Source organism: Lemur catta, chromosome 24 (genome assembly GCF_020740605.2).
Source record: "Lemur catta isolate mLemCat1 chromosome 24, mLemCat1.pri, whole genome shotgun sequence".
Lineage (NCBI taxonomy): Eukaryota > Metazoa > Chordata > Mammalia > Primates > Lemuridae > Lemur > Lemur catta.
This window is the reverse complement of record NC_059151.1, coordinates 859,072-1,003,250: the sequence shown is the minus strand read 5'-3', so window position 1 is coordinate 1,003,250 and position 144,179 is coordinate 859,072. Positions and strand designations below refer to the sequence as shown.

Sequence of the window (144,179 nt, the reverse complement as noted above, 5' to 3'; positions counted from 1 at the left end):
CATCACTTCTGCAGCATCCAGAAATTTTGTACGTAATGGTTTTGTATATAAGAGTCACTTGAACAGTGCAAATCTATTTTAAGCCTCCATGGTTCTTTTTAAAAACTGGTAGAACCGTTGGTCCTGGACACATATTATGGCCTAAGTCAACCTTTCTCCGATTTAAGAAATGTGGGGATTCCTTCTAAAGGAAAAATTTGCTTTTTCTTCCTTATATAATCTGCTCTAAAGCCTTACATTAAGTTCTCCATTTTGTTTACTGTATGCTTTTTCTATTAAATGTACTTTGTTTAAAAATAAATTCTAGTTTAGTGTCAAAATGTTACACACTCTCGATCCCTTATAAAAAGCTAGAGTCGATTGCCTGCCCACAAAGTGCTATTTTAGATTCAGCATCTTCATTATTTCTAAATCTCTGCTTTGGTCTTCAGATTAACTTGACAATATACCCCGGACTTCTCTTTTATAGTTGACCATGTGCTTTAAGAATCCTACCAGGAAGCCTGCAGCATCTTTATAAGTTTTTATTGATTTTTAGGTGCCATTCAACTTTGGTGAATAGCCGAAAAGAGAAGTACGGTGCTCGAGACATTTGATTAATTCAGTGATCAGAAGATAGCCTTCTTCCCGAATTTCCAGAATTCTAGAAACTCTTCTAGTTTCAGTAACTCTAGAAGAATCATAACATTAATATCTCTCGATCTCCTTTTGTGTTGGTGGAGCAGATGCTTTCATTTTTTGTGGGTCACATCCTGTCTGCCAACCTCCAATTTTAGCTGCTGCTACCATGTAAGCTCAGACTCATCTTGTGTTGATAACAGCAACTATCCCGTGTCTTTCTATTAATACTTTCTTCCTTAGGGCCTTCTACAAAGCTCTGGGAACTTGCTTGTGCATTTGCAAGTGTTAGGGATATTAACACCCCCAGGGTGGCCCTCAATCGAAGGAGCCCAAAGGTAAATCCTCCAGCCTCTTGTTCTCCAGGTAGACAGTCCACGATGCGTTCTGCACGTTGCTAAGATGTTCTGGGAGACCTGAGCTCGTGTCGCCTGCAACAGCAACCTTGATTATGACACCTTATATTGGCTTTTCTCCTCCCCACACTCCCTCATTCCTGCTTCCAGAGATCGCCTTTCCTATAAACGACCTCAATCTGAGTCCTTGTCTCAGGCTCTGCTTTTAGGGAACCTGCATTAAAGCAGGTAGTTGCTTTGTGAGCTTAGGGATGAACTAACACTAAATTTAGTTAACAACAGGACTGCACTCGTGGTTCTGCTGGAAACGTAGGAATGAAGAGAACAGACAAAGGATCTCCCTTCGTGGAGCTCACATTGGTGTGCAAATCACAATCGAGTTCTCAGTTTTTCCATAACGAGGCAACTTGTATTAGACTTGTAAAAAGGCAGAGTAGGTGGGATTTGAATGAGGATTGGACAGAAAAATCCAGAGCTTGGGTCGCTCCTGAGGTTGAAGAGCCTAAATTGGATCCTCAAACAGAAAGCAGCAGGAAGCCCTCGTTCTTGGGAAGGGAGAAAGTCACAGCTACAATTTATTAAGAGTTTAATATGGGAGGGCAACCAAACACAAGCTTTGCCTCTGTCACCATTTTTCATAAGGATCAAGCCTAGTTAATAAATAGCCACTTAATACATAGTTGCTAATCTGTACACAGGTGGAATTTAAGTCCTGGTTCTACTGCTTACTTGGCACACGTAATTTAAACACTTTGTATTCATTTCTACATCACTAAATGAGGAGGATAACGATGTTGACCTTGTAAGATGGTTGTGCAGTGTAAATGAGGGATTACAAGTGAAAAGCAGATTTTAAATCTAAAAGCAAATATGAATATCAATTGTGGGGTCAGGGGTGCCCATGAGTGTATCTATTGACGTCCTTGACGATGACATTGTAAATCTAAACACGAGTAAACCAAGAAAACTGGCCTTTCAGAAACGACCACGTGACCATATTCTTTTAATTTGCGGACGGTGGTGGGCAGGTCTGGGGCTCACTGATGTTAAACAGCGTGGCAACATCGCTGTGCATATTTTCTTTTTCCTCCTGTGTGTTTGAGAATCCCACATTAAAAAAAAAAAACCCAACAGGGTCCATATGAGTCATTGTCCTCGGAGCTATCAAGCAAACAAATGAGTATTTCATAGACTTAACGTGACAATGAATTACACATCCAAAACAGGTCGTGCGTGTGGTTCAGCAAAACAAAATTAAGAGTCATGCTAGGGAAGGACATCGCCACGGCTTTGGCGTAATTAGGAATCATCATAATCAAATACGGGAAATTGGCACATCTGTTTCCCAGGCTGTTGATCCGACTGTGCACCCTGGCACGGCGGCTCCGGCGCTCGGTGCGTTCTGCAAAGCTGTCTGTGCATAAATATTTACATGATCTCCTCCAAACGCCACTCGAGAAGCAGTTGTGTTTTATCACTTCTCCTCCCTTGGGTTATTGTTTCTTCCCATCCTACTCCTGGTTGAAGGAGGGATCGCTTGATTTTTTTTCTTCTTCAAGAGAAGTTGAGAGGAAAATCTTGGAACCTGAGAAATTTATAAAATGGCAATGAGATGGAAGCAGTACTTTTCATTCCGTAAGTTTTTCTAAAACTTAAAAAAAAAAAAAAAAAAATGCACCCAACCCAGCTGTGGCTTAGGCAAAGCAGAGACAGAGAGGTTGGAGAGAGGGGACCACTCGGGGTTGGAGACTGATGAGGAACAGAAAGTCAGATTAGACGCAAGGGGACAGCACAGCCTTGCAGGAGTGATCACCCCCCCAACCCCCAGCGTCCCCATGTCCTTTAGTAATTAAAGGTTAAAAGGTCTTCTACATAAACATTGATTGAGGAAGTCTTTCACTTTTACTCACTTAATAATTCTGGTTGTTTCCTTTATCTTAAGAGGATCTAAAGCCCCAGTTCCCAACCTTTTTGGCACCAGGGACCAGTTTCATGGAAGACAATTTATGCGCAGATAGGGGGGATGGTTTGGGGATGATTCAAGCACATTGCATGTGTTGTGCACTTTATTTCTATTATTATTGGATTGTAATATATAATGAAATAAGTATACAAACCTCTCTGCTAATGATGATCTGTATTTGCAGCTGCTCCCCAGCCCTAGCATCACTGCCTCAGCTCCACCTCAGATCCTCAGCATTAGATTCTCTTAAGGAACCACAACCTAGATCCCTCGCAAGTTTAAAAAGCTGTGCATCTTCTCTATTTTCCAAGCACTGTTTTGCTTACAGATGTGCACAGGTATCCCAGTTTTATTATTGTAAGTTTGACTCGTAACATCTAAATCACAACAGGAAAAATATGTGATAATATTAATAATATTTTCAAGGGCCCTTCAATGTGGGAGGCGTATTTTTCCTATCTTAATATAAACCCATTGTCTCTGATGCGGACTTGTGTTGATATATCCTGGTGACTTTGGGATTTGTGCAATTGAGCGTGGAAGTCGTTTTCATAACCAAATAAGTGGATGGTTTACACGGGGAAAGGTGTGTTCATTTTTCCTTCTAAAAGCATTAGAGAGAGGCAACTTTTCAATGATTTGCAAATATGAAAGAGAAAGGATTCTAAAAAGAAACAGGCAAGAAATCGCCCTTGATTAAACCCCTCACCCTTTCATTAATATACAAATTACAAAGTACTGATAGCTACCAGTTGTGTGTTGTTGGTTATATGTATATAAAAATGCTAGATTGTAAGCGGGATACTGTGTAAGGCGCTTATTTTTAACATTGTTAGTGAACTTTACATAGTTTGATTTTAGAGTATAAATCACTTCCCTTTAATGAAATCTTCTGTTACAGTAAATCACACTGAATTATAAGAATCTCTTCAAATAATATTAAAATGTCTTTTCCTTTCACTCTGCCATCCTTAGAGCATTGGCTTTTGTTCTCTTGTGTCCTCATGGGCCCCGGGTGGCTGCTGTGGCTCCACCAATCACACCACGCAAGGTCAAAAGTGAGAATGGAGCTACATTTGGGGGCACCCTCTGCGAAGGGCCTATTTTCTGCTCCTTTCTAGTCTCCTTTCTCTCGGTATCTGTCTTACCCTCCTCATCCTCCACTCTCCTCCTCCCTGCACTTTTCGAGGTGAGCTGATGAAGGCTCCAAATCTACAAATGAGATCACTGGACTCTTATATTTTGCCCACGAGGAGTCTGGAAACATAAGTACTCAAAATGATCCCATGAGTCAGCGTCGGATTTGAGAATACAAAGCATTTGTGCAGCGTTTGATTCATAGTAGTCTCGTACTAATGACTCATTCAATCTTTTATAACTTTGAGAGTTTATCTAGACAGAATATAGTTGATGCACATAGACATCCGGGGATATTTTTAAAACCCCTGTACATGTGGGATGTGGTATAGTATGTGTGTTTGGGTGTGCATGTGTGTGCGTGTTTCTCTACACATCATATTATAATTATCGTCACCCCATCTCTGCTTAAATTTACTCTGAAAATATGCAATGCCTGCTTCAAACGTGAGAGGCAGTGATGTGTGGAGAAAGAGCTGTTTGCCGGGAGTTTAGCGTTTCTGTCCCGAGACCTCAACTTCTCCCCTGTAAAGTGAGGAAATTAGACCACAGAAAATCCTAGTCCACGTTTATTGACCAATTGCCATGTACCAGAAACTGTTGTAGCTGTTGGTGAGAAAAAGAGGCAGGTTCTCGGGTGAATCTTATGATATTACCTGAAGAAGAGTCAATTCATAAGCAGTTACAGTAAATTATTTAAAAGTCTGTTTCAGGAAACACCCAGAGTACTAGGGGGCATTTATCTTTCTCCAGAGGAAGTCAGGGAAAACTTCACGAAGTAAGTTATGTTTAAGATGAAAACAGAGAATAATGAGTAGCAGTAAGACAAAGCAGGGTAGAGGATTGTTTAAAACAAAAATCTGATGGCATAAAAATTCTGTTATTGGGTAATTTCAACTGAATTTATGTGATATAAACAGCTGAAAGAATAGGATTACTTATCTCTTAGAAATGTGGAACTTTGAGCTTCATCTGTAACGCTAGATCCTTAATTATTCTTAATTTCCTGGTATGTTTTTCTTCTTAAGAGCTCCCTCTGGGCCTGTTAGTTCAGAAAAGGGATGTTGGTAATTTGAGCTACATAATTGAAGTAATAGAATTTTCAAGCTGGAAAGAACCTGAAAATTTGTTCAGTCCAGCCCTCTTATTTTGCAGAATGTTTTTTTTAATTATGAGAAATTAAGCAATGCCTCTACTAAGTTCTCATAGCTGGCTAGCAGTTCTATTTGCACTAAATGTAGTTTCTGAGCCCTGGATTAGTGGTGGGTAGCTCAGCTATCTCGGGCTATCTTTTCACAACATCAGGATAAATAAATGCACATCTACAGTATTTTATATCCAAGTACCGGGAGAAGAAAATTATAAAAAGGAGTAAAGGTAGAAGTAAAATGGGATAGGTTTTTTTTGTTTATTTGGTTTTGTTTTTGGTTCTCCGGTTAGTATAATACTTTCATCATTGTGACAGTTACGAATGTTTATAAAGTTAAAAAATGGATCTGTTCACTATTGCCTTTTTAAGGATACATTTTGGTGTTAATTATACACCTGTGCTAGTATTTTAATTGAGAAATAAGTGCTATCTTAACCCAGAACAGTTAATATGAATGCAACTTTCCCTTTTCCCTAGTGACATCTATTTTTATCTTACTATCTCGTAAGTTACAGATTACTTTATAGATCCTTTTTTCTATTTGATTGGCCAAATATGATAGGGGCTCGCACACTAAGAACCAGGTAACAGAAAAAAAAAAAAAAAGAGGAAGAAGAATAAATATGGTAGTGGCTAAGAGTTCAGAATCTGGCATAAAAATTGTTGATTAATTCTGGCCTCAGTATTTGCAAGTTGTGTGACCTTAGGCAAAGTGATACAACTACTCTCTTTATAATCCTACTTCTCTATTTGTCAAATGGAGATGACAATTGTAACGAGGATTTGGAGAGAGAGGGCATGCAAAATATTCAGCCTAAGCCTAAGAAAGTGTTCACTGCATGTCAGCTGTTATTATTGTTAGGATTCATACAAAGTTAAATTCTCAGTAACAATAATGGTTGGAGGTGGTTTTTAGAAACACAGCTTGCAGAAGTACTTGTCAAAGCAAATAAAAACCAAACGCTTGCATCTGCAGATTTCAGCAAGGCCGGTTTGATGCTGAGGTTACCGGGGCTGTTGCTGGAATCCAGATTTAGCGTCCGGGGCTCGGCTGCCAGATGATGGAAGCGGAGAGCCAGTGTTGTATAAGTGGCCCCGCATGATTCCTGGGAGTGTCCGGAGTGTGAGGAGACAGCAGTGTGTGTTACTGCTGCAAATCTCTCTTCCTGCCAGCAATGACATTATCCGGATAGCTTGGCGCGGCCCGGTCATCCCACCCTACTGGCAGCACGACAGCTGTGAGACAGAAACAAACAGCCTGGACCCGGCGCAACAAGCCCCCGGGGAGCGTGGGAAGCTTGTGGAGAGACGGGAACAGGGAAGAAGGCTGGGCGAGGATGTTATCAGACAAAAACTGGAATACGGGATTCCCATTAGAAAGGCGAGATGATATTTCTGAGATATCAAGCTTTTCTTGGCATTTTTTGTGCCCAGTGTCCTTTTTCCTAAACGAATTCTCCTCCCTCTGTTTTCTTGCTGACTGAAGCTCGTTGCCACATGCCAGATGGACAGATGACAGTGACGATCGGATGCCACCGTCCTTCCTCTACTCTGTCCCCATGTAGACACACCTGGTCACTGAGGAAGCCCCTCTGACTGCAGAGGCAGCCTGGAAAGTGTCACAGGATTGGCTGAAGCTGTTTTATCACTCCAGGGACTTCCTGCTGCAGGAGAAATTTTACTAGTTTGAGCAAAATACGAAATCTGTGAACATCTGAGTTTGAGGATGATAATCAAATATGAAACATACACACGTTCTATATATATTTTTCCTCTTCTCTTGAATTTCCAGATTCTGTCTGCTATAGACTGAATGTTTGTGTCCCCCTAAAATTTCCTATGTTGAAATCTCGACCCCCAAGGTGAGGGTATTTGGAAGTGGGGCCATGAGGGCAGAGGCCTCATGAATGAGGTTAGTGCCCTTCTAAAAGAGACGCAAGGACCTCTCTCGCCCTTTCTGCCACGTGGGAACAGTGAGAAGACGACGTCTATGAACCAGGAAGTGGGTCTTCACCAGATACCAATTCTGCTGGTGCCTTGGCCTTGCACTTCCCCACCTTCAAAATGATAAGAAATAAGTTTATATTGTTTGTAAGCTACTCCTATGGTATTCTGTGTGATAGGAGCCCAAGTGAACTAAGATACGATCCAAAGTAGAAATCGGGTAGAATATTTTAAGACAGATTAATATTTTGTGAACGAGGAAGTTTCTCACGAGGGTTTAATTCCTGTTCTCTGTAATCCTGCTGCCAATATCCGTGCAACATAGCTCCCTGTGAGAACAACCATGACATTAAACCCCAAATCCTTCTTGCCGAACTGAGCTAAATGTCTAATTGAGGTTTAGATGAATCTTGGTGCTCATTTGTTCAACAAACAGGTATTGAGCACCGATGACAGTCAGGCTGCGTGCTTGGTACGGAGGGTTGACTGCAAGGAGCATGTGTGGTCTGGGGGGAGGGATTGCTTACAAGAAGATGAGCCAAGATTCCATGTGAAATAGTACAGCATAGTTCTTCTGAGTGATTTTTGCATAAGGTTATTTAATTATTAACAAGTGGAAATCGGATAATCCGTAATTTCCTTTCTGAACCCCATTCTCGTTCCCTAAATAGCTCTGGAGACACCGGGCACGTGTGTTCCTATTGGTCGATCCGGCTTGTTCGTTCAAAGTAGCAGACCTCACCTCTCAATTACTCACTTAACATTCCAGAACATTGCGGGAACAGCTGATGATTTTGGAAGCTGCCAAAGCAGATGGATGAATGGAAACTGGCTTAGCGGATCTAGACAAGCTGCAACCTAAGCCTACCCCTGAGCTAATCCAAACCTGAGCTCTGGAAGTGCCGATGCTTTGTCAGTACCAGGTGCTTCTGCAGGTGGGCTGAAGGCAGGAGGGTAGGTTGACAGTCTCATGAGAAGTTTCAATGCCTCCTTATTCCCACTCTTTCCCAAGTGGAATCCTGGAAATTCACTCCTTGAACAAAAAGTTTCTTCTCCTGGAGTTGATCAGGCACAGTTAGGAGAAAGATGGCATAATACAAGAGGGAAAAATGTGATACTCTACATTTTAAAATACGAGACCCTTAGAACCCCTTTCTGTGTTTAACATCCAGAGCACCAGAGGCCAAATTTATACTCCTAAGGGCAGGAGATTGTAGGATTCTTCTCCAGGGAAATACAGTCCATGAAAACAGTCTTAGGGATAGTGTCAGTAATGCAGACCTTCCGGGACGATGGGAGGAGGGCAATGCCTGCACGTGAGGCCGTGGCATGAAGGAGCTGAGTCTCCATCATTCATAGCATCTGGTCATTAGGAAAAATCAGGAAACAGCACAATAAACATGTTATTTATTATTACAATAGAGATAACAGAAGATACTGCTAAAGTATTTGAAAATCCATTTTCCCTCCCCTACCAAGGATTCGGAGTAGAGAAGGAAAATGATAAATATGAATTCATAAAAAATTTGAAAATATAAGGGCAATCGGTAGAGCACCATGGAGTCAAACATGTACGGGTTTAATGTGTAGCTTCTCCACCTACGAGCTTTGCAACCTTGGTCATGTTGCTTAGATTTTTTTGAACTTCAACTTTTATCTTGACAAATGGAAATACATCAAGCCCACAGTAAGCCCTCAAAAATGATAGCTAGGGTTATTTTAAATACTAAATGAAGTAGTGTATTTAAGTATATTAGAATAGTACTCAGTAAAGATTAAGTAATACTATTATGAAAATACTTTTTGAAAGGAAGAAAAATCAACTCAGAGTAAGGACAGGAATAAATATTTGGCTCTGGGTGCAAACATGCACACGCACACACACACACACGTGTGCACACACACGCAGAGTATATAAACGGGAGGTGAGGGTAAGGTAAGCACAGAAAAGCTTCTAAGGAACAGTAACATCTGTCCTTTGTGTTCTTTATTTGTCTTAAGAGAAACAGATTGAAAAGAAACAATGCCAATTCTAGTGAGAAAAAAGAGACAAATGTGTTAAATTAATCTTTTGCTGACTGACCTTAATTCCTTTGTGGGACAAGGTGTCATATAAATAAATCCAAAGGATTTATTATCTACGATGTGGAAAACCTTGGTTAGGCACTAGTTTCAATTGTAACACTACGTGGCTGTTACATTTAATAGAAGTCCTCTCACTTACATTCTTTCCCTTGATTTTCACAATTGCCCTGTGAAACACATAGACTAGTAGTTTGCAGCTGGTTTCGTTAGTAGGTGAGACATGGGGAAGAGAGGTGAAAACTGTAGAAGTTGCTTCAGCATTTAGCACAGCGATGGAAGCAGACAGAGGCAATAATTTGGCAACAGGTGACTGTTTTTATAACTCAATGTGGGAATTTTCTATTAATTTTCGGTGAGAAGCATACTTAACAAATAAACTTAAATACTAATATTACCTGGTTTGCATATTCTGTCCTGTTAAAAAAAAAAAAAGTTTCCAGGGAAATTAAAATTGGTTAGTAGAGATACAATCGGAGCACAGCTATGAGGTGATCTGACTGGCTGATGTCCTTAAATTATGGTGCACGATAGCCCCCATCACACGCCCAGGCAGTATTTGCCAACCCACCGAAGTGCCCTGTCAGCTGGGTGAGGCACCTTTATCCCTGGGTGGTGCCGAAATTGCCGTGAGAAGTGAGTTCTCTGATTTCATGGTGACCATCTGCCCGCACTTACTTGTCAACTATATTTCAATACAGTTGGTGAGGTTAGAGCCTTCTTTTACATTAAATCACACTCCAGGCATGCGTTCCCGATGAGTATTACATATTTGAAGTTAAAATCTGAAAACTCAGTTTTTGCAGGGATTAAAAATGAGTCATGTGTCCATATGGTTTTCTACTATGTTTATAAGTACATTAAAAAAAAAAACACCCAATAATTGACTAAAATGAACTCGACTTCAGTTTGATAAGAATAAAGCTAAAGACGATTAATCTATTGGATTAAACAAATATGGCACTGGGGGCATGGGGGCCCATGTCAGAATATAGAACACACAGCCTGTAATCTTTATGATATGGTGTGTGCACTGCAGATATGACCAAATTCTTTTCATCACCACCCCGATGGTGGAAGCTTTGTTTGTCTTAGCTAGTGGAAATGTCACTTCAACAAAACCCAGAGAATTTTTAAAAAGTATCCACATGCTTAGAAAGCAGAAAATAGCAAAATGTGGGAAAGAACTCATCTTTGCAAGGAAAGGTCAGCAGAAGCATATGGATCTCAAGTGAAATTAGAATAAGGTTTCTGTACATACTAGATGCTGTGGCAGATAGCGGGGCCACGGGCCAGACAGAAGGTGCCCCAGGCCCCAGGCTGCTTGCTTGCTTCTGCTCGGCTGAAGACTTCATCCAACATTATTGTGGTGATAACACTTGTTATACATCCTCTGGGTCCTCAGACACGAAATCACCCTGCAGTAGATTCATCCAGGAAACCTAAAGGCTAGCCATATTTCACCATCCCTTAAGTTTCAGTGATTATGAAACAGCCATCTGTACATGTCTAGAAGCATATTTTTATTTGGGTTACTATTCGGTAATGTACAGACCATCCGCTCCTCAGTCCTCTAATGCGTCTATTTACAAAAAAAGATCCATAGGAAATTGTTCCGTGGTTATATTTTTAAATTCCTATTTTATTTAGTTGAAATGCATAGAAGAATTCATTCCTATAAACAGGAAGAGAATAAATTATATGAGGCCATAAATGACATGTTTATTGACAAATATTTGACTATCTTATCGAAAGCAAACTTCCCATGTGCTTAGCGTTGGAGACGACACAGAAAGATTCTAGGGTTCTCTCCTGATGAAGCCTTTCATCTAAATCGTGCCTTTTTACTCTTGTTTAATATCGATATATTACCTATCATTTTGTATCTATCGGATTTGTTTATCACCAACCAGATTCCAAGGAGGGGGAGAGAGTGAGTTATAGGCGCCATAAAAGTGGCTTTGAAATTAGGCCGTGGCCGACAGTCCCTCCCAGACCTGTGACCCTACATGGCAGAAATATTGGACCCTAAGCCACCTGCGACAGACAGATGCCTTTGCAAATCTATTCTTTGGGATTAAGGCAAATATGCAGTTACTGTTGGTTGCCGTAAGGATTGGGTAGAAGGACATAGGAATACATTCGATATTTATGTCATACATATATTAGTGTGCATGTATTTTTTATCAACATTCTTTTTTCTTTTTATGAGGAAAGCTTGAAGACCTTGTTTAGAGCAGGAGTTACAGGCGTGGATGCTTTAGTGGGAGCAGAGGACGAGGCGGAGAGAGGGAGAACGGGGAGTGGAATTGGATGTTCGTAGAGAGTTGAGTATTGTTCAGCGGTTGACTATTTCAATCATTTTTCTAGTAGAAAATAGTTGGAAAACATTCAAATTGGATAATTTAATTTAGAGGCTATTTATAAAGGCTGAGGCAGGGCCAGGAGTGGTGGCTCACGCCTGTAATCCCAGCACTATGGGAGGCTGAGGCGGGAGGATCGCTTGAGGGCAGGAGTTCCAGACCAGCCTGAGCAACAGTGAGACCCTGTCTCTACTAAAAATAGAAAGAAATTATATGGACAGCTAAAAATATATATAGAAAAGTTAGCTGGGCATGGTGGCGCATGCCTGTGGTCCCAGCTACTCGGGAGGCTGAGGCAGGAGGATCGCTTGAGCCCAGGAGTTTGAGGTTGCTGTGAGTGAGGCTGACGCCAGGGCACTCTAGCCCAGGTGACAGAGTGAGAGTCTTTTTGGGACAAAGGGCTGAGGCAGGAATGGGTCAGGAAGGAGTAGCTTCCAGAAGCAGAGCGGGCTGTGTAGAGAAGGTTGCCCGATAGATGCTGCCCTTTGCTGAGCGATAGGACAGCCAGGCTGGGCAGACCCTGGGGACGGAGGAAGGGCTGGTGGGAGGAAGACCACACGCAGCAGCCCTCAAAACACTTGCACGTAGATCCCTGCTCTGAATTGTTCTAGCTAAGCCTTGTGCATGTCATTTGAGTCTCTTGGTCTCAGTTGTCTCATGCAAAAGAGATAAGACCTTTTTCAGAAAGCAGTTTTGAGAATCAGATACCACCATCTGTGTAAAAGGTCCAAACGCAGAGCCCTGGGGAGAACAAAGTCTAAAGAAATGTTTACTCTGAAGAGGATGTGAAAGTCCAAGGCACAGGATAAGGAAAGGGTGGCCATGTTTTTCAGAGGTGGGTCCTAGGGCACATGCACAGGATGTTATTAATCTGCATGTATGTGATCACAGACAGATGTTTTAGAGACAGGTTTCAATCTGTTATCAAATTAGCAAAATTAGAGGGGGACAGAGAGGGAAAAGAAAAATACCAAAAAAAAAAAAATACTCCAAACTTTTCCTTGAATCATCAGAATCAAGAACATTAAATGCAAGTATAATAATGGGGTCCATCTCTCTCATACGCTGTGAATGGAACAGCTCATAGCTTTTAGAAAGGGAGCGATTGCAGATATTTTGTCATATTTCTTCAGAAATTTATTTCATACTCACACATTTTTCATCTATACTGTAAAATCTCTTATTAGGCCACAACAAGCAGACTTAGAACAACTTGTGCCTTGTCTCCCCCGGGGGAACTAGCTTTCAGTTTAAATACCCGCATATCGTTATGGATAAAGAATGTCAATGCGCTTTATCTCTCACCAGTTCCTCTTGTAAGAAAAATTACTAGTTAAAAGAGATGGTGCACGTCTTAAGTCGGCATCAGGGAAAAGAGAAATTATTTGTTTGATCTCTGGAGTTTGGTATTGTGTTGCGATACCATCGAACACGAACGCAGTTTAAAATTCTATGTGAAGTGCCCGTGTTTTGACTGTCAATTCAGGGTGGAAAACCCTTTTGATAGAAGTGTCAGGGACAGGATGAACGGTGAAGACATCAACGTGGTGAGCTAATTCTTTTGACTGCCACACGATTCTTCTTGTATCATGTAATAATGCAAAAAAGGCATTATTAATTCTAAGACCAGAAATTCAGTCAGTATTAAACTAATCACCTCAAGGTGCACTGAATTTACCTGTTATACCCTTTACATATTGACGTCTGTGCCCACTCAGCTGCCTGGGTTTATATTCTGTATTTGCCCCACAGAAGGGAAATCATTAATGAATGCTTTTAAAATGCTAATTTGTCAAGGTCAGAGTTTCAAAAACAGAAGCGTGTTGGTTGAACCACGCACATTGCATTTTGTTTCTCTTTATTACTTTGTTAGATTATTAATCAGAATGTGGACTACAGTTTTTTTTTTTTATAAAGTATGAACGTCATAATTCAGCCTTTTCTTTGTTTAATTGAGCTTAATGTGAGAGAAAAATCTTTTGGACAGAGAGGAGATGGGAATGGGATCAGTATAAGCCATACAGAGTTTGTACTCTGTGAAACTGAGATGTCCCAAAATACGTGGCTGTAAGTAGAATCTTTGTAAAGTAAATCTCGTTCCCCCAATGAGCCTTTTTTATAAGGGAGAGGCTAGGCTCCTTAGGGCACGTTTTGAGGTCTCTTCCCAACACTCCACCTTTAGGAACTGTCTTTGCACTACTAAGATGAGGCTCTATCTGACATATTTTTGTTACATGGTCATGACTCTGAACTTAAGCTATAAACCAAGGCTGAATGCCGGACCCAAACTAGAGCAATACAACAAAATCTTGTTTCCCGGAAAGTTGAAATCAAGACCTGGACTTCGTAGATTAGGCTCCAGTTCCCATCCATAAGTGCCTGTATGGTCCTCTCAGTAGATTCCGTGGGACACTTTGTAGCTTCATAATGTTTCCTTTTGTCTTTACCGAGTTCACAGTGGCATCTGTTACTAAAACCGTATTTATCCCTTCCTTGGGGCGTAAAGCCTAGGGATTGAAGTGAAAACGCTAGCTTAGAAGTGCATGCTTGCTATTTACTGTCACAAACTCCTGGGACACACTGTTCCAGCAATGCCATCCCCCAGGGGCTCCCTCCGCTCAGCCGTCCCAAACCCCTGTCACCTGCAACTGCCCAGTCTCCGACTCTTCCCCGGGCACAGCTTCCCTGCAGATGACAGGTGGAAACCCCTCTCGCCTTCCGGGTCTGTGATGTCCTCCTGCTTTTACTTCTCAATTAACAATGTTGAATCATGCGGGCTTTCATATTCCATGGAGCCCAAGAGAAAAAAGCAATAAAATAACACTAAATTTTATTTGTTTTGAAAATACTTCTGAGCACTGTCGGCTCTTGCTTGTCTTTCCTGTCTAATTTGTCTTGCTGCAGCGACCTCACTCCTTCTAGAAGGTCAGTTCTGCTCAAATCCCTCTTACCTTTAAAATTGACTATTGTCTCTATTTTGCCGACACAAAAATGTTCATACGCTAAAAGATTTTTATCTGAGGTAAAATTTGGCAAACGTTCTCATGAAAGGCCAGCACCAGATCATGAAACGTTAGGCTTGTGGGCTGTACGATCTCTGCCTCAACTGTTCAACTCACTGTGGCAGCATCAAAGTAGCCACGGACAACATTTAGACAAGTGGGCATGGCTGTGACCAATAAAACTTTATTGACAAAAACAGGTGGTGGACAGGATTGATCTAAAGCCTCCTGCAGATTGAGCCTGATGTTCTTTTGGCTTTGACTTCTATTTCATCCCTTCACCTACCCAGGACTCCACAGAAATTAAGTTTCGTTCTGTGCCTTTTAGGTCCCTTGTGCATTTACTACTCTATGTTTCTGTCCCCTTAGAGAGGGACTCGGGGGGAGGGTACAGGACTGTTGTTTCCCAAAATACATTTCCCATAAGAAGTGTCTTTACATCAACTTTAGGATAACATATTGTCATACTGCTTACTAAATATATGATGAGGATATACTGCAAAAAGCGTAATAAAACACATGATCAAAACAACAATTCTAAGACTACAATACAGGTGATACTATGAGACAGGTAAGAAGATAGCCAATGGGTTGTGCCTTTATATGCTGGCTTTTCTACCCATCCCACCAATAGCACCATCTGTTTGCTGCCCCACCCTTCAGATGGAAGCTGGTTATGCTTTTTCTGTCTACGGAGTTTGCTTCCATTCATATGTGCTAATCTTAAAAGCACTGCCCATTTTTCAAGATGCAAATTAAATTCCTTGTCCTTCATAAACCCTGATTTCTCCAACTGTGAGTAATTTCTCCCTCTACAGAATTCCTCTTGCGCTCTGTCATCATTTCAATCTTGGTATTGTAGTTACTTGTTTATGTACCTTAGCTTAATAACTAGAATATCCAAGCAGGGTATCTCTTTTAATCGATGCTGTCTATTCCAAAAAGCACATGACAGTGCTTTGCAGACAGTGAGCATTAAATGATTATTTGATTAATACATTTTTCAAATTTGTAAAAATGAGTGTCTTCAAATTGAAGCTCCCTTTATTTGATGAAGAACTGTTAACTCTGTATAAAGATGAGGGTCAAAAGCAAACCTCTGATTTACTGATCTTTAAAAAAATATCCTCAGGCACTTGTGGGTCCAGTACTGTTGAACTGACACTGGTATTTTTGCTAGCCAAATTTGCTACATATGAAACCCATTGGCCATTTGGGGATTGACAACTTTCCTACTGCTCCTTGCAAAGAACTTCCCAAGAAAACTGGGATAGATAATCTCTGCGCCATATGTGCTGTTAAGATAAAGTTGGATATGCACTAATCAAGTGGTTTCCATGAGAAACACAAGGCCTCCAAAATATAAAAAGTCTTTTTAATTGTAGTACTTATGGTAAGTCACTCCGGAGAGCAAAATTACATTTCAAACTTTTTTATCTTAAAAAAAGGAGTTAAATATCTGAAGCTTAAATATCTTGGAGCAGACACACTGTGGCTGTTAAAAATGTTATATAAACAAGTTAGAAACAAGCAAAAAAGAAGTTTTAGCTCTTGCATGTTGCCTACAAAAATCTTTAAATTAGTACTTAGCCTAAAGAAGAGATTGGGGCTTTTTTTTTTTTTTTTTTTCTTTTTAAAAATAATGAAGACATGGTTATAGGGTGCTGCTGTGGTTGGGGTATGTTTTGTTTGTCCCCATCAAAACTAATGTTGAAATTTGATCCCCGGTGTGGTGCTATTGGGGGTAGAGCCCAGTGGGAGGTGTTTGAGTCATGGACGTGCATCTGTTAAGAATGGTTCCCTGCTGTCCTCCTGGTAGTGAGTGAGTTCTTGCTCTTGGGAGACTGGATTGGTTAGGGCTGGGGATGGATTAGTGTCCCCAAGAATGGGTGGTTAGAAAGCCAGGACACCCTCAGGTTTAGCCCCTCCTTGTTTGTGCCCCCTTCCCCTTTTCACCGTCTTTGCCTTATTTTGAGAGCACAAAAACCCTCACCAGAACCCAAGCAGATGCTAGGCCCACGTTTCTTGTACAGTCTGTAGAGCTGCAGAGCATGAGCAAAATAAACCTCCTTTCTATACCAATTACCCAGCCTCAGGTATTCCTTCATAGCCACATAAAATGGACTAAGATAAACTTGCCCCTCACCCATGGCAGATGGCAGGCATGGGAACAAGGACAGCCAACCCAGAATTCCCTTAGCTGAATGCATGGGCTAAAACCGTCTTCATTTAGGACCATGTGCAGGGTAACTCAGTCTTTTTTATTTTGTTGTGTGTGTTTTTTTTTTTTTTTTTTTTTTGAGGAAGGTGATAGATAAGGAGGAATTAGGATTGAAGACTGTTAATTTTTTTAATGATAGAGAGTAGTAAATATTTATGGGGGTACATGTGATATTTTGGTACATGCATACAATGTGTATAATCAAATCAGGGCAATTGGAATACCCATCACCTCAAACATTTATCATTTCTTTTGAATACTGTTAATTTTTAATACACTCAGCATCATAAGCCAGCTGGATGAAAACTGAAAGCATGCTTACCACATTGTGTATAAAAACAACTTAAAAGCTATAAATTGTTATCCAGATCTGATTCTACTTTTATTTTCCAAGTTTTATATGATCATGACAGATAATAAAATAAATAGTACTATTATAATTTAAATTCTTCTAAGTTATTCTCTATTGTAACCTCTTAGAAGTAGGTATAAATATGCAATTTATTTGCTTAATCTGGGAGTGGTAGATTGAAAGATTACTTATATCCTTTGCTATTTTAATCAGTCCTAGCTGTAACTTGTTTTGTCTCCTTTCTAAGCTGTCTGAGTCTATCTATAATCAATCTTATTCTTTGAATTTTCTTATTTAAAATCCCTACTTCTGTGTTCTGTGTTTAGGTAGCTAAAAATATTTTTACTGTTCTTGCAAAATTCTCAAAGTATATTGGGACTCGTCCTTCTCCTCCTCCTATTTACCAAGGAGAAGAATATACCAGATGAATGCAGTGGATCATCTAAAAATTCATAATTTCTTATTTCTTTTCTTTCATTTATAGCTTTTAACTAATTGTAATTATTTTTTGTAATTAGCAAAGTGATTAACTTAAAGTTGATAGAGATTATAGACGGATAGAACTTTTCAATATCTTTGGAAGCAGAATCTACTCCAGCTACTTTAATGAAATAAATGCATGAAGAGGGATAAATAACTCAGAGACATTTAGATTGCTGATACTTTTTTAGGCACCTTCTAAATTGTTGCATGTATCAATAACTTGTTTATTTTTATTGTTGAATATATAGTGTGGACATAGCACAGTTTAACCATTTACCCACTGCGGTGGTTTGAATGTATGTGTCCCTCCAAAATTCGTATGTTGGAACTTAAACCTTAAGGTGAGGGTATTAAGAGGTGGGGCCTTTGGGAGGTGATCGGGTCCTGAGGGCTCTTTCTCATGAGTGGGATCAGCGCCCTCACGAAAGGGCTCGGGGGAACAATGTCAGCCCCTTCTGCCTTATGCCGTGTGGGTTTGCAGCAAGACCTTAGGTGCCGTCTTCAAATCGGAGAACCTTCCCTAGACCCTGATTCTGCCCATGCTTTGATCTTGACCTTCCTCATCTCCAGAACTTGAGGATTTCATTTATGTTCTTCATAAATTACCCAGTCGGGCATTTTGTGGCAGCAGCACCAATGAACTGAGACACCGGGGGAAGGACATCAGATGATTTTTAGTTTGGAGATATTACAAATACGGCTGCTACCAGCATTTCTGTACAGCTGCCTCCTCCCAGCCTGGGTGGATGTCGTCCCCGTCTTGCTCGAATCCCTGCGTACGTCTTCCCTCCGCGTGGAAGCGTTTTCACCTCCCTCTCGGGCCCTGACATTCTGTACTTGGCTGTCACACCTAGGGGGTGACATCCTATGCTGGGTGTCACTCACGCCCTGTTCTGAAGCCCCCATCGTCCTGCTTGGGTTCAGATACCCCACACTGGGTTGTCTCCTCTGACCGGAATTCCTCATCACACCAGCACTCTGCTGCGGGGTCCCCACTCAGCCCCTCATGCCCCAAAGTCTGGGACAGCTGCCGTCTTCCAGCTGTGTCCCTCTTCTCTCCTTAGTCACGCTGACACCCTGTGCTGGGATGACCCTTCGTGTGGAGGTCCCCATGCTTTGGCTCCACAATGGCCGTTCCCCCATGCAGAGTTGTCCTCATCTCGACTGGGCTCGGAGACCTCAGTCCCATGCCAGGCTGCCCCTCCCTGGGCAACGGGGACACTGTCCCCACTCTGCTCTGACTCCTATAGCTCTTCTCCCCCATGACACCCATTTGCTCGGCCCTGACTAAATCGCTTTTGACCCGAACTGTTCAGTAAGGGAATGGAAGGGAGGAGAAAGAGCAGATGATATTTGACACCTGGAACAGGGTGTCAGGGAAATGGGGTACAACACGAGGTAAGACCCAAAGGTATAATCGTGTATCTGAGGGAAACGGCGGCTGTCGTGGATTCTCTGGAGCATGGGGCCCACAGGGAGGGGACTGGACTTGCTCGAGGTCAGGACACAGAGCTCAGTTGTGATGCTGTTGTGGAGGGTCCTTAACTGTTAGGAGATGATATTCCACTGACAGTAACAAGGTCGGTGATGAATATGATGGGTTTTATACTTCAGCATATTCATTACATGGAGGTGTGGAGGAGCAGACAGAATACTCTTAGAGTAATTCCACTGGGAATTGAGCAAATGACCTGGTCCAGGGCCACGGCAGAGGGCACGAGGGGCGGGATGCAGTTATGTGACTTTGTCACGCAGGATGCCAGTCTAAGCCTGTGCTGCTTTGTGAAGACCTCACATTGCACGTGAGACAGGGCTCCCACTGAACCCGCTGCGGGTATCTTGGCTTTTTGTAGATGCCACAGTCATAGATGCTGCAGTGGCATCACCCAGATTCCTCTTTCAGGACAAATACGCTCATTTCCCTACAGCCGAGAGTTTGCTGCTGATGGCTCACAGCTGAGTTCCCGCTCCCAACTTCCCCAAACCAAAGGAAGCTGCTTGCTTGAGGTTATATCTGTACCCTGTAAAGGGGCAGCTCACATTTAAGGACTGGCCCATAAAGGGACACAAAATCCTGGTCCCTTCGCCTCACTTAATTCAGGACAACTGTGAAAAGCCGCCCCAGCTCCAGAGCTACCCTTGGGGTTGGTTGACTGAGGCCCTTGGCCACTGCATCACGGTTCAACTTTTCATCTGACCATTCCTGCTTCCCCTCACCCATCACCGGTTTTGCTGGGTACCCTAACACACCTCCCGCATGCAAACCTCAGAGTCTCAAGTCTGTTTCTGAGAACCTCAATTTAAAACACACCTAGTCCCAAATGCAGGTGTTGGTGACCACTCTCCAGCTTTCGTTGTCATCCCTTGTCATACAGAGAGGTTCTGATTTAGAAGTAATCTCACCTTCCCAAAGCATCTTGTTCACCCTCAGGAGCTCACTCAGACGTGGGGAAAATCCAGGTCTTTAATGACTACCCCTGATAAAAGCTGAAATAAGCTTTATCAGCTACAGGTACTGAAGATTTATTTTCTTCCTCTGAATCACTGTAGATACCATATGATGAATCACTTCCCGTGTGAAGTGAACATGAATCACTTCCCGTGTGATACTTGGCTTCCAGAAAAGCCATGTCTGTCATTGTAGTTGCCATAAAAGATGTCTGCTTATAAATAATACAGATTGTATGATTTTGTTACACATAAAGAATACATTTACTTTATTTTCATACGTTTATTGTTGCTACTTTTTTACCTTTTTTGGTTGGTCTTTCATTGGGGTGTGGAAAGATAGAAATAAATTAGTAACAGGATATTGAAAATGCAAACTGCCTGAGAGCAGAGAGTCTTAACAGTTGTGCTTAGAACATGACCAGATACAGAGCAGGTATCAGTAAACATTTGTTAAATAAAAAACAGTAAGTAAATAATTGGATAAACTTTAACATGAAGTCCATGGGAGCTCTGTGGTAAAAAAAAAATAGACAATGATGGGTCTAATGAAGATTCTTAATCATGAGATGTCAATCTCAAGCTATTCTGACTTCATTACTAAATTTAAAATGTTTCTGGGGTTATTAGCATTTTTATGTAATAAGGTGATACATTCTAATGTTGAGTTGAAAGTTTGGTTTTATATAAAGATTAATTTTCAAAGAGTTAGGCCATGCATGGATTGTGGAGCAAAATACTTGAATGGAAATCCAAATAATTCGATAAAAGAGAAATATTTTAGCTTTATTTATCTAAATAATTCAGTCTAAAGTGTCTTTCTGGCCGGGCATGATGGCTCACACCTGTAATCCCAGCACTTTGGGAGGCCGAGGTGGGAGGATCACTTGAGGTCAGAAGTTGAGACCAGTCTGAGCAACGTAGTGAGACCTCATCTCTATAAAAATAAAATAAGTCAGCTGAGCGTAGTGCATACCTGTTGTCCTAGCTACTTGGGAGACTGAGGCAGGAGGATCGCTTTTAGTTAGAGGTTGCACTGAGCTCTGATGCCATTGCACTCTAGCCTGGGCAACAGAGTGAGACCCTATCTCCAAAAATAAATAAGTATATCTTTCTCTTTAATAATCTGCATTCCTTCTCCCATTTTCGACATCAAATTGAGGGATAAATGGCATCCAGTATGATTGCCATGGTAGAAAAGTTGCTTTGAAACCTTATCTCACTAGTCTCCAGCTGACACAGTGCCCAGAGTACTCTCAGTGATAAAGAAGAAGTGAAAACATTGCTGTTTCTACCATTTCTTCCCAGCTTGCGGAGATTTCCAAGTTTGTTCTTGCTTGCATCCGCCCTCATTATTGCTTAGGAAAAGGGTGACCAACAGTTTCCCTTGCCAGGGACTGTCCTAGTTTTCACACTGAAAGTCCCGTATCCTAGACAGCCCTGTCTGCAGCCAATTGGGAGTTTGTTGCCCCAGTAATTAATGACCTTACCATAAACTTTTAGTAAATGAAGGTGATTTGGTTAGTTATTGGTCTGTACTAGTTGAGGCCATTTCTTGCTTTGCTGTAGATCTTACATCAGCAAGTGAGTGAAATGCAAAAAGCTCCAGCACTGGGCTGTTTTTTTTTTTTTTTTTTTTTTTTTTTAACCAAAACAAACAAAAGAGTGGTACTATGCTTCAGTATGTCAAGCATCTCTGCTGGCCTTATACTCAGGAAAGAAAAAGTCAATGGGAGGGCTCCAGGAGGGCCCAGGAATTTTGAGGAAGAACAAGTTTTTAAATTCAAGGTATTTTGCTTTAACTTGGTCCTGGGACAAGATGGATTCTTAGATCAGTTTGTGGAGTCCCAGATGAGCAGGCAATGAAAGGGAAGCTAGGGAAAAAGGAAACCAGTACATGTGAGTTTAAATTACTTCATCAAGAGGATAGAGCGCATGGTTAGCATCACGTCTCGTACTTCTTTACCTCCCGTCCTCTTCTAACTGGAAGTCAATCGTCGCTATTTTGGGGCAGACTATTTCCCCCTGGATTTTATTCAGTCATACACTGATATGGTATTCGTTGTGAGAGGTAGATAATATCTTTGATTCTGTCTTGAGAATAAACTTGAAAATGGAGACTAGGTTCAAGCGGTAAAGTAAATAAAAAATCCTTGAAAAGAACCCTTAAGAAGCTGTTGATGCAAATTCCGTGAAAATGTCAACTGGTTTTAGTTCTTCTGTGGGAAGTCCAGGAGATTAACGTATTCGTGGTTGGAACCAAATGTGAGATGAGAAGTGGGAACATATCCCTGGAGACCCGATGGCTGCAGAAGGAGTCAGAATTTCAGAACCTCAAGATGAGGCTGGGGAGGACAGAATTAGGGCCCGTATTATATAGCCATCGCTCTCCCTTGGACTTTCTTCTAGTGCTCAATTATTTGAAAACAATGGAGGTTAGAAACCTCCTAACAAAAGTAAAAATTATCTTCCATCAAATCAGCCCTTTGCCCCATCAGTACCTTCCCAGCTCCATCAGGTAAGAAGTGGTGGATCCAGTGGATGATGGTGGAATTTCCATCTCCAAGTGGCCAGTTTCCGACTGGCCATTCTCCATTCAATATTCCACATTTGTAATGAGGACATTTTCAAAATGGCGGTCTGCCTGTATTTACTGAAGCTTGTATCCATTCATATCTCTCAGTTTAGCTATAGAGGTGGTGGTCCAAGGTATAACACCATTTTAGCAGTCTCCTAACTGCTCTTCCTGCTACCATTGTTGCTGACTCCAAATTCATTGCCTCATAGCAGCCAAGAATGATCTCTGAAAAATACGGATAATACCAATTCCTCCACCTGCCCACTCTGGCCTTAACCTCTGCTAATGAAGTCCTGTCATGCTCAGTATAAAATATGTGAGTTTTTTAAATCTTAGTTGACAAAGCATCATGCAATCTGGCCCCTGACTATCTGTCTTACATTATCTTACCCACAAAGTTCCAGCCACACTGCTTTTCTTTCTTTCTTGAATGTGCTGAGCTGATACAGATCCTTGCTATAGCTGCGGGAATGTTTCCTCTTCTAGCTCTTGGAATGGCTGGGTCCTTTTTGTTTATCACCTAGTCAGTCATTTGCTGTCATATCACAGTATTTTAAATCCCTGCAGACCACCTTTCCAATGAGGACATTTTTCTTGTTTATGTATTTATTGTTTATTGTCTGTTTTCACTCCCTTAACCAGACTGCAAGCTTCATGAAAGCAGGGGCTTGTCATCTTATTCTGTGCATTAACCACCACTCCCAGAACAGCTCCTAGCACATAGTAGGCACTCAAAAAAAAAAAAATCTGTGTTAAGGTAACTGGTTTCTATCCTCAGAGAGCTGACAGATCTGGTTGTATATCAACAATAATGTAAACGAAACGTTAAATACACCTGACAAGGAACAGAAGACATGCTCTGAGCACTGTATAAACTTTTTATCGTAAAGCATTGATTTTGTTACAATGCAAAGGAGGGAAGTGCACCTCCTACGACGTCAGTGTTGGTATAGCAGTGAGCCTGCGAGTTCTAAAAGCCAGTTTTGACAAAGGGTCACAGGTGGGGCTGTTGGGGAGGACAGAGGAGGGAGGGAGCAAAGAATAATTGGGAATTGGCACGTTCACTTCAGCTCGAGATTTTGATAGCTGGGGCTTGGGGTGAAGGACAGTCGGGTGAAATATTTTGAGGGACAATTTTCCACTTCCAAAGAGGCCCGCGCTCCCCTCCCACGACCCCTTTCCCACATTTTCTTGGCTTGGTGGGCTGAAGCTACAAAGTAGGTTTTGGGTTTTGTTGGTTTGTTTTAAGGAGGAAGTTTATAAAAAGGGTGTGCGTGTGTGTGTGTGTGTGTGTGTGTGTGTGTGTGTGTGTGGTGGGGGGGTGTGGGGTGCATCGAGGCGGCCGTCACCTCCCGTGGGGTCGCCTGTCCTTGGTCTCTGCACCGCGCACAGGGCTGTTCTGACCAGCTGATCCCAGTCTAGGCCGGGCCTGCGGGCCAGATGGGCATGTTTAGTTTCTGGAGCACATTTGTTTTTCTAAACTTCTTCTCCCCTTTCCCAGCTCCGGCAGGCATGAGTCACCGCTAGCTCGGCAGGACCCGCGGGTGCGTGTGTGGCTGGCCGGGCCCGCCCCGCGGGCTGACACTGGGCCGAGCCGGGGGACGCGGGGCCTCGGTGGCTCCGCCCGGCCCGGGGTCGCCCAGCCTCTCCCAGGGCCGGGCCCGCGGCCAGCGGCGCAGGGAAGAAAGTTTTGCAGCGCCAGGGACGTCGGGCGGAAGGAGCCGGAGGGGACCGGTCTCCACCGCAAGTCGATCGCTGTCGCCGCGTCCCCAGGGCGCGCCCCGTCTCCACCGCAGCCGGGACTTCGGCCCCCGAGGCGGAACCGGCCTCCCCGTCCGGGTGTGAGGCTCGCCCGGGCCGGGAGGGACCCGTCCCGCCCGCTGTCGCCGGCCTCATTGTCTGCAGGAACTCTCCGGAGTCGGGAGGGGGGGGACTGGGTCGCAACTCCGCGGGGACTCGGCCCGAGTTCCGGCGGCAGCTGCGGCGCGGGGAGCCTCCCTTTGTCCTCGCAGGGCCTCCCTCTCTCTGCCCGCGCTCCCTCCGCTGTCACTCGCGGTCCCCGCCGTCCCAGGCCCGGGGCTCCGCGCCCAGGAGGGAGGCGCAGGCCCCGGCCGCAGGATGGTGGCGGGCCGGGCCCGGGGCTGGCTGGTCCCCGCGCTGTGGCTGCTGGCGCTCGGCCGTCCCGGGGGACTGTCGCGCGCCCAGGAGCAGCCGTCCTGCCGGAGAGCCTTCGATCTCTACTTCGTCCTGGACAAGTGAGTGCGCAGGGCGGGTCCGGGGGGTCCCTGGCCAGGGCGGCACCGGACCCGGGGGGCCGAGATGTGTGGGTGCGTGAGCCTTGGGGCGCAGGGCTGGAAACCCGCCCGCGGGGGCCCTGTGGCCTCACCCGCCCCCCGGACAGGCGCTCCCGGACCCTCCCGGCTGCAGGGGGACGAGGGACGAGCGCTGATGATCACCCCGGCCCCCCCCGCCCCCCCCCCGGCTCTCTGCAAAGGTGGGGTGGTGGTCCCTGCTGGCCAGTCTTGGGGCACTTGGGAGGCGGGAGTGCGGCCTCCTGGGGGGTCGTTCTTCCTCCCGGGACCCGGGGCAGGACTGTCTCTCTCCGCGCTCTGTCCCTTCCCACCTCCCTCAACTGCCACCACAGGCTGGCTAAAGTTGGCCTGGGCTGATCCCGATCACAGCGCTGTCATCGGAGTCAGGAAAAACCCAGAGCTGAGATCCCCAGTGCGGTGCGTTCCCTGGAAGGGAGGCTTTGATGCTCACGTTCAAGGGCAGGGCTGTGCTCTAAACGGTGCCGGGCGGGTGGTCCCTGCAGATGGGCTGCCTGTCCCGACTCTGGGTAGCGTCACAGTGTCAGCCACAGGCACCGTTACTTGGCTCCAAGAGGCCGGGTTCCTCTACCTTCGTGGTATTGAAAAAGCGACTGGTTTAAAATGTTTGCATGTCAGCGTCGTGTTTTTGTGTCTCTGATCAGTTCCGTTTCATTGTGCAGGTCTGGGAGCGTGGCGAATAACTGGATTGAAATCTACGATTTTGTCCAGCAGCTTGCAGAGAGATTCGTGAGGTACGTCTTCTGATTTTCTTTTTCTGGGCAGCGGAAAAGAGGTAGATTAGAGTGTAGGGGCTTCCCTTTTCTGAAACCTTTTGCAGGGAAAAACCTTTCCTGCAACGTTGATTTTTTAAGTGTCTCAAGGGTCGTTATTGCTCACAGGCTGTTAGTAGGCCAACCCTTGAGTTGTCCAGGGCTTATTTCATCTGGATCCCAGAAACTTGGCTCGGGATCTGGGGAAGCGTCATCAAATACTATCCCAAATGTCTTTTCCTTTCCGAATTTTCATGTGTTTTGAATTTCAGTGATGCTTTCTCATAATTTATCACATTAAAAAAATAAATTTTATGCTAATAGTATCCATAATAATATTTTCCTTTCCACACAATTCTTAGTATCGTAGAGGTCCTCATTAAAAAAAAAAGTGTTGGAAAACTTCAAATGAACATGTGTTAATAACCCACTACCAGAAAAAGCACTTGTGTGTGTGTGTTTAAAAAAATGACTTGTGTTTACACAATGTGTGGGTGTATGGCTGGGTTTAAAATTTAACTGTTCTATATATGCAATAAGCCTCACTAGGAAAGACTGGTTTCCTCTCCTATAAAAAGCATTCCTGCTATGAAATCCAGCTTACTCTCTTATTTAGAGGTAACTAGGAATTAGTGGCATCTCCTATTTAAAAATAACCCCAGGATGCCAGGCTTCTGAGGCTTTTATTTTCTCCTTTTTTTTTTTTAAAGGAAAAAAAAATGTAACAAGCAAACACAAGTTTATCAAGATAATGGAAAGGACATGAATAGGAACTGTATCATTAAATATTGCTTCTTTCAGTCTTGTTAGCCCAAATGTTTTCTGTAAAACAGGCTTGGATGATCAAAACATTTTGAAAGTCATGTTACAAGTAACTTCAAACAATCTGTAGAGGCCTAGGCAACCCTTGCTTTCAGTTATTGGCAGCAGTAAAGTTATCCCTATAAAAATGTATGCCTGTCCGTGTTCAATCCGCGGTCCCCTGCTTGAGAAGCCAAGTATGACATTCGTTTCTGGACAGGGTCTGAGGTAAAACTAGCTAGGAGAGAAAAACAAACAGGACCCCACATCCTTAAATGTCAAAGGCAGAACAGACAGTTGTTTATACATTTTCTCATTTAATGTTAGAATGTGCAAAGAATGTCACATAGGTTTTGATCAAAAAGCAATGGATCATTTCAATGCAACATTTTAAAGAAGTGGGCTCTCATTTATGTGGTCTGCCTTTCAAGTTGGAATTCTACAACACACAGTTTAGTTGCTTAGTTACTAACACTATATTGCAGGAAGTGAGGATGGGGTGACTTTTAGAATACGGTTAAACCTTCGAGATAATTCTGACCGTCAGTTTCTAGGTTCCAGTTTCATATCTTTCGGTTTGGATCTTAGTCATAGCTACATAGTGTCACAGAAGCAACCATTCTGTGACATGAATGCCCAAAGTTTAAAAGATGTAGCTGACGGGGGCGATAGTTGCTGATTGGAAATAAGATGTTTGATACACAGAAAAGTAAAAATGCCTGATCATTGAAAAGTGATTTGTTAGTTTCTTTCACATTTCTCCCTGGCATTCTTTAAGTAATCTGACTTCACGATGCCTTTTTATGGCATACAATAGTTGTGGTCATTAAGTCAAACTAGCTACTCTCCAGCCCTAAGTATCGGAAACCATAATGGCTCCGAAGGGTCTGGCCTCCTTCAAAAAAGTGAGGGAGAGAACACCAAGGGAAGGAGCATTTTCTATGAAAGAATCTTACATCAGCCCAGAATTTATCTTTCCAGTTAGTCTCTTTCTAAATGCAAGTCCTTGTGGATCATGGAAGTGTATCTGAGGGCTGAGAAGCATTGAGTAAATCCAAAATGATTTATGCGATAATGTCGAGCGGAGTCAGTCTACCTACTTGGGGAATTACATTTAAAAGAAGCCTGGACCATTCAGTGAGACCCATTTTAAATGAAACTCCCTAGCTATACATCTGTATTGTATCAATGTTTCTTTTAAAAATGTTTCAACTGCCTCTCTTCTTATTTTGCAGCCCTGAAATGAGATTATCTTTCATTGTGTTTTCTTCCCAAGCAACCATTATTTTGCCATTAACTGGAGACAGGTTAGTGCATTACTGTTTCACTGGAGGCTTTTAGGAGAGATGAATCTTAGAGACTTGATTGATATTTCCAAGTGGTGATTCAGGCCTCTCAGTGGAATCGAGCAGATGCACAGACAATTCAGTTCTCTGCACTAATAGAAGAAAAAGGAGGTCTGAGTAATACAGAAGAGCAGATAATCTGGAAATCACTGTCATTTATATTGTCTGTGGGATGTGCCATGAAATCTAGATCCCTGCCTTGGTTTTATATTCACTCCCTCCTACCTTTCCCTCTTCTCTGTTGCTGTGAGTGGTTCTGCATTTTTCTTGTTTACATGTAATATATCAATCCACCAGGAATTTGAATAATGTTGAAGAAGAGAAAGAAATGGATCTCTTTGGATAATTTGCTAGATTCAGCAGACATCCTGGGTTTCTAGTCTTTTTTTTCTGAGGTCTGCTGATGCTGAATATATTCACTTTCATAAAGGAACTTGATATATATACATATATTTCTATCCTATCCATCTATCCGTAGCTCCTCAGTGCTTTTAAAAGGTGTGGCTCTTTCCAAGCCAATGTCACAGTGTTTCATATGAGCAATTCTATGTCATTTGAATACATCATGACAAGTTAGAAGTAGTCATTGACATGTTATAAAGGATGGGATTCACAGTGGGAAGGGAGCTTTTCTTTTTCATTTTTATATCTGGTTCATCTAACACAAAGTGTAAGATAGCTCTTGCTCAGTGAATGCTTGTTGAATGAATGAATGGCTTGGCAGTTATTTTGAAATCAAATTTCTCCAAACTGTAGTTTTAGCAAGAGAGGCTCCTGTACTTCTTCTGCATGATATGTGGATTTCTGCAAAGTTAGGAGTGAATGCAGTTTTTTCTTTTTGTAAATTAATTTTTCCCATGAAAAGGTCAAGGAAGCATGATATTTAAAGGAACTCAGGGAGAGAACTTGTGTATAATTCATCGAATTGATTTGCAAAAGTGTATGTCTAAGCTTCTAATTTCTTCACGCTTTTAGTTTTCCATTTCCTAGAGAGGAAACCTCTCTGTGGGTGGTGAGTCCAGCCTAGGACCTCAGTCTTCCCACTGGTCCTCCCTCCTCGCTTTCGTGTGTGCACGTGGGTCTTAACAGCAGCCAGAGCAGTGGTGATCCCCAACCCGTGGACGGCAGCTGTCTACGCCCAGTGATATAAGAGTTCTTGCCTTTTGTGAAAGTAAATTTTCTCCATTGCCCAGCTTAATTTCCAAAGAAACAGCTTTGGTTTGGATCCAGCCTATCCAAAAAGAAAAAAAAAAGAACAATTTCACCATTTGTGGCACACACATATATATAGAAAGGCACTTAGCATAATGCCAGGCACATAGACACTCTCAGTAACTGACAGCTGCAAACCTTGTGCCAGGTTCCTTGCTAAGCACTCAGCATATGGGTCCTTCAGCCTTTGAAGATGAAGCGTCGGCACTGTTTGGCCAGATTGGTGTTGCTTAGACATGCATGGAAGGGGTTTAAACTTTTAAGTTAGAGATTTTTTTCTTCTCTATCATTGGTTGACTCTAATAGGCGAGAGATTGAAGTGGGTTAGAGAAGAGGTTTTGCTTTCAGGAGGCAGTCTAATGTTGCAGTTAAGAGTCGCTGGACCAAGTCTACTGGAGTTTAAATCCTGGCTCTCCAATTTACTAGCCAAGTGCTCAAGGACAAGTTGCTTAACTTCTTTATGCCTCGACTTCTTCAACCTATGTAATAATGACAACGCTAATGACGATGATAGTCATGTCTACCTCATAAAGTTGTTGCAGGAATTGAAGTTGATGAATGTGGAGTGTGGAGGGAGGTGTCTGGTACCCAAGTGTTCAGGAGATAAAAGCTTTATTAGTATTATCATTTGGAGCTAGGGAATGGGCGGCATTTTAACGCTCAGATAAGAATTACACTTACAGGAAGGGAATAGTGTCCTGGGTAAAAGGATTTATAATATTCCAAAAGGAATTTTAATGATGCTTCTTGCAACTTATTTTACACATCCCTGGCTCCTCTGTCTCTGTCTAGATAGAAATACGCTGAGTTTTAATGAATTCCACTCTTTGTGGCCTGCTGAATCAGTTTGAGGTGGCAGCAAAGACGCTGAGTCAGAGCGAGGGTTGGAGTTCTAACTTTGCCACTTACTGACTTGGAAACTTGGGGCAAATCGTCTACTTGGCGTGTCAGTTTTTGTTCTACAAAGTGCAGATGTCAAACCTGCCTTGTTTCCTCGGGGAGTTGTGAAGATCAAAATAAGACGATGCAGAGAATGGTACTTAGTGCATCGTAGAACCTTCTCCAGTAAAGGATCTTACTTTCTTCTCTTGCTCTTTTACTAATTTTATTTTATTTTATTTTATTTTTTTTTTTTTTTGAGACAGAGTCTCGCTTTGTTGCCCGGGCTAGAGTGAGTGTCCTGGCGTCAGCCTAGCTCACAGCAACCTCAAACTCCTGGGCTGAAACGATCCTACTGCCTCAGCCTCCCCAGTGGCTGGGACTACAGGCATGCGCCACCATGCCCGGCTAATTCTTTTACTAATTTTATTTAACGAAAGCAGTAATGTCTCAAGTTTCTGAGGTTGAGCACAGCAGGTTTCACAAGTGTGGTTCTGTCAGTCGTAATTCTTCACAGCCTTGGTAAATATGAGAAGTAGCTCTTTGATGTTGCTCAGAGTGTTGCTAAAGGTTGTCAGTAAGAGATGGGGCAATACTGCAGGGCAGCGAGTACTCATGGTGAGGCCGTGTCCTCTGTTATAGTGTCTGGTAATATGTAAATGCACAAATAAAATAATAAACACATGAAGACATTATCAGTGATACATTTTGTATACTCATCATTTAAAAACTGTTTTGTTTCAGATACTTCAGTCTGAAGCAATTGCCTTCTTTTCTCTTGCTGTTATGATTTTTAGCCTTCACGTGTCTGTTAGTCCATCCACCCATCTACCTACCTACCTGCCTTACATACAGTGTACCAAGCACTGTGGGTCTGGGGGTGACACAAAGATAAATAATCTAGTGTGCGTGTGAGTAGGGGGTGTACACATGATATACACAAGTAGCCCAGGGTAGTATCATAGTGTAAGATAAGAGGAAATAACCAAGTGTTGATTTATCATGGACGTGCCAAGCCTTTCAATATCAGAGAATTTGGAATCAGGACTAATTTTAAAGGATACTTTTAGTTACTATATTGTATGATTGGGGATAGTGAATTGTGTTCTGTTCTGTTCGATATTATCTTAATGCTGTAGTAGTGATTTAGTTGAAAACGTTTACTGAGCAATTATTATGTGCCAAGCGTGGCCTCATTTAATCCTCATATCAACTCCACGGAATAGATTCTGTTATTATCTCAAGTTTACAGAGGAGGAAACTGAAGCTAAGAAAGGCAATGTAGCTTGTCTAAGGACACATAATTTACAAGTGGCCGGCAGTATCTTAGCCAAAAAATAATCGTTTAAATTTTAAAAGAGATCATGCCATTCTCATGCTTCAAACAGTCTAATGGCTTAGAATGGAAAGCCAGCGCCTCACCAAGGCCTGAAATCCACCCCCGCAATTCCCCCACCCGGGCCTCTCCTGCAGCATCAGATGCCCGGTCTAGCCCGGGTGGTCTTCCTTCCTTCCCGGCACAGACTAACCTTGTGCGACATTCAGACCCTTGCTCTTTCTCCGTGCTAGATCTTGCCTGGGGGCTAGTTTGTTCTCTGGCCAGATCGATTGTCTCTTCTGAGAAGCCTTTCCTGGCCACCAAGTCTAAAGGGACCCTGTCCCCTGTCACCAGCAATCTCCTGTATTACTAAATTTGGTTATCACTTTTTGAGATTATCCTGTTAACTAGTCAATTTATTTTAACCTCCGTGACCCTAATGTAACCGTGCATGCAGGGGGACTCCTTGATCTTGGTCACCCATTTATCCCAACACCCAGAACAGCCTGGCTTGCAGTAGATGCTCAGTTAAATACTTGTTGAACGAATGATTGAGTTGTTCTGCCTCCAGAACCTGGGGTTATTAACTGCTTCTGCAGATGGTCTTTCTTTGTAATTACACCACGTGATAAATGATGACTTATATTTACTGTCCTTGTTTTTACTCTTACAGATTAGCTCTAAATATTTACAACTCCCTTTTCATTATACTTTCCCCAAAATTGAAAAGGTCATATAATTGTTTGACCTGAGCACAAAAATCAATTACTTAGGAAAAACATCTTTCTTAGGCAAACTTGTAGGAAATTATAGAGAAGTCATTTAAGTTTAGACAATATGCACATTTCTATCATTTGAAAGAGTTTTTTTTTTTCCTAATTCCTTAAAAGCTGAAATAAAAATTTAGTTGGGGGAAAATAGTCTTTTATACGTATTTGGTCCCTTATAAATTGATCCATTTTGGAGGGAATTTGGCAGTATCTATAAAAGTCTAGAAGGTTTCTATCAATAATTCTACTTTTTAGAACTATATCTTACTGAAATGCTAGCACTGGTACGTAAAGAGTTACATGTGCAAAATTAGATACTGTAGCAATGTTCGTAATAGTGAGAAACTGTATTCACTCTAAATGCTTATCAATTGATGATACCATAATTAAATTATAGTATATATATAGAAAGGGATGCAGTCATTAAGTTGGAAAGTCTATATGTATTTATATGAAAATACATACAAGATACATTAAATGAAAAAATGAAGTTGTAGAACACTTAGAATGATTTTAGTTTCATAAAATAAAAAGAAAACAAAATCCTTAACAATCCTGAACTGTTTATATGGTGTGTATGATTGAAATGCACGGGAAAAAGTCTAAAGGACAGGAAAGAAACTGTTCACAGTGGTACTGTCTTAGGCATAAGACAGAAGATTGGAAAAGCCTTCACAATTTTACTTTTTGTATATCTAGGTGGTTTGATTTTAATAAGAACGTATTATTTATAAAAATTGAATGCTTAAGTTAATGTTACTGACTTCTGTAATCACAGATAGCTATCTTGGAATCAGAACTGGGATGCAGGGGCTGGAAAGAAAAAGTATTCAGGACTGGAGCACAAATGGAGTTGTTACCTTGGAGAGTACTGAAGGCTTTTTGTTAGAGTGAAAAGACCAGGGTTGGACCTTGGGTCAAACAGATGTAGGAGCTACACACCAACTGTGTGAGCTGAGCGTGGACAAGTTACTTAACCTCTTGCTGCCAAATTCCTGGGCCTGTTAAAAAGACCTGATCGTTCTTACCACGCAGCCATCCTGGATAATTAACTGCATATAATGCACCAGAAGGCCTCATTGAGGGTCTGATACGTCCAGGGTACACAGCACATGTTTGTGACTTTATTCATTCCCTTTTCTTTCTTCTATCACCTACGTGCAACTAACTACCTTTTAATATTTCTGATGCATAATCTTTTTTCTTTTTCATTTTGTTGTCATTTTGACGATTGGGTTCAGAGGAGGCTAAGGCTAACATGGGGTTTGGAGGTTATCAGTGTTCACTGTCTTCATCATTTTGTCATGATGTGCCAGGATTCCAGGAGAAGTTTAGAGAAGTCACGTGACTTTCCTCACAGTGAGCTGGGCCGGCAGCTGGAGGGTTCACAGGCGACTCTCATGCCGAGTGTTTGCTCTCGACTGCCCTGCACTGACTCAACTCTGTGTTCCCTTCTCCAGTCTGCACAGGAGCCAGAATTGGTCATACTTCATAGCGATGCTCCAGATTTATCCTATTCTTACAAGCCAGTGAGGTGACAGGAAGTGACAATAGTTGGGTTAGTTTAAAAAAATTCCCTTGGGGAAGTAATACAATTTAATAAAGTGGGCATATTTGAATGAACATATTCTCTTCATACAGTTTTTTTTTCTTTCTCTCACTCCATTAATATTCTGATTTATTAATGGAAGGAGACAATAGAAGGTGAAGTTCATTGAACACTTACTATGTATCAGACATTTTGCTAAATGACTTGTGTATGATAGCTCAGGTAAAGTACAATGCTGAGTGGATTATAAGTCATTAGTATAGACACAAATAACCTCTTGAGAACATTGTTTTATTTCATATTCTACTCAGTCTAGTAAATTTTACCTTCTAAAAGAAACAGTATGTTATGTCACTGTCTAACCATTATGAAATTCCTGTGTATTGCTACAGTTTGTTTTAGAGTTACTGTTTATTTCAAAAGCATTAAGTACCTGGTTAATAATCTCTTGAGAATAAAGGACAGAATTTACCTATGCTATAAATATCTATAGCATTAATGCAATTATATAAATAGGCATTTGGCAGCACAGATGTGTGAGGCTTTTTGCTTTTGCAGTAAACTATCCTTTGGTGGCTTCCAACGAAACCCAGAACACACACACACACACACACACACACACACACACACACACACGTGTACACACACCCATGCCTTTTAAAATCTGGGGCTGGGCTTGGGACTGACTCACTTCAATCAACAGCCGGCAGCAGACGTGAACATGAAACTGTGACAGTTTCGGTTCCAGGTCTAAAGATGTGAGAAGGCAGGGCGGTTTCCACTGTCATGCTCTTGGAGATCACACGCCATAGAAAAACTCTGACGACCCTGAAAACACGGTGCTAGGAGGAAGCCCGACCTAGCCGTGTGGCAAAGGCACATGGAGGAGAATCAAGGCTGTTAGTGACAGTCCTCGCTGAGCTCTTGGGTGACAGCGTCCGCGCTGGGACCAACTTGCTGACCATTCGAGTGAGGGCATCTCAGCCCTCCCAGACACTTCAGTGTCTGAACTGCCCACGTGTGAAGCGTGAGAACTGCAGATTCAATGCACAGTGTCACGAGAAACAATTACGTTCACACCACTAGTTTTGTGGTACATAGTTCGTACTTAGCACAGGGAGATGTTCCAAGAACCCTTGTGGATGCCTGAAACTATACATGTACTACGTTTTCTCTTATACATACATAACTATGATAAACTGTACTTTATAAATTAGGCATAGTAAGAGTTTAACAACAATTACCACTAATAAAATAGAAAAATTATGACAATATGATTGTGGTCATTATAATAAATCCTTACAATGTCCCCATGGGGAAGGTATTTTTATCCCTATTTTATAGATGAAGAAACAAGGTTGGGCTTGGAACTAGTCCATGTTATCTCTGTCTGTAAGCCTATTCTCACCTTGATCCGAGCCATCCCAGAAATTGTAACTATGCAGTTTAAATGATTATCCTATTACCCCAAACCCCTCCAATGGAAGGATGCCTGGCAAAATCGCTACGGCAAAGAGCATTCCCACAACCTGGGAAAGTTTTTAAATTAAGTGAGATCAGAGGTTCTTAATCTTGGCTGCCCATTAGGATACTTTGGGGAGTTTTCAAGAAAAAATGATAGACCAGGTGTGGTGGCTCACGCCTGTAATCCTAGCACTCTGGGAGGCCGAGATGGGAGGATCGCTCGAGGTCAGGAGTTCGAGACCAGCCTGAGCAAGAGCGAGACCCCGTCTCTACTAAAAATAGAAAGAAATGATCTGGACAGCTAAAAATATATATAGAAAAAATTAGCCGGGCATGGTGGCGCATGCCTGTAGTCCCAGCTACTCGGGAGGCTGAGGCAGGAGGATGGCTTGAGCCCAGGAGTTTGAGGTTGCTGTGAGCTAGGCTGACGCCACAGCACTCTAGCCCGGGTGACAGAGTAGGTCTCTGCCAAAAAAAAAAAAAGGGGGGGGGAGTGATAATCTTGACCCCATCACCAACTAAGTAAATTAGAATTTCTTCAAATAGAGCCCAGAAGAGCTTTTTTATGAAGCTCCTCGGGTGATGAGGCTGTTCAGCCAGTGTGCAGAACTACAGCGCATCTACAGAGGTATTTCTGCCAGCCGTTTTATGATGCCTCTATTTCAACCTATTATTATCTCAGTTATGACATCACGCATGACTCCCCAGTCCAGTGCTTGTGGATGGGGAAAAGCCAGGAACGTGGCACAATTCACGGCAGTTTTTGTTGCTCTCTCTCCTTTCCTTCTCTTCCCCTTCTTTACCTGCTCAGCAGAGAAATTTGAGACACACTAGCAGCGCTGAAAATGCCCTCCCTCCCTCCCTCTTCCTCTCCAGGTGATTATAGAGTTTGGTCCCCTGATTCTCAGTTAAAAAAAAAAAAAAAACAACAACCCAGAGGTTTAATATACCATTTTGTTAGTTTAAATCTTGCCTCTTTCCAAATAGTATTTGAGAATGCATAGAACATAACAGTATTGCAGGAAATTAATAAAATATAAAAGAAAAGTTAAGGTTTTGGAAAGGAGGGTGATGCAACGTGATAATCACAGGAACTTAACAGACTTGTGCGAATGGGTGAAAAATTTACCGTGGGCTTCCTGGGACTGGTAGTCGGGGCGAGAAGCCAGCTGACGTAGGTATGATAAAGAACGGCAAAGAGGAAGTGAGAAAGAAACTTCCTTGATGAGACCTGATAGGGGACAGTGCGGTGGCGTGACAGCAGCATCCTTGGCAACAGTTTCACAACAAATACTGAAGTGGTTTCAATGTTGCTTTTCTGTGTAATTGACAACCTAACATCAAAGCCAAACGCAGCGGCGCGGCTCTTCTAAAACCTTCCTAGATTTGAGCTTGTCTTTATGACACAGAACCATTTCTTCCTCCTCCTCCTCTTCTTCTTTTTATTTGAATCGTTTCCTCTTTTTTTCCCCCCCTTTAGAATTTCCTTTAACATTACGAGTGTGGATGCATGAGTTCTGTTTTTCACCTACTACATCATTTTGCCTTTCCCCAGTTAACTGATTACTGATCAAAACACTTGACTATTTATTTTGAGTTGCTTGGGATCCTCCAGAGGCCTGAGATCTTCCCCGGTTTTTTTTTTTTTTTTTTTTTTTGGTTTTCATTTTCCCTCCATTTGACACCTTGTTGACTAAGAGGCTGACAGGCCTTTTCGGGAGTTACCCTGGAAGGAGCACAAAGCCCAGGACTCTCGTGTGGGTTGATGTCGTTGGTTCTGAGCAAGGAGCACTTTTCACTCTTGTGATCATGCAGCTGCAAAAGTAATGATGAGATTCAGTGTGGCTTGGAATATTACGGTGACCGGTGTGGGGATGTATAGAAAAACCACAAGGTGCTGTCTTTTCCAGTAAAGTGAGCCACCAGAGATGCACCTTTCCAAAAGACTCTGAGTCCCACATTTGGCAAATTCTTTCAGCTTCAGAGTCTTCCGCTGGTGTTGTCCGGGCCGGAGGGGGAAGGGTGAGCTGATCTGAACTGAATGGAGAAGGCTATTTTTACTACGAAAAAATCTGTTTGTGTAAACTTGCATTTCAGTTGTGTTTTTCATTTCCCTTTTGGCAGCAAACACGATTGCTTGAGGACACATTGCCACTCATTGCTGAGAAGCACCAAATATTTAGTTTTTATCTGCGTGCAGAGAGACTCAGTTTCAAGTTGTTTCTATAGATATCTGTATCTATAGATATCTAAATATAAATGTTTAGGTCAAACAAGCACATAAATTACGTAATTTACACCATCATCTATGGAATTATAAATTTTTTCTGTGGTAGCTTGAAAACTTCATTGAACATTTACTTTTCAAAAGATATTATAGTAAGTAATAAGTGCAGAGCAGGGAATACGTTATAAATAAAAGGCTTGATCATCACCCACTGTAAGCTTCCCATCTAGTTAAGAACTGAAGGTATTTAATTAAATGAGTTCAATTATTATAAAGCAGAATGTTTTTAGGAGACGAAATTTTTTATTGTGGTTAAAAGTTGAGTATGGGTATGAAGAGAAAGTTCGGGGTAACTTAGAGAAAAGAGTGTAATGAAGTTAGAGAAAGGTCCAGAATAGGGAGATTTTAAAGCAAGCATTAAAAGAGATAATTAGCATAGGTCGGTAGAGATGACTGAATCGGGAAAGAGAATGGTTGTCTTGTATTTTCGGGAAACTTCTTGAGATGGAGACCTTATCTGATAATTTTTATTACAATATAAAAACATAATCATGAAGTTACTTTTAAAACTTGTGGGAGGTTCTGGGGAATGGCTTATTTCAAGTATTTGAAACAGTAATGCAGCATGACAAAATATTTTTGACATGTGTTACAACATGCGATGTACACATACACACACATAGATATACATATGAAATTTATGCATAAGCCCAGTAAGTTCCTTGATATTAAGTTAATATTTTTATAATTAATCTCTTTCACCTATTATCCTCAGTAGTGTGGGTACTCTTCATATTTTATTTAAAGTATTACAATACAGTTTACTATTTCAAGTATTCAAGTATTACTATTTCAACTATTTCAAGTTCAAAAAGGCATTTTTCTTTCTTCTATTGAAAAACTAAAATTCTGAAAATACTACCTTAAGGGGATCTCTTCTGATCTTTTAAATTTAAAACTTTAAAGAGAAGTTTCAAATTGAATGTGGGTAGTTTTACAGCATTATTTACCTTTTAAGATTTTTGTGGTTTTATTTATTTTTAAAGAGGTTTGGAATCTATATTTATAAAAACCTGAAAATTGAGTCTTCCGTTAGTCCTACACACAAAATAGTTCTTAGTATTGTTATAATTATACTTTATGTAGACATAATCTATTGGGACTATGAATTATCATGATGAAAAGAATTATTCTATGGTTTTCTATCTTTTTCATTCACATTGCCTCTTCTAAGAATCCATTACCCTCTTATCCATCCATCCATCCATCCATCTGCCCCTCCATTTATTCTATGTATTGAGTATGTACTGCATTCATGAGCATGTGCATGTGTCTTGATGGGTGAGGTGTCCAAAAAGCGAATAATTCATAAGACTTATGACTCTGGAAGACAGAAGTAGAAAATGTTAATTTCCACAAGTTAAGGGTTAAGTAATGTGCTTTAGAAATTTGCAGGTAACAAAGAAAATTTCCCACTCTTAGGAAGCTGAGGTGAGTGTTTCAGAAAAAAATACTTTTTCGTTGAAGCTGAGCTACTCAATCTCTGTATTTTTGTGGATGAGGGAAAGTATGTTTTACTCTTTAGCATTTAGTAATACAAGTATAATTGAAGATACCTGTTCTCAGCTCAAAAGACCTAGATAGAACATGCTTAGATTTTTCAAGACATTGTTAGTACTTTTCCATATTTTAACTATAAAAAAATAAGTTATTAAATACTTGTTACAATGGCAAAAAGCATCAGGAGTTACCTGCCCTCAAAGCCCTAGTCCTTTCCTCTACTTCCTACTGAAGAAACCTTAGTTGCAATATTGCCATGTTTTTCAAGAAGTTGTTTATTGTGATTTTTGCTCTTTTTTCTTTTGTTTAACATTATAATATTAATATATTTATTTTCAGAGGCAAAATCAGTAAAGGCTTGGAGGATTTGAAAAGTGTTAGCCCAGTAGGAGAGACTTATATCCACGAAGGACTAAAGCTAGTAAGTTCTTTTGCATTTTTAAGTATGGGAGAGAATACTTTATTATTCTGTAATGAAATATAACTCTCTAGCAAAGCTCTGAAACTCCATTATACAGTTATCTTAAAAAAAAGTTTTTTATGCTTTCAGATGTTCTAGAGATGAGCCTGGTAGAAAACATTATTTACTGTGGTGATAAGAAAAGTTAATTTTCCATTTGCTCTGTGGTTGTATTCAGATTAGGCAACCACAGCTAAAAATCGATATCATTTAAAACCCAATAGTGACTACTCTATAAGGTGACTATATGCCTATTTCAAATAAATATGAAACAAAATAACCTGTTTGAAAAGTTAGTAATGTTTCGATTTTGTCAGACTTACACATGCAGCTCGATGGAACATGCTGGTTGCAAGTTACAATTAAATTATGAGTTGGATAATTATTCTTCATTTTCAGGCAAATGAACAAATTCAGAAAGCAGGAGGCTTAAAAACCTCCAGTATCATAATTGCACTGACAGATGGGAAGTTGGACGGTTTGGTGCCATCGTATGCAGAGAAAGAGGTGAGTATTGAACTGAGACTGTTGTCTACACCCTGGTATACTTTGATATGTGTCTCTGCATGTACAGCTTGGTATCTGAGTAATTTAGTTTCCTCCTCCTCTCTCTCTCCCTCCTCTCTCTCTCTCTCTCTCTCTCTCTCTCTCTCTCTCTCTCTCTCCCCCTCTTCCTCCCTCCCCCTCTTCCTCCCTCCCCCCATTTCTCTCTCTTTTTCTGCAGGCAAAGTTATCCAGGTCACTTGGGGCTAGTGTTTACTGTGTTGGTGTCCTTGATTTTGAACAAGCTCAGGTGAGTCACAAAAGATCTACTCACTTTAATCTAAATCACATAACTGTCTTAAAGATAGTTTAATCAATTCTTTTCACTGAGGACTTACAATGACAATAATCAATGGTTAAATGATTTTCTATAAAACTGTAAATATCTTCTAAGACAATGGCTGTATGTCTCAAGCTCTACCTCAATAATGTCAGAATTTTCATAGGTTTTGTTACGGAAAATAAAACTCTAAATTTCTTCAACATTTTATTGGTTTGGGAAAGTAGTATAACATAAACACTTGGATTGACGTGCTAGGAATACTTCTCTCCTTTAACTCAACTGACAAGATGATTATGACAGTCTGATTTAAAGTTTCTGTTTTATTTAAAATTTGACTCCAGGTGTGTGGGGATTTGGGAAGCCCATTTAGGGGAAGTCTTTAGTATCTCTCTTACAAAACCAATTTTTTTCATGAAGTTTTGAGGGATTTATACATTAAAATTTTTTTTCCACTTACAAATCATTTTACGTGGGAGTTTTTGCTTGAGCGTGGCTTAGATTCCAGTCTCATGATGTTAGCAGCTATTAGAGCTCTGCAGAGTTTTGGAATTGCCGATGTAAAGGGGCTGTGACCGATTGCAGTTCATTTCATGGGGATACGTTTAGAGTAACACTAGCACCATCACCTGTAATTCCTGACCGTGAACACAGGCCACACTGCTAAATTAACCCTGTGGAGTCATTTTTCAGATGAACATAACTGAAATGTAATGAAGTCTATAAAGTGTTCTATGTACCAACCACCCTTAAGTTTTCTTCTTTTTTCTAAAGCTCGAAAGAATTGCGGATTCCAAAGAACAAGTCTTTCCTGTCAAAGGTGGATTTCAAGCTCTTAAAGGAATAATTAATTCTGTGAGTATTTCTCCAGGGGCAGAAGAGGCTTGTCATTTTACATATATTTTAAACTATAAGAATTAATCTCAATATCCAGTGCAGGTGGCCATTATCCAGAAGAAAGATTGAGAAAGAGGTTTGTTCAGTATTGCAAACACAGTGTCATTCTAAAGATGCCGATTTTTTTTTTTTTTTTGTAAATGACATTTGGTTACTGATTCTTGTATATTGCACTCTGTGAGTCCGGGTTTGTGATTTCAGGTTTAAGATTTTCATAAACAGTCTCATATCCCCTTTGAGCATGGTGCTAACTGTCTTGCTAGCTTGAAAGTTTTATAGGCTTTATAGAAGAAAAGTAAAATAAAAATTTGGATTGGAATGTGTGATAACTCCCTCCTCCAAATATGGTATTTCTGAGCTAACAGGCAGCTTGAACCAGCGGCTATTTGACTGTGGTTGTTGTTCTTTCCATTTAAATGATTAATAGTGTTGCTGGAGCACATAATATTTCTGCTTGGAATTCAGTGGAGCTGTCTCTGGTGATCATTAGAATCCAGGCTGTCCTGCACTGGGGCTGGGGAAGGGGAATGATGAAATGCAGAGCAAACTCCCGGGCTTTCACAGCTGAGGTTTATGTTGCATTTTACTGCCTTTTGCTAGAAGCACTAGGAACAGTTGCTATTAAGTATTTATGATATTTTGGTAAACACCATCCTAAAATGGAAGTGAATAATATATATTCTCCAAGCCAAAGCTTTTTCCTTAATCTTTAAGGGGGACAAAAACAAAATCTTGGTTCCTTCTAACATTTGGTTTTGGGATTTAAAATTTCTCTTTAAAGATCATGTTTTTCAGAAACACAGAGTGAGATTTACTGAATTTGTTTTTAGTAGCATGTAGGCTTTTTTAAAAACATTAATGGAGCTTTATGGGGAAAACATATGATTTCGTTGTGTTACGTATCAGTACTTTCAGTGGACAAGCTAAATGTAAATGCAGAATGGAACAGAGAGTCAATTATTTTAGCAGTTGATGTATATTATTGTTTTTAGGTTTTAGGGAAAAATTGCCATGTAAAAAACAGTAAATAATTTTATAGCTGGGTTCAAAATAAATACTATACAACTGTTATTTAAGTTTTAAAATACAGGAAAAGGTATGGACAGTGCAAAATAGAGGACAATTTGATCCCCCAAATAAAGAAATCAGTGGGTTGTATTTTAAATAGAATTTTATTGGGCCTGAGAATTTGCAATTATTTTTACAATTATACTGGGAAGGAGAAAAGCTCTCTCTGGGTTATTCCCTTTGGAAATTTTCTTCTCTCTCTAAAAATTCAGAATTCTCTAGATGACTGATTAGTTTTCTAAAACTCTATTCTTATGGGTTATAAGTGCAAGTTTTTCCCTTCAAGAAATTAATAGCTGACTATCAGAAGAAATACAGTTGTTGTTTTATTATGTTTATTTGTGAAATGTAATTTTTCTATTTGTCTTAGGGAAACTTTAGAATGTAATTTCTAAGGACAGTCTTTCTTGCCTGAAGTTCTTGATGGACTTTAGCTTGAGCAAGTTATGTTGAAAGATTTAGGGTGGAATTAGAAAGATTTACGTTATTTTAGCCACCATTTACCAACAAAGTCTCTTGAGTGTCATCTGGAAGGGGGTGATGGGTATAGCTTTCATCTCAGTATAGTTACATTTCAGATAATTTGTCACAAAAGGAGGAGAAAAGGATCCTCGGGGAAGCCGGTGTTGGGGGAAACCCTGGCAGAGTGTGCAGGTAGAGAACGGGAGTCGCTGCAACCAAACCTGACCTCTCAGTAATAGTTGAGATTTTTATCAGTGCGATGATAGTTTGAGCTTTTTGCCTACTTCATAGAATGCTAAGGCAATTTGAACTACTGATATTTGCACTTAATAGGAAAGTTTGATTTTTGCCATCCATTTTAATGTTTGAGGATTTTAAAGTAGGGATGAGATAATCATGGATATATTTTTCGTTTGTAAATACTCCTTAATACTGATATTATTTTCTGAGTGAACAGAGACTTTTGAGGGAACAGATGCTTCCATAGGATACTTTCTTCATGGTGAGATCCAGTTCTTTGCCAGCGTATGTGTGTGTGCATGTGTGTGTGTATATATATATATGCATACATATATATGTGTGTATATATATCCCCTAAAATCTCAAATGATGAAATTTTGCATTTAGTATGTGAATGGCTTAAGGTGCCTTGGATTTGCTAATAGCACTTTGCTTATCTTTAAATTTGGTCCGTAGTGACGTTGGCTTTCTCTGAGGTTAACTAAGGCCGACCTTTAGCGGAAACTATTTTCTATTTCTGTTGAGTATAATGAAGACAGACGGCAACACACACTTGAGAAAGCTCCCTACAAGTTCCTCTGTGTAAATGATGGAAGGGAAGTATGAAACGTCACGTGTCATTATCATAGATGGGACACCTGATTCAATGTTCAGTTAATCAACAACTCTCTTTAACTTGGTAAAAATAGCGTTTAAAATGTTAGTCCTCTTTGTCAGTTGTTTAGTGATAACAATTTTAATATAGTAGCACCATTTCCATATTTTCAACATTTCAATTTGTACGATTACTTAGGGAGAATAGATTATGAACTATTTTGTTTTTGTGAAACTGATTATTTAAAAATTTTACAGTGTAAACTACATGCATCCAAACATCAAATTATTTGGATTTCCAGTTGTTGCTTTCTTGATATGAAAACATGGTAAATTCTAGATGGAAAAACCAAATGTGGAACACCTTTCATGTTCTAAAACTGCATAAACTCTCTTCTCACTCTTCTCTCCCCACCTCTCTCCCTTTATTTTTCATTTGGACATGGTTTTCGGAAACTTTGTTTCAAATTATGTATTTCTGGATGTCCAACATTCATAATTTGTTGCAGGGCTAGATGCTTCTTCACATAAAGTAACTTTATCCTGACTTATTTGAGTCCTATTATGATTGTTGGTTTGCTAATTAGACATTTTAAATATTCTCATTAATTTATACATTCAGTATTTATTCTCTAAGCAGTTATTGGCTGTATGGCATGTACAAAACAATTTCTCAAGCACTGAAAGTGCTGTGTAGTATAATATCCCACTTCTGTCCTCAGAGTTTGTTTTCTAATACAGGAGGTGAGCTCTGTGCTCAAATAATATAAGTTTCAAAGAGATTTTATAAAATAATCTTTAGAGAGGAGCGGGTAATACAGAAATGCAATTGGATTACATTAGATAGTGATACCAATTTTATGACTCATGGTCTAAATTGCTTGCTTTTAAATGAGTGTCTTACCTGAATTACTTCTCTATTCAATTATATTGTTTCTATAAAAACTTCTTTTATTAAAATAAAGTTACAAATATTAAACTAATGTAAGTATATTTTTATGTATAAATGTATATTATATAGTTTATTGCAGAATATGACCAACATCAGCTATTCTTAATCTCTGATTAATGTAACTTAATTTCTTTAGTCTCAGACTCAAGTAGAACATAAACTGCTAAATCACCCTGAACCTTTTCTTTAAAAATAAAATACCTTATAGGAGATAAACAGGGTATGGCTTCAAAGCTGTAGAACATCAACTATTCTTGAAGACGTTTATTCTTCAGCCTTAAGATCTCCATGGGAGAATTTCTCATTTGCTCTTGCTATTAGAACTCTCATTTATTTAGAAATATTTTGATGGGTTAGATCACATTGAAAGAGGAATTCAATATATTCACATTTATCTTAAATATCGTGAGATCTGATTAAATTATGGTCAATATTGATAGAAGAGAGAAAACAAACATAATTTAACAAATTCACAGAGGTCATTCTGGATGCATGTTCTCTGACATGGTCTCTAGAAAGTCCTTTTGCAATTTTTTGATTTACCTTATTCTAAGGAATTTTAAAAAATGATTTCTATTTCCAATAGATGTCATCTTTAAACACCTCTCATAATTTCCCTTGGTATTTGAAATATTTTTCAGTAATGCTGATAAAGGTGTGGCTAAAGCCACTTACAAAGAGATTGTAAACTGAAAGATGCAATTAACCTCCTTAATAGGATCTGTTTTGAAATAAATTCCTTCTGGACTGGTAGCAGACAGATTTGGGGGTTTTATATTTTCCTTTGACCTTGAATCCATAGGAGCGGATGTTTGTTATAGTGGATAAAGCAGCAGAACAAGAGGAGTTTGAGTGCCTGTGGAATCCCTTTGCTTTGGTTCTTTCTGAAGTGGAAGAGGTCCCATCTGCATTTTCTCAGATAGAGAATCTTACTAGATTCATTTCCTAATCACTAAAGCCTCAATCACTCTGTGAAAAGTCGGATTCACTGAGAAATAACCTAAAAAAGTACTAACAATGCCCCCTTTTCAGAGATCTCTGTCCAGCGTCAACAATCCCGTGCTCTGACACCGGTGATTTTAGGGGCTGAGAATTTATATTTCCACTGTTGCTGAAGAAAGCACAGAAAGCCTTTCTATTTCCTGCTATAGTTCTTAACTTCCTGTTCTAGTTACGAGCAGGAGATGCTAGAAACTGCTGTACATCATCTGTCTTCAACTTCCGTCAAGAAAAGAGCGTCTTTCAAAGAGCATCTGGAATCTGTCTGGCTTTGATAATGCAGCGCAGAACTGTTCTAAAAATAAAGACACGATTGTGGTGTCCATTAGGAACGGCTTATTTCATCACTGTTGTTTTTCACTTGTAGCCTCATGCTTTGTATGGGGGCTTCTGTTTCTCAGAGCCAGCTAAGAAGAGCCGTTCTGTTCTTGCGTGCTGGGAATGCTTGAGGACAGGATCTGTGTGTTTGAGAATAATATTTGGCTCCTACAAGGAGCCCGTGTTCTGCAGTTGTAATGTCTGATGCATGTAAGGGGGGGATTAGCATCCACAGGAATTGAGCCTGAGAAGTAGAATAGAAATGCCACTGTCAAAGAAAGAAGTGCGTATGTATTAATATTATATTGAACTTCTTAGTAGAGAACGTGGCAACTTAGCATTCTTGAACAAGAGGTCTGATTTGCTATCTTGTTTTTGCCTGATGGAGAAGCTCAACATGGGCTTTATGGTATTGGGAAATTTTACGTAGCTGTTCATACTCAAAGCTACCAGACTTTGAGACAACACCCACCGTACCTGTGCTTATGTGGATGTACGCTAATCAAATAAGGATACTATGGTTATGCAATCACAGAAAACACCCTGAAACACACGAAAGTTTCCCAACTGCTTGGTGGCTCTATATGCTATGGTTGATAGGTTTTCTCTGTCATCTATTGAAGTAAGGAGAGGACCTTAAAGTTATTAATAACTTTATAATTCACTGCACATGTTCTCATTTAATTCTGTACCTTGGTTTTCTTTTTTTTTTTTCCTTTTTAGATACTAGCTCAGTCATGTACCGAAATCCTGGAACTGAGGCCCTCAAGTGTCTGTGTTGGGGGTGAGTGTTTAGAATTTAAAAATATCATGTAAGAAATTGTATTTTTTCCCCCCTTAGCTAAAATATATGATTTGAAACTCATGTTGGAAAGGAGAATAGCAGAATTAACTTTTTTGGCATCTTTTTTTGTGTAAGAATTTTTAAATAATTCCTTGAAATATTTCTATTTTAAATTCAAATTTTTAAGATCGGAGTGTTATTTTAAATAATGAACATATTGTGTGACAGGCTTTTAGAATCTTCTGTATATTTAGTTCACATTTGAGACCTTTCTTATAGCAAATAAAATACGAAATCTTTTCTTTTTATCTGATTGTACAAACAGCCTGGTATCTGTAGACTTTGAGCTCTACACTTTGATGACCCGGCCAAGGTACAGTCTCTGCCAGCTCAGGGCACACAAGGAAGTGACTTTTGGGTCTAAGGCAGGAAGGAAGCAGGTGGCTTCATCAGCTAGTGCTAAGAACAAACTTGGGTTTTCACACCTCCCAGCCATCCTTGCCCAGAGAGAGTGTGATTCTCTCTGGCCTGTTTTATTTCTTCTTCCAGTCTGACCTGAAGTTCATTTTAACCTGATTTGACTCTAAAAGGAAAACTATTGAGCCTGGTGGTGGAGGGAAACAACCTGTGTAATCTACCTGAGAAGCCTCCCAACCTGTACGTGGTCTTACACCCTCAGCTTCCAGACCCTGCAGGGAATGATTACTGAGATGTGGAAGAGAAATCGTGCATCCGAACATTCCAGGACAGGATCATCTTTGCTAAAAGCATAGACTATAATACATTTCTAGAGATAACAAAGAACAACAAATGGAAAAATAATATTATACTACTAGTTGTTATTTGTTGAACTCCTATTTTGTGCTGAGTACATACCGGATCCCTTGTGTTTTGTAATTGCACCTAAATCCTCTTAAAAACATTATTTGACAGTTTTATAAATCCCTGGTTTTCGGATGGGGCAACTGAGGCAGAGACAGGTTCGGTACTTGCTGTTAGTGATTGATCCCTGTCTGCCTGACTCTAGTGTGCCCATGCTCTTCTTGAATCACGTTTTAAGTTTTACCTGCACTTTGTTTCAATTTGTCAGTAAAATTCCTTTCGTAACACGCTGAATGAAGAATGGCCTGGCAGTGTTTTATTCCACAGTTAATGACTATATATGCCTTGCAGTGTGTTAGATAGCAGAAGTTTGGGAGGATTGATAGTGTTACAGTATAAATGAGAGTGGAGACCAAGCCTGAAGAATCCCTGAGCAGACAAAGGGCTTAGTCCTCATACATGACCTTAACCTTGCTTGATTCGCAAACATAATCGAAACTTAACTACATCTATTTGTTATAAATGCCTATATGAAGAAAAACAGAACTTAAGCCCAGTTAATCAAAAACAGCCAACAAACTTGCATAACTCGGGACTTTCCAACAGGATAGACGAAATCGGGCAACTACACGACTGTAGCCAATGAAATACTTTCTTCGCTTTCCTTCCAAGTTCATCCTATTAAAAGCCCCCCCCCCCCCCCCACCGATTGCATTTCCTCGGTGGAGCTCCTGAGCCACCTCTTATTTGGAGCTTTCCAATCTATAAATCGTTGTTTGCTCAAATAACTCTTTAAAAAATTTTTTTATTGTGCCTCAGTTTACCCTTTTAACAAGAGTTAATCACTATTAAAATAATAAATCTTATTTTAGCTAAGTAGCAAACATTTACTGCCTATCAAGATATTTGATCAGTTATCTTTCCTACTAGCATATTCTTTCACTCTCTAACATTTTTTAGTGCCCACATCTACTATAGAGAACAGGGTACAGTAAGTTAAATCAACTTCCTTTAGTAATTCACCATAGATTATTGGTATCCCGAATACGTGAGCTCTGCTGGTGTATACATTTGTACGCAGTAGAAAATGAAACCAGGATTAGTTAGGTGAAGAAGCTGTTAAAGAACTCTCTCTGGGCCGGGCGTGGTGGCTCACACCTGTCATCCTAGCATTCTGGGAGGCCGAGGCAGGAGGATCACTTGAGGTCAGGAGTTCGAGACCAGCCTGAGCATGAGCCGAGACCCTGTCTCTACTAAAAATAGAAAGAAATTAGCTGGACAACTAAAAATATATATAAAAAATTAGCCGGGCATGGTGGCGCATGCCTGTAGTTCCAGCTACTCGGGAGGCTGAGGCAGGAGGATCGCTTGAGCCCAGGAGTTTGAGGTTGCTGTGAGCGAGGCTGATGCCACGACACTCTAGCCCGGGCAACAGAGTGAGACTCTGTCACAAAAAATAAATAAATAAATAAAATAAGAACCCTGTAAGAGAGAGACATAAAGAAAATACTACACATGGTTTTTCTAAGAACCAAAGAACATGAATAATTAATTAGTTTCCTTTACATTCCCAGACCTTATGATATTTACCTAGGGATGGAATTTGGGGACGTTTGCATGGTATCTGTCTGGGAATGACTGTTACGCTTCAATTCTAATATCTTGGTCACTACTGGAAAGTTAGAAAGCCTGGGGGGTGCTTTATTTTATTTTCTGAAAAATAAAATGGTGTCTTCAATACACTTAGCGACAGGGTCTAAGAAAGTGAGCAGGTTGGAAATATGGAGCTATGTCTTTGCTGCTAGTTGATGGAATAGTATGAAAAAATTCATTTTGTGCTTCTGGATACTTTCAAGTTTTTTTTTTTTTTTTTTTTGGTAAAACAATGATTAAAATTTTTTTTTTTTTTTACTTGTAGAGGAATTTCAGATTGTTTTAAATGGAAGAGGATTCACGCTGGGGAGCCGGAACGGCAGCGCTCTCTGCACTTACACCGTGAATGGAACGTACACCAAGAGTAGGTCCCCAACAGGGTCAGGGCTGCGTTGATATCCGCACAGCGTGTCAGCTGCAGGTGTTTTTCACGGTTCTCCAAGTAAAACCAGCTATGCTCTATTTTTTAATCAAAGAAGAAAGAAACAAAGTATCAATGTTAATACAAATAGTAATTATTTAATTAATAATGGCAACACTGTCTCATAACTTAATAAATGCTGGATCCTGTCCTAAGCAGCCTCATTCTACAAGCGATGGTTTGTGACTGAAGGAATAAAATAATGTGCCCGTGGGGACATAAGCCAGTGATGGACAGAGCTGATATTTAAACCCAGTTTCCCTGACGGTTCTGTGTGTGGATTGCATCGCATGCCTGATTTAACGACCTCCTGCCATAGACTCATTTCTTTCCTTTGGACGTTCATCTTTCTTTCTTCATCTTGTTTAAGTTCTGCTTTTAAAGAATATCTATTATTTATTCTTAAAAACCTGAGACATTTGAAAACTTTAGGAGAAAAAGATGATATTTTTAGAGTATCTGCAACAGTATTTGAACGTAGTCTAAGTCTAAAACATCTTAATTTGTGACTCACCAACAGTATACTGTTGGTAGAATCTCTTTCCATTTTTCATTCCTCTTTATTTCTTCTCTATATTTTTTTATGTTAACATACCTAATACTCTACACTTGAACTCTGATTGTGGAATAGTTTTCATATAAACTATGTGAGATACGATAAAACCGTTTGTTAATTCACTGACATTTTATTTTCTAGGTGTAAAACCAGTAAGCGTGCAGCTGAATTCTATGCTTTGTCCTGCACCTATCCTGAATAAAGCTGGAGAGTAAGTACTCCAATTAAAACAATTTAAAAACATTTTTTAAAGACAAATGATTAGGAAATGGTGGCTAATAACATGTTGGTTTTATTGTATCCTCTTTCCATGCACAGAGTGATTAAATAATAAGCCCTGGGCAAGCCACTCTAGTTAGCACTTCACTTAGACCCTTAGTAGGTTGAAAATGCTAACGTATGTTTTATCTTCTTTCTCAAATAGTGACTAGTAGGCTCTGTAAATGTGTATTTGGATGGGTTTGAAACCTGCTGGTGGACTCTATAAATAATCAGAGCAGTAGTCATTATTTTGAGCTTAGGTTATTGAGTTTACATACACATACGCACATGCATACAACACACAAGAGTTCCAAAGGGAGATTTTAAGTAATTACTGTAGCATTTAGTAAATATTAAGATTAAATAACATGAGGAACATGGCTTACTGTGGTACACCTTGGAATATAAAATATTTGTACATTAATTTGTGTCCCATTTCCGTTAAGGTCTATACTCTCATGTTCTTTCATGTGGCAAAAAAAAAAAAAAACTATTTAAAAGAAGGAATATTTCGTTTGGAAGAAGGGCTTTTATTAGAATTATCTATACACTAATAATTTTACTAGTAATTTAGTGTTTCCATTTGTGATCTTTTTCTATTCTCTTGCCAATAGTTCAGATATTCCCTAGCCCAGCAGCTAGTGGATGTTTAGGATAATAGGATATCATTTTCTAGGATCACCTTATATGGATCTTACACTAAGAGCAGAGAAAAACTCTCAACATACAAGGCCACAACCCGAAGTCTAGATTAGCATTCCGAGAGTGGAGATTATATTTTCCTCCGTGAAAACTATGGAAATCATTTTAGTATTTTTAATTTGACTCGAACAACTTAATTTTTGTGGATCCTTAAATAGTTGAGATATCTATTGCACATCCTTTCTGGTTATGCAAGTAAATCGGAGCAGTATCAGCTTTCTATTTTAAATAGATTGAAAGGGACTACTTACTATAACTTGCAAGACTGGGACTATTATTCATTTTCTGTGTCACGTAATGACCAGGTGTTATTGACAATATCCCAGTGGGTAAATTAGGCTGGACCTAGAATTTGAGGCAGGTCCGTTTCACATGGTGCCATCTTAACCCCAAGCGCACAGTAGGACTCTGTGGCTTTCTAAGTCGTCCTGTCTGCATTGGCCATGATGAATCTATTGACTTGGAGTTTAGCCCTGTTTAATTGAGTCTTTAATCCCATACTGGTCCTCCTGATTGTTAACCCCTGGTATGCTCCTCAATCCGTCTTTTCTAGTTTAGTCATGGGAAGCTCCATCCTTTTTGTTGTTCAGGTTAAAAATCTTCGAGCCATTGCTGGCTTCCTTTTCTCTCTTACACCTGGTCCGTTAGCAAATCTCAGCTCTGATTTCCAGGTACACCCAGAGTCCAATCCCTGCTCACTGCCCCAACTACTACCATCCTAGACCAAGCTACCAGCATCTCTTGCTTGGGTCATTAACCTCTCAACTGGTCTTTCCATTTCTGTCTTTGGCAAGAGTGACCCTGTCATCGCTTCATTTAAAAATTCCCCGTGATGAGTTCCTCAGCCCACTCAGAGTAAAAGTCTAGTCATCATAATGTTCTACAAGGTTCTGTAAGATCTAGCTTCTCGTCACCTCTCAGACTCCATCTTGTCTTTGCACCTTCCGGGCTTGGTCGTGGTCACAGTGGCCTCTTTGCTGTTCCTTGACCACATCTGCTCACTCCCGCTCCGGCGCTCTTGCACTTGCTGTTCCCTCTGCTTGGAATGCTGTTCCCCTCACCGTTCACTTCCTCGGCTTCTTCAAGTTTAGCCCAAATGTCACCTTCTCAGCAAGCCCTCTTGCGGTCACCATCCACTCCCTCCCTTAGGTCTGGTAACTCCCTGTTCCTTTTTCTTGTTGATGTTTTTTTCTCTCCAAAGCATTTATTTTGTTGTTACTGTGTGTCTCCTTCCAGGTAGGATCAGTTTTTGTCCTGTTTCTTGTATCCCCAGCACTTAACACAGTGCCTGACATGTACTAGATTCATTAAATGTTCATTGGATGAAAAAAATGAATGAATTTTTCTCAAATATTTTTGGCTTACTAGTTACTATAGACAGCTAAAAGAGGTCATTTGATTGCTAGGGTCAGGGGCCTATATTAGGAAGGAGAAAAAATGGCCAGAATTTTATTTTGGGGAGACATACCATTTAAAATAGCAGGAACTCATCTTGGCTTTTTTTTTTTTTTTTTTTTTTTTGAGACAGAGTCTCGCTTTGTTGCCTGGGCTAGAGTGAGTGCCGTGGCATCAGCCTAGCTCACAGCAACTTCAAACTCCTGGGCTTCAGCGATCCTCCTGCCTCAGCCTCCTGAGTAGCTGGGACTACAGGCATGTGCCACCATGCCTGGCTAATTTTTGCTATATATTTTTGAGTTGGCCAGATAATTTCTTTCTATTTTTAGTAGAGACGGGGGTCTCACTCTTGCTCAGGCTGGTCTCGAACTCCTGACCTTGAGTGATCCACCTGCCTCGGCCTCCCAGAGTGCTAGGATTACAGGCAAGAGCCACTGTGCCCGGCCTCATCTTGGCTTTTTAATAATAGTGACTAGCTAGGGAGAACAGCCCACTTCTTCTCCAAAGTAGTTATAAAATTGAACTTGCCTGTTCTATCCCAGGCACTAGTTTTTTTTTTTTTTTTTTCCTCTAGAATTTGCCTTTGGCCACATTCTCCTTTTGAGTAGAATACCATAGAGGCTGCTGGTATTTCTTCAATTATTTGTAGATAGGCTAAATACTCAGGAGATACGATTTTTAAAAATCACACAGAGCACAATAAATATCAGACATGAGAAATCATCGTGCGTTTGGCTTCTGACGTTAATATTTCGCCTACAAGCAAACTGAGAATGTTTTGGGACAAAGATCCGTCTAAAAGAATTACTTTTGCCTGCCTTTGTTTTGTGTCTGGTACATGATGCCACTAAGGCAAAGCTTTAGAAGATTTTATTTGTTGATGTCTATTAGGTATTTGGGGACATCGTTATTTGTTCTGCTTAGTATGTTGCAAGTAATTTGGACCTTGCCTTTGCCTTGAATTTTCTTCAGATACTTTTGTTAGGTGACGGGTGCTCTGATGAGATTGGATTAAAATCAACACAATTGAAACAGTTTAGCCTTGTAAGGTGACTGATGCTTAATATGTTTGCCTAATTAGCTTTTGGCTAAGGATGCAAACCCATTAAGTAGCTAGTTAGTCTATGTTTCAAATAAACACATCTGGCCCGACGATGAGTGAAGGTTTTTTCCTGGGTGAGACTGACAGATGTGGCGGTGGGTCCCCCCTGTTCTCTCACTTAAATAATTAACAACGTGCCGGCGAAGTCACCCCAGACAGGCAGCCTCAGAGCCAGATGCCTGGTCTCAGAGCTCCTGCGTGGGCATTGCCTCGTCTCATTAGCCTGTCGTGCCAGTTCCCCCTCATCTGCATGTTACTGCACGGATTGCTTTTTGTCTGAGCGTTATTCTTTGCAGAACTTAGGGCTTGTGGATTTTGGCTCAAAGGAGGATTAACGTGAAGATGTTTACTTGGAGCTCGAGACTGAGAATGCAGCCGAGTAGCTAGGACATCCGTCTGAGTCTGGGGATTGATATCACGGAGCAAACGAAAGTTAGAAGTATCTGGGCAAACCCTATCCAGGTGTATCGGTGTTGAGCATTGTGGGAATGGGTCTTGGCAAGACATTTTGGGGGAGAAATCTATATTCATTAAATTTATTTATTTGATATACAGGCTCAGGTCAGGATGAACAAATTCTTAGTATTTAAACAGAAAGAGTGCAAGGGAGTAGTGAGGTGGTTCTTTCCTATTTCTTTCATTAGACACAATTTGCTTTTAAAATGCCATGTGATTAAACACATTATTTTACCACGAAGAATCTGCAGATTATTCAGGATTTTTTTTTTTTTTTTCTCTAACAGCGTTTGGTTCATTGGTACCAAAATGTCCTCTTTAGGCTTGAGTAGGATGAAGTCTCTGAAGTTCTTTGACTCTTCCCCGTTGCAGGGCGATAGCTCCACGGTTTGACATGTGGGTCCCACAAGTTCTCCCCTGACCCTTGTTTTCGGGGACATCCACGATAGCACAGCTGCTCCGCAAGAGCTGAGATCTCAAACCTGTGATTTGGCAAGAAGAACAGAACAAATGGAGTAAATATACATAAACACATTGTGAAGAAAGAAAACAGAACAGACCGAACCAGAGCCTCATCCTACAGTTTGTTTGATAGAGACGATTTCAGGAGGCATATGGTATAGTTACATGTGCTTTCAAAAACATTGGCCAGAATCTTCTGGCAAATATGAGATAAATATCTAAATCAGATGAAACTGATAGTATTAGTTCTCTTAAAAGGCAGTGTGGGAAGACTCTTGACAGAGTGTTTTGAGTAAGAAGTGATGGGATATCCGTCTCTCTGGAAAATTCTGAACAAAATGGAAGAATCATTGAAACGAACCATGCGGCAGCCTCGATATTAGAACCTGGCTTGGTAATAGGATCTTCTCATTTTCCTCACTCGACATCGTTATTTTTCAATGTTAAGCTTAATCTAGTTTGCCCCGAATAAAATTGATTAGTTCCAGTTCTGTTTCTTGGTTGGAAATTCTACCTTTACTATGGCATCTCCTCTTTCCAAAACCACACCTGCATCTGCATGTGTGTGTGTGTGTGTGTGTGTGTGTCTACACCATCCCTCAATCCCTCGTGTTCGTAGCACGTGATGCAACCGCAACTTGATTCTTCTGGTTCTTGTGAGGACTGAGACTTGATTTTCTTTTTAAACCGTGGATACTAAGACACTGGTTATGTCTTTATTTTGCATATAAACATTGGAGTCTTGGTGAGATGGGATAAGGCTGAGGACCTGCTCTGCTTCTTGGTTTCTTGACCCCCTTCCCCCTGCAAATGAGGGAACATTTGTCTTTTCTTTCACATGGTGTGTTGCTTTCTGATTTTTATCTATAAATGTGATAAATTCGCCTAATCTGCATTGCATGTCCATCCTTAGTCTTATATACAGTTCTGGACAATGTCTTTTAAGAGGAAAAATTCTTCATTTGAGCACATGGAGGGGTGGCCAGCAAGGTGTGGCGAAGTATGGAAATGCTAAATAAGATGCGATTTAAAATACTGAAAAATGATATGATTCAGGGGTGACACATTAGCTCTTTTGAAACATTGGAAAATCTGTCATGTGAAAGACATTTGACTTTTTATTGCTATAAATAAAGGAGAAAGAGTAGCAGGCAAAGGGCCAGCACAGTTCAGGTCAACGAAAGGAAGCTCTTTCTAAATGTTAGAATTATTCAGTTATGTTTTGATAACTAAAAGTGTTTAAAGAGGACAGCTATATGATGATGTAGACAATATTCCTTAAATGTATACTTAAATGCTCTTATATATCTGCTTATAATTTTATATTATTAAAGCTTTTATTATATTTATTACTACATTAGTTATTACGTAAGACACTTGACATTTTTAGATGAAAGGCACTAAAGATTGAGTTATTATTTCCAACTGTCTTGTAAGTATTTTATGCAAATACACAAAGCAATTAATAGGGGATTATTTGCAGTGTAATACTGAAAACAGTAATAATACAATTTTAGCTGTGATATCCAGTACATCTCTGAAGAGAGCTGCCTTTCTTCTGAAATCTAGCAATCTTCCTGACTACAGTTTCTTGTTTTAGTTATATAGACATATATCTATATATATAGTTATAGATATTTTTAAAAGAAATCATTTAATTCAAGAATCTTTTAACCACTTTGAAGAAAGCATCCTTAGAGAAAACATTAATTTACATATATACTCCTAACTAAAAGTGGAATCTTAAACTAGTCACAATTATGAAATCTTATTTTTCAACTTAAAAAAATCTATATTATGCAAAAAGGTAACTTTTTTTAACAACTCTGCAGAGCATTAAATGGTGGCACTTGATTTCAAAATATCTTAAGTCACCATAATTTTAATAACTTTTTTGAGTAGTTGCCAGTTTAATTTTCAGTATGTGCAAATTGGAGGTAAATTATTTATTACTTCCAGCAAATGTCTTTCACAGTTTTATTTAATTTTTTCATCCTCTTTAATAGATCATAAAACGGCAATCTTTTATTGGGCATGCATAAAGTCAGAAGCAAATGAATACTTTGCAAATAGGTTACCGTAGATTGAAATGTCAACCATATTTCACGGAGTATGAAATTCCTCAGATCAGAGTAGCTTCGACATATGGCACTGAGCCATTCTCCTGTTTCGGAGTAGTCATATGTCCTTAGGCATTAAATAAAAATATTGTGATTACTAGGACCTATTGAATTTTGTTTAATCAATTGTATATCACAATACTATTCAATAATTTTTCATATGGAATGAATTTAGTACACTTGAATTTAGTTTTATGATTACTAGTCGGTTGCTAGTTGACATGAAAATTCACTTCAGTCTTTTTGTTACGGTAAGTTGTTAAGGTTTCTTCTAGTCCTCCACTCTGAAAAAAAATTATAAGGATGGAGCAAAGAGTGTGGACTAAGACACTTGTAAGAAATTTTAAACAATGTAGAACCAATGTATAGGTAACAATGTTGCAAGAGTTGTCAGTTCTCAGCCTTGTCTTTCTTTATCTCCCTGTGTCACCTGCCCTGAGTGCCACTCCTGTCGCAGGAGAAGATCTTCCCTTGACCTTCCTGCCTTCATATTGTCACCCTAGCTGCTTCTGCTTGGATGTCGCTTGAGGGTCCTCTGCTTACCGTCCGTTTGCTTTTTACCAGGGTTGGATGCCTGACCCACAACCTCATCTTTCCTAAGCTCCCCTTTTCTTACTGATGAGCTCAACATCTCCAGGCTGTATCTTTTCCGTAGTTCTAAATCCACTATCCATATGGCCACTATCCAAGTGTCTACTAAGTTACTTGAAGGCACCTAAAATTTGGAGGTTTCAAATTGAAGTCTCGTGTCCTTCTGTTCAAACCTGCTCCTTCTCTGCTGTCCCCTGAGCAAGACTACCCACCCACCTACTGTGCGAGACAGGAACTTTGGAGTCATTTTTCTTCCTCCTTCCTCACCGTCTACATCCAGTAACCATCCCTGTCCTTTTCATGCTCACTCCTAATCTCTCTTGGTTCTCATCTTCACACCATCCTCCTCGCCACTGTTTCAGTTCGCTTCTACTTTGGTTCTTATTTGAAATGCGCTGCGACTTTCTTAACTGGTCTTTCTACTCCAGAAATTGATTCTCCAGACCCATGTCTTACACAGCAACAAGAGTGATATTGGTCAAACACAATTCTAACCATATTTCTACCAAGCTTCATGGCTCTCAGAACGAATTCCAGATGTCTAACGGTGACATCTCGTGTACTTCACACTCCCCCCACCCCTGCTCACCTTTTCGGTATGAAGCCGTGTTTTTCTTACTCTCTCACTCGCTGTTGTTGGCATATTGAATGGTTGGTAGTTCCTTGTTCTGTGCTTCTCTTGCCTTCCAGCCTCTCTTGCTTTTTAATCTCTTTCTAATCTCTCTTCCTGATTCCGAATCATTCTTTAGGCTTCATCTTTTAGGTGACTTCCTGCAGGAAAACTTTGCTAATACTCCCAGGGCAAGGCTAAGTTGGTTGTATCTCCCACGTGGTCTTCTCGTATCCTGTGCTCGTGACTATTTCACTTAATATCCCACGCTGTTGTAACTGTGCTTCCCTGCAGTTACATTGCGATCGATTTGTTATTTCAGCCCTATGCCCAAGCTCAGCGCAAAGCCCGTGCTATTTTTATAACAGTGATTATTGCTATTGTAGGCCGTGAATGAATATTTGTTTAATTCACTAGTAATACAATGAATGATCAGTTGAATGAATTTGCTGGCAAACTTTCATATAGCAATTGCGAGTGTAGTTTTAAGCTTGAGGGTTAAGCCCAGAGCTCAACATAGCTATAATGTTGGTTTGAATCAAGATAATGCTTTATAACAGGAAGGAAGTAGTACTGAAAGCTTTCTTTACACGAACCTGCATGACACCGTGTAGCAGGCATCTTTGAAACAATTTAGCTCTCTGTGTTTTTGTATGGCAGTAAATAGAACAGAAATTTCTTAAAACAAAAAAGTTGCGTAATTATTTCATTGCTGCTGGGTGTTCTTCTACATTATCTAAGTTGTTTTCGGGCTTGGTTTCTAAACAATTACCCTGATATTTTAAATATTTCATTATACAAATAGTCAGGTATTACAGTAATTTATAGAGTATCTGCTATATTCCAGGCATTGTGTTAGATATTTCATATATATTATTAAGATCTTCTCACCAAACAACCCCCACAAAAGTGTACAATTAACCCCATTTTAGAGGGTGAGGAATGGACAATTAAGAGGGATGAGGATTCAAACTCAAGACTCCAGATTCAACATGTGGGCTGAGTCCATCCCTTTTAAAATTTTATCTGATGTTTGGAACAAATAAATATGAACTCTCTTTCCTCCCATTTATGTCTGGAATTAAGTAAACACGAAGTTGTTTTAATACACTTTAATGCATTTTTTGCCCATAATAAAGTCTTTATAACTGAGAGTAGGGGTTCCAATGTCAGAAATATACTAACCAGAAGTAGAAGTTATGAAGGAATAGGAACGAACAATGCATAGGTACTAAGAGAAATGACATAAACTATGACAGACAGCATCAAATATGTATATGGGAACCTTGGGGCAAAGAAAGGTCCTGGTATTGAGTGTGGGTTAGAGCCAGAGGTGGCTTTGTTAGTCTGTGTGCCAGCAAAGCAGTAGGATGCTTTTGGCAAAGGCACCAGCTTCATGATAGTGCCAATGTGATAGCAATAATTTCAGAAATGTTTTTCTAAAGAAACAACAAAATTTAAAAGCAGAAGTACCTGTATTTTTCATGTTCCCAACACTTCTGAAACATTTTCCCAGAAAAATGTGTGTGTATATATACACATATATTCACAAATGCGTATATTCTCAAATAAATATCTTGTTTTTGGCATATAGCAAGTCCCATTCTAGTTAACCGTGAGAAATACAGGAATACAGTAAAAGACCGGGAGAGTGATACTGAGCTCATGCCAATGATACAAGACACTAAGATATAAGCATGGGGGGGGGGATTGAGGTCGTAATGGTGCAGACGGGACTGCAGAGTCAGAAAGTTCCAATATTTGGCAAGTTACCATGTCAAGCCTCAGTTTCCTCATCTGGAAAATGGAGCGAATGCTAGTGCCAATCTCAGTGGGCTGCTGTGAGAATTAAATGAGAAGATGAATTAATGTGTCTGGGTTATAGGAAGGAATCAACACATGCCTGTAATCATTAGTGGTGGTGTTGATGGTGATGTTTTGATCATGCCTCCACTACTCCGAGGAAGGTGAAGATTACATTGTTTCAGTTAAGTCCATATGTCAAAAGATCGTCAAGTGGATTTCCATATCTGTGCAGACGTAATTCAGTTTGATTTGACACCAGCCACATGATGCTAGACTGAGATTTGGGGAGGATGCAGTTATTTTTCTTGCCTATAAGATCTCATCAGCATGTATTGACTATAGGAAAGAGGGAAGTTTGTTTTCAAATGGTATCTTCTGTTCTCATTCCATTTTGTGACACATTAAAAGTTTTGAATATTTCCTTCATGAATTAGAGAACTAGTTTGTTTCTGGTGAATTTAAAGTGCCAGATTATAAACAACTTCTATTGATCTTTTAAGGTTGAATCAGTCAGATTACCTGCAAGAATCGTATGTTATGAACCAAAATGATTTTTCCAAAAACAATCTTCCCAAAAAGAACCATGCCTACCCTTTTGTGCAATTCCTGGTACATGCTTTAAAGTAGAGGAATTAGGAAAGAGGAAAGATTGTTTTTTGATTCAATTATGCTTAGTCATTAAAAAAAAAACAAAAAACAAGACACTCAGTTCTGCAGAATAAGCAATTAGGTTTCAGCTTGCTTTCCTAAATAGGCTGCTTGGCATGCCGTGTTGGAATAGTTCAGAAGTTCAGTTAATTCGAACACCCAAATTTCTCATTCTTTTCTGGATTTAGTTAAACTGTCTTCTTCAGCAACATGTTTTGAAGTGAGTATTTTACAAGAAATATTTTTAATAGAAGTATTTCTGAATTTTGCATCCGACCTACCTTACTGGACCATAGGTCATAAGACCCCCATTCCAGAGGGGGTCCTGCCCAATACCCAGAAGGAAAGAATGCAGCTTAGAGAAGCCAAGAAGAATCTGGACAGAGAGGCCTTGTTGGGTTTCACCACTCAGTCTATTATCATTAGATCAGACCCTTTTTGTCCAATCGTATTTCTTCACGGCTGTCTGTGCTTTGTTGGACCTAAGCATAAAAATGGACAATTTCCCTTGTGTCTTTGGGTTGTCATTCCGAAGGCTCCTGTGTACACATTAATAAATATCATACGCCTTTTCTCTTACTTAAAAAAAAAAAAGGAGTATTTTTGAATTTTGGATGAGAGTTTAGCTTGAATTTGCTAGTAGTATCTTTCCTGGTGGCTTTATTCCATTAGGAATCCAAACTGAATATCACATTGAGAAAAGAAACAGCAAGGACTTTGATTTCATCGTTTCGTCAAGCCTCTGGTGTGATGGGAAGAGTTCAACGTTAGTTAGAATCTGAGCTTTCCTGCTTTGGGCAGGGTAATTAGCATTTCCGGGCCTCCTGCCCCCCACCTGCATCTGTACCACTGTGAAACTATCACTTCAAGGGCTATTGTGAAGGAGTAAATGAGATAGTGCCCATAAAATGCCTAGGACAGCATCTGGCAATAGCAAGGTCTAAATAATATTCCTCATCTTCCCTCTCTGGCATCATTATTGAAAATTTTGCCAGCAGCGTGAGATGATTCGGTTGTATCCTGTCCGTAACTAGTAGCATTTGACTCTACGTGAAAGTCATAGAGAAGAAATCTTTTCTCTGTAGCAAAATTCTAGTAATTCAGAGTTATTAGGCAAAGTTTCTTGCTATTAATTCTTAGGATTTAGAATATTTTGTGAGTATTTGATACTTTAAAAGGCATAGTAGTGTATACAAACCTATTTTGTAATACAAAAATATTAACAAAATGTCACCAACTACTCTCTGCTTTAATGAATGGATAGCTTTGATTCGTTGGCATACCAATTATGATACGATAATATACTCTGTAAACTATGTTGGAAAAATGCCGTTTCTTTACATATTTTAAACCCCCTTGTCATTATTTTCTCTCTGATATCTTGGTATAGCTGTTAAAAAATGAAAGGCATCACCAACTTTAGGCTAAGTGATCCCAAATAATGAATTTGAATTAATGAAATTTCAATGATTCTTATTTGTTTTATAATTTGAAAGCATATGTTCAAAATGAGAGCTGTATTTTAACTATGATATTTCTTAGACAGGGACAGAAATGACCCTCTTTTCTTCTACCTTTGTCGAGCTACCTTTAATATTATGGGACCACCTACAACAAATGCCTGCAAATAAATCTTTCTCTTTTTTTTTTCTTTACTTTGTCTCATTCTTTTATTTTCATTTTCTCTATATTTTACCCTTGAATAGTTTATTACTTCCCATTTTATATTTTTAAACAATGAACTTGTGATGATAGTAATATGCTAAATGGGATCTACAGATTTTCCCTCTTTTTAGGTTTTTGTGTATTTGAAACAATCTCAGCATTTCTCTGGATTAAGAAATGTCTTAATGTCCCTGTTTATAGTAATGCTTTTAAGAGGAACAATTAGATCTCTTAAGAAGTTTGCCTCTGGCTTAATGAATAAGGACTAGAACTAAGAAAGAAAAAATCTGGGATAATTTGCCAAAAGCTGTGACCCTAAGTCTTTGTGTTTTTTTTCCCACTGGTTTTGCATTGTATAAGAAAATAAACACCTCCTATAATTCTCTGGTTTTTTATTTATTTGTGATTATTATTTCTTCTTTCTTTCCCCAGGACTCTTGATGTTTCAGTGAGCTTTAATGGAGGAAAATCTGTCATCTCCAGCTCATTAATTATCACAGCCACAGAATGTGTAAGTAAAAAGTTTTCATAGAGTCACCTTTTAAAAGTAATTCCATTCAGAAACAGTCCATATGTTGTGTGATTCTCAGTGTTGTTGCAATGTTGATAAAGAAGATACAGTAACATAGAAGACTGTTACAGGGAAACGTTTCTGTAGAATTTTTTATTTAAGGTTGTTTTGTTTTTTATTGAGCCACATTTTACAGGGAGTTTAAGATAATGCAACATTTAATTTTGATACTTATAAAATTCAAAAGTCGTATTTAAAATCAAAATATAAAGACAATGACTTCCAAATAAAGCATTTTTTCTTAAAATATTAGATAATTCATAATATGTAACCAAAATGTTTGTACCCCCATAATTTCCTGAAATAAAAAAAATTAAAAAAAAATTAAAGAAAAAGCTCTTAGGTGTTTAGAAATATCTAGAAAAGGCCAATTTGTGTTATCTTCCAATAAAAGAAACACACTTTTTCATGGTAAAAAAATACTAAATATGGAAAGATAGTATTTTTCTGTTATGAAGGTTAGATTTTAGTACCTAAGATATTTATCATGTTTTGATATCATTACTTCATCTTAATGTGTGACTTCATTATTTTGTTCATTTTAAACATAGAAATCTTCTGAGTAAGAAATTTGATTTTGATGGTTTGATAGATAATATCTTAGTTTGAACCTCTGTTGGAACTATATTTTTGCATTGCCTAAAATACAATACTTTGAAATGTAAACTCCATTTATTAGATAGTTTTTTCCTTGCATTTCATTTTGTGGATTTATAAAGAGTTTTGATATTAGATTGTTGAACATGAAAATAGGGACTAAAAGGGACTGACTATGTGGCTATTATTTTTAAGACTATAATTTCTCTGTGAAAAATATATAAATCCAAATAAAAGAGAAAAATTCCTGCCCTCCAGAAAACCAAAATCCCAAACCTAAACATTTCCTCACATCTCATGGTTTTACATTTTTGATCTATTGATTCAGAAGACAACCTGCCTCCAGAAAACAAAACAAAACAATTCAGTGGTATCTGTGTAGAGTAGTTGTGTTGGTTATTCTAAGACAATGTCGCGGGGAAAGGGAACATCCATATGGATCCTTGGGTCACTTTTGAACACTCTGGATAAGTCTTTATCAACACCTCCTTCTATTTTGAAAAGAGCTAGGTTTTCTGTTTCTGAGTTTGTGTTTTTCATGTGGTGTTCTTTTTTTATCTGTAGTGTGTGTTGCAATGTGTAGTTTTTGTGGATGTTGCAGTTTTTACGTGTTGTGGTCTCTCAGGATGTGGTTGAGGTTACAGATATTTGTGGTTTGCAGTGTGTCGGTGTTTAGCTCACTGAAATGGCATTCTTTTTCCATCCTTCTTTCTGTTCTACACCTCCGGCTGTCTTTCCCCCCCTCTCTCTTCCCTCAACCAGGAAAACAGTCCTTGTTCCTATCCTATAAACCAAGCACGAGTTCCCTGGGTGCTCAGGGTAAATGACTCATCTGGAATTTATAGCTTGTGTGCTGGGGGGAAGTCTTCCTGGCTCTTGCTGGCTCTCAGGAGAGGGTGTTGTGACTCTAGGTGGTTTTAGAATAAGGCGATTTCTTTCTTTCTTTCTTTTAGTTTCAAAGTATCACAGGGGTACAAATGTTTTTGGTTACATGGATCATTTTGCAATGCTTGAGTCAGGGTTATAAGTGTGCCCATCACCCAGATAGTTTTTATTGTACCTGTTAGGCAGGGTTTTGCCCCTCCCCCTCCTCTCCCCTCCCCCCTGCTTGACTTCCACTGAGTTTTACTTCCCTCTGTGCACACGTGTGCTCATGGGTTAGTTTCAATCTAATAGCGAGTACATGGGGTGTTTGTTTTTCCTTTCTTTGGATACTTCACTTAGGCTAATGGTCTCTGTTTCCATCCAAATTGTTGCAAAAGGCCTCGGTTAATCCTTTTTTGTGGCTGGGTGTAGTACTCCATGGTGTACATATACCACATTTTGTTCATCCACTCATGAACTGATGGGCCCTTGGGTTGATTCCACCTCTTTGCCATTGTGAATTGTGAAGGTGATTTCAGAAAAAGAAATATTGGCCGTGTCAGAGATGGGGAGAGGAGGGCAAAGGGGCCAGTTATAATATTGAATAAGGGGTCAAAGTGATTTGTCACCGAGAAGGTAGGATTTGAGCAAAGGTTTGAGGAAGGTGAGGGAGCGAGCCCTGTAGACCATCTAAGGGGGGGGGGAGAGTGCTCCACACTGAGGACCAGCTAGAACGTCGTTGTAAGGAGCTTTCTTTTGAGTGAAGCAGGGAGGGCTTGGAAGGTGACATGATTTGACTCCGTGTTTTTAAAGGCTCAGTCCTTCAAGTGAAAACATCAAGACCAATTCTGCGGCTATTTCAGGAAACCATGAGACAGGGAAGGTGACCCCACTGGGGTGACAGGAGTGGAGAGCGTGGGAAGTGGTTGAATTCAAATATATTTTAAAGACGGAGCCCATGGGATGCCTAGACAGCTAAGGTGTGGGGTGCGAGAGAAGGAAAGAAAGAAATTAAGAAGAGTTCCAAGCTTTTCCCCACTGAGCTGCTAGAAGGATGACTGTCATTAGACAGAGCAGTTTCTGCAAGACGAGGAGGTCCACGCTGTTTCCGCGGTGTTGAGTGAGCCACGTCTGTTAGACATCTCGGTGGGAATTCAGAGAAGACTCTGAATATTCAGGACAGGGATGCCAAGCGGGGTCCGGCGTGGAGGCACAGACTTTTGAGGGCTGTTGACAAACGGGTGGAATGAAGTAAGCAGTGAAATTGCACATGGTGCTTACCGGAGAAGAGGGCCCTTCAGGAGGGCTGAGCGAGAAGGAGCGGAGACCAGGGAAGGGTCTTATGTTCCTGGAGGAACCGAGACAAGGGGGCCCTGCAGGGAGACCAGCACTTGGGCAGGAGAGAGGAGGGAGCAGGTGGCAGAGAAAGAGCACACGGGCCGGGACGTGTTGACCACACTGAGAGCAGGTGTCTTTGGTCAGAGTGGAAGTAAGTGGAAGGAAATCTTGGAAACAGAACACTTAGACCAGGTTATCAATAACCTACAAAACCAGATTGAATTTAGAGTTCATCCTACGGGCCCGTGGATCCCAAACTGTACGACACAGGGATGTTAGTGTTGAAATGAGAAAAAAAAGAAAGAAAGGAAAAGGATTATATTTTTCATAATGCTAGATGTATTCAACTTGAAATAATTCTTCTATTCTAAAATTGTTCTTCTTGCCATTTTAATTTTAAACTATCCTTTGATTGAGGAAATAGAACTAATTCGTGAGGACCTTCCTTCTTTCCTTCCATCTTCCCCTTCCTTTCCTCATATTCCTCCCTCCTTCTCCTCTTTTTCCTTCTTGTATAACGTAATTTTGCAGAATGAGCAGCTAGCAAGCCTACGTGAGAGCTCCCCCACTTTTTTGTTTCACTGGATTGAGACATCACAGAGTCTGACTGCAATAGATAACAGCGTGTTCTTAAAAGGCTTTGGACATGACTGTGACATTGCAACATCCTATTTTGGGGAAATTAGATCAGTAGTACCAAGTATGAGAATTAGGACAGAAAGCAAAGCAAAGCCCAGAAAAAGCTTTTAGGAGGCAAATGCCAGAGAATTGAGGCATAAAACTTTAGGTTATGAATTGACGGATGGTGGTAGGAACCAGTGTTAGATGTGGCAGTAGAAATTGTGTTAATGAAGAAATATATGTTATAAAGTGACTGGCCGGTTTTGGAGGGAACAGCTGGTTCCAAAATATTGGACGTCGTGGTCTGGAAGAACAATGCTACCACTGGAAGCATCTAGAAACAGCTGCCTCTGGAGATGAAGGGAATTTTTCACTGTAGGCATTTTGGGTTAGTGAGGTCAGCGATATCTAATGGTTCATTCTCAAATCTCGGAGAGGGATCAGGGCTGGAGATAAAAATTTAAGTTTCACTTTTGTTGAATTTGTAGGAACTGGAAGGAAAATGGGAGATTCGGGGTTAATGCCATTTTCAAAGGGCAGGAATACATCATGTCAAAGAAAAAATGCACAGGACAAAATGAAGCAGGCAAGGGGAGGACATTATTCAAAAGTATTGCAAGAGGGGAGAGAGGTTGAACTTTGCTGAAACAAAGGGCTGGAGGAGTTTGAAGAGCGGGCTGGGGGGAATGTAGACCTTTGGTGTCTACTAACTGCGCTTCCCTAAAGGAAAAGTGCAATTTCTCGGCCTTCCTGGCAGGAGGTAGTGCTGAAACTAGCACTGGGCACCTGCCCGTGTGAGGCTCCTACACACCTGCAGAGGTGGAGATGGGGTCTGCCTTCCTCCGCTACTGTGAATACGTTTCGAAGGAGTGGAGACTGTTTTAAAGGAGATTTTTATACATTTCAAAGGGCAGAGAAAGATTTTGCAATTACTTACGTGCTTTAAGGAAAGGAAGCTCAAAGACCCTCGGTCAGGAAGAAATCTGATTTGAGTAAAGTTTGAAGCTGAGGAGCCAAGGTGAGCCTGTCGTGGTGGGTAGAATGAGTGAAGAAGTGAGCAGGAGAAGGAACAGCTCAAGACATGGGGAAACCAGGACACTTGTCCAATAAAGACGACAAGGAAGACAGAATTCCGGCACGTGGAGGCGGCAGCAGTAGGTGCCCGGAGAGGTCACGGGGGACCAGGGCTGCAGCAGGGTCCAAGGGGCCACCAGTGACCCCGCCATCACAGCCCAGACTGATGACGTGAAGCCTTCTCATCTGCGTGATTTTTATTATTTCACTAGTTATGGCAGGGGACAAGGGGCAGAGGTTCAATTCTCAGTTCTGGCATTTACTAGCCTGTGACACTGGGAAAGAAAATTAACCTTTCAGAGCCTCAGGCTCCAAGGGGTCCCTCCCCCAGGGACGGTGAAACCCGAAATCAGCCGAGGTTCTAACTCATCAAGCCACGCACCCCGCTTCCAGGCTCGGGTCTGCCTCCTAAAATCAGCACCTTCTACAGTGTTTGCGTAAATGTGCACTAAAGACGGGAGGTTTCTCTCAGTTTCTCAGTTTTCTCCTCTGTAAAATTAACATCACAGTAGCACCTGCTGGGGGTGTGAGCATCCAGTGAGGGCATGAAGTACTGAGCATGGGTACCAAGTACTGCAGTGCTCAGCACAGTTTCTGCCACGTCACACATGCTCAGGAAACAGGTTGGTTCTTGGTATTATTATTCCAAAAGGGTCAGAAGAAGAGCGAGAGATTAAAAAAAAGGAAGAAGTCATCTCTTCCCTGTATTTGCTAAAGCAGAGACACATTGAAGAGATCTTCTGGGAAGAGAGGAGGAGAAAGGACTGTCTACCTACAAACCCTCCGCGGATCCTTATCTGAAATCTCTTAAATCTAAAGCTGAGTTTTCCCACTTTTAAACTAGATACGCAGCTATTTTCGTACATTTAGTAGCTAACCGTGGAGCCCCTGCCCCGCGTGAGGCCCAGGCAGGGAAGGCAGCCAGGACCAAGGCACCGGGCCCTGCTGTTGGCGTCTCCCGGCTGGTGAGAAAGTCCCAGAAGGAAACAGGAAATGACCGTTCAGTGCCCAGGTGGCAGCGCAGGACTGAGCCGGGGGTGCTCTGGCTACTCTGGGGCAGCAGACAGGCTTCTTTACTTGTGGGATTTTTCACGGGGACTAATCTGTTACTAGAGTAATAGATTCAAATTCCTGAGAAAATCAGAAGCGTCATCCTCCTACTGAGACTGCCACCAAGTGCATGTCCCCTCCTCACCATATGCAAATGTGCCCGAGAGACTGAGCATCGCTCCAACCCGTAATATCGTCCACTCTCCTCTCCTCTCCTGCAGAGATTTCATGCACAAATCAGCAGGTGCCTCTCGGCAGCTCACCCTTCAGAGCTATAAAGTGGCAATATTACTGCCACATGCCAGAGGTATCGAGGTAGAATACAAAACAATGGTTAGATCTAATGAGAAAAAATAATTTTCCTGTGATTATTATCAATTTAATAAAGTTAATTACAATGTTTATTTATTTTTATTTATTTATTTATTTTTGAGACAGAGTCTTGCTCTCTTGCCGGGGCTAGAGTGCCGTGGCGTCAGCCTCACTCACAGCAACCTCACACTTCTGGGCTCAAGCGATCCTCCTGCCTCAGCCTCCCGAGTAGCTGGGACTACAGGCGTGCGCCACCATGCCCGGCTAATTTTTTTCTATATATATTTTTAGCTGTCCAAATCATTTCTTTCTACTTTTAGTAGAGACGAGGTCTCACTCTTGCTGAGGCTGGTCTCAAACTCCTGACCTCGAGTGATCCTCCCGCCTTGGCCTCCCAGAGTGCTAGGATTACAGGCGTGAGCCACCGCGCCCGGCCATGGTTTTTTTTTTTCCAGCCATGTAATAATGTAAAAAACTATTCTTAGCTTACGGGATGTCTTACAAAATAGATGGGTAGGATTTAGCCCTTGGACCATAGTTTGCTAATTCCTGATATAGAATATTTCAAGAAAAGTCCAGAAAATGAAATCATCATTGATTCCATGACTATTTTTTGTTTCCCTAACTCTGAATTCATGGAAAGAAATCGTGGAGACCCATTTCCCCTGCTCTGTGTCTGTTTTTTTTTTTCCCTAATGTAGTTGTTGTGATTCATTATTTCTAGATAGATTACAACAATAACAAGTCATGCAGTTTTGAAACTTTTGAGCAAATCCCTCTTTCCCATAGTTATTTTGCAAGGACAGCGAGAATTTTAGTTATATTTGGCACAGTCAAGTTTTTGATGGTAGAACTTGCTTTTTGTGGAGAAAAGAAATTAGATACAGATGAAATTGAAAAGCTCAGTGTGTCTAGGATGACTAGAAAGTATGGGTCCCTCTACCCTGACATCAATCTCAAGGTTCTAGGATGTCCCCAGTTAACACTGAGAAGAATTTTGGTTTCGTAGCCTTGACTGACATCGGAGGGTGGAGTCTCCGACTGGACTCCTCAATTAACCTTCATGCCAAGTCTTTGTAGACATCTGAAAATGCCACTTGTTCGGAACTATTGTGGGGAAGAACTGATGCAATAAAAGAATCGATCGAAAGGTCATCTAACCAAGTAGTCATTAATCCAACAAGTGGCCAATTCTCTCTGTAATGAATGGCAGCTTTTCAGAAATTTGTGTTTGATTTTTTTTTTTTTTTATCCTCTTCAGGTGTCACTCAGCCCCCTCAAACCCTATGCTCCCGTGGCAGAAGTCCTTTTCTTATTCTTACAGGAAACCACTAACTCTGCCTACAGACCACCCCCCAAACCAGCCCCCCAGCCTTTTATAGACATCCTCTAGGAGGTCCTCCCAGAACCCCGACTGGGTCAGTCCCCACTTGTACCTGTTTCTATTGTACCTTCCACACTCCTCACGCTCGTAATGATGTGTTTAAGGCTTGTCTAACTGACCCGTGGGCTTCGGGAAGAGTTGTCCAACATTTTAATGTCGCTACCTATTGAACTGCCCAGTATGTAGTAGGTGCTCATCAAATATTTTTTGATGAATAAATAATATTTGTAGCTTCCAGTCGTATGGATTTATTTATTCCACTCCATTCAAGACAAATGACATTTGAGTGTTAAATATCGCTTAGGCTTTGTTGCCCTGAGGGCTGTGTAGGGAGAGTCGTGTCTAAGCAAACGTGAGAAGCACCTAGTTGCTGCTGGTGAAGTTGATCCCAGCTGTAATCATACCCAGCTTCTTACTCTTCATCTGACGCTGAAGTCTGTAGTTTGCAACGTGGTATCTTATCGCAGGACTGAAGTGGATGGGTTTGACCTTCCCTTCATTTGTTTATAAAGTTTTGTGAACAATGAAATTATTTTTCTTTCATGCCTGAGGTCTTCCATGCTCTACTGCCTCTGGCAGTCAGAACAAAGACAGTGGGAGAGGCTGCATTTGTGTCCAGTTAACTGAGCTAACGTCCGGGGTTGGCGTGTTCACCGGCTGTGTCTCACACATACATGCCCAGGTCGGGCTGCATTCTTTGCCTTCTCTGACCCTTTTCCCCATCGTGCTTGCCTTAAATACGATTAAGGTTAGATCTGTCGGCCTTTAGAAAGTGTGTATTTTAGTTTTAATTTTTCGAGCCAAGTCTGGAATCAGTTGAGATGATAATGTTGTCACAATAAATATATATTTGTGCCTGGAGATGCATAGTGTTGTGTCAGTGCTACCAATAGAGGCATTTTTATTTTTTGAGGGAAAAATCAAGGATTTTAACTACCTATCGGGACTAGCCCATCTACTTTATATTCTGTCAGCATGATTTTCTGATTTTCCTGTTCTTGGCACATGCATAGAAGGAACAAACGAACAACTAAATTTTTAGCAGATTCATGGCCTCTAGTTGCATGTCCTTATTTCTGAACACAGGGTGTGAATTCTAAGAAAAGGGGAAACCAAATGTTCATAGAACCCTTTTGAAAGTTGGATAGCACAGCCAAATGGCGAGCTGTTTCCATGAGTGCTGTGGCTGGATCCTCGTGTGGGAAAGGTCTGGTGGGGAATCTTATATTCATGCCGTACGTGGAGAGTCACAGATTGGGGGTATCTTATGTAAGACCTTATTTTTGAAGGTGAGATCAAGGATTTATACATTTGACAGCCTTGCTCTTATAGGAGACCACGGTTTTCCATGTAGCTCTATGACATTCTTTTCCTGTTGTATTCCTGTTTGCCTAGAGTTTAGAGCTTGATGTAATTAAGCCTGTGGAGAGTAGCATGATTACTTCATGAGTATTTAGAGAGCTGCGTAGAAAGATGCACTTCGTGTATTTTCCTAAGTAGCCTGATGTATGCGTTGACTTGTTTTCTTTGGCTTTAAGGCCAGAACACTTAGATTATTTGCCTGGAAATTTCTATTAAGTATTTATCTCCACCCTGCCTTCTTTTTTTCTTCCCTGAATTCTTTCCTTTTAGAAAACAAAACAAACACACAGAACCAAACATTATTACTGGGGATCCTAGAGAGGAGAGCTTGGGGAGAGACACCTTGTTCCCTTGGAAAACTCTCTCGCCACTAAAAGTTCAGCAAACACTCTGTATCTGTGACGTTTGCCGTCTGGTTTCTCTGGTATTCATTCTCTCAGTGAATAGTTCTCAAATGCCAGGCAGGGAGTAGACAGTGGTAAGCAGGTTGGACTGAGCCCTGGACTTCCTAGAGCTCACAATAAATCATGGCAGAAAGGAGAAATTAAAAAAAAATAATCACAAAACTCATAATTAATTAATTGCATCGGGACAAGTGCTGAAGATTAAAGTACAGAGAATTATGAGTTGTATAATTGAGAGGGGCGTTTTCTAGCCAGAGGGTCTGAGGAATGGGAAGAATACCAGTGTGGTCCTCATGCAGGTTGTACTTGAACTTCAGTGAGTAATCTTACGATACATGAATGCCTGAGACTGCATTCTTGCATTGGTGTGTGTATACCATTTGCCAACAAGAATCATTGTGGGTTTGTAATCTACTTGTGGACATTTTGTATTCATCTTCTTATTTAAATATATAAAATAAATAGTGTTCCATCATCAAAAAGTCCAGGGGAATTCTGCCTAAATTCTGCCTAGGGGTAATTATGCTTGGAACACAAAATATAGGCACCGATCCAACCCCAAGGAGTGAGTTTTCCTGTATTACATCGGAAAATGATCTGCAGCAGTTTAGAAGATTTTGTATTTGTTATTGTCTTTCGTAACATAACATACATTAAGTAGAATAAAGGAATTTATAGAACTTAAAGAATTTAAAAGATTATCTCTAGTTTGACATTACTGCTTTCTGGATTATTTTCTGGTGTTTCCTTAAAAAATACACATTTGGAATTTGACCGTAAACTTTGCTGACTGTGTTGTTTTTGTCTCTGCCTACTTCAGTCCAGTGGGATCGCAGCCATCATTGTCATTCTGGTGTTACTGCTGCTGGTGGGCATCGCTTTGATGTGGTGGTTTTGGCCCCTTTGCTGCAAAGTGGTGAGTAAGAAGGATTTGCAACTCTATTCTATTTTTTTTTTTAAATCAGTAAGATGTAAGGTAAGGCCTGAAATATGAAAGAATGCCACATTGTTCAAAAAAAGCGAAGTTTCAGTTAGCCAGCAAACTGAATTTTAATTGTTTTTATCACTGCAATAAATTCTAGAAAACATGCATGCCAATAAATGTATCAAAAAACTTCATCTCAAAAACGCATTAAAATCAGGTTTGTGAGAAGAAGGGGAGAGGTCGTTGAGAATAAAGGATGTTTCCACTCAAGTGCAGGAGAAATTCAAGCAAATTGAATGATGTTTTCTGTTGGATTCATTGAGAGAAGTTGATAACCTGTCGGGGTGGTTTTATTATTTTTTTTTTAAGTGCTTATTGAATCTTTTATTTCCTCTTTGAAGGATCTACTATTTCAGGACCTTTTTTGATTGCTTCTGAAAAATATTTTAGAACTAAGTCATGTGCCATTGTTAGGGTCATGACAGGTGGTTGCAGTTTGTGTCGTTTTTCATGTTTGTGTGACGTCTGTGAAGGGATGTGGGTGTGTATTAGTTCTCTACCGCTGCTGTAACTAATGCCACACACTTGCTGGCTTAAAGCAATACGAATTTATTGTCCAACAGTTGTGACCACAGCTCTGACGTAGGTCTCGCTGGGCTTCCGTGGGCTACAAGGTGTTGGCAGGGAATGTTCTAGGGGAGACTCCATTCCTTCGCCCTTTCCCGCTTCTCCAGGCCACCCACATGCCCTGCCTCGGTGGTCTCCTTTCTTCACCTTCAAAGTCAGAAGCGTCACATCTCTCTGACCGTCCTTCTGTAATTACATCTCTCTCCGACTCTGAGCCCAGCTGGGAAAGGTTCTCCAGTTTTAAGGACCCAGGTGATTAGGCTGGACCCTCCTGCATCATCCAGGATACCCTCCCTTCTCAAGGGCCTTAACCTTAATCAGATCTGCAAAATCCCTTTTGTCATGTCAGGTAATTTATTCACAGTATCAGGGAATTAAGGGACAGACATTTTTGTGGGAGTGTTACTCTACTTACCTTTGCGGGGTGGAACATTGAGTGATCAATTTCAGCACATCTCACGCAACCCAATTTAGATTGTGCAGGTCTCACGGAAAAGATGATCCTGAGAAAGCCTTCTTTCAAAGCATGCCCACTACTGATTTTGAGAGTATTCCTTTTATGATAAGCACATCCCGTAGATCTTTCTATTTTGTAGGTCATCGTCATGTTTTGCTAGATTGCCTTTTAACCCTCTCACTTTCACTCACCGATTTGAGCTTCTTTGTAATTTGAGGCAGGGCTCTATGTTGTCCCCGCATTTATTATTCATTGTACTCCAGTTTGCTTTCAAGAGGCAACTTTACAATCCTTCATCTCAGAGCATTTGGCCCACGGATGAGGCACAGAATTAACTCCGACAACAGCAGCGACAAGGAGCATCCTGTCTCCTTGCTGAACTAATCAGTTTCCTGCCACAGCAATTTACGATCAGACCGTTTCCTGTTGTAATCTTTATTATCTTAGATATGGCTATTTTAAAGTGGCCAGCCTCCTCGAGTCTCAAATTAAAAAGCATAAAGGTGCCCTAACACGATTTGTGCTCCTTGGTTTTTTTAATTTAAACCTCGCAGGGGTTGGATTTAACTCCCTTCGTTACGTGGCAGTTTCATTTAGTGTTGACCAGAGGGATCAAAAAGTGTCAAAGTGTGTGATTTCTAAAAAGACACATGCAAAAGCTGAAGTGGGTTTCTTCGGGAAGTTGCTAGATGTGCTCAAATATATGGGTTTTGACCATCATTTTGGATACTATAGAGGGATCCAGTCATTAGGTGGTGACGTTAGCGGCTGATCTCAAATCCTGGAGTTACCTTTCTATAAGGTATAGCGGGGCCCCTTTAATGGTGTGATGTCAAGATGTCAGAAAGGCTTTGTATCCTCCGAAACATCCTGAATGCTTCTTAATTTCCTGAACTTATCACTAGAGAGAGGACCCACCTTTCTTTTACGCTTAGAAATATAGATTAAAAGCAGCTCGGCCTGAGTGTGAATTTATATTTACACCTATGCGCAACTGAATCGTAACAAAAGTTTTCTAAAGCAGGTTTTAAAGCAGGGAGAAAGTAGAGGCAAAATTCTGGATTCAGTCCTTGGCAAATATGTATCGATTATCTAGTGGGCGTCAGTACTGTGCTAGGAACAGAGGATACTCAGATGCCTACGGCATGATACGGAGATTCACATTTTAATCTGGAAACGCGGAAATGTGGGCAAATGAGTGTAAATGCAGGGTCATGAAGGCCCCGGGAGCAATACATGTGTGAAGACCAGCAGGAGCATAAAGGAGGAAAGATTTGCCAGAGACTAAAGGGAGCATTTTGGAGAGACCTAACTGAGTGGGTGCCCCCAGACTGAGTTTTGAGTGGCAAATATAAGATGCTGGCGGTTGCTGAGGGCCATTTCAGATGAAAGGCACATGGAATTGTGAGTTATGCTCTGGGACGTGCGAGGCTGAGAGCCCGTGTTGCCGGGGGAGGGAACGGTGAACGGCAGTTTAGGTTTCGGCACGGACCCCACTAGGGAGGCCCCCTACATCCTGCAGGAAGTCTGAACTCATCCCAGGGAGGATGAGAAGCCGCTGGAGAGATCTGATCCATCTAATCACGTGAAAGAAGCTTTGGGTGCTTTAGAGTAGCGCTGAGGTCTGGTCCCGGGAGGAATATTCACGACTGGATCCAGTTGAGTTCCATCAGCAGGTGAAATGGAAGCCAGTGACAGACGGTGCACCCTAGCTGTGGCCAGAGCAGAGTTCTTCTAACGAAGTGTAGACAGTTGGAATCTTAAGCTGGAAGCTAAGTGGGCTAGAGCAGCGGTCCCCAACCTTCTTGTCACCGGGGACCGGTTGCATGGAAGACAATTTTTCCACGGACTGGGGGCGGGAGGATGGTTTAGGGATGATTCAAGCGCATTATATTTATTATGCACTTTATTATTATGACATCGTAATATATAATAGTTACACCACTCACCATAATGCAGAATCTAATGCTGCTGCTGACCTGGCAGGAGGCGGAGCTCGGGCGCTGATGTGAGTGATGGGAGCAGCTGTAAATACGGATGAAGCTTCACTCACTCACCTGCCGCTCACCTCCTGCCGTGTGGCCGGTTCCTAACAGGCCATCAACGGGTACCAGTCTGCAGCCTGAGGCTTGGGGACCCACAGGGCTAGAGAAAAATGAAGAGATAATGTGGAAAAAATGGGGAAGTGGGACCATAACCCTGTGAAGAAGGACCTTGAGTATTTCAGAAGGTGTTGTAGTACCACTGCAGCACATTTTATTTTATTTTGTTCCTTTTACAGAAATATTCGTTCAGTGCAGAAAGGAGAATGTGGCCAGTGAAATAATTCTTCACAATATTATTAGGGATGAGTTTGACTTTGACTATCTGTCATTGCCAGGGATATAACTATTTAATGGAAAATGAAATGCATCTATTTCAGCTTGGTGTTGTACAAATTTATTCTTTTTTGAATGTGTTGTAAGGACTCCTGGCAAATATTTAAATCTAATCTTTCAACTGGAACATGACTGAACAGCTTAAGATGTCTGTGCTCGGGCACGTTTAGATCATGTCGGCTGTTCCCCTCCGTGCACACCATGCGCTCCGGAGCTCTTATCGAGATAGAAAGCGTGAAAAGAAGCCCTGAACAGGGGCCTCACTATCTGTCACATACTCTCCATTCAGTCACTTTACATTTTATTAAATATTAAACTATGAAAGCTTAAATCCTACTTTATAAAATGATTGAATGTTTCACTTTCAGAGATTAAAATTTCACAGATATCTAATCAGTGACACGGCGATGACAATGGAACTTATCTTTTAGACAATGATCCTCCAGTTTTATTTTATTTTATTTCTGCTTCCCGTAACAGAAAAACCCTCAGAGCAGCCACTGTCGGGATTCCAATATTGGGGATTCTCCCTGGGAGGAAAGGGGTGGGCAGAGTGAGGGATCTCCGGAGGTCAATGTAGTTTGGAAAATCCCCCTGTGGTTTTCAAAAATCCAGGTCTTCATCCCTGGAAGCTGTGACTGTTACTTGATAGAGTAAAAGGGACTTTGTGAATGTAATTCAATTAAGCATTTTGAGACTGGGAGATTATGCAGGATGATCTAGGTGGGTCCTCAATGCAATCCTTGTCTTAATAAGAAGGAAACAGGGAAATTAGACTATAGCAGAGGAGGAGGCAGTGTGACCATAGAGGCAGACATTGGAGTGATGCAGCCACAAGCAAAGGGATGCTGGCAGACACCAGAGCTGGAAAAGGCAAGAAACATATTTACCCCCGGAGCTTGCAGAAGGAGCCGCCTTTGCTAACACCTGACTCTTAATCCCGCGAGACTCATTTTAGACTCCTGCCCTCCAGAAGGATTAAAAAAAAAGTTTCTGTTGTTCTAAGCCACCAAGAGTATGATAATTTGTTATAGCAGCAATAAGAAGCTGACATATCTTCTGAATAGTTCTGATATTCCCGAGAGTTGGGAATCGCTGCTTAAGGCTATTGATTTTGGGAATTCTTGATCTGTTTCCAGATCAACTAATTACAAAGCAGAAAACAGCAACAACAAAACCCCTTCAACTTTTCATAGACTACAAGAGGTTGTAAGATGGGAGACAGTACAATATTAATATTCTTTAAAATGTTTGCAGTGGTACCAAGACTATTAAAAGCAATATGCATTCTTTAAAATTAGAATAGCCCTTCTGTTTTGTTTTGGGTAATTGTAAAGTTTGTGTGCATAATGCTTTATACACTGAGTAGAATTTACTTACTCTCTTGAAGTGATGAGAAATTGCAAGGAATTTTTGGAAGAAACAGTTTTATGCTTTTCAGAATGTCCAAGGCACGAATGTTATTTGAACCATTTGACAATGAGATCTATGGACAACTTTCTCAGGGGGATGTTATTTGCTAGAAGGAACCAGTACAATTTCGTTCAAACTCAGATATTGAACCATTAAATCCACTGAAAGCTAGACATCGACCTTTTTACTCTGCAGAGAAAAACAGAATTTGAACATTTAACTAATTACTTTGCGAAACTAAGACATATACCGAGTTAGCTGGACCAGTTTGGTCCTAGGAAAAAAAGAAGCATAGCAGAGTCAGAAACGTCTTCTCCAGCATGTTTTATATTAAAATTGTAGCCAAAGTTCTTAAAAAGTTACCCTGTCAGATGAGAAAATAGTACCATTTTGGTGATACTTAGGTAAAATTATAATTTAAAATTATGTTATTTGTTAAAAGTCTTTCCTTATAGACTGATAATTTCAAGAGGGCAGGTAGGGTGTGTATTTTGCCCATCATTGTAAACCTGGCATGTTGCACAGTAAATACTGGTTATCCAGTGGTTACAGTGTTACCTTCTTGACCCATCTTAACTCTTAAAAATTAAGAAACTTGGTAGCTCTTTAAGGGCAAATCAATTTCAAAATAGGAAACCTTGTTGCTAGTTATAAAAAAATATTCTGTCAGCTATGGAGAAGTATTATGCTTGAGGGAATTTATGGTATAATCATCATTCTTTATATGATTTCCATTGACTTCATTTGGTGTTTTTAATATATAACAGGAAAGATGGCCTTTGTAATCCTATATAATGAGAAATAAGATACAACTACTACGAATATCTTAGTTGTAATAAAACTCCGAAGTAGAAGCAATTTAACTTTTGTCTCCTTGCTGCTACATATACCCCACAGGGGTTTCTAACCTGAGGATTGTGAATTTGCATGGAAAAAAACACCTCTTTATTTTTACTTCTAATTGAAATTTATCACTTCCATCATTGATGAATGTAGGTCCCTGCCCACAAAAGCATTAGCAGTTCTGAAGACTTTGTCACCAATAGTAATCACGATATCACATTTATAGTTGTTTAGCTGTTTTTGAGATGTCTTTTACAAGCATCACTACTTCAAAATTGTGATAGTTACTAGACCTATTGCAACATCTTATTATTTAATGAATAAAGAAACATATATATTTCTTTGTCAGTTTTTTAAATAGATTGGACAATTATATTTCGGTATAATTGGGGTCCTTTAAATCCTATGTATTTTAATTTAGCATAATTATTATGGGGAGTGATCCGTAACTTCACCAGACTGCCAAAGAGAGGCACAGAATAAAAAAGGTTAAGAAAAAAAAAAATACCCCTGCTATAAGTATCTGGTCACCCAAGATGCTTTTAATATGAGACTGTTTTATAATTTTAAATCTTTCAGTTCATCTTAATGAGCATTCTCAAGGATGAAATCAAGAGATGATATAATTTAAAACGTTGAAGATAATGTCCTCTCTGTGCCCAGGATTTCCATGCAAAAGTAGAAATCCAAACCAATGACAGACGAAGAACTTTGTCTTGTAATACTTGCAATAGAAGAGCCCTCGTGTAAAGTTGAATTTTTAGGCACTACCATTAGTGAATGTTGAGTTTGCAAACTGTTCCATAAGGGGAAAAGTTCTCATTTTTATGTGACGTTATTTCTTACCATCTGTTTAGGAGTCTGTATCCTGTTCATTGAATGTCCACACATCCATCCTCTACGACTGTTTTTCCTTAACAAAGACATCAGCAGCAACATCCTTCCTTTTTCCTTAGATTAAAAAAGGCTGGGGAGGAGGAGGGGCTAAATCAACTTATCCTGTATTGAATTACGAGTGAGAGATCAGAAAGTACAGATGTTTTCATCATTGTTTAGCTTAGAGCAACAGTCCCCAACCTTTTTGGCACCAGGGACCCGTTTCATGGAAGAAAGTTTTCCATGGACTAGGGGTGGGGTGAGGCTGGGGTGGGAATGGATGGTTTGGGGATGATTCAAGCAGATTACATTCATTGTGCACTTTATTTCTGTTATTATGACATTGCAATATCTAATGAAGTAATTATACAACTCACCATAATGCAGAATCTAATGCCACTGCTGACCTGACAGGAGGTGGAGCTCGGGCGGTGATGCAAATGATGGGGAACGGCTGTAAATACAGATGAAGCTGCCCTGGCTTGTCTTCTGCTCACCTCCTGCTATGTGACCTGGTTCCTAGCAGGCTACGGTCTGGTCCGTGGCCCAGGCATTAGGGACCGCGGTCTTAGAGGATATGTTGAGTTGATGGCAGAGTTGTTAGCAGAAATGACAGTCCTATAGTTGCATCATTGGGAGAACCAGACACTCCATAGAATTGCAGATGTAAGGCTAACGAGGTGGTTAGCCTTGATTTATTCCATAAATCTTAATTTTAAAAAAACCATTTAAAAAGTTATCTTTTTAAAGCCTGATTTGCTAAGTAGGTTGAGCTTTGGTGATGAGGGTAGGTCTAAGTGGAGCTAGAATCATCTTCTTAGCCAGCAACAGCTGTGCTGTTCTTGTGTAAATAGTAATCATGCTTCTGCATTGCACTTGTGTTTTATTGTTGAGGAGGGCTCCCGGTGCCTTTATTGAGTTACTTTGAGAGCAGACTGATCTTTTTTTTTTTTTTTTTTTTGTGGAATGCACAATAAAACAGAAGTAATTTAAATTTTAATATGCCTTCCTTGCACCATTAATTAGAATGATTTATGTTTGCTTGCCTCCTTGAAGTAGAGTGTGATGCTAGGTCGTGCTGCTTTTTCATGGTGATGTTTTCCAACAGAGCATCATTTATGAAACAGGGTATCAAACTCTTCTTGGTCTTGGTTTATTTGCTCTGACAGCAGCCCCTTTGCTTAACCACTATCTGAATCCATTCTCACACGGTTTTTTCCAGTCCACGTTTGGCATTTTAAATTAAATTTGTTGTCTAGATTGCAGGCCAGTTATTTACTTGTTCGAAGGAGGATTCTTCGATCATTGATGAGTTTGTAAAGGAGGAAAAAAAGCAGATATCCTGGACCATATTTTGGTCTGGATGTTGAAAGCATCTAACTTTGGAGGATTCAGAAAAGAAGGACCTCCCAGGTACTAATATACTAATAAAAGAACCTTGTGTTTACATACTTCAGAAGAAAGGCACTATGCTTATTCTCTGATCTTATTGAAAGGAAAAGGGAGAGTGAAAGGAAGAAACCCACACACATTTTAGACAAATTTTTGTAAGGCACTAAGAATGATTTCTCCATTGTCTGTGGGCTCCTAGGCACCTAGATGACATTGCTGATAAATTGGGCATTTCTTTTTGTCACTGGCAAGAATCAGTTCTGAAATACTACTTGGTCTACAGTCATTGTACGGTATCTTTTTTTAAAAAAATCCGAGGCAATGCTATGTTGACAGTTCTTTTCACTCTTCTCTGAATATCGGAACATATGATTGCATCAAGCTGGCTGCAGCCTCCAGTGCTGACATTTTTTAGCGCAAAGAATGCCCACATCACTCGAACATTTGAAAAGTGTTAATGAGCAGATCAAAAGGACTGTTGCCTGAAGCAGCTAAGTTTTTTTTTTTTCAAAAAAGAAATCGGCTCTCCTCCAAACTGAAATTTTCATTCTAGCAGCTCAGTCGATGAGATGTAATCTTCCCTGATGATGATAATAACAAATGGAAAAAAAAAATTGGAGAAGGATCAAACTCTGCATATGGTTCATAAAGTGGTGAAAGTGTTTTCCAGAATCTTCAATACAGAGCTGAAGGATGCTAAGTGGAAAAAAATCCTGGCAACTAGGCAATATTATGCCTTTTAAAATCTGCAAATTCTCATAAAATATGGTGCATATGAATACATCCTTTTCTGAAATGAATGTGTTCTTGCACTATTTAATATAAGAATGGAATCCTCATGACTGTTATTTTTAATGTATTTGTACTAACAGCACATTTTTTCTTTGCTTCTGAACTAGTTTTACTGAAACGTAGGGATGTCAGTTGAACACAGATTTTTTGCCATTTTTGGCTCTTGGGCCAAATGGCTTTAGATTATTTTCACCTTCCTTTGTCACTTACAAGGTCGTGTGGTGGAGTGCAGAGAAAGGAGTGTTTGGAAATATCACAAGAAAACCATTTCAGTCCCTGTCCCAAAATTTCTAGGTGGGTGATGTTGGGCATATTAATTAACATGTTACATCTCTATAAAATGGTGACAAACTCTATCTTGCTTTATTAGCTTTTATATGTTGCAGTTATAAGCTTTAAATATAACTCTCTCTATGTAATTATCTATCATCTATGTATTTATTCACCCATCCATTCTAGGAAGTAACATCTACACAAAAAATCTTAGGTCTTTTCTTTTGCACCCTTTCTTTTGCTGACCAAACCTTATTTTAAAAAGATGTGTCACATGGCAGACACTGAACTCAAGAGTTTGGAGGTAGATGGACCCAGGTCCTGGGTTTGAATCCTAATTCTGCGTTTTTTCTTTGTATGTCTGTGGGCAAGTTACCGAAGTCAGAGCTTCCCTCTCCTTACACTTACAATAAGGATGAGCATAGTAACTGCACAGGGTTAATTATGAAAATAGAGAAATATAGAATGGGTGGCATTTGAAAATACCAATAAAGGGTGGTTATTGTAAATAGTGATAACACAGATGAGGCTCAGCTCTGGTTCAGTTTCTGAAAGTGCTGTTATTTTTTGTGATGGTGGTTGTGTCTTTTAATTTACTAGGTCGAAATTTGATTTAGATAGAGCTTTAAGGTCTTTGTTTTAATTGTTGACAATGTAGAAAATATGCTTGCCCGGACTTCAAAATCATTTTAAATTTGTATATAAGTCATGCGTTCAATCATACATAAAAATAACCACACATCATTAGAAAAACAAGTCCTAATGTTCTTCCCTGGAGTAAGATGAATATAAATGCATATAGATGCATGGCCATACTTAACTATGAAAAGGCATAGAAGCAAAAGATTTGGTGGAAATATTGTCACATGTATTTTTTTTTGTTGTTGTTATTTTGTTAGAATATTCCTATTGGAAAGGACCTACAATTAATCCAATTTATTTCCAAGATAAAGAGACTTAGTATGATTTTATGTCTTTTCTTCTGCCATTGAGTTCATTAGTTCTCTGACTTCATTGGTTGAGAGAAAAATTTGGTGCTTCATTGTCCTTGGAACTAGCAATGTTTTAGTTTCACACACACCTATCTCTGTCTATTTATCATTTGTGTATGTTTTTCCCCAATATTTTACTCATAAATTTGGGGATTGACAATGATTCTTCGCAAACATTCTCCGTTCCTTCAGCTGCACTTTTGTCCATATTTTTAGTCTCTGCTGTTTGCAGAGCACTTTATCAGGCACTGACAGTATTTCAAAAAACAGGAAATGTTTCTTGCCCTTAAGACATTTACACTTTTCAGGACAAATTCCAAAATAAATCTATAAACCCAAGTTAAATGAAGCATGATATATACAATGAAGCAACATATATTTTTAAAAGTTTTAAGGCTCTGAGATGAAGCGACAGAAAGTTTTGGTGGTCTGGTCTCTGAAGGCTGGATGGGACCTAAGGTGGAAATGGTCATCATATTTGGGGGAAGCGTAGGCATCGTCAGTCTGGCTGGAGCAGAGGTGTGTGTCAGTGGATGTGTGTAGACAGATGTTGGGGTTTAACTGAGGAGGGACTGACACCATGCCGTGGCACTTGAGCAATGAGACTAGAAGAGTTGGCTCACGTAGATCTACTGATGGAAGGGACTTTGGGGTTTTTTTTTTAGCTTGCAGCTTCACTAGATAAAGGATCTCCAGTGAAGAGAAAGAATGCAAAGATGCCTTTCATGAAACTACGTGAGTTTGACAGTAGTGGTCACAGTTTTTAAATTGAAACTCAATTTTCCCATATCAGTGCTAAACTTAGATGCTCTACAGGATAATGAATATGACATTCAAAAGGAGGAGTTATGGAGGAAGATGTTCAGTAATTCTCAGGAGGATATAATATAGAACAGGGTTTGGGGATACTATTTATGTCCCCAGAAATTTATTATACCAGTGCAAGATGTACAGGTAATAAGAAGAGTAAATTGGAACTACTTGCAAGGAAATGAAAATGAGTTCAGGTATATTATGCTCAGACTTAGTGGAACGGAAGGAATGTACCTCGATCCTTTTCTAGTGAGAGAGAGCTCCAGAGACCACTTTACGGGAATTCGCAAAACTAAAGAGTGGAAGCGTGATTTGTAAGGTCTTTCCAATAAAATTTGGTAATTCATTGATTTGAATTGTGGGCATTGGAACCAGTTATCGATTTTGACTGGAGAAGTGATAGATTAAGCCCCTATTTGAAGAGTATTGACTTGGTACGTAAGTTAGAATGAGGGCTAGCTTGGAGATAGAGAAATAAGCTGGAAGTCTAATTTATCTACAAGTAGAACATATAGCCATGGATGTAAAAAAAAAAAAAAAAACTATGGCAATTATAGACTATCAGCCAATTTTCTCAATATATTATTGAACAAAATTTTTAGAATGGGGGGTGAGAAATGGGAGAGTGAGTCTGTTTTGTCTGAGCACGATTCATTTAGTTATAACGGTTCAGCCATGCTTAAAATGCTATTATCAGTTCTGGAAACCACACTTTGAAATATTGTCCAAATGAATATGTGCTAAAGAAATTGACCAAAATGACCAAATAACTCAAAACCACCTCATGAGAAATAGTTGATATATTTAACTTCCAGATGGGTAGACGCAACAGATACATGGTGATTATCCTAGTCTTCAAAAACAGGAACTGCTCTCTTCTGGAAGAAAAATTGGTTGGGGTGTGTGTGTGTGTGTGTGTGTGTGTGTGTGTGTGTGTGTGTCTATTTTCAGACTCTAGGATTAGGACTAGAGAGTAGAAACCACAGAGAGGGAAGCTTTGGCTTCATTTGGGGGAAAAACTTTCAAGTAATGTGGGTTCCTTGCCAATGGAATGAATTGCTTTGTGAGGTAGTGAATTTAGTGCTATGGCAGCAATTCAAACATAGCTGGATGACAACTTGGTGGGAGTTTTTCAGAGTATTGAGGTTTTGATTGTGTATGTATTGGAGGAGTTGAAAAAATGTTGTATTAGATAATTTTAAGGTCCAAAGAATCCCAAGTTTATGATTTTAGGTAGCGAAGAGAGGAATGGAATGAAAAGAATCCCATTAGTAGTCTACCTCCTTAGTTCCTCCCTCCCTCCCTTTGCCCCTTCCTCTCTCCGTTTTTCTTTTTTCTTCCTTACTTCCTTGAAAGTCTAATTGTGCCAGACGCTCTCCTAAGTACTGGGACTGCCATGAAGAGCGAAGCAGGCATGAAACCTGTTCTCCTAGAACTTACAGTTTTGGGGAGCTAGATAAAATTATCAACTCTGATAAATGCTGGGAGAGAACAAGGAGGCATCTTTTCATATCAAGGGACTCTTTCCTGCCTTGGGAAGGTTGGGAGAGAGAGGGAGAAGTATTTCAAAGAATCTATTGGACGTGGAAATGATTTGGTGGCATCATTTAGAAGTGAGAAGGAAACTATGGATTACGCCAACATTTTGAGGCTGCAACTGAAAACAGTGATTTGCTTGAGAAAAACAGGGAAGACAGGAAGAAGGAGGGTTGGCTTTTAAGTGAAGATGTTTGAGTTGGTTTTGACCTTGTTGAGTATGAAATGCTCACAGATATTGTTGTCACTGGTTGACAATGACATGAGATGCTTGCTTTTTCTTAATAAAAGAAATGTGCCTATGGTTTGACAACCTTAACTTTATTTTGTTTTACTAAAGTATTATTTTAAATCTTAATCCTCAACTGGCATTTATTTCTGGGCTAACTGCAAAAAAAATCATAAATTTGTATCCTTAAAAATTACTAAAAAGAACTAGAATTTTATGTTTCATAATAAAATGGAATTAAGAGGATTAAATATAAATAACAGCATTTCTTGTGGCATTCAGAAGAGATTCCACCAAATCAAGTTACTCTCCAGTTACATCTATACAATTGTGTGTGTATTTATCCTGAGGTTTAGATCTAAGCTAAAACTTGAATGATGAAAGTATTATACATACAGAAAATTATGGGCCATTTCTCTAAACATTGTCGGTAACATCAAAATTTTAAAATGCTTTCATTATGGGAAATTTTAAAGATTTGCAAAGAGAAAGACTAATATAATGAAGCTCCCATGTCCTTGTCACTCAGTTTCAATGATTCTTAACTTATTGTCAATCTTATTTCCTCTATACTCCTGGTTTCCCTTCCCAAATTATTTTAATGAAAATACCAGAATCATATCGTTTCACTTGGAAACATTTGTGTATACTTCTAAAAGACAAGCAGTCTTTAAACAACATACCCATGATAATAGTAATATACTACTATTATTATTTTAATTATTAAATTAAAATTAAATTAAATTTAACTATTAAATTATTCACTGATAAGGTGGCATCTCATTTGCCAAGTCACTATTGTTTTAAACCTTTGAAAAATTAATAACACGATTGAAACATTTGATATTAGATGAAGTGAAGCAGTTACATTTCCAAACACTTTTTCCTCCGAGTACAGAGACTTGGGTGTCTACCTGAATTTTCAGAAGCCGTTGACAGTTGGTGGAAAAGATTTTCTATCACTATGGGGTGAAAATCCAGATACCCCAGTTCCAGTGACGGCCATTCCAAATTAGGTCATAGGCTCTATTTCTCTCTCATGAAGAATTAACCGTGTGAGATTGCATGAGTAATGGTTCCCTGGAAAGAAACCTTGGTTAAAAAGTTGATTTGTGTGCCGTTAGTCCCAGCCACTAGGGAGGCTGAGGCAGGAGGATCACGTGAGCCCAGGAGTTGGAGGCTGCAGTGAGCTCTGATTGCACCACTGTGCTCCAGCCTGGGAGACAGAATGAGACCTTGTGTCTCAAAAAAACCAAAGTTGCTTTATTACCAAAAGCTTCAAGCAACAATTTGCGTCCTCAGTTCTGTGGACAGGCTGACTTAGCCAGGTCATTTTCACCTGGACTCTCACTGATTGCAGTCAGGTGTCAGTCGGGCTGGAGTCTCTGAAGGCTCAGGTGCCTGGATGTTCAGGACGGACTTTTCTCTCCCATGTCTGGCACCTCAGCGGGGTGCTCAGCCATGAAATAGCTGGAGACAACCAGCGCCTCTCTCTCTCCACCCAGCCTCAGATGATGGTGGGCTTCCTCACAGCCCCCTAGTCTCAGGGTGGACTTCTGACACGATGGGATCCCCCAGCGTGAATGTCCAAGGGTGTCAGGGGAAGCTGAGAAGCTGCTTTTGGTCTAGCCTTGGAAGGGATGTGATGCTCCTTCTACCTCACTCTGCTGGTGCAAAGCTAGTTTATAGGCAAGCCCAGATTCCAAGGGAGGGGCATGAATATTGGGAGGCAAGGTTCACTGGGGAACGTCTTTGGAGCTATCACGGTATTTTACCGATCTAATTATTTTTACACACCCTTCCTGTCTGCTCCCTATGGAATTATTTATATTTGATTTTTTTCTTTTTTGAACAGGTTATCAAGGATCCTCCTCCACCACCACCACCTGCACCAAAAGAGGTAAATGCGTGTTTTTTTTTCCTGTATGCTCATATCATCTCCAACTTTGATCAGTTCCATTTATTGTTAGATGACTATGATACCCCTGTATTCATTTTTTAACTTGTGAAAATCAATTGTTATTTTTTGTCTTCTTGTGATTTTTTTTATGTGCTAAAGGCATGGGACTTTCTTACATTGGTAGACACACACTGGCCATTGGAATCAACAGCACATAGACATTTAATATACTTGTTATAGTACTATGTCAATAGTTCTGATGTCACTGATTTTATTTACAAAAAGTTGGAAGATCCGAGCTGGCAGTTTAAAAATGTTATTACTTTATTCAAAATGATTATTGCTTGTATATTACTGTGTTAGCCAAATTCATGTGAGCAGCCTGAGATGAGGAACGTACTGGTGTTGTATGTTTTCAAAACTTCTCAACCGCTTATTTTTTCAGTCCAATTTCCACAGAGTTCACCCATACATTGATGCTTTAAATCATTGTTCAAATATTGTAATTTTAATGTTTTACCTTTCTAAGTATAAAGTGATGAAAAAAATGTGGATTAAACAAATAATACTCAGAGTTAAAGAGAATTTTTGGTCACCTGGGAATGATGTAAGAGAGATTCCTAAAATCTAAGGAAGGGAAGGAATTCTCATAGCTGTAGAACTCGACTTGAAATTTATGCATGTAAGCATAAATACACCCACATGTCCTATATACTATTTTTTCATGACAGTGATATCATTCAGAAAAAAGTTTAAGTGTGAGCCAGTTCCGACTAAACAATATTTTAAGAAATAATTAAATCCGTTTAAAAAACGTATTTCCACAGGAGGAAGAAGAACCTCTGCCTACTAAGAAATGGCCAACTGTGGACGCTTCGTATTACGGTGGTCGAGGGGTTGGAGGAATTAAAAGGATGGAGGTTGGTATCTTAAAAGAAATAGAAGCTGCTAATCTGGAACATGCATTTCTAGTACTGTTAAACCATGGAAACTGTCCTTCTTACAATTCAAAATTATAATATCCATTTTTACTTAACACTGGGTCTTTTCTGGATACATTTTTTTCCTATGGGATCATCCTCGCCATTTCAAAACTGTTCAAGAACTGGTTTCGTTAGTCAAAGGATTGCATTGATAAGACCTTCGGATTATGAAGGACAAAACAAAAGGGCTTTTCTCATTACTTTGGAAAGCAGTTATTGCATAGAGCATTGACTTTGAAGACACCAGCCACTCACAGTTGCAACAATGCCCTTCTTTGAAAGCATCTAATAGTTACGTACTATTTGAGGAGAAAATGTCAATAGCATGTGTGGATATGACCATATCACAGATATGGAGGAAGCACATTTATTTCTTTATTTCAGCTTTTACTTATCATTTACGAACTAGCATAATTAATATTACGTATCATTTACAGAATGTGTTGAGCTTTCAGACTGTCTCAAAGTGCGGATTAAAATTGAATCTTAATATTATATCTCAAAAATCAAATGAGGTTTTTTTTAATCACCATGAACTATTTTTCAAAGTGATGGATTAATTAATAATAAGCAGTCATTGCCTTCACTGAGCCTTTAACACTACAGACAGGCCAACATCCCATTCCAAGAAGCAATTCAAAGAATTTTCTCATTAACACATTGACTTTGTTATTAAACACACATCCTGGCATTTCCTCCTGATTAGTTACTCTTCAGTTTCACTTCTTGATAAGGTGTTTTGCCATCATTGCGTGTTTTGTATTGTCATATCTGTTTTGTCCCATGACTGCTAGCAAAAACCAGTAAGCTAATTAACAACTCCACGGTTGTTGCCATTTTCTCTTTTTATACATTTCTATAAAATTCAGGTTCCCAAGGGGAGTTTCCCCTTTTCAGGATAAATTTCCATATTCTTCAAAAGAAGACCGGACGTACTTAGCGTGGTTGTCATTACCAAAGTGTTTATATGAGTCATCTGAGAGTGATTCTCACTTTCTTGACCACATTGGGTCTTAAAACAATGCACATTTTTCCTAAGAACTTGCCACTTTATTGCTGAAATATCCTCTGAGGCAGGTACCTCACTGCCAATAAGCCATGGTAGAAGGCAGGTGCTAGGAGTTATTAAGTCGGTCTTTGGAGAAGATAGTGCAAATGTTTTTTCATGGAGGTAATTGCCAATCTCAAACAATACAGGAAAACATGGCTAGGGTGTAGTTCTTGTTGTTTGATACAAAAGGAAGTTTATTTTCCTTCTCTTGCCTTTGTTGTGTCATTCTAGGCTTGGAAGGGTAGGGAAAGATTGGATTGGATGTTCCTATGTGTATAAAAATACAATTGCAAATAAAAATTTTTACATGCAAATATTCAAATATGATCTGTCACAACTTATCTTTATTTAGCCTCATTCCAAAATGTGTGTGTAGAAAGATGTATGTGAGTGGAAAAAAAGTTTGATAGGATATACCAAAAAATGTGAGTAGGTTTCTCTGGATGGAGAATTTTCGTCCTTTTTTTTTTTTTTTTTTTTTTTTTGACACAGAGTCTGGCTCTGTTGCCCTGGCTAGAGTGCCGTGGTGTGAGCCTAGCTCACAGCAACCTCAAACTCCTGGGCTCAAGTGATCCTCCTGCCTCAGCCTCCCAAGTAGCTGGGACTACAGGCATGCGCTACCATGCCCAGCTAATTTTTTCTATATATAGTTAGTTGTCCAGTTAATTTCTTTCTATTTTTAGTAGAGAATGGGGTCTGGCTCTTGCTGAGGCTGGTCTCAAACTCCTGACCTCAAGCGATCCTCCTGCCTCCGCCTTCCAGAGTGCTAGGATTACAGGCGTGAGCCACCTCGCCCGGCCCTGGATGGAGAATTTTCAGTGTGTGCTATATATTTCCCAACTTCTTTCTATTAATAATTTATTTAACCATAAGAATGTACTGCTTTATATTTAGAACAATACATTTAATTTCATTTTGAAATCCACACACGTAAAATACCACATGATGAGATATATTTTAGTATGTGAGCCTTAATTGAATAAATAATATCCTTGGCTGGGCGCAATAGTCCAATATTCCAGTGTTCCAAAGATTGAGATCTTTTTTTAAAGAAAAGAATATATATGCACCCCCGAATGGGTTCTAAGTTAAAAGGAACACTGTTGGTTTCCACTCTAGAGCCAAGAGTACATGCACATCCCTAAGCAACATATAATACAAGTTTCAGGAGTTATTGACTTTAACCTAAAATCATATTGCCAGCCATCCTTTTCAGTTGAAAAAAATTTGAGAACTCAGCCAAATTTTAATAAATCTAGGTCCATTTTAGCTTTGGATAATTTGGCTACCTCGTAGCCAAACAAGATGGAAATGGGAATGAGAAAAAGTGGCAAAGCAAATGTGAGCATTACACAGGGGAAAAACCAATACAGGTTGTGTGTGCTTTTCCAAAATGGTTGGGACCAGAAGTGCTTTAGATTTTGAATTTCTTTTAGATTTTTGAATATTTGCATATATATAATGAGGTGTCTTGGGAATGGGAACACAAAGTTCAAGTTTAAACACAAAATCTATTTGTGTTTTATACATACCTTATACGCATACCCTGAAGGCAATTCATGCAATATTGTTAGTAATTTTGTGCATTATACAAAGTTTTGACTGCAACTGATAATATGAGGTCAGGTGTGGAATTTCCCACCTGTGGCATCGTGTTGGCACTCAAAAGTTTTCAGATTTGGGAGCACTTTGGACTTCAAATTGTTAGATTAGAGATGTTCAATCTGCATGTAAAAATACACAATAAAAATTGAACTGAGAATTAAGCATCATTAAACTTTCTGAAACATGAACTTATTTAAACTTGGAGAGCGAAAATAGAGAACATAATCTGTTTTAAAAGCATTCCTACTCAAACCTGGAAAGTACTTCTCTTTTAAAAAGTACCTTAAACTATGGAAAGTACAAGGAATTATAGAAGTTATGACCACATCTGAATTACAGAATAAATCTTCATAACAAAGGTTATTTTAAGCCAGTGTAGAGATTTTACCTAGGATTTTTTTCTTACTCCTCTTTTAAATTAAATATTTAAGCATTATGGTAATGGGAATTTGCAGAAAGCTGGAACTGAGCTGATGTTAATAACAGCTGTTAGCCCAACTGATCCACGCTACCTAATGACTTCAAATGTATGTTTCTGCCAATTCAGCGTGAAACTGTTTTTGTTTCTTTTCTCCATTCTGAAATTGCTCCTCTATGATATAACCTTCTAGTCATCCAAATATGCTCTGGAAATTATGGAATTTTATTGTTTATAATAAAAGCCAAGTGGAGTTGGAAGAATTTAGCAATCAAGCTTGCACTTACATTTTTAAAATAGAAAAGCTAGATTATATTATTTCTGCTGAGGCTCCCTTTAGCAATTGATTCACGTCATTCTTTTGTCCTTTTTTAACTATCTCAATATGGCCAAACTAAAACAGTAAAATTTATGCACAGATACATACCATATGTATGTAAATATATATATTTACATTGTTTGATTTTTTTAAGAGTATTAGGAATACCATACAAAATATTTTCTAGTTTTAGACTTTGAGATTAAGAATTGTTTGTGGTGGTGATGATGATGATGAAATAAGTCCTTCATGAAATAACACTAATGAATTTATTTAATGAGTCTCCTTTAGACCTCAGCAACTACCCATCACAGGTGTATAGTCTTTTGATAGTTGAGTCCCTAGAAATGATATATTGGGTCAGAATTCTAGTTTAACCAGTTTTATATTCTTTATCTGAGAATAGTAAAAAAAAAAAAAAGAATACGATTAGCATTGCCTCTATGACATCACCCGTGAAGGATAGGCTAGGGAGGTGTATATGTTGAAATCTATCATTTTTGAGTGGATCTAAATCTTATCTACTTATATATTTCTACCCTGAATTCTCTAAATTACGACATTTATATGTTTACTTAACTGTGTATCTCCTTTTTTTCCCTACAATTGAGACTGTATAATTGCAAGAATATGTGTCCTGATTTTAGAGTTTTTAGTTAAATTTAGTTATATCTAAAGATTTTACAAGTGTTAGTTTATCTAGGTGAAGACACTGTGATTTGAAAGAGAAGGTCATTTCTCTGGAAAGAAAGCCAACTATCTAGCTCTCGAGGTTTAATGGTGTTTAAAACAATTTTAACAACCTCATAAAGAACATTCTAGTACCATTGATCACACTGAAAGATACAGGTACATTTTAATGACTCAACAGGGTCCACTTGAAATTGAAAGCCCATTCTAAAATTGTAGTAAAAAAAAGGTAAAAACATCTAAGTAAGGCTTATCAAAAAGCTGTGAGTAGTTCTATGAACAGTAATCATCTGTATCCCTACCCACTAATTCAGGTCATTAAAATGCTTTAAAAGGTCTTTTTTTTTTTTCCTTTGTAAAAATCACTTAACTGTGGTGTGTGTCATCGTGTGCCCTGGATGGGTCTTCATATTTCTCTTTAGAGCTTCACTAGTCTGATCTTCGTTGTCTCTGGTAATGTCCTTGGTTTCTGAAGGACTTCCCACTGCTCCTTGTTGGACAAAGCCCTTGTCCAGGGGCCACACCGTATTCAAATGCCCACTGTCACTCAAATTTGGCCTCTAATTCCTGTTCATTGAAAAATAAAACAATAATTTGATCCTGTGGTTTTTCAATGCCAAGAGTTGTCAGAGAAGGAAATTGCCTAAAATTTGTGGAATTCCCTATTGTCCCCGAATTTTTCTTTTCCAAACATAGTCATTTCAGATTTGTCTTTCTCATTGAAAAATTCACGTTAAATAACCATACTCAGATGAGCACGGGAACTAAAGACTAAAGCCACTTTACAAAGTAAAACTTTATAAAAGTTAAAGAAAACTCATATATAATTATTTTACTTTCAGAATATGTTTAAATCATACGTTTTACCTGAATCAAACTTGATGGAAAGTTTGGAAGGAGCAGCTCCTTTGTGTAACACAAATACATTTGTAAAATTCAAACCAATTTGAAACTTATATTAACGCATTTCAGATCGCCTGTGTTCCAATCTCTGCCCTGCCATTTACTAGCTATTCGGCTTTGGGCACATCACTTAACTTCTTTAGTGCCTCATCTGGAAAGAAAAAAAAAAAATACAGTATTTATCTCTTTGCATTTTTGTGTGGGTTTAATGCAGGCTGATACTCAGTAATCACTCAATAAATGCTAATTTTCATGTATTTCTCCCAGTGTCATCGGTACATATGTGTATGTGTTTAGCTAGCAGAGCATCATACCTAGTTAGAAAACAGAATTATGCGCTGTCATGCGTTTCACATGTCAGCCACAAACGGACTCCTTATTTCAAGCCAGGGAGAAATGACTGCTTCAAATTTGACTCCAGATTTTTACAAAGAGTCTGTTTTTCCCTAGGATCTTAATAATAAATATATTAAGTAGTGGTGAGACACCTATTAAACCCCAGAAGAGGAGGATTGAGGCGTTGGTATACCTGCCCATCTTCTTTTTTGCGACGGTGAATCAAAGGACCGTGGTCCCCAACCTTTTGGGCCCCAGGGACCAGTTTCATGGAAGACAGTTTTTCCATGGACGGGAGGAGGGGGTGGGGGAGAGGATGCTTTGGGGCTGGTTCAAGTGCGTTACATTTGTTGTGCAAACCTCTCTGCTAATGATAATCTGTATCTGCAGCCGCTCCCCAGCGCCAGCATCACCGCCTCAGCTCCACCTCAGGTCGTCAGATGTTAGAGTCTCACAAGGAGTGTGCGACCTTGACCCCGCGCATGCGCAGTTTGCAGTCAGGTTCCTGCTCCTGTGAGAATCGAACGCTGCTGCTCACGTGACAGGAGGCGGAGCTTTGGGCACTCACCACCTGCTGCTGTGCATCCCGGTCCTTACGGGCCACAGCCTGGGGCTTGGGGACAGCCGCTCTAGAGCACTTCCTGTCTGACCTGGAGCACTTCCTGTCTGACCTGGAGCACTTCCTGTCTGACCTGGAGCACTTCCTGTCTGACGTGGAGCACTTCCTGTCTCACCTGGAGCACTTCCTGTCTGACGTGGAGCACTTCCTGTCTGTCTGACAGCAGCGTTCTCCATTTGTTTTCAAGGTCCGCTGGGGTGATAAAGGCTCCACCGAGGAAGGCGCCAGGCTCGAGAAAGCCAAGAACGCCGTGGTGAAGATTCCGGAAGAAGCCGAGGAGCCGCCCCGGCCCCGGCCCCCGCGGCCCAGGCCCGCCCACCAGCCCCCGCAGACCAAGTGGTACACGCCCATCAAGGTGCGCGTCCGCCTTTGGTGTCGTTTGCCTTAAACCTCCCGAGGGGACTCGGTTTTCTTGGTCCCCCGCTTCCTTTCAGCTGTTTAAAAGGGGACCAGAGCGGGTTCATCTTGGGCTCTGACGACCGGATACTTAATCGGCAGTAAGGACCTCCGGGTTGTTGTTTGTTTATTTAGACGGTCGAGGATAAGAATTTACCTCCTTCGTTTTTTTCAGTACATAGAGGCTGCGTGCATTCCCTGGGAATTTAAAAATGCCGTTTTCCTTCAGGGTCGTCTCGATGCGCTCTGGGCCTTGTTGCGGCGACAGTACGACCGGGTCTCCTTGATGCGACCTCAGGAAGGAGACGAGGTTGGTTTATGGGGTGACGTTGGGGGAGAGCTGCCGGCTGGGGTCGGTGTAACGGAGGAAGGGAAGTAATAATCAAAAATTAACGTTGAAGCCCTTGTTACACTTGAGGAGGGAGATAGTCTTGTCTAGTGCAAATTCGTATTGCATAGAGAGCCTGATACATTGTTATCTATTGTTACAATGTATCTTCGAGCCACAGTTTCCTACAAGTCCCTTTTACAAGTAATTCATGAAAATGATGGTCATTTGAAAACCTACTTTACTAAGCACACTCGTTGCTTCAGCCTTTGACTTTGAAGAAGGTCTGAGGTTTTATCTGGTGGGAATGACAGACTGGGACTTGGTAGCTGAAATCTTACTCTAGCGTTTGGTAGCAATGAGGACTAGAGAGGATGCCTCAGAACCTCAATTTCTTTAGGTATAAATATGCTTCCTGCCTTCAACAGTTGAGGTAATCTAATTTCTTGAATGTAGAAAAGCGTCTTTAAAGTCATAAAAAATTATAAAAATCCGTGACAGTGATGTATATACATATATATACATACACACATACGTATGTGTATGTATTTCTCCACCAAGGAAGCCTATTTGAGGCTTTTTTGGTTTGCAAATTTAGCTAGAATTACTCTAGTTCTGTAATTTTTTAATATATTAGTCCTATTTGGTATTGTGTCAATGTAAGAAAAATTGTTTAAGACCTTTTCATGTGGGTGGATTTGGTTCAGAGACAACACTATTCATTTAATTGTGTGTCAACGTGATGATTATTGTGTTTTAACAAGGAAATGAACTTCATGCATTTCAGCTTTGGAGAACTTTCGGTTCATTTGGGTATAGTATGCTGTTTTTTTAAGGATGAAATAATTGATGAAATTAGTATTTATCTCACAATGCCAACCTAAGTTATATTTAGTGTTAGATGGTTTTGGCTCAGTGTTTAAAATACAAAATGGTCTCAAGCTTAAAATTTTACTTCTATGAAATGGGGCTAATTTAAAAAACATTTGAGTTCAATGATTTAGAAAATTCAATGTGAGAAAATATTCCTGGAATTTTTCCAACAGATCATCATTCACCCTTTGCTAGGGCCATAGGTACAGAGAACTTCATTGGTGTATGAAGTAGCCTCTTTCATTACGAGGTCACTGTGGTTCTTAATAGAACTTTTTTAAATAATGAAATTTGTGTCTCTGTTTAAATTCAATTGTCTTTGGTGTTCTGTTTCTGAAACATGTAACAACTCTTCTTTCTCTTCATGCTAGACTTTCACTTCAAGTGTTTTAAAATTGTTTTCACACATCATCTTAGTTTTCTGTCCCTCAGGTTAGACACTAGTTTGTTCAATAATTTTCACCTTACTAAGTACTAGGAATTGAACTAGCACCAAAGATAGATTTAGCCAGCCTTCTTTCCTTCCATCTACTTTTCCCTCTATTTCTTCTTAAACACATTTATATCCATTATGCTTTTACCTTTGGCTTTGCCAATTTCTTATACCAGTTTGTACGTTTTTATATGCTAATTTTCAGCTGGCTTATTTTGAATGAATGAACTCTTCAGTTGCCCAGTTCTTATCCTCATAAGCATAGTAAATATCTTTATTGACAGAGGCAACCATGTGACTCTCTGATAATTGTGCCAAAAAGAATCTTCAATAATCATAGGGCACTTAATCATAGTAAATATTTTGGTGGATTTATTTTTTTCTAGACAGGGTCTCTGCTACATGGGCTAGAATAGTGCAGTGGTGTCGTCATAGCTCACTGCAGCCTCAAACTTCTGGGCTTAGCTCAAGCAATCCTCCTGCTTCAGCCTCCTGAATAGCTACAGGCATGTGCCACTACACCAGCCAATTTTTAAAATTTTTTGTAGAGAACAGGGTCTTGCTGTATTGTTCAGGCTGTTCTCAAACTGCTGGCCTCAAGTGATTCTCCTCCTTGGCCTCTGAAAGTGCTAGGCATCAGGCACCACACCTGCAGGTGGGGGGCGCGCAGGTGAGGCCTCCCGTGCAGGTGAGGGGCGTGCAGGTGAGGGGGCGCGCAGGTGGGGGGCGCGCAGGTGAGGCCGCCCGTGCAGGTCAGGGGCGTGCAGGTGCGAGCCCGGGGTCGTCGCCGGCAGCTGTCGGCCCGCAGCGCGGTGGCGGGCGGCGCGGGGTGTAGCGGCTCGAAACCGCAGAGGTGCGAGCCGGCGGACGCAGCTGCGCGCCCCACTCGCCTTAGGCGCAACCCGGAGATCTGATGCGCTGCGACTCCGCGGCGGCGGGGCGACAGCATGGAAAGCCACTTCAGAGGCGACTCGGCGCCGCGGCATCTGCCGCCGCGTTTCCCGGGAGTGACAGGGGACAGCGGGTACGGACCGCGGGCCCCACGTACACAGCCCGCACCCGGCGCGCGGGCTTTGAAGGCGCATCAAACAGGCCGCGAGTCCGCGCAGGACTGTCCTCGGCTTTCAAAGCCGTGTTTTGTTTTTCCGCAATAACAAGGTAATTTATAAATGATGCATCACCACGCGCTCTCCTGTTTGATTTGAAAAGAGAGTTAGGGAAGCAGAGAGGCAGAGAAAGAAGAAAGCCCGGCGCTGGGTTTGGAGTTGGTCCACAAACCAATTAACTCTCCGAGGAGCTTCTTGGCTGCGATGGAGGTTACGGTAACCTTCCACGCAGCCCCCTCGGCAGCGAGCAAATTTGTGTCCTGCAGCTGGAGAATCCTGGTAGGGCCCGTGCAGTACATCTAATATTTGTTTTTAAACTTACATGATAGGGTCTCCTATGACATGGAGGTGAAATCAAATTAGATTTTTTTGCAGACGGATATGATTTTTTAGTAAAACAAAATTTAGATAATTGCCTTGACTTTGTTTCCTATTCATAAAGCCTTCATGCTTACAGCTGTATATTACAAATAAAACGTGAAGTCAAAAATAAGCTAGCATTTTCTTTTGGGGGGGCTTTCCCCCTCTACTACCTATATTCAGACAGAAAAAAATTGAATAATTTGCTTGCACTGTGAATATTGCAAAAACTCGTAATTGTGTACACATACATATGACATAATAGAATGGGTTAAAATATTTATTAGCTGACCAGGGAAGAGCACCAGGGTATGGTGAGATAATGAAGATTCTATGGTCATCTAAATTATTGTCGTTGGTAAAATGTAGGCTCCCTTATCAGGTGAAATAGCTGCCTGACTGCTGGTCCCCAAAGGTGTCCTTTGGAGGAGGAAGTAGCCAGGGAGCAATGGCCCCGGGGACAGCCGCTCTGGGGTGTGGCAAGTTTTCATACCAGCGGTGAAATGAGCAACATTAAGTACATAGTTTTTAATACGTCAAGAGGACTATTGTTAATTGTGCAAACGTAATTTCTGTTTTTGAAATGACTGGTGGCAGCTGCTTTTATTAAAGTCCTTCCTGACAGAACACAGTCTCAGTCCTCCAATTTTTACAAGTCTGCAGCAAAACGAAACAAAAACATCCGAGACCACAGGTAGCCCAAGTTCATTTAAAAGGCAGAGAAGCCCAATAACCTCAAAGGCAAATGATGTGGGCTCTCCTTTTTGTTTACGTCTCTAGTTCTAAATTCACGTTCATGCCGCCGTGGGTCCTGCTTCTGAATTCTCAGGCTCAGGGCACACTGGCCTGGCCCTTTGTAACGGCAGCTGCTTCCGTGATTCCAGCCCTCCCCAGATCACACTGGATTCCCCTGTGCTCACACAGCCCCAGTGCTCAGCACTGTGAAACCACTAACCCACTTCATCTCCGCGCTGAATAAGCCTCTTCCGATAGCAGAGGTCTTGCACCACACTGGTCCCTGTCACCTTTGCCAAGGTGTCAACCACTTGTGGGTCTTTCAGGGCCGAGTGACACTTTCACTCATTTGATTTACTGCTTCAGATGTCCTCAGTGCCTGGACTTAGCTGGTAACGCATTCTTTTCTTAAATGATTTTTTTAAACATTATTTTTATTGGTAGTCTGCATTACTCAGTATCATTACTCCAAAAGTCATTATTTTAAAAAAGGACTGCATTCTTAAACTTAGGCTCTAGGTTCCATCTAAGTATTCTGTGCCATGTGGCTGAGCTTTGTGCTAGATGTTCAGGGATGTAAGAAAACCCTTTATTTTAGCCTCAGTCCTATTGTATAGAAAACGTCCGTGGTCCATTCACATATTTCCTTTCTTATATTAAAGTGAAAGAGGAGAGAAAAATATCAAACTGTTTTAAAACTGTAGACTGTTGATTTGCCTTTTATTTCTGTCAGATCTGAGATTTATTACAGTTTCTTAGGCCAATTCTGGATTGAACATATATACACACACACACATACCCCATGTCTTAGTTGCCTAACAAAGTTAGTAAGTCTATAAAACATTTAAATAAAATATTCAGATAGCATATTTATATACCTAGCATACAGATAAAAGTTCTAAAGAGCGATTGCTCTGTGATTTTCTTTTTCTGACTCCTTCATTTCTCTCCCTTCTGCTATGTCCTGACACTGATTGATTCCTACGGTTTAACCCTTGATTCTGTTTCTCTAAAATCTCCCTTTTCTCTAGAGAGCAGGTGAGCTTCCATTGCTTTGTCGCCATCATTAGGCTCATCATTTTTAGACAATTGTGTCCTCCCTCCTGACTTCCACTTGCTTGTCTCTGAGAGCTAGAGACAAGCAAAACACTAGATAATGTTATTACCCTATAGTATGCGTGAGATATTGATTTAAGGAACAGAATTTTGTATACTAACATCCCTCTAAGTTTTATTGTGATTAAGAATACAAATGAGCTATTGATGAATATATGCATAGATCCTAGTGGTTTGTAAGAGAGAACCATTTGAATTTGTGAAATTTAAAAGTTTCTGTTATCATTACTTATTTTAGCTGCATGTCTCCTGAAACTAAGCTACTGAGAAAATTAAGACAGAACAATTCTGAAGCTTGACAAGTTTGAATGATTTCCTATAAAGATATGGCTGAGCATGTGGATACATAAAAATGTTATTTATATAGAGCTAAAATTTGTCATTTTGGGATGATTCATTTTTAAATTATAATTAAATCTATTAAACATTTTCTGAGTTATAAAAGCATGACACAGTCATTTTCCTTCAGGTTGAAATTTGAATAAATGAAGGCTTGTAGTTTTTATCTCTTTTTCAGGATATGCTTATTAATTTTTTTTTTGTTTGCAGTTGCATTTTTCTCATTTTTTCTAAAACATATTTGATCTTTATTTCATATGTGACCCAGAAAAGTTGTCGGTGATAGGAATTCTTGTGAGGTCAGTATTGGTCCCAGCCAAATCTTGTATTTTAACATCAGTCAGTCTCTTGCATGATCATCCATCGTGCGGGCCTCCTTGTGGCTTATGTTCGCTCCGAGTGGCTCATTAGTCCCGTTTACAGAAATGCTGCCTCTTCCCAACAAAGTGGTGAGAAGGAGGTTATTTGATTTAGTTCCTACTCTTTAGAAGAGGTGTGATTGCTTTAACTGTCCTCTGAATCCAAATTTATGAACTAGTCCTGTGCCCTTAACTAGATTAGTTCCTTTTCCATTAACTGCTTAAAGCAGGGCAGCTGTCTGAGCTGTTGGCTGTAAATTTGCTAATGTCTACTTCATTAATCTCAGATACAAAAGCAGCAGATAACAGGATCAAAGTTTCAGGACCTTGGGTTTTCACAGCCTGAAATGAGCATGGACGGGCCGACAGAGTGGGACATTGAAGCGATGTGGGGAAGTGTTACGTTGGGGAAAGGGGATGACTTCTTTCATTAGTCTTAATTAATTGCTGAGAGAGTTTCAACTCTGAGTTATTAATACTGATGTTAAGCTCTTGATACGTTGTTCATGCTTTGGCATCAGATGCTCTTTTATGAGATAAGTTTAGGAGGGAGAGAAGAGAGAGAGAGAGAGAGAGTGTGTGTTTATCTTATATAAATATTTTCATTTACATCTTTCAAACATTTCCCTGGGTTTTATTCAGGCCTTCACCTTTTGACAGTTCCTGTAGGGCAGTTAGGAATGATAGACAACGATCAATAAATCCAAATAAAATCCCAGGTAAAGCAGCAGCAGTAAATCTGAATAATGTTTACCAGCATACAGGATACTTCCCTGAAGAGGAAATGTCAGATTATGAGGTGAAATAGAAGAAGGGAGAATCAGGAACTAGAAAAGGGAAAAGAAAAGAAGGGCCAGGCACAGTGGCTCACGCCTGTGATCCCAGCACTCTGGGGGGGATGAGGTGGGAAGATCGCTTGAGGTCAGGAGTTGGAGACCAGCCTGAGCAAGAGCCGAGACCCCGTCTCTACTAAAAGTAGAAAAATTTGCTGGGTGCCATGGTGCAGGCCTGGAGTCCGAGCTACTCTGGAGGCTGAGGATCACTTGAGCCCAGGAGTGTGAGGTTGCAGTGAGCTATGATGACACCACAACACTCCAGCCGGGGCTACAGAGCAAGACTCTGTCTCAAAGGAAAAAGAGATGAAGAATGAGGAAGAGAGATTATTTTACTGGTCAACTTGCAAGCAATAGGAAAATGAAGTGTTATTTAAATAATACACCACAAAGTATGTTCTTAAGGTTGCATATTTCACTCTTGCAGCCCTAATCACTAAACAGATCAAAACTTGAAATTACTAAGCAGTCTTTTCTTAAAATCTTTTTTTCTCTCCCTGTGGTTGTTCCATTCACGTTTGCCTGGTTAATATCCCTTTACTCTTGAGTCTATGTTATTCTGTGATACTTTTCATTGTGAAATTACAGCTGACTATATGAATTATGAGTGCTTTGTCTATCAAAAATGGGAAAACCTTTAAAAAACAGGTAAAGCTAAAAACGTCAGATATGTGATTTCTGGATTATAGCTCATGTTCTCTGTTCATTTGAACAAAATAAGAAGCAAAGCTCTGTAATGAAAATATACAGCACACTAAATTATTTTAGTTTTTATTTATATATCTTACCTCTGATGACAGTGAACTAAATTTCGGTACTAAAGTATAGCCAGTGGCTCGGGTATTATTAAATTATTTGCCTACAAATTTAAAACCACAGATTTGGCTTTGAGATACATGTTTCTTCTTTGCAATGGTGTTTTCTTCCTTTTACGAGTAGCTTTCAACGTAAATTGGAAAACCATAAAAATGAAATAGTATTCATTAGTTTCATTTATTGACTTATTTTTGCACATAGTAACTAATTATTGAAGAGACAAATATCTGCGGGTTTCAGGATTTAAATTTTAATTTATAGGCTGTGGAAAGCCAGTTAAAATTTTGAGCTGGGTAGTAACATAATCCAAAGGAAATTGGAATTAGACTCTTGGAAAGTTCTCGGATAAATTTGTGATGGGACTTGAGGTAATATGTGTTTTTCTCTACAGCTTAGCAGCACTATATCAATGTTTGTGTCTTTGTATATAGTCTTTCATCATGGATCACAAAATGAATTACGTAAAAATTATAGCAGGTCATGTCATAATTTGACCTGCTATATCTAATATAGCAGGTCAAACTGGTGTATTTGGTATAGTGTTAAATGGTCAAGTTGATTTTTAGGTGAATACTTTTTTTGGTGAGAGAATTTGCATTTTTTTTTTTTTTTTTTTTTTTAGAACACTAATTTAGGTTCATTAACTAAAAAATAGCCAGGGATTCATGGCTTCAGATATTTTTCTTCATCTGTCAGGGGTCTTCCTTGCTTCTCGGGAATATTTAGGTGGATCACTGAGGCTCAGGCTTCCGATGCTTGTGTTCATATGTGTGTTTGGCAGGAGATGTTTATGTGTCTAACGGGAAGTGGAAGGGCATTGTAATTGTTAAGGGAACTTTCGAAAAGGGGAGGACAATTTCTTTCCGTAGGAAAGATTCAGAACTCAAATTCAGCTGGCAGTCACTGAGTTCCTACTGTGTCCCAGGCATGTTTAATTGTGATCTCATGTTTATCTGAACAGTGCTGAGACTTAGGTATCACATTATTCCTGTTTTACAGATGAAGAATTTGAGAGCCAGAGATGCTTAGTGAATTACGCAAAGTACGTTTAGTTTAGCATGCATCTGTACATAAAATACTTAGCAGTGGCAATAAACTCCACAGAAATTTCACACGTGGCGCAGAATGAGGAATTTTTGTTTCACAACAGACCTAGAAGTTATGTAATTCAGTCCCCTCCTATACTGCAGCTCTCACCCCCACTTGGACTCTACCCCAGACGGAAAAGTATGTTCAAAGGCGCAAGGGGGACAAGTTAGCTTGTATATTACAGAAATTGCAAGTTGCTTTTAAGGCTGGAGCAAGAGATTGAGAGCTGGGAAGAAGGCAAGATTCTAGAGCAGTTCCAGAGCCCTTGGTGTATATTGGAAAGAACAGTGCACTGGGAGTCAGGGGACCTGGGATCTTTGTGCTGTCGTTTGTGAGCTTCAACGTGGCACAGTTTTCCTTATCTCTCTGGTCCTCGGTTTCCTCATTTGTGTATATAGAAATACATGATCACAGAGGTACCTTTGAATTCTAGCATTCTTGTCTTTTTATCTAATTTCAACCAGCCGAGAACCTTATATGAAGATGGGTCTTTGCTGTTTCATTCGTAGGGTATCTCCGAGACCCTGCACCTGGCCCCTCAGGGAGAAGGCTTTGGTGATCTTTGATGAATGAAAGAATTCATGCAGATAAAAAGTCTAGTTTATTGTTGAAAACTATGTTTAAATTCATACTTTTTAGTATTAATACTTAGACACTGCACGAGGCCAGCAATAATTAATCAATATATAATTATACAAGTTACCACAGGACTAAAAAATGACATACATTCCTCACAATATTCTGAAAAAGATCCGTCATGGATATTTTACCACTGTTGCACTTTAAAATAAATTGAAAATAACTGCATATAAAAGAATAAAGAGGATATGGATTTAAGAGATTTGTATATATATTTAAATTGTATGCCCGTTTTCTGTCTTTATAAGACTTGTTTATTTCTTGCTGAATTTCTTCTTTCAAAAAAAGAGATTAATGCATGATACTAGATTAACTCCATTGTGGTTTTGATATGTTGCATTTTGCTGCCCCGTGCTGCAACTGCAAAATAATTTAATCACAGCCATCATTTTATTTAATGCTGTTACAAGCAGAGGAGTACTAATGTGTTCCTGTCATTAAATATATATAGATACATGGAACTGTTCTCCCATAGGGTCACACTGAAATTGATTTTCCAACTTGGGCTAACACTAGTGGACAAATGTTAAATGAAAATCAATCACTTTGACTTAAATCAGCTAAATACACTCCTTTTATTAAGTGGTCTTTTTCATTATAGCTAACTAGATGATAAATAACACTTGTCTAGCCCCTGACCTCTGGCCTCTGAATGCTTTTAACAAACCTCCAGAGACAGTGGTTTGATATAATTTTATTCTAACATAAGACTTATCTTATTCTTTATCAATTAAATGAAAGTATATTGTAGATATTGTTTATAAATAGAAAAAAATCTGAATTAATACTATTTTAATCACAAATTCTTAGGCCCTTAATATTTTGAACATGTATCAGAAATAGTTCATTGAGAATAGAATGTAATAGAAATAGGAAAATATTACTGGGAAATATAATGACCTACCAAGACACGAAAACACAGAAACCTTTAGCTTTATTTTTAAAAGAGGGGGAAAAAGATTTTAAAAAATCAGAGAAGACTTTGATGTCACATATCTTAGGCAATTACACTGATGAGACAGTGCAAATATCCAAAACTGTGGACGCTGACACTGGAAATCAAAACTTTGTAGTTCTAAGGAAGTCAGCGTACATCACCATCATTAATAATATTATTAGCAGTGATAAAAATGAGCATAATCTATAGAGAAGCAATGTGCCAGGCACTGTACTGGAGACCTTACATATGTTACTCTAATTATGGAAACAACACATGGCAAAATATTTTTATCCCCATTTTAAAGATAAGGAAACTGAGGCTTAGAAAGGTCAGATAAGTTGCCAGAGTCATGCATATAATGAGTGAGGTATTAACTCTAAATAGGTCATTAAAAAATGTACTTTATCATGCAAATTTTGCTTTAATTTATGTTTCAAAACTTATTGATCAATTCTGCAGAAAAGGCACAGCAGTTTTAAATTCGGTGTTTTAGTTGTAATTTTAGAGGCCCATGCATTGAATTGAGAAAATTATGGCAATGGAATCAAATTGAAAAGGCCAGTATATAAATGGGAAGCACAGTGAACTATTTAAATAACATAGGACCCACTAGTGACTAAAATGTAAAAACTATCCAAAATATAAATATTAAGTATTTTAATCAATCATATTGTTGTAAATATTGGAGTCAGAGAATTATTTGTGGGTTGATTTTGGGGCACCTACAGATACTATGCAGGGACCAGTGCTTAAGAACAATTATAAACCTTACATACTTCACTTAAAAAAAATTAAATATAACTAGTGGCAGAAAATAAATTACTTTATGCTTAATATTAAACCATTACAATTGTTGTTTCTAATCTATAAAACCAAAAGGAAGAGTTGTATGTAGAGGTTAAGATTGTGAAACAATTCCAAATTATATTTTCCAAATATCAGAGCTTTCACATTCACCGTAGAAAAGCCATAATTTTTAGTTTAGGATACTGTTGGCACATTTATATAATTTATTGTTTATAATTCCCCCTTAAAACCTAGTTTTCGGAATATTTCATCATCATTTCCGACTTCAGTTAAATTTATCTTGAATTTACTGTTTATTTCCCAGATCATTCTCTCTGGGAGCTTGAGCTCTTATTTTGATCTATGGAGCAAACTGGTTCCACTTGTCAAATTTATCCCTTGATCTGTCTGAAAATAGTGTGCCCAAAATCATCTCACAAAAATACAGTCCTGAAATGGTCTTTAAACTATCTCTCTGGTACATGAGTGAAAATTGAGGCAAACAGGCTGCGAGCCATTCTTCTTAAGACAAACCCTTGGCGCGTGAGTAGGGGGAGCTGAAGGTTGAGCATCCGAAGGTTCGACCTCCTCTGCAGTCTGGCTGCCGTCCTCACCCCGTGCTGTGATGTGCGCCTTCATCCTACCTTCCTTGCATTTCGCACGCGAGGCCACGGGTCCCCCACGGGATAACTGTCGTAGAACCTATTGTTTGGATGAGCATCTTGAAAGGCCTTCATGTCATGGCATGCTGACGTTATTGTTGTTATTTTGCTGAGAAAATATCTTCTTACCAGATTGTAAGAAACAGGTCTCCCTTCCCAGAGTATCATGCTGTATAATCCCTCTTGTATAAAAAATAATAATATTAGTATTATTAATAGTAATGATAAGACAATTTATATAACTGGAAGACATAAGAAAATATCCATATAATTTACATTTTAAAGTTTACATTATATTTGTAGTAAACAGGTTTTTTTTTCCTTAAATTATTTATAAACACTGCTTTGTTTCTGAAATCTTTTTAGGAAAATAAGTAAACTTTTGGATTAATTAATAGTATTAATGAAAATACAAATATGCGCTATAGGATTACAGATGAATGTCTATTAGAATGTTAAAATTATAAATGCTAGACTTTTTCTTTTTGGTGTGTTGGAAAACATGAGCATTTAAACACATTCCTGACTTCTAAATTTTTGGTTAAACCATTTTTTAGTAAAATTAAACAGAGGAAAATGAGCTATAAGTAGTCAACAGATTCTTACCTAACTTAAGACAAATGCTTGAGAAAAATTTGATAATTTCTACATAATCCCCCCTACTAGGAATTTATTATGGTCTAGTTGGGATGGAGGAAAAGTAAAGCCTCAAAAATTATAATCCAAAGCAGAGCAAGCAAAATTAACAAATAAAAACAAACAAAAAAATTAAGCCAATTACACATCAAGGTGGATTCTAATTTCTAATTCACTTCGCCACTTTATGGCCTCCAAATTTATGTTGGGACTGTCAGTGGTAAATACTGTAAATTGAGGAAATAAAACAGTATTTTTGCTTTATATTAATTCTTAGTAATGCATACATGAATGTATTACAGAGAATCTGTAATATATATGATATGACAAAGAATTTATGATGTAAAATTTAAGTTATATAATTTAAAAGATTTAAAGTATTGATGTGCACATACATCACACATACCTGTATATACATACACATATGTGTTTGAAAACCCCACAATTACAATTTTACATCAAATAATTAGTGGTTTAAAAACATGTGCTGGAATTAGGATGTGAGAGGGATAAAATAAAATTAACCATTTCTTCTTCACCATTTTCAGGCAGTCTTTCAAACCCCAGAATCTTTAGTACCTAGTAATCAACATGTTTGTACTCTACTCAAAGGACCAAGAATCCACATATAGAAAGTAAAATAATGAGTATCAATTCAAGGCAGTAACAAAAGAGATGTCACAAGTATTGTCTAATTAATTTTCAAATGAGTGGGCTAGACACTAATTGCTATTTATTAAGGAAGAGAACTTTAGACCAGGAGGTAAGGAAAAGAGATTTGAGTTAATCCTGAAGGATTTGTATAGGTAGAGAAGGTAGGAAAGTTTACATTTGTTCTGAGATAGTGATTCAGTTATTTTCTTTAGCAATTTTTGAGCTGTATGTGGGAAATAGTAGGGAATAAATTTGAGTCCTGTTCTGTTTTGGAGGGTCTAGTGTATTAGACTAACACTTAGCAATGAATATCCAACAAGTACTTACTGCATTCTTTCTCAGGTTTAAAGTTAAAAAAAAAAATTCTGTGTCCCAGTAGAGAAAAAGATTTTATTGAATTTTGTATTCTAATTCTATATTGGGACTTCATGAAAATAGGTTGGTTTTCATTTTGTCTTGTTTTTAAGTTATTAGCGTGGTGACAGGCAGAATGCTCTTGGAGGGACTGCAGTCAAGAACAGCAGAATGGAACCATCCAGTTAGAGCCCAGTGGGTCCCAGAGACGGTGGGATTCCGTCGGAATAGGACAGTCTAATTGAGACGCAGCCCCCAGGAGGCCTTGATTACCAAGTGGGGCTAGGTGCGCCCACACCAGGACAGGGAGGAAGAGGAAGAGCCTGAGGGATGGTGCGGTGGGATTGAGCTTGGAAAAAAAAGAAAGTTAGAAATGCTCAGTAAGAAGTTAGAAATGTTGGATTTGACAAAAAAGTTAGGCCAGGACATGCAAACTAGAGAGACTCTTTAGATAATTGAAACTGTGGAAGTGTTTAAGGGACTGAGAATCAGTTCTGTTCCACTTGGATATGGGATCTTTTCTCTCTTGTGGGTCAAACGTGGCATTCCTTTTAATTTTTTCCAAATTTAGAAATAGCGTCCTGACCTCTCCTTGGCTTATGTTCTTGTTTTCTGATTCTTTGCCATTTTTGTATTTTCTAAAATTTTTCATTGGCCATTTTTAACAGTGTGAAATGTACAAAACCTGAAGTATTTGAGTAACCTACCATGGGAGTGGGAAGAGGGGAGGAGAGGAAAGAAGACCCAGGTGCTCTGGTTTGGAGAAGTGTAAGGCTGTTGGCTTGCCACAGCTGTTTCCACAGCTTCGTTTTTTCAGTAGATGTGGATGTGTAGCCACTGGAGATGTGGCCTCTTTTCTTTCTAAAACCGTTCGGGGTTTTGTAAATCAAACTGACAAGGGTAATAACTGAGAGATGAAGGTGTGCAGGGTCTTAGGAGCCCTTGTATGTGGAAAATAGGTGTTAGAGAATATTTGATATTTTTTAAAGGAATAGTGCAAATAGTAACTATTGAAATCTTTTTTTTTTTTTTTTTTTTTTTTTTGAGACAGAGTCTCTGTCGCCCTGGGTAGAGTACAGTGGCATCAGCCTGGCTCACAGCAACTTCAAACTCCTGGGCTCAAGTGATCCTCCTGCCTCAGCCTCCCCAGTAGCTGGGACTACAGGCACATGCCACCACTCCTAGCTAATTTTTTCTATTTTTAGTAGAGACAGTCTCACTCTTATTCAGGCTGGTCTCGAACTCCTGACCTCAAGCAATCCTCCCTACTCAGGCTCCCACAGTGCCAGGATCACAGGCATGAGCCACCGCACCTGGCCTGAAATCTTAAATAGACAGGGGAAAGAGTATGAATGGAGACGATAAAGGAATTTTTAACTGTATTTCTACAACCATTTCCAGGATTGATGACCCAACAAACAGTCTTAGGATGACCATTTAGTTAAAAAAAAAAAAAAGTGAGCAGATATTGAACAAAATAATTGATATTAAATAAGAATTTTTTAGGAATTGAAGTTTTGTAGTAGTTTTATAGACTTTATTGGAACCACAAATATTCAAGGAGAATAGCACTGATATGATAGCTGTTTTTGTCCCTTCTTAATCGTAAAATTTTGAGTGTAATCATCAGGTATATATTTTTTGAAATATTGGATGACAATTCATAAATTATAGTGCCTGTAAGTTGATGTATTCTCTGCAAAACTTTGTAACAGAGTGAAACATGTTTACTAACGGAAAGCAATTTTAGTTTAGATTTGATCAACTTGTTCAAGAGAGAACTGGGCTTAGGAGAAACCTAAACTTCTTCCATACTTCGACATGTCAGCTATATGACATTAATTTTGTTATATAATCCTCATAAAAAATAGGTTCTCCATTGTGCACATGGGAGGTTAACAAAGGTTAAACAGCCAGTAAGTTGTGACATTTGAACTCAGAGTTTCCTGCCATCAAAGCTTGCATTTGCGGTCAGTAACTTATAGATATAATGTACCAAAAAGTAAGTTCTTGGGGCACTGAGGACACTGAGATGTTACAGGTGACACTTATTTGTGATGTTTTAGCTGTGTCAGCCCATGCTTTCCCAGGGAGACCCCATCCATGTGAGCGCTATAGCAGTATGGTCACCCACCTGGGACGGTGGCAGCTGCTGCAGCTGAATCCAGCCCTTGTCATCATTAAGGACCTGCGTTTGACACTTCATCCCAGCCGTCCTTGTTCAGTGTACAGTGTCCTGCATTAGAGTAATTACCTGTCACCCTCTATTTAACAGACAGCTCTTAGTCATCCCAGACGTGTGAGAATCACGTGACAGTGGACCAAAACCACGTCATCTCCTGCTTTGGGTGCTTGTATCCTCTGCCTTCCCTTTTTTCTCACAACATTCAAATACATTTTATCCCTAAATTTATGAATTTTCACTCTGTCACTCATATCGAAAGGATTCTTTGTCTTAGTTTTTAAATACTAGCCAGACATTTATTAAGGGGTAATATTTTCTGAACATAAAGCATGACCAATGGGTGTAGAGTCTCTCTTCATCCTGCTAAATACTACTGGGGGGGGGGAGCTAAAGGAGCAATCAGAGGAAGGAGTAGCAGTGCTGCCTCAAGGAAGAGATGACGATGACATCCAAAGGGTATAAATCATGCACAGAGAGTGTTACAATGCTTACATTAAAAATTTTGGTTTAATTCAAAGATTCGGGCTACTTGCGAAGACTTGACTTTTCCCTCCTCCTCCTCCACTTTTCCTCTTTCTCCTGCTCCTTTTCATTTAGTTTGAAAGTGGGAGAGGAGGTAGAGGATTCACTGAATTACCAAAATGGAAATGAAAAAAACCTACCTCATGATTTTAATCATGAATTGAAGTCATCATAATGTTGTGTGTTTATTGAATGGGTTTAGGAATTCTTCGTCTCAGAGATTAAAGTTTGAGACTTTTTTTAGACTTGTGTGATCTTTGTTTTGCTTAAGACCTTATTCCAGGCATCTGTTATGGTTTATTTTACTTAGGAGAATTAATCTTAAATGTGCTTCTGAATTTCTGTGTACCTTAATTTGATACTTTAAGAAAACTAAAATAAGTGATGCCTGAAATTTGGAATAACACAGGCTTTGTATTTATTGTGTGACTTACTCAAACTTGATTGTCGTAAGTCCAGATTCAAATATCGGCTTTTTAATTTACCATCTGATTGGCTTTGAGCAAGTTTTATAACCTCTCTGAGCCTTTTTTTTTTTTTTTTTTAGCAGAGTTTTCAACCTAGGCTTTTTATCAGAACCACAGAACAGAAAAAATAATTTGAGGGGCTATTGTTTCAATTCTCCACAGGTTGTTACATAACTAGCGTACGGCTTGGGTGAGAAGTTAGTTTATTCATATACAATAGATGCCTTTGGGCACTATGTCTTAATGCACTCACGGAATCCTGGTTAAAAAAGGCTAATGAGGATTTTTTAAAATGTCCACCTTACATCTTTTGCAATTAATTGAGAAAAGCTTTCTCATTAATTGAGAAAAAGCTTTGGTTTTGCAAGCTAAAGATGTGTACAACTAGCAATTTATTGTCTCTAGTACCCGGATTATTGCTCAGTTAAAAGGAGATTTCTCTGAAGCTGAAACTAATTTACCAAATAGGTACCTTCTGGATTAAGTATAGTTTTACGACAATAAGGAACAGAGAAGACTGACATGTGTTTTTACACGGGCTTGTTCCAATCTGTATCGGTGAAGTTAAATTTATGGATACATTATGTTTGGGAAGAGATGTTTTTTTAAAGTTTTGTAATATTTATTGACAAGGTACATAAAAGTAGATACTAACTACTGTGTGTGCCTGTATGTTTTTTCAGTAAGTTGTGTCATCACTTAAAAGTGACCTTGTTAGGTGAGAGGGAAGGCACGAGAGAGGCCTCGTGCCTCTTGAGAGCAAGGGGAGTGATGCGTGTCAGGAGAGGACACTAAAGATTTATTGTCCGTGGCAAAGGAAACAGGGATCTCTGCTTGTGTAGTGAGTGTTTTTGACATCACCTACAGTAGAGGGTAACTGGAAGCTATAGGTTAGAAAATCTTCTGCTGGGGCAAAATAATAAACATGTTTATGTTGTTTTTTGTATTAATATCATGAATTTGTCTTGCTGTTTAGCCTTTGTAGCACATAAAACCCGAACACTGGTCATGCCAAACCAATCTTTGTTGTAAACAGGACCTCCCTACCCAAATAATCAGATTTACCTAATTGAACTAACAATCAAGAGCAGATTCGGTTATAAGAGGAGGCAGTAACGTAGCAGCGTAATTACTTTTTTCCTTCCAATTTTATAGTTTTCTAGTGAGAACTTTCTTCCCTGTTTACACGAGCTAGTTTAAAGAGGATAAATGATGATTCATGTAGCCTGAAATTTGAAGGAAGGAGAACAATTTGAATGGGAAAAAACTACGGAATTGGCAGTAGCTTCTCCCAATAGTCTTATAACAGCTTCATGTGACTAAGAAGTGAGGATTTGATTCAGTTAATGTAGCTGGGTTCCTGCTTGCTTCTGGCGAAAAGAAGCAGGCAGCTTACCCACAGAAGAGTTTAGATTCCTAACAGTTTGTAATATTAGCTACATGGGTCTGTGAATCTTTTGTAAGAAAAAAGATAAAGCATTGTGCCCCTTTTATTTTGTTATGGTATCTAGATCCTAAGGTTTTGATATTAGCACTCTAAGTTTACAGGGTATAAACCGTATGGGATATTTCTTTCTCTATCTTCAGGTAGCAGTAACCATCCTAAACAATTAAATGCCTCCAGTTAAAAATCAAAAACAGGAAGGGGTTTGTGATTCATCACCTACTCTTTTTTTTTCTTATCAATTCATTTTATTGAAAGTGTTTTGATTTTTCTCGGATTGATTCACTAGAACTGTAGGGGCCACTGTGATGTGCTACCAGGTCCCCCTTCAGGACAGAGATGCTCCCCTGGCTGCTGAGAGGGTTGGCCACTGACAATGTGCGGTTGAGTTCCTCTCCAGAAAATTCCTTTCAGGCTAAGATCACAGCCTCTCCCTGGGGCTTCCCACATTCCGTGACTGACTGATGCACAGTTGCAAAACCTTGGCCCCCTGCCTTAATGAAGAACAACTGGAAACACTGTTCTAGGTTCAAAACTCCCTTGAGATTGGCTGAGACCTCTGTTGCAACTTTGACAGGGTACAAATTCTCCCTTTGTCTAATACCACTGCCTTCTGAAAGCTCCGCCCATAAACCTCTCATACGTAAGTCTTCACCTTAATGTCTTTATAGAGGCACGTTACCTAACTCAGCAACCTGTTACACTATCTTGTCCTACCTGGGCTCCATCCCTGATTGTGCTATTTAGTAACTCTGTGCGCTTAAGCGAATTCTTAGTCTCTCTCAAATTCCTTCTCTTCTTTTAAGTAGTTAATATGGAATTTGTTATGTAGTAGTACTTACCTCACATGGTGGTTTGAGGATTAAATGAAATAGTAAAGCACATAGCCCAGTGACCGAAACCTGGAAAGTCCTTGATAAATATTTGCTGTTATTAGTTTTATCGTGTTTATTACATTTCCCAAATTAGTATCTCTGTTTCTCAATTTTACACTTGCCCTACATTTTGTCATCTTATATGTTGCACTTTGAAAGAGCTCTCTGTCTCTGCCTTTAGCTTTTCATTTTTATTTTTTAATTTTTAGGACATCATGTGGTGGGTATAGCTGGGGTATATATTATGGAAATATATTAAAGTAGGGCTTATTGTTGTGACCAAAATAAATTTAGTTTAGGTTCTAGGTGGTTTAATTCAGACCTTTTTGACTGCATGAGGGTCCCTCATCAATTCTCATTATATCCGAAGTGCGATGACTATTCCGGAGGAAGATGCCAGATGAACACCACCACACAAGTCTGAATGGCTGTCATTCCAGGGTGTCTAACAAAAACTGAGTATTTTGGTTTCAACTTATATTGGAGATCTCAAATCAGTAGATAGTAGGTTTATGAAGGCAGAAAACAAGATTTCTTTCCCAGCTTTATTTTATACTGTATAAATACCCCGCTTCATTTTCGTGAGGACTGAATGAGTCAATACGTGTGAAACACTGACGACGTTGCCTGGCATTGAGTTAGATGTTCAACAGATGTTAGCAACTGTTTTAGCCACTAACAACAACGCATAAGTAATCAGTGCATTTCTTCCAATAGAATAAGAAGGATAATGTTTAACATGAAAATGTGGAAGCTGAACTTGTAATGGGAATTTCGAGGTATGAGATTATTCTGTAGTTAGGTTGACTACTCCCATATAAAGAAACTCTGGGGCATATTCCTAAAAAAAGGAGATTTCCATATTGGACTTCTATACATATTGTGTAACCTACTAAGTAGTCTTCTACTGGACAAGAAATCTCTGCATATTTGCTTTCTCACCACTGCCTTTAGTGGGTAATTTTCCATAGAAGAAACGTGGCAGGAAAGGTTGAATGTGTTGGTAGCTATACATAGTTCAGTATATTTAACTATCGTTTAGGTCGCTCTAGTGTAAAAGAGTCTGTCTCCAATAAAGCTGCTTGAAATCAACCCTAGATTCATGAGTTAAATAATTCAGGTAATGTTTCAAAAAGCAAAAATTATCTATTTCAAATTCATTTGTGCTCGGTGTTAGAAAACTTAAGAATAGAAAATTTTTGGTGTCATCAGGCTGTTATGAAACAACTCTGTAATTTTAGTTAAATTTCTTTATCTTCCCATTGGCCAGAGTTACTCTGTACGCTGAAACCTTAAACTCTGGGGAGAAAATACTGGGCTAAAAAGGAGATTCAAATGGGGCAGAAGAGACCGCCAGCAGTGGTGGACATGCTTAATGTATTTAAAAGATTAATGGGCTATTGAAATGAAAATTGTCCACACAAAGCTTGTTGTACCAGACTCACAAATGTGTGTGTATCAACCATATGGGCCACAGCTTGGGCCGGTGGCTGGCTTTTATGCTGTGACGGCCATTTTTTATATTGTGAAGATTGAAAAAAATACATTTTATTTGTCATACAAATTAGAAATATACACTTAAATCCAAGGACCCATGTTCACATTTTTCCCCCTCAAGCAGTACAGTACGTCATTTTTTTGGTGTGGTGCCAGAGTATGATACTGTAAAAATCTGCACATTTTTCTCCTACTGCAGCAGTTTAAAATGGTCTTGTGATTTAGTGGTTTTTAATGAGTATAACAGTAGTAATTATTCCTCTATATACTACAATATATTAGTCACCGTGGATAACAAAGTAGCAATACTTAAGGTAATGTGCTACTTTTTCAGCATTATTTAAATTTCCCTGTAGGGACTGAATGGGTTATAGAGCGCTTGGCATGAAAATGCAGAAGTATTTTGGATACATTTAATGGACTTGAATTCTAGAGTCCTCTTTTCTGCTTTTCTGTCACTGTTCTGTGCTTCACAAAGGTATCCTCTAGAGTAAAATATTTTTTAATTTGTATGAGCAGCACTACCAGTGACATTAGGCTTTGCAAAGCCTCTGGCAGGTTTTAATTAGCTTGATTCAAACACAAAAATGAACGACACTTTGCCTTCAGAGCTAGCAAGAGAACTTGCCATTTTGTTCCGTGTTCTTTCCTTTTGCCCCTCTCTGTCCAAATGGTCAATAATAATGTCTGTAATCAACCTCATGATAACTTTTGCAAAGAGTTGAAATATCACGTTCCTAGAAATAAGGCATGGGCAGAGCAGTCGTTTATGATTAAAAACTAGATAAAATAGTAACCAGACATCAAAGCATCATTTCTCGTTTTTGCTTAAAAGCAATGAACTGTTTAGTACCGTCAGGATTTCAAAAACATTAGCCCAGTGCTAGACACATAACTGATGCTCAGTATATACTCAGTGGTTCAAGTTGTTACTTTGTTAGTGATACACAGCATTTCATTTTATGATTTCCTTATTTTTAGTTTAGATAAGGAAATAAATCTGTCTTTTGAGGATGGCGTAATCAAGGCAGTGTACTACCAGGGTAGATACAAACTGCAAATTGGAGTTGTGAAAAAGTGACCCAGTGAGTAGCAGAAAAAGTCGCTTGCAGGTAAACAATTTTCTGTGGAGATGCTAGAGTGAAACTTGCAGTGAAGATACATCAAAATGTAGCCACAGTAGCCTAAATGTTTATGGATATTACAAAAAAATCTTCAAGAGAATTTTTTCTTCTGCCCAATTTTGGGCTATTTTAGATGATTATTTTGAAATTGGTTTTCAAGGAACTTAGTGGAGCCAAATCTGAATCTTTCGAGGTTTTCCTATTACTAGTAATTGCCTCATTAAGAATGTGAAACGAGTACCTTGTTTTCTTGATGCTACTGTGGAGACTCTGGTGACTGATTCCAGTTCTTTATAACTGTATTAAAAGCTTAATTAAGTTTATGGGTGTTTTGAAATTGTATAAAACTAGGGCTAATTCATTTATTAACTTTCTTAAGAGTAAAGCAAGAAAATTATTGATACCTTTTTCCTTCTTTGTGATAAAGATTAAAATGAGAATTGCCTTCAAGTGATTGAATGAATGCATAATCAAAGTATTCATTGCTTGCTGACTTTGTGCTTAGCATTATACAGGACTAGTAAAAAATAGAAAATATAAGTATAGTTATACCCTTGTATAGTACTAGATAGGAATGATTATTATAAGTGCAAAAAGGTCATTATAACCCATAGTGCAATCAACAGCCAGAGCTTAAAGTGAATTATTTTAAATATTGTGGAATAATTTTTAAATTAATTGCCTCCTAATTATTTCACGTGTTAGTTTTTTTCTTCTCTATCTTTTAGGTTTAATGAAGGATTTTTATTTCTTTTGTGTCATTTCCCAGTCCCTGAGACCAACTTGAATACTGTTGAAATATTTCACTAATGCCTTCCATCAGCAATTATACCTAAGCTTTTATGAAGACATAAATTATCTTGAAAGAAAAAGAAACTTTTATAGAATTAGAAAAATGTAAGAACGTTTTGGTTGTTCATTTAGGTTTTGAATGTGCGATGAAGGAGAAAACTTGGAAGTATCTAAGCACAGCTCTAAAGTAGTGCGACCGATTTCGGTGCTGAGTTATACAAGAGAACAGTAATAGTTTTGAAAGAGACCAGCGAAGGTCTGATGACAGAAGGTCTGAAAGTAAGACAGTTAAATAGCATTATGTCGTTTAAAAATTTATCTGAATAGAGGTTGATTAAAAATCTAGCAAAAAAAGGATGCCCATGTGACTAAATAATTATATCATTTATAGTACGTGTTTTATAGTGATGGTTAACACATCTGAACCCCTTTAAAAAGTAGCCTTGTAATGATAATGGGAATGATGTGTAGTTATTCTCTGCATTTAGAACTATGGATAATATCTCAGAATTAAAATATGTGACCTCTAATCAGGTTGTACACATGTCAAATCCTAATTAATTCAATTTTCTTGCAGTTTTAGAATGGGATCATAGTCCCTGGTGCTCCTTGTTTTTGGAACAGGCATTTTATAGTTTAATAAGATGGATTCTACAGGGAGCTAAGTTATCTTCTGCGAGTACATTAACCTAAGTGTTACTCTTTAATATGGCTATACGACAGCTGGACTGCAATTGAAATGCGCTACATATTATTGCAGTGAATACGAAGTATCAAATGTTGCTTCCAAAAACAAGTAGCCAACTTACACACCAGTGCACACTGCATAACCATCACTAATTCATCGTAGATTTCCAAGTCCTTCCATTGAAGTATAAGAATGTTTTAAAATTTCTTCACATTATAATATTTGTAGCCAAAATAAATCTTTCCACTTTATTCCACATACCTTACTCATGTAATTATAAATATCAATGTACTGTCTTGTACTTTGGTTTTTACTTTGCTTCCTCATATTAATGTTTTGACCCAGGTTTCACCCTAATTATGGCACCTTCTGGCATTTTCTCCAGTTTTATGTCCTCTTTTTTGCAGTCCAGCTGGCCTTTGAGCTTCTCTTTTTCTGTTCAGTATTTCTCTCTAGACAGTCTGCCCCCAACTCTTTGTCACTACTTTATTTTCCTGTTTGCGATCCATGATGTGCCACCACATAATTTCAAGAATGCTGTTTATAATTGAGCAAATTATATTCTGCGTAAGAGTAGAAACTGAGGCAGCAGTGGGGGAGGATCGCTGAAATCCAGACCACTTTGTGCTGGCCACGCTGAGTCAGCCTGAAGGAAAGGGTTGTTTTTTTTTTTTTTTTTCCTAATTTGCCAGGGTGGTTGGTGCTTTTGTTTTAAAAAAAACAAACAAAAACAAAAACAGAGCATACAATTTTTAAACTCTCCACATTGGCAGAAGGCATGCACTTTAATTTTAGGGGCATGTTACAAACCTGTCTAAAATTTCTTAGCAATAGCCAGTAGCGTTTAGTTGTTTTCTTAATAGAATGCCCGAAGTCAAGGTGCTGTGTTACTTGTCACATTTTATAAATGAGAAAAATAAGATGAAAAAGATACATTGCTCCAAGTGAAATGGCTCTCAAATGGTACATTTGGTTTTTAAAGACAAAAAAGAGCCTACATTCTTGACAACTCATCTTATTCAAAAGCATTGACAGTCATTTATTGATACCCTTGTCACAGAAACTCTATTGTATTGCTTTTTCCATACACATTTTTTATATGCCACAGTTTATATCTGAGAGAAAACTTCAAAGTATTAATGGCTATTTAGTTTCTTCCAACAATTTGATTCAATGGTAAGATTACAATTGAGAAAATACAACTTCAGATTTTTTATGTGGAATGAGGGTGGGGTAAAATACTCTAAAAACTAAGGTAGTGACTTTTTTTTACAAAACACATACTTGTTAAAGAAAAATTGCAAAAGTTTCAAAAGGACAAAGAAGTAATTGGCACCTGATTTTTTTCTGAGCCTGTTTTTTAAACACAGTTGAACATATATAAATGCTAATATCTCTCCTGCTTCTAAATTATATATATCATTACTGGTTTGTATATTGTCGCATAGTTTTCATGATAACAGTCACCTAACATTTTACCAAGCAGATGTACGATAGTCCATTTGTCAGTGTTTTGTGTTTGGATATTAGTAGTTTTTTATGGTGGAGAGGGCACTGTTATAACTAATGCAACAATGATTATTTTTATTCCAAGTGGGGTATTTTTGAGGAGAAAATAGGTTTATGATTAGGAAGGAAAATTTTTTTTTCCTAAGACGAATGTATTACTCCTTTATGCCATTAAGAGTTGTGAGCCATTTAAATAATTATGCCAGGGAATCCTTTCTGCATGGCTGTTTCTACCCTCCTGGAATGCCTGCCTCACTAACCTTCCTGCTCTCTCCAGATCGAATCATGTGTAACTTTTTAACCCTTTTCTTTTCTTGCTGATGCTCCTCAGGAAACAAACGTAACTATGGGGTAGGCTCAGGCAAGATTATTAACCCAAATTAATTTCATTAATGTTTTGCTTGTACTTAAAACCTAACAAAATATGCATATCAGAGGACTTAGTTGAATCTACCTATATAATGGATATTTATTGAGCATTCCAAATTTAGAGTATAGTGATATGACATAAGGAAAAAAAAGAAAGAAAATATTACTATCCTCAAGATAACATTATGTCAGCAGTGTGTACAATAAATTCGAATGTGTACCCGAGTAGTGTTATTTAACATGTAAGCATGTGTTATATATGAGTGCCCTTTTTCATTCCTTCATTTTCTTTAATATTCTTTCAATTGACAATTTATTACCAAGCACTGAGAGAAGTCATTGAACAAGACAGATCAAATCTCTCTTTTTGTGGAGTTTGCCATCAGAGACTTCAGAGACAGACAATAAACAGATATTTAAATTAACTATGGAATGTGAAGTTATATAAAGAGTGATATGAATGAGAGTAAATGGGGAAGGTATATTTTGGTATGTTCATAGGCAAGTAATGGTCATTTCAGGTACCAAGTTCTATAAAGGAAACAAGACAAAGAAATAGAGAATGGTTGGGAAGACAGATATTCAGATACACATGAATACTTGAATGTATCCAGAAAGTTGCACAAATCAGATTATCCTCCTCTAGTATTATTTCTAAGGATATATCATTTATCTAAATACCATCTAAATTAATGCGTTTGTGGCAAATAAATTAAATATGCTCATTTGCTTGAGAATTTCTATTGTGGATCTGGGAACAAACAGTGAGCTCTCACAGTTGCAGCTTTAACCTTGCCAATCACAGACTTCCTGTAAGTGCACTGCAGTTATTTGGAACCTTTTCTGGGCTGGCGTTGGCATTCTTTTGCTAGATTACATTTATGCATTAGTGCCATCTGTGCACGCTGCACCTTCTGTGAGTTAGCCCTGGCCAAATGACTGGCATTTATCTAGAAGTGGAGGGGGGTGGGGAGGGGGGAGGAAGAGAGAGAGAGAGAGAGAAAGAGAGAGAGGAGATCCTAGAGCATTTTACTCACTGTTGGCACGAGTGGGCTTTAGGGAAGGAGACACATCGGTGAGCACAGAGTATTTGCAGCTGGTGTCCCTTACTTCAACCGGCACAAAGCTAACTCTATCCGTTTGCTTTCTCTTAAAAAAAAAAAAATATAATAGCTATTTATTTTTAGCCAGTGATATGCAAAAGAAGTTAAAACCAAGCATTTAAATAAGGAAATACAACAAAGCACATTTGCAAGATTTTCAAGTGGAGAAAAATTATGTATAATTTGAATATGTGTGCATTTCTCTTATATAACAGTGAATATACATACTTTGTGGTTTGGTTTAGTTGAGGAGGTTTGGTAGACCCCTTGGATTGGACTCTTTTGATAAATGTGTTGAAAGGTCGACCTGATAACATTACAATTATATTTAAGAAAATTATGGCTCTGTATTCAACATATAATGAGGATACTGAATTATTCTGTAGAATCCGTCTGATTTTATATTACTTTAAACCTTATGGTATTACAAAGTAGATTAGCAACTCCCATACCTAGCACTCTGGGAGGCCAAGGAGGGTGGATCGCTCGAGGTCAGGAGTTTGAGACTAGCCTGAGCAAGAGCAAGTCATCGTCTCTACTAAAAAATAGAAATTATCTGGCCAACTAAAAATATACATAGAAAAAAAAAATTAGCCGGGCATGGTGGGTGGTGCATGCCTGTAGTCCCAGCTACTCAGGAGGCTGAGGCAGGAGGATCGCTTGAGCCCAGGAGTTTGAGGTTGCTGTGAGCTAGGCTGACGCCATGGCACTCACTCTAGCCCGGGCAACAGAGCGAGGCTCTGTCTCAAAAAAAAAAAAAAAAGTTAAAAAAAAAAAAATGGAAACTATAGAAAGTTCTGGGGCTCACTGCAGTTGCTCCACAGCTCTCCGTATGCCCTGCTTGTACTCCAGGTTCTAGAGATCGGAGTTCACTCTCTCTGGTCTCAAATAGGCAGCGACTTCCTCAGATGAGTTCCCCGAATATATTTTATATTCATTAATAATATTCTTCAGGTTTAATTTATAATGTATTTAATTCCTGTGTTCCCACTGGATTTAAGTTTTATAAAAGTAGGCATTTTTTTCCCCCGTGTGTTCCCATTTAGTAATATTTTGTTACCTCTAATGTAGTTTCAAAAGATCTATACAAATATCCAAGACATGGAATTTTGTTATTGCTATAGTCGTTATGACTGTGGGTGTTTGGGCTCTTCTGGGTGGGGATCCTGGACCTGCCGTTTGCCTGCTGTGGAAATTGTGTAGGTGACCTGCCCTCTTTGGGCGTCAGTCTCCTCCTCGTCCGTAAATGCGATATAATTACACCTGCCACGGACCATTGTGATGACGGGAGGATCCCAGTGGGCACAGAGCTTTTAGAAGAGCACTTGGGACGTAGTAAGGACGACACCGTGTGATGGTTAGTCATTTTTATTATTGCTGCTGTTGTCAGAAAACTACTGATTGTATACCTGTGGAATATAGTCGGTTATAGTTCAAGTTATACTTTTTAAAAATGATTGTGACTGGTTTCTCTGCTTCACTATTCTAAGTATATGTAGATATGTATGTACATACATATATAAATACATAAATATATATATTAGATGTATATCAGTTTGCAAAGTCAGAATTGCAGAGGAATTGCTGTGTTAGCACTAGGGGAAAAATGCCCGTGTTGCCCCTGGGCCTTGGGGCCGGTCTCAGTTGGAGAAACCTGTTGTAGCAACCCTGGGAACAGCTGACCCCAACTTCATTCTTTCACTGACAACAGTTGGAATCTTTACATGTTTTTCTTTGGCCTCTTCTGTGAGCCCGGAGGTAGTCGGCTACATCCACCAGTTGTAAGCAATGGGGAAGCAGACCCCCAGCAGGGCCAGCCTGAATGAATGAGAGGGCAGGGCTGGTGGAAACCAGCAGCTCCTCTGCCTCCCACTCCCAATTGCTGGTGTAAAATTGTTTCACTCTGTGTTATTACTCTCCAGCTACCACATAGAGGTAAGATTTTATTTGACTCTGTTAAGCATTCTATTGGGATTGGGATTAGGATAATATTCCTAAAGTGTAATTTTGAGCTGTATTTGAGTTTCGAAATATCAAATATTTTTGGCTGTGTGCCTTGCAAAAATATATATAAAGCAATAATTTCTTTTGTACATGCCATCACTAGTTTTGTTACATTAAAATGAATTGATTGCATGATAAATAAAATAATCATGATAAATATATGTATAGCTAACTATGTGTTAGTAACCTCTAGTAAAAGACTATCATATCTTTTGCAGTAAATTAATCAATATTTTGACTTAAACACAAATCTTTCATAATATTCTTTAACTTAGGTATTACTAGTATAAAGGGATTTTTTGATTTCTATATACCTGAAATTTACCTCATCACTGAATTTTGTAAATTACGATAATTTTTCAGTTCATTTTAAAACCCTATGACTAATGACAATATTTGTCTTGTGGTAAAATATATGTAACATAAGATTTACCATTTTAACCATTTTTAAAAGTACAATCCAGTAGCATTATGTACATTCACATTGTTGTGCAGCCATGACCACCTCCCTCGTTTTCCTTCTCCCAAGCTGAAGCTGCTCACCTGTTCAACAGGAATTCCCACTCTTGCCTCCCCCAACCCCGAGTAGCCACTGCTTTGTTTTCTGTCTCCATGCATTTGACTGTTTTACACATACTGCATATAAGTGAGATCACGACATTTGTTCATTTGTGTCCGGCTTATTTCACCTCACATAATGTTTTTAAGGTTAATTCATTTTGTAACAGGCATCAGAATTTTATTCCTTTGTCAGGCCAAAAAATACTACACTACACTGTATGTGTATATTACATTTCGTTCATCCATTAATCCATGGGTAGGTGGTTGGATTGTTTCTACTTTTTGGCTGTTGTGAATAGTGCTGCTGTGAATATGGGTGTACAGATACCTGTTTGAGTCTTTGCTGTCAGTTCTTTTTGGGTATGTGCCCCTAAGTGGGATTGCTGGGTCACATGGTAATTCTGTGTTTAATTGTTTGAGAAACTGCCACACTGTGTCTGCCACAGTGGCTGCACCATTTTTCATTTCCAGCAACAGTATGTAAGGATTTTAATCTCTCCACGTTCTTGACAACACTTACTTTCTTTTTTCTTTCTTTCTTTTTTTTGATAATAGCTATCAAAAAGGTATATAGTAGGACAATGGCAGTTCTTTTTAGCTTCTACTTACTCTATCTAGAGATGATTAAAAGCATACAGGAGGATGTGCAGAGCTTGCAAATACCATGCTATTTTTTATAAGAGATGTGAGTGTCTGCAGATTTTGATACCTGCAGGGGTCCTAGAACCAGTCCCCTGTGGATACTGAGGGACAACTGTACACAGTGAAATGATTACTACAGCCAAACAAATTAACATATCCATCACCTGCCACGGTCACCTGTGTGTGTGTGTGTGTGTGTGTGTGTGGTAAGAGCACCGAAAACCTCCTCTCTCAGCTAATTTCCAGTATCTAATACGATATTATTAACCATAGTCCTCATGCCGTACGTTACATCTTAAAACTTACTCTTCCTACCTACCTACAAATTTGTACCCTTTGACCTACTTCTCCATATTTGCTCCTCCTCCTCACCCTTGGCCACCACTCTTCTCTGTTTCTGTTTATTCAACTCTTTTGTTGTTTTTGTTCATATTTGCATATATGTGAGATAATACATTATTTTTCTTTGTGTCAAGCTTACTTCACTTAGCGTAATGTCTTCCAGATGTATCCATGTTGTCGTAAATGGCAGTATCTCCTCCTCTTTTAAAGGCTGAATGATAGTTCATTGTGTGTGTGTGTGTGTGTGTGTGTGTATTTGTTCATCCATGGATGGACACTTACGTCGTTTCCGTATCTTGGCTAGTGTGGATAATGCTGCCATGAACGTAGGGGTTCTGTGCGTTTCCAGCTTAGCACAGAAGTGCAAAGATAAAAGACTTACATGATGCATTACGGTAACCTCACTGCAGATTTCCCATATAAGAAATGTAGCTGGACTTAGTTCATTTAAAATATCTACAGACGTGTTATGTCAGCTGTTTCCACATTTGATTAAATTGCTTTATTCTGTACAATAAAATTGTTACTTTCACATGCAAGTGTTTACAGATCTTTGTAAATTTCCATTTTCCTTTCTAAGCTTAGAATCAAATCTCCTTATTTGCTTCAAGGTAGCAATGATCTTCCTCCTCTTCCCATCCATGTAAGCCAAAACGACCTTCTAGATGGGGTTTTTAAAATGGTAGGGTTAGAACTAGAACCTTCTGACATCAGATTAGGCATATTTTCTAACTCATTGATAATATAGTATAATAAACTATTTCTTTATAGAAATGGTAGGAATTGCTATGTTTTGGTAAACTGAAAATCCTGATTAAATTCCCTCAAAGACATGTACAAGAACATATGAACCATGCATGAATTGTTAATTCTTAAAGGTATCAGATAGAAATTCTTATTCAAAAGTATTTATTGACTTACTGAACACAGATTAATCTCTGTTAATTCAGCATAACCTTGGTAATCTTGGAGGTTTGCTGCAGTCATTATTTTGAATATCAACTTTAATACAGTTCTCTCTCCCAAGGTAAAGAGCATGGCACATTGAAGTCATTGCTTAAGGACACACTGACTGGTGGTAGATGTTTTCCAAGTCCATTTTGCTAGGTATAATTTGTCTTTTTCTCCATAAATTTGAAAAGCAATAAAAGAAAAATGCTTTAAAAATACTTGTTGTTTGAAGAACAGCTGAATGATGTTAAAACTTCCTTTGTCAGACTTCCGGTTCTCAAAACTTACTGTTCATAGACACCACCTCTGTGTTGATACTGTTAACTGGTTACTGCTAATTAATTTATTCACTAGCTGATTTGTAAAGGCATTATTTTTACTATCGCTCTATAAGAAGTGACCCAGTCACACAAAGAGAAGGAGTCTCTTGATACAATCTTTTAAAGTCTGGAAATAAGTTTTGTAGAACCTGAACAATGAGATATCAACTGTGGAAATTTAAGATACTGAAAGGTAGTGTGATTATAGCAAAGAGATAGTTTCTATTAGTTTTGGGTCTCAATATCCACCATGGTTTAAGGTTACTATAAAGTAATACATTTACATGGTGTTAGCATTTGAACCAGTATTTCTGCCTGAAATTCAGATTTGCTTTTCCATACTTCCATATGCTCTGTTTTAAACATATGCTAAATTGTATATTTAAAACTAGAAGTACCAAAAAAACCTACATAAAAATATGTTTTCTTCATTATCAAGGGCTTCAATGCCACCATCATTCAAAAAAAAAGAAAAAAGAGTGACTAAAATTTAAGTCTGTAAAACAGACTTTTAATAGCACTGAACAGAATGAACAGCTGGCTTTCTTTTTCAAGGTGCATTGATGTTGTCAGAAGAAACTGAATAAAAATGCTGACACAATTGTCCAGGTTTGGGGTTTGCCAACACTAGAACATTTCATTCATTCAGCCTTCTCTAAGTTCCAAAGACTGATGTTAACTTTGATGAAAAAATACAATGATATATATTTAGGATGACTGATCTTTCACATTTAAATCTAAAAAAATGTGCTGCTGCAGTTGGATTTTTCTCAGGGATGCCATTCAAACAAAATGTTACCTTGTCATCTCACATAGCCTTTCTGTCCATGATGATGGGACACTGGGTCATCCTGTGACAGCTTCGCACAGCTTTTGTTATGCCATTGTACTAAGACACGACCACTAGGATGTTTTGTTTATTTGCTTCAGTCGCCAAAGAGATATTTTCAAGTGAAAAGATTTTGAAATAGAGTTTTCATTGTTTCACTTAAAAAGTGTAACAAAGGTTGAATTTAAAGAAAGTAAGCTTTATGAACACTAGATTTTTTACAATTGCAGTTTTCTATTCATGTTCCTAACTCAAAAGAATGTCTGTTGTTCTAGTCCTGCCACAGAATTACTAATTTTTCTAATCTCACGAAAGGAAGAACAGCTCTGACAATACATTGTAGATTAAGGGCTTAATTTCATTATTTTAAATAAAATCTAGTAATTGAAAATAGTTTATCAAATTATGTTTTGTTACTTTACAGAATGTTTTCATTCTCCTTAAAAACCCAAATCTCATTGATGTTTAGTACTTGAACTTTCACCTTTGTCAGCAAATGCCATCAATTTCGAGAGCATCTTAAAAAATATATATATATGGAAATCTGCATAAATTGTGCTGTATCTTATTTTTCAAATTTAATGATGTTAATAATCAATAAATACAGAATGATTCCTTCTTGATACATAACCTGGTCTCTGGAATGTTATCAACACAGTAGAGACAGCAAGGGCTCTGCCGCTTGTGTGAGGAAAAATCGTGTGTCTTCTAGCACTGATGTCTTTGACAGGGAATAACAGAGGCATAAAGGAAAGTAAACACCTGTGAAATCAGTCCGCTGGGTGCCGATTAACATTTTTACTGCTTCCTGATATGCGTGCATGTGGTTAGGCTGCTCATAATGGCCACTTCCTGCTTGTCAAAACATGGGTTGTATTTAGATCTGAGAATCGTAATGGACTTAGAATACACACTTTCATCCCTGTCTTCTCTGCCTGCTGGTCGCTTCGGCATGAAACAGACCCCACTTCCTACCATCTGCTGTCTATTTAGGATCGACACCGAGTTCAGCTCCTCTCTGATGTTGCTGTTTCCCAGTTTAGAAACCTCGGTCCTGCAACGCGCCCACCTCCCTGGCATGCCCGGCCATTGGGCCACACACACGGGAAGCCCAACTTGTAGGCCTGTTTATGTGACAAAATTTTGCCCATAGAATGGTTGCCACTGTTCTTTAATTACAAGTCAGCAAACACTGAAATAGAGTTTTATAGTTTGGTGTTTATATTTTTAGATAAGTGAACCATTATGTTTTGTTTTATAGCTTGTTAATCGTCGTGTTGTTAGGTTGGAACTTTCACCGTTCATACAAATAACAATATCAATTGTATGTTTCAGATAGATATTGGCTACATAGATCAAATTTAATATTTCAAACCCAGTAGGTATTCATTTAGCAAATATTTTCAGTCACTCATCCTGTGGAGTGAACACTGTCTTAGGCATTTGCAAAATGATAGTGAAAAAAAACCATCCATAGTCCTTATAGTCTGGGAAAGAAGATAGACTTTAAACAAGTGCTTAGATTTGTTTGTTAAAGCAAATTAGAAGTGTTGTTATGATGCTGAACCAACTTTGCTACCATCCAGAGTCTAATCATATTATTGATATTAGGTTAAGATCATAGGTTAATGATATTCTTTTTGGTTTAGAAAATCATTTTGACTTAGAATATCAGAATTGATTTTTCTCAGCTAACTTTATATTTGTGTCACCATATGTCTGCTTATTTATCTGTCTGTCTACTATCTATCACCTACTTTGCACTAACATCAGACCCCAATACCTGTAGATAGACACAAATTCCAGTTTCTTGTTCTGGGATTTATATTGAGTGAAATTACATAGAAACATTATAAATACAGTCAATCACTTTCTGTTATTTAACTCTTAAACATATATATCTTCAGCATCTTTGACTTCTGTGGACCAAGAAAGAAACTGTTCTTTTTACACAGAGGTAACATAACACACGTTAGTTTTTTGTCAGTTACTATTTTAAAGCATCATAATTCTGTTTCTTATTTGATTGTATCTGTATGTTTATGTATAAATGTTTAAACTTTGAAAGTTTATTCTTTGCATTTTGATGGGATTAATTACATCTCTAGAGATGGTTTAATATTTCCATAATTATTCTAAGGCTTACTCTTGTTAGTTGATATAAGTTATTTAGACTAGGAATGCCTGCATTGATTAAAGGACAAAATTAATGTACTTTTAGTTTCTTTTCAAAGCATGAGCAAGGAATCCCCATTAAATGCCACTGTATGTTCACTGATCAGTGAAATGACATCTGGGTCACAGTGGCATCCATCTCTGCATGTGAATCCCTGTGGCCGTGTAGGAAAGGCGTGTTCACACTTGTGTCTGAACATAAAAGCAAGGAGAGTATCCATGCTGTTATCAGCCTAATTTTAGCATACATGATTTAAGGTCTGCTAGAAGTTTTGTTGTCCACAGTATAAATTTAGCAATAAATGTAGTCATTTGGCTGGTGCTCTAGTAGTTTAAAATGTAGAAGTATAATGTGAAGAATTTTAATCCACATTACTTATGAGCTATAAAAAATACATCATTTATATCATACATCTAAATATTAGTCTGTAATAAATATTCAAAATTAAATCATGATTTTGGGAATTTCAGTGTTTTATTGGGATATAAAAAATGACCTCAGCAATTGTTTAAAGTTGTTTTTCCCAAATGTGATGAAAATATCTAATACATAAATTTGTTGTCCAAAAATTGAGTATATACATATGTCTTCTGTTAGAACTATAATCTGGAATGTGTTCACTAAATACTTGCTGTGCTAAAAGAAAATAGCATCATAGTAACTAATTTTTCCAGTTAAAGATTTAGACAGATTTTTCGTAAAAAGTTTTTATTTGTGATATTTCAGAAAGGAGTCCATAATTGCCCTTCAAAGTGAAACTGTGAAAACTGTACATTTCTACAAAGTGTTTTAGTTGATACCATCCATAAAGCATAAGTGTAAAAACTTAAAGTGAAGTTTGTAGTAATTGTTTTTCTTTGAAAGATCCTGCTAGGTAGTTATTCTTAGTCTCAGATTATCTGGGAATTTAGCTGTCTGGCAAATGACCCACAGAGCTGGGGATACTTTTAAGTAAAAAGAACTAATGAAAACCTGTCTGAGTCAAGTGCAGGCTGAATCCATCAACATGCTTAGTTATTCATTTCTTGACTAGGACAATATACATTGTGTTAGGGTCCTATAAATGAGGATTTAATTCTTAGAAAGCTAACTTAGCTAGGGATAAATCATTGTATCACTAGGGGCTGTATACGTTAGGAAAATCCCTCAACCAGTGTTTTTCAGTGTTGAGGTATAAGCATTCAGGATTTCTTTTTAAATGTGTCAAAATTAGTTTGATAAAGCAAATGAATGATCTCAATGGCTAATTTTCTAGGAAAATATACATGAATTGCATGTAAAATTTTTGCATAGTGGTGTTAACAACTGAGGTTAACATTTTAAGTCTAGAAATACTCTAGCAAAAATTAGTATTTTAATGCTAGCATTCTTCCATGCTGAGCAAACTAATTTATTCAGTTTCCCACCTTATTAAACAGTGGTGATATAATGCACCTTTCATTTGGAATTTTTTTAAATGCATAATTCAAATGCGGATTGTGTTTTCAATTAGCCACTATTTGACATAATGGTGGTAGTTTGTGTTCTTTAGTTTGATTGTGTCTGCTGAGTCTTTTTTGTTTGTTTTGGGTTTTGTTGACGTGAATCTAAGAATTTGACATGTAAATCACTTAACATCTTAGCTCAGTCTGCTGTAAAAAAGAAGAGAAGGGATCCAGATGTTAACTTTGTATAATTAGTCACTTTGCTTTAAAAAAAAAAGAAAAAGAGGATTTATAAGAGTTACAGCCAGAAGATTTGGCATGATAGGATCTCTGGCTCCTGTCTGACCTCATCTTCTATTTTCTTCATCACTTTCTCTGCTCCTGCCGTACTGCCTGTATTACTTTTCCACAGATATGGCAAAAATAACTTCACCCCAGGGCCTTTGCACTTGTTGGTTTCTCTATCAGAGTTGTTCTTCCCCAGGTAGCTGCAGTCTCATTGACTTCCTTTGAATCTCTCCTCAAGTGCCACCTGTACACTTTTTATAAAATTACAACTCCTCCATCAGTGATCGCCAACATACACTCGTATGTGCTGATACTCTGGACCATCTTACTCTGATTCAGAGTCACCTTTAAATTTGGTGTGGATTATTCATAAGTGGTGCTGTGTACTTTCCAGTACATTACACAAGTTAGTCGTTCCATGATTAATGGTGCGAAGATAGATTGGAGAAGGCAGGTAGTAAAAGCCGGGTCCATCATATTGATTGCTATATATTTTTGGCTTGGACCCATTAGTCTTTGATTAATATCTTTCATTTTGGCACAATATACACCAGACTCATCTTTTATATTTTCTGTCCTCAAGTTGGAATCAAACACTCAACTCCAATGAGCCTTAGATCTTTTTAAATAGATAATGCTATTTAGAGAACACATTTTTGTTACTAAGGATGCTAATTACTACTGAGTTGTCATTGCTTCCAGGCCTTTTTGGCAGTCAGAACTAGGAAGTACAATAGTTTTGAAAAAAATTGAGTTCATAGTGTATTTGCAAGTTTAATTTACCAATAAAGGATCTTACTGAATGTCTTTGAATTTATACTTGTATCTCTTTTCTCTAGAATAAAAATTCTTGGTCTTAACAATAATAATGTACTTAATTGCCCTAGCCTATTTTATACATAGCTAGAAATTAGTAATAAAATAATATTAGTAAAATTAAGACTGATGAATGAAATAAAACATTTCTTTACTGTTCTATTTATCCTTAGTTCATATTCCATTATTGATATGCAGACAAAATACTGTGTTAAGTCACTTGAAATAGTTCTTTTCTGTATGTGGTCTTCTACTCAGTTTATGTATTTAAGTTTGTTTCCAGTTCTTAAGTTTGCTGTATTTGATTTCTATTTGTGATACCATTCTTTGTTCTTCTGTTACTCCTTTTCTTCCGTCTTTTGGGTTAATATAGTATTGTTTTTGTTATCCATTCTGTCTCCTCTCTTATCATTTTAGCTAGATTTCTATGTTATTTTTCAGTGGTTACTCTGGAAATAACAATATGCTTTAAATTTTCAAAATCTACCATCAAATAATATTATATGGTGGTTTAATTTCCATTTTTAATCTTCCTTCTCTAGGTGCTCTTGTTTTCATGTGTTTTGACATATGTTATGAGTTAAATAATATTTTTTCCTTTCAGTAATCAAAAAGAAATTTTATTTTATGTGTATATTTATGTTTTTTGTGTATTCAATCACATATTTACTGTTTGGTTTCTCTCTTTCTACAGATCTGAGCTTTCATCTGGTGTCTTTTTCTTTGTCTCAAAAACATGTAGCACTTGTTAAAGTCTATTGCAGATAAATAATCTCAGATTTTGTGTAAAAATGTCTTTGTCTACTTTTTGAAGTGTATTTCTTCTGGATATGGAAATCCTAGTTGATATATATATTTTTTTCATTTGCTATTTTATGGAGTTCCATAGTCTTGTGTCTTCCATTGTTTCTGATAAAAAGTCAGCTGTCATGCTTATTGCCGTTCCTTTTCTATAACTTATTCGGGAAGGAGGGGTGATCAGGGAATTATGCCTTTATGATATTCTTTGGTTTTCATAAGTTTTACTCTATGTTCCCTGGTTTTCCATGTATTTATTCTGGTTGGGGTTCACTGAGGTTTTTTGATCTGTAAGTTTAAGTCTTCCATCAATTCTAGGAAGTTCTCAGCATCTATTTTTCAAGTATTTATTTTGCCTCATTTTTACTCCTCTCATTTCGGGACACTAATTACTCATATCACAAACTGTTAGATACTGTCCCATAGTGCTCAGATTCTCTCTAATTATTTTTTCTTTGTTTTTCAATTTGAACAATTTCTATTTTCCTATCTTCAAGTTCAGCAAATCTTTCTTGTGCTGTCACCAGTCTACTTTTACACCAGTCAAATACATTCTTTATTTCTATATTGCATTTTTCCTCTTTAGCTTTGACATTTCATTTTTACTTATAGTGTCCATATTTCTGCTGAAATTCTCACTATCTTTATGCATGTTATCCACCTTTCTTGCTAGATCTTTTAATATTTTTATCATAGCTATTTTATAGTACTTACCGATTAGCTACAATAGCTATGGCATCCATAGATTTGCTAATATTGACTGTGTTTTCCATTGATCATGGATCATATTTTTCTGCATCTTTGTACCATAATTTGTGATTTTATGTTGGACATTGTGAATTAAAATGAGAAATTGGCGGGGATAATATTTACCCCTAGAAAAATATATATACCATTTCCTCTGTCATGTTGCTAATCTGTAGTTGAGCTGGATCTGGGTTTTGTCTCAGTTGTTTTTAGTTCACTACTGCCTTCAGTAATTTTTTTAAGGCAGGAAAAAGGATTTCCTTTCAGCATAGCATGCCTGTTCTTGCTTTCTCACACTCTTTTTCTCATTCTCCCCACCACCTGCCTTTCCTTTACCATCCAGCTGCAAGTTTATTGAATTGCAGGGAAACCTTTTTGCTTTCTAACTGCCACAATACCTCTCTCCAGCCAACTTTCTATACCCTTGAGAACCTGTTTCTATACTCACTTCCTGCCTGCAGCCTGGGACTGGCCAATGGTTTGCATTCTGAAAGGGTGCCGTGAGCCCCAGAGGGATCTTTCTCAGTTGTCCTGCCTCCAGGTTTCAGCAGACTGCTACTTGTTGTGGGGAAGATCCCTTGGTCCCTCAGGGCTATTTTTTCCTCATTCCTTTTGCCATGTCCCACATTTTCAGTGGGCTGCTGCTTTTCTCTTGGGGAAGATCCCATGTGCCTTTGGCAAAGGAAATACTTCTCTACCTTCCTGCCTTTCTTCCGGACTTTAGTCAACTACTTCCTTTCCCTCAAGGAAAACATCATGCGCTGGCAAAATCTCTCTCCACATCAGCTTTCCTGCCATGTCTTATGCTTTTGGCAGGCTTCTGCCTTGCACCCAGTGAAGGATGTTTTAGTATGTAGGAATTTCTTTTTATTATGTAACCTTTTTTCCAAATGTCAAACATTTATATCATTTCATTTAATAGCATATAACAAGACGCATTGAAAGTTATCTCATTTATTTACATTCTTATCCATTCCACTCTGCCCTTCCTCTTCCTATTAATAACCATTTTTTCCTTTCTCTTGAAAAATATAAGCAAATATTAATGGCAGTGTATTTTCCTTCTTTGTAGTAGAAAAGGTGTTATAGTGTGTACTATATGCACCTTGATTTTTTTTTCCCTTAATAAATCCTGGTCATCACTCCACGATGATGTATGGAAATTGTCTTCATTCTTTCTAACAGCTGTATATTATTTATAGCATCTGATTTTCTATCTATATCCTAGTTTATTCATCTTGTCTCTTACTGATGGACATTTGGGTTGTTTTCAGTCTTTTGTTAACAGTAATGTTAAAATGTGCCTAAATTATTTTTTTTGGTTTTCTATTGCTTTATAGTTATATTTATAAATATTTTTTATAGAAGTACTATATGGTTTAAGATCTAACACATAATCTGTATTCTAATTGAGATTAGAAAGAGGAAAATCATTTCTACATAATCTGTTTTTTATCTAACAAAGTATATGTTAAGCAACTAAAAGGATACACGGAACTGTGTTCTGATTATGTCTGTATCTGTCTGTCTTTTGGGCATCTACCATTATGACTTATTATGAAGCCCAAGAGAAGGTATTGGCAGCAAGAATTTTTTAGAGAACTGTTAAAATTATTTCTATATCTACAAATATGTGCGTGTCTTTATATACAACTAATAACTTTGAAGGATCAGTTTCATTATCTTATTATTATGAAGTGTGGTTTTAGGTGTATCATTAACTGGCAACTAAATGCCTGAATTTCAAGAAGTATTAATTTTCCAAATAAATATTAATAGTATGTCTATAGTCACTAAAATTTTGCTGGTGTCATCACAGAATGAAAAGACTAAAAAAAAAAAAAATTTGAAGATATATTTTTCAAGCAAACTCAGGACTTCCCTTCATGACACCTACCCACTATCCATATGGTGTGTGGTCGGTCGCTACTGTAAAATGGGACATTTGTAGGTTGAGCTCCATTAGAAAAGTGTGTGTGGAATTTATATTTCAGCTCAAAATCTTGCAATTTTACTCAGAGCAAAGGATAGCACATATATATGGAGAAAGAGAGAGGGTGAGAAGGGAGGGAGAAAGAAAGAGAGAAGGATGGTTAATATGTGTCTTTTCTTCAGTCTTACACCTCCGTTTGCTACAGAAAATCTCCACTCAAAAAGCCTATTGTAGTCTCAAGTTTCTCCTTATATTAGTGGTTTCCTCGACCTCTTGATTTGTGTCTGTGTCTATGCATATTAGTGCTTTGTATACAATTTAAAATCTGAAACACTCTTTACTGTTGCACAGAACATGAAGGTTTGGTAATCTCTTTTCAGAAGTGATTTATAAATAAATCAGCTATCTGTGTTTGAAAAGTCTAAACTAAAGTGCGGTTGTTTGCTTCAGCTTGTCAATGGATATTTACGAGGTGTGAGCATAATACTTGAACAGTTACAGCAGTGAAATACATCCTGCTCAGAGAGCTAGTAAAGGAGCTCACGAGTGTTAATGCCAGTGGAATTTTAATGCTCAAGGTATGGGAGAGATGGCACTTCCTCTGGTTAATGTGCTGTTACTGGCCACGATGAAAATGAGAGGGTGAAGTCAGTTTTTAAATATTGCAACAGAGTCGGGGTCAGTATACTTACCGACAGCAAATATGTCCATTCTGACTTGTTTTCATTTCTTTGTGTAGTTAACTGCAGGTTAGTAATATAATATTAGACATGTTTGTTTGGAGCATCTCCTTCCCCTTCCTGCTCGTTATGGCAAGAGAAGATACTGCCAACAGTGATTCCTGGGAAAATGTCAATAAGCTTCTCCCTCTCATAGATACTAATTATTTCCTGAAAAATCACTTAATTGAAGTTAAAGCTGACAGATTCTGATTTTGAATTTAGCCTTTGTAATGACCACAGTTTTGTTTGTGATGCATCCTTGGTCCATTATATATTTTTCTTATACTGAAGAAAATTGTAAGAAGTAATGGACTAAAGCTTCCACACAGCTCTGCTCTAAAAGATGCATTGGGAATTTTGATACAGTTCTAGTTTATAAAGAATCACATTGCTCTTGCTTTTTCCTGGCAGACAAAGAAAATGAAGTTAAATTTTCATTCTTTGACTCAGGGGATTTATTCTTTTAGAAGAACTTTTGGGATTATGTGAAGAATAGTGTAGTTTCAACATGCTTGCATGGATCAATTTCAGATTCATATTAATTATCTTTGTTAACTTAGTTCATGGTAAGTTCAGACTGATCATCATTTGGCATCAGCTGGTCTATAGAAGACTTCATTAAGCCCTACCAGAATAAGAAAAAGCAACATAAAAGGGAAGTAGATATGATACAATCTTTTCCATAAGGTAAAGGTGTAGGCAATAATTTGTTTTAGACATTAAAATGAATTTGGATATTCTTTATGACTGAGAAGAGAATTAAGAAATCTGTATTAAATTTATTTATACCTAGTCTACTTCTAAAGCAGTATTGAGAGAAGAAAATACAATAAAAGCTCCGAAGAATAAAAATAGAGAAATAATCATGGGCCAGAGTCAAGGTATAGTTATAACATAAAATATATTCTAAGGGTAGCAACTTTCTTTAGAACGTCCTGTACATCTGAGCTTCCTAAAAGCAAAGGCACATAGAGAAGCAGGTTGAGTTATGTAGTTGCCATTATATAGTAAAAGGGAAACATATGAGCTTACCAGAAGTTAAAAGCTTTTTCCTAGCTCTGGACTCCAAGGAGAATTGGTTCCTTAATATCAATGTCATCAATAGCAATTTTCCAAAATGCAAAAGTCATACAGTTCTTCCTGTGACCAAAAGTTAAGGAGATAATGCCATATTATTGACAAAGATCTATGAAGGCATTTCTAAAGAGAGGTAGAGACCAAATCTACATATATAGATTACTGGTGATCTGACTTAACACAGGCATGAAAATATCTGGAATAGTTGTTATCAAACCACATTTTTAGCACAATCTTACACTCAATTGGAATTTTAAAAGAAAGCTGACAGTGGAGCTTCTTGGGTTGAATCAAGTGTCAGCGGCTGCAGTTGGGCCTCCTTCCTCCCTCTCCTGCCCCTCCCCAGCCATGTGGCCCCTGAGGCACCTTGTGGAACCCGCAGGACTTTGTGTACCACAGTGTGGAAAACACTGACCTAGAGAATAAATGGCTAGCACTCCACTTAGGGCCTCCTCTCAAAGGTAGTTTCGCCAGTTGATCTGGAGGGGAGGATTCTAAAGTTATCACTGATAAGTGCCTGCAGTATAAATGTTGTATGTTGTTAACTGAATAGAGAAATTATATGTCCTAGATACGGGGATGTGGTTAGAAAGTCCGATGTGCTATGAAAATTCGGGAGCCTATCTTATGTTCACATTTAAATGAAATGAGTTCCAGCATGCCCAGGGCACCAGGTAGGCTGTACATGTGTGCTGGACAAGTACTTACGCACATACACACAAACACATTTTTTAAAAATTACCCGGTGGTGACCTGCCAAATGCTTGAACAGGCGTTTCGTTGAAACTCTTGGAATTATGTACCATAAAAATGAAAATGCTGACTGTGGATTATAAAATTATAAGATTTAGTAATAAATCATCTTCTTCCACCATACGTGTGTACTCTTGAGTAGAACAGCATTCAGATGACACCCCGGAATATTAATTGTAACATACAATCCAGAGATGAGCAAACGAGTTAACCTGTGGGAATATCGAGTGCTGAAAAGCTTCGGCATAGTTACCGGTTGGTGGTGATTCCCGGCAGTGAGTAGTTAAAAGGTTCCTGGGCTGACTTTTTAAAAACATACAAATATAGATGTTTGGAAATGATTGCCTTTTTGCTGAATGAATTTACTCTTTGAAAACTAACATTTCTTTCTAAATAAGCAAATATGTGAATATACAAAAAGGATATAAAATAAAACGTAAGAAGCCATATGCTATTCCATTACCCACAACATGTTGACGTATTGTCTTTTAGTGTTTATTTTTGGGCATATCTTGCATAATTACAATCATAAATATAAAAATTTGCCATTTTTATTTAAAATTTTCCTATATCTTTACAAAGTTTTATATTTTAATGAGTTAAATAGATGAATCACAGTTTATTTAAATATTCTGATTGTTGGTTAGAAATAAATATAAATTGATTATTTTTCATTGTTATAAAAATTCAGTTACAAAAATTAAATATTTTAAAATCTCCGTCTAGCTATTTTATTGGCTAGATTCCCAAAGTGAAATTATTGAGGCAAAGAATATGAGCTTTTAAAAACCATTTTTATATACTTTGCTCACCACAGAGTTTTTGCCAGTTTACACTTCCACTAGCAATGCATGAAAATCCTTTTCTTGCTGTGAAAGCTCACTAATTAGGTAATGTGCTCGATACAAGGTTGCATAAAATCGTAGCTTGAAAAAAGAGGCAGTTTACTTCCTTTTAAGCCATAATTCTTATTAGGCAAATAAAATCTTGCCACACCAAGATCATAATACAATGATGTAAATTATCAATATAAGGATACATTCCTTCTATACTTTTAAAATATTTTAAGTTGATAAAAATACACATGGCAATCTTGTTTCAAGTTAATTTGCCTGATTCTTTAATGTGTTGAGATAGGTCAACTACAACATAGTCAACCAATATCTGAATTATCATGATTTCTAAATAATGTCCTTTAAATGTATTTAGTATAACCTAAAGTCAGCAATAAAATTCTATTTTTTCTGCCTAACCTTAATTTCTTTAAATATTAAGAAATTCTACTTATAATCTCTTATGTCATACAAAATGTATAAATTTAGTAATAATTTTATTATAGCCAAGGAGTGTTATAATCCCAAGGAAAAGAATGGAATGTCCTCATGGTTCACTTTTGAACTATAGCAGTCTTAAGACGCTAATTTAAGTTCAAATTTATATTGACTAAATGTTTTTATTATTAAGGTATATGACTCAGTAATTTATAAGGCATGATACCAAATTCAAATTGGCTGCATTGATTGCCTAACTGAGTAGGTGGTATGAGTGCTGCCTCAAACATCACAACAACAGTGTATTTAGATTTTACCCATGATTTAGATGCATGATTAGAGCATGATTTTAAGTCAATAAAATTATGTAGAAAAAGTATTGAATTAAAAATTCAGAAAATAGAGAAATTAAATTATTTCTTTATATTAATAATTATAGTATATTACATGTCATATTAATTCTTAAACCTTTATGCCACCTGAATTCAAATTCCTTAAATTATTTTGCAAAATATAAAATAGGCGTAATATTACACATTCATTTTAACTCTTGCTAACAGAAATCTTGTGTTCTTCTATTTTAGCGTATTACAATTTAGAGTGGTTTATTTTAGAAACTATATAGTCCAGTCACCTGATACTAGTATTAATTTCTATATAGAGAGTAAACTATTGGAATTATAAATATATATGCCTATATAGATATTTTTGTATATTTAGGTTACTTTAGGTGGTTTTTTATTAAACCATTTAGTTAACTTTTCTTATTTACAGCATTTTATTATTTGTTATAAAAATGAAATATTCTCAGAAAAATAAACATTAATACTGCTTTTCATTCTGTACTATTCTTTGATGAGTTGTATGTTTAAGCTATTTTATATTGCTTAGCTTGTTACCTTGATTACACACTTCTGTAGTGTAGGCATTACAAGCATGAGGATATGACAGACCTGCAAGCCTTGTCATATCCCATTTTCCGCAAATAAAAATTGCTCTGCAGTGTTGTGGCATAGACTTCTCGCTGTGACATAAATGGCAGTCCAGACATCCATGACCTTAAACATAATTAGCATTATCACTAACGTGTTTTGTAAGACAGTATTGGGTGTATTTGAAGGACCACAGCTTTCTCTGTTGTAATCTTCTTTTTCTCTCTCAAATTCATACTTAACTTTGTGTTCCCATTTTTGAGGTCTGGCTCCACCACCAGTGGAGGTCTGTGTGATTCAGTGTTCATTCATTCATCATCCCTCCATTCGTTTTTCAGTGAGTCTTTAATCTTTGCAACAACCCTAAAAGAGGTCCAATTTCTAATCTTTGTTTTACTGTTACAGAAACTGAGGCTCACAGTAGTTAAATAAGTTGCCCATGGACATACAGTTAGTAAGTGGCAGAGCTGGGGTGCATACTCAGGCTTTAGAGCCCTCAGATTTAACCACTTTTAAATATTCAGGCAAACAATTATGGTGCCGTGTGGTATGGCTGTAGAGGAGATGCAAAGAGATGCTTGGGAGAAGGAGCCCCATGACTGAGAGGACTGGGAGATGCTTGACAGTGACTCTTATCCAGACCTCCCCCAAGTTACCAGCTTTTAAATTTCTGTAAAATAAAATTACACCCAGGCATTCACAGCCATTGATAACAGTGAAAAATCACTTGAGTCCCTGGTCAGAATGGGAGCAAAGCATTTGGTTTTTGTTATTAGTGGATGTGTGTTAAAACGTGAGTGTATATTGCATCTAATGGGATATTTTTGGTACTTAAATCAATAGACGTTTGGTGACTGATGATTGATATTTATTCCCAAGCTTTGGAAGAGTTATTGTAGTAAGGACCTGAGAGTCAAAATCAATACGATTTTCTTCACTCAAGTTTCTATGTCTTTAATTAAACTGCATCAAATGAAATAGGATATAATTTAGGAATTGAAGAGATTTTGAGAATTCAGGTAGACTATGAATCTTACTTTTTAAACTATCCAGTTGCTTCACATAAATTTTCCATTTACTAATCATTACATTCTAAGATTAATCTGGTGTATAGGACAGAAGTGGTCAGAAAAGGATCCATATATCTATATTCAGTTAATAAGAGAAGAAACTCAAGTGAAAGTAGAGATTCAAGATAAATTCTTTTTAAAATTATACAGAACAGAGAAAACTCTTTTTTTTTTTTTTTGGTCCATAAACGCACAAGAAAAGATGTCATTAATTTACATCTTTGATGTCATAATATCGTTTCTCATAAATTTGTTTGGTCCTGGAAAACTGCCAGAAGACAATCTTTTAAATGTTCATCACTGTCTAATATGCATAGTTCAAATCTGTTTCTCATTGTGTGTGTACACTGTTGTGGTTTAGCAGCACTGTTTTTTTCTCAGATATGTATATATGATGTCACTTTCCCTACCTGTCTCTCTTGAAAAAATGTTTAGAAAGGGATACATCATGAAAATAATATTTTTAAAATTTTCTTCTGTTTTGGGGACATACTTCCCTTGGCTAATCTAGAGAAGAGCCACTCTTCACTTCATATTCATTCTAAAAATCTTGTTTGCGGGTTGTAGGTAATACAGAAATACAATCTGAGTACATTACCCCTGAGCATGGTTATCACCAAAGAATGTGACCTCATTTGATCTTCTCTCTGCTTTTTTCTACACTTTGTTTTGTACTGGTATTATCTGTAGACGTTAGGCACAAAGTAACTAATAAAATTGGCAATTATAGTAGTAATGGTGCCTCCCAAATTATTTAGAAGACAGATAATTTGATGAATGTTCGCCTTTTAGCAAAAGCTAATGAAAACTCCTAGCTCTATTTTGCTTCTATGCTTTTGTTTCTTCATTAATTTCTGAAATTTCCAAATTTATTGAGCAGTCCTTTTTGAAAGGAAAATGGACAAAAATTCTGCTTTTATGTTCCAAGTTTTCTTCTTCAACAGTATTTTTTTTGTTCCTTTTGAATTTTACCATACTTTGGATATTTAAAACAAACTTACATTTAGAGGGAAAGAAAGAAAACTTCTAAAATCTGAAGTGATTTGAGGGTAGCCACTATAAGAAATAGAAAAATGTCAGTAGGGTGATAATCTTGACCCTGTACTAGGAAGCAGGATGCTAGCTTGTGGCCAGTTGAGGCGTCTGGGCATGATTTAGGTGGGACAGGAGAGCGGCAGCATCATACCGAGGAGCTGAAAGGGGAGGGGTTCCTTTATCACTAATTGGAAACTTTGTTGGCAAATAATTCTTGGGTTATTTACAATCACATGTGGAACAATGTATCCACACAAGCTTCCCTGAAATGTTAAGGAATTAGAATGGCAAATCCTCTTTGGAAATGTGCACTGCAAATAAATAATCTCCGTTTGAAAAGAACATGTCTTGGTGGTGTGCAATTGCGAGAAATGGTCGACAACAATGGAAACAATCTTGCAAAAACCTTTTATAAAATAAAATCACTAAGAGATGGCATCTCTTCCCTTTCTCAGGATTCTTCAACCCCAGTCTCTTACTACTTCTTAAATGAACTCCTCAAGTACACATTTTAAAAGCACCAGATTGCGTGAGAGAATACTTGCATTTTCGTTCATTGCAGGAAAAAGCATTGTAGCATGGTGGCTTTGATATTTTTACTGCTGTGATGGTAATGCTGTATTTTAGACAACAGTAACACAATTCTATTTCCATAATGTTTTCTCCACGCTGATTTACCGTACCTTCGCACAGTCGAACTTACTACGGAAAAGATGTGAATGAACAATTACGCTTTGACCCAAGGAAAAAAAAATTTCATGACTTCATGTTTCATCTTAACCTTGTCCTTTCCTTGAATGTTTGTTTATTATATCATGGTGGGAAAACTAGATGCTCTTATGCTTTTCTGTAATTGCTTTAATATTTCAATAAGGATTTGTCTCTTTCCTCAGGGCCGGTGCATAAACTTCTCTCGAGTTCCGTCCCAGTGAAGGGGGAGCCGGAAGACCAAGAAGGTACGAAGACGGCACGTTTTTCACACTGCTGATTTCCAACCAAAGGGGAAAATCAAGTGCATTTCAGAGCTTTTGGAAGAGCAGCTTAATTCCTCTCAGTCGGGAAGTGTTTTCTGTGCCTTCTGCTTTGCTTGAACCAAACATTTTCAAACACTTGTTCTGCCATCTACATGGGAGGTGATGAAAGTCAGTGGTAACTCACGATGCATGACGTTGAAAAGAGAGAGTAACGTTGACCTGCCTGCTGTGGTTTATACGAGAAAGTTGGTTGGAATGTGTGGAAGAGGAAAAAGCAACAACATGAAGAGGATGTCGAACCAGGGCCCATAACACAAGCAGCCATGATGGGTGTTTAGTGGAGACAGGAGTGTTGTTGTTTTTTTTTTTTTTTACATGGAAACATGGCACTTGAGCTTTCGTATGGCAAGATCTGTAGCTGTGAGCAGGGTAGGAGATTTCCCACCAGGCTCGGCAAACAAAGGAGCCCGTTGCCTTGTAGCTATGTCACATCACAAAGTCCTGCCAAGCCCCCGTCACAGTTGCCTTACGGGAAGTTTCTGACTGGAAAATCTTGTCATTTTAACACTGAAAAGTGCACACGCATGACAAAATGTAGACAGGATGCCTCAAGGTATTGGTAGCAAGCAAGATTTTTGCCCTTTAGTTTTTGAAGACACCTTTCTTTCATTATGCACTCGGGACAAGGAAATTAATAGAGCGTTATTCTGCAGGGAGACGGCCTCCAGCCAGAGATGTGGCATGGAGTTCAGGGGACTCGTGCTCCGAGAACTTGTCCCTGTGGCTGGTAGATCCCCCCTTGTCCTGTGTTTGGGATTTAGTAGTGCATAAAGCATTAGCATCGGTAAACATACCTAGGAGTTTTGTTTTGCCTTTAATTTAAAGGAAGCAGTAACCACGAAGCTTCCGCTCAGGGTTTTTTCTTCCTTCAAGTCTCCAAGGGCTCTTCAGCGTCACAAGCCAGCAACTCTCTTTGCATGAGAATTTCAAAGTTTAATTAATATAATTAAAGGCAACAGCAAGCAGCAGCCTGTGAAGATTTTGCTCATCTTTTTTATGCCTTTTGACATTGAATGACCTATTACTGTATGCGCCTTGCTTGGATTTCGAAGGGGGGTGTACTCTACCTTGGTTGTGGATTCAGTGCAGGAAAAAGACCTCCTTTCTTCAATGTACGGATTGAATGTTTTCAGGAGGGCCGCCATCCCGAAACATCGATGATGCATGTATGCTAATTTTTTAGAGAAACCACCATCGTGTCATGTCGATGATGCCAGGTTGTGTTAGCGTGAGCAGAAGCACCGGGGGGGAGGGAGGAAGGCAGCCGCTGAAGGAAAAGGCTCCAACGATCTAGTCACTTTCGATACTGTACTTGAGAGCGAAATGGATATTCGAGTGGAGACCTGACAAAACGCGCCTGCTTTGATGTGAACCGGTCTAGACAATGACCAGTGGCCGGGTCAGTGGGATGTCTCTCTGCGAGCACAGAGGCTCATCAAGTGACACTAAAAATAAGTTCAGCAACCATCACATGGGAAAGGAGAAGGCGAGCACTTCATGTTCAGTGGGCATGTGAGCGCACAAGACGGAGCGAGCGATTCGGAGCGTCCTGGTATAATTACCCACTTTGTGCTCCTCATGGAAATTTCTAAGGACGGGAGTGATTCTGTCGGTTGGTGTCCGGGTTTGTGGCACTGCTCCAAGAAGCCTTACGCACACACACACATATAAAAAAATATGTATACCTATGTAACCTCTAGCTTGAAACTTCTGCTCGAGTTTATTTATGTCACTGGCTGGCTGGATCCAAAGTCATGTGTCTCACATATTCATAAATAAAATTTTTTTACCTGTGCCTGTGCCACCCTTTTCTTTAAGCCCACAGAAAGCTTATGCCTTTCTTGGTTGAGTATGCAATTGTCCTGTTCAGTTGCAGGGGTGGAACTGTGTGCGGTTCCAAAACGTGCCTCATGTTCACAGATGATACCATTGGTGGTGTGTGTGTGTGCAGCTATAACTTGATATAGCACACTCAACTCTCTCTGCAGTGAGTTTTGATATACCTTTGTTCTGGAACAGGACCTATTGCTACTTTCGATAGGCACTTGATTTTTGATCAGTGCACATCCATTAATGGTATTTTAAGAGCACCCGGAATACTATAGAAGCTAAGGCTGTATGTCTTTGGTATTTGCTTTAAATTTCTCTAGTATCGTGTATCATGTCTTTGCTGCATGAACCATGTTAATAAGCCTCTGCCTTTAAATGACAAAATAACTTCCTGCAGATTGTCACATAAATACTATGAAGAGCTCTCAATGAAGAGGCAGAGGCAGTGGTCTATATGTAGACTGAAAAAATATCATTCATAAAGTTCAAAGACAGATGGGATTTTGCTGCCCTCAAAGAGATGAACCAGATCTGTGTTATACTTGTCTCCGATTATGCTAACCAGCAAACGAGAAGAATTTGTTTTAAGGAGTACTGTTTTCTTACCAAAGGGCTAAATTAAAAATCTCTGCACATCTTTAATCAGGAAAATAGGTTACAATAAAGCCGTTTCTGTAAGTTTAACAACATTTTCTATTTTATAGAGAGAAAGTAGCCTTTGTCTCATTTTCTGGACATGGTATCTGTCAAGATCTCTCTGCGTATAAATGAATAAGTCTTACCCATAATCCATTTGTGTTGCAGAAGGTTGCAAAAACAATTAAGTGGGAAATGACTCCTAACTTATGTGTCTACTCTGCCTAGAAAGAAAGTTTT

At 38.8% G+C, this 144,179-nt stretch overlaps 1 protein-coding gene across 2 annotated transcripts; it reads left to right on the top strand.

Moving 5' to 3' along the window:
- Positions 1–24,281: 24,281 nt before the first annotated feature.
- On the top strand, positions 24,282–143,268 carry ANTXR2 (ANTXR cell adhesion molecule 2). 2 transcript variants are annotated; one of them, XM_045536906.1, is made up of 17 exons: positions 24,286–24,952; positions 25,690–25,761; positions 27,816–27,887; positions 39,245–39,326; positions 39,765–39,872; positions 40,090–40,158; positions 40,963–41,043; positions 46,442–46,502; positions 49,243–49,341; positions 50,096–50,165; positions 62,205–62,283; positions 72,170–72,265; positions 86,751–86,795; positions 87,623–87,715; positions 93,907–94,074; positions 94,345–94,425; positions 141,333–143,268. In XM_045536906.1, the coding sequence occupies exons 1-17, from the start codon at positions 24,816–24,818 to the stop codon at positions 141,369–141,371; spliced, it is 1,452 nt and encodes a 483-aa protein (XP_045392862.1). In that variant the 5' UTR covers positions 24,286–24,815; the 3' UTR covers positions 141,372–143,268. The 2 variants fall into 2 exon arrangements, with proteins under 2 accessions (XP_045392863.1, XP_045392862.1); XM_045536907.1 differs by lacking the exon at positions 27,816–27,887 and having other exon boundaries at positions 24,282–24,952.
- Positions 143,269–144,179: the final 911 nt, after the last annotated feature.

Bases quoted from the DNA above. Each gene is read 5' to 3' on its own strand.
- ANTXR2 (XM_045536906.1), top strand. From the start codon at position 24,816: ATGGTGGCGGGCCGGGCCCGGGGCTGGCTGGTCCCCGCGCTGTGGCTG. The intron at 24,953-25,689 runs GTGAGTGCGCAG...TTCATTGTGCAG, and splicing joins CTCTACTTCGTCCTGGACAA to GTCTGGGAGCGTGGCGAATA. The intron at 39,873-40,089 runs GTGAGTATTGAA...CTTTTTCTGCAG, and splicing joins CATCGTATGCAGAGAAAGAG to GCAAAGTTATCCAGGTCACT.